Source organism: Phodopus roborovskii, unplaced genomic scaffold, assembly GCF_943737965.1.
Source record: "Phodopus roborovskii unplaced genomic scaffold, PHOROB, whole genome shotgun sequence".
NCBI classification, from domain to species: domain Eukaryota; kingdom Metazoa; phylum Chordata; class Mammalia; order Rodentia; family Cricetidae; genus Phodopus; species Phodopus roborovskii.
This window is the reverse complement of record NW_026126460.1, coordinates 24,865,208-24,967,500: the sequence shown is the minus strand read 5'-3', so window position 1 is coordinate 24,967,500 and position 102,293 is coordinate 24,865,208. Positions and strand designations below refer to the sequence as shown.

At 43.6% G+C, this 102,293-nt stretch overlaps 1 protein-coding gene across 1 annotated transcript; it reads left to right on the top strand.

The window, feature by feature from the left end:
- Positions 1-32,169: 32,169 nt before the first annotated feature.
- On the top strand, positions 32,170-90,643 carry Serpine2 (serpin family E member 2). The gene is made up of 9 exons (XM_051190550.1): positions 32,170-32,337; positions 65,292-65,572; positions 68,789-69,016; positions 75,046-75,243; positions 83,423-83,621; positions 84,325-84,425; positions 86,353-86,439; positions 87,684-87,767; positions 90,007-90,643. The coding sequence occupies exons 2-9, from the start codon at positions 65,314-65,316 to the stop codon at positions 90,042-90,044; spliced, it is 1,194 nt and encodes a 397-aa protein (XP_051046507.1). The 5' UTR covers positions 32,170-32,337; positions 65,292-65,313; the 3' UTR covers positions 90,045-90,643.
- The last annotated feature ends 11,650 nt before the right edge of the window (positions 90,644-102,293 follow it).

Genomic DNA, 102,293 nt, shown 5'->3' with positions numbered 1-102,293 from the left:
AGGCAGGCAGGCAGGCAGGCAGGCAGGCAGGCAGGCAGGCAAGCATGGTGTTAGAACACTATCTGAGGTTTTACATCCTTATGCAAAAGTAGACCTGAAATACCTTCCAAAATACTTTTGAAAACCTCAAGGCCCGCTCCCAGTAATACAACTTCTCCAACAAGGCCATGCCTCCTCATTCTTCCCAAATAGTTCTACCAATTGGAGCCCAAGTACTCAAACATATGAGCCTTTAGGAAACATTGTCATTCAAAGGGGTAAAAGTAGAAGCATCCCTTCCTCCCCCAACACACATATCATTATGCCCAGGGATGTATTTTGGTCTCTATAACCCAGAATGAACACTTTCACCAAAAGTTTAAAGAGAATTCCATTAACTTTTAAAGCATTGGGCTGCACCCAGATACTTCAGGCTTCTTTTGCCAACAAGAAGCAAAACAAACTGCTTTCATCTTGACAGAAGTAATAGTGACCACCAAGAGAAGTTGAGGCTTTGTGAAGAGGATAGAGAATATGTTTGGAGTCTATATGATACATTGAATATGTATTTTTTTGGTGCTTTCATGTACAACATTGTTTATAAATGTTTGTTCTCATTTAAATGGGGTTGGTTATAAATAGATAATAACCACAACCAATCTCTTTTTAAAGGTAAAAGGGGATTATGGTATAGAAATAAATACTTTGTTTTGGATTTTCATTTATTGATAAAAATTTAAGGTCAATTTTGTGATACATATATTTCTCCTCTTGTTTAGCTCATTTAAAAATATAATGTATAATTATGTGCAAATTACAGATAGTTACCTATAATAGTCAAAACTTATAGTTAGGTTTGTTAGGCTTTTATAGATATATAGAGATGTATTTAAAATGGATATGCATTCTTCAAACTTTTCAAAGACCTACAGAACATGGCATTTAAAATTGTTTAGGGTTTTTCTTGACAGTGAGACACAACTGCTCCCGGCAACATCACCGCATCACAAAGGAAGATGGACATTGAAGAAACTCGTTATGGAGTTTACTCCCAATATGGCAAGACTAGCCACTTGGGCAAGAAACTGCTTTTGTCTGGACTGTTTGACTTTATGCTGTATGAACTGGACATGCAGGACCCACAGAAAAGTGACTGCTAAAACAAGATGGACATTGCTACAGGGTTCTTGCTTCATGGAAGAGTCTGCCAGACAAGTCTGCAGGACACAGAGAAAAGTGACAAACTGCCAACACAGGTGACAGTTTGAAATTTCCTACTTTGCTGAGAAGACTGCCAGATCCAATGTGACCTATGGGCCATGGCGGATGCGCCAATTTACAGAACTTTGGATGACTGTCCAAGTACTGAGATGTCTCTGTCATTTCAGAGTTTATATACTATCTTTCTGTGGTCTTTGATGGAGTTGAAGAAAGGTAGTTATGGTTATAGTTTTTCTTAGCATTAAAGATAAGTTACATAGAGGACTTTAGACTCACAAAGAAAGGATAAATGATGCAATATTTTCTTTAAATCTTGCTAAATGTTAATGGACTGAACATTGTTAACCATGGTTCTTATTTGATAACTGTTTTGTTATATATTTTACTATGTTAAAGTTAAATCCTTCTTTTTATTTTAGACAGAAAAAAGGAGATGATGAGAGATATCAATCTGTAAATATGTGTCTCTTATTGGTTAATGACTAAAGACTAATGACTGTTCGCAAATAGGAAGGCAAGATAGGCAGGACTAGGAGACAAGGAGAATTTTGGGGACATAGTAGAGAGCAGTCAAGATGTAGGACTTGAGCGAAGAAGTCTGAACCCTTTCTCCGGTAAGATAAAACCACGTGGAAACACTTAGATGGATAGAAACGGGTTAATATAAAAGTCAGAACTAGTCAATAAGGAGCTGTAGCCCTTGGCCAATAGCTTTATAACTAATACAGCATCTCTGTGTGTTATTTGGGGCTGATTCGGCTGTGGGACCAGGCTAACGGGAAACTGTAACAATCTCTGATTGAACCTGGAAAGAAAAACTGGCCCTGATGATGTTCCTGCCTGGGTATCTGGCCTCTAGTACTGTTGGAAGGTAAATCTCTATTGCTTGAAGATTCCCAGGTGGCAGTTTCCACAAAGCCCTAAGTGATTTCTGGGGGCTTGTTTGTGCTGCTTCCTCTGAGAACACCAGCTGTCTTTACAGTGATTTAACTATACTGAACTAACCTGAACACAGATGGATCCAGCCATAATCCATCTTAAAGAATCGTTATCTACTAGTTCTTAGAACTGTCTTGAGACCCAGGAGACCCTAGATCCCAGTCCTTTGGCTCTGAACTAAAATAATACCCCACTGTGATATCACATTCTCTGTCCCTTTGAGAAGAAAAGTCATAGGTATAAAGTCTCTCCTGTACTTTCTCAGACAGCTTTAAAAATGGGTTATGCTAAAGCTGACTGATGGAGGTGATTGCTCCATCAGAAGCACATTATGGCTCTTCAAATTTATGCACAAGTTGGCTATTTATTCCACCAACATTTATCAGCTCCTGTGGTCTGCCAAGAATTTTTCTGGGTGCTAACTTCTCAGAAGCAGGAATCCTGATGGAAAAGCAATGACTATCTTATTCAATACACATTTACTGAGGTTCACATTCTGCTTCAGGCAAGGGCTATGAATGTGGTGTAAGAGTAAAGGTCCATTTTGATTCTGTCTACAGAGGTCCAGCCAGCTGCTCCTTTTCTTGGGATTACTCATGTTCATCCCACAATTCATTGCTCTGGAGAATCACTGGATACTGGATGCAGAATCTGAAATGCTCCCAGTATTCAAACACTCTACACATCTTAGAGGATCACATCTGTACAGTTAACACTGACAGAAGAGAGGATCACTCCCATTATGGGTCAGCTAGCTCATCTTCCTCCAAAATACCTTGCAGACATTTCTGGCCCAAGTAATCCATCCACCTACGGTAGTCTAGACCAAGCCTCCTGTACTGCCCCAACTGTTTCTGTTACTGCTTAATGTTTTGCTAAGTGTTATATTCTCCCACGTAGTGGAATTATACCCAGACAGCTAAAATAGGTTCCTAATATTGTCCTAATGCAGTAAATGCAATAGGTGGTTAATAATTTGTTTGAAGAAATGAGTGTAATTTGCACTCAGTAAACATTGAGTGCAGTTGGAGAGTTGAATGAATGAATCCTAACACTTCTGTGCTCAAAGCCTTCCCATTACCAACAAAGGAAAGTGGAAAATTCATCCCAGGGACCTCTGTGACATAGCACCTGCTATCTTTCAACATCACCTCCTACCAGTCTTCTGTTGCTCATTCACCACCTTTCTTGCTGTTCCTTGGACACACTACACGTACTCCTTCCTCAAGACTAGCCACATTCCACAAATAAAAAGACAGCATACCCAGATCAGGCTGAAGTTTGCATAAACTGATGTTTTAAAACATCCAATAATATCCTAGGTAATATACATATGTGGAAAATATTTGTTTTTATATGGAATTCAACTTGAACTGAGTGTCCTATGTCCTAGTCCCTTTACATGGAACATCTTCTCTAGGAATCCCAACATGTCTCTCAAATTCTTGGTTCCCTCACACATCACCGTCTTGAAGAGGTGTGCCCCTAGTCCTAAGTCTCTCAAGAACACACCACCATCTCTAGCTGGGGCCCCCTCCACCCCATTCCTAAGCTTCTTTGTAGAATTTTGTAGGGCATTTCCTGTGGGCTTGTTGTTCATCGTCTCCCACTCTCATGACAATTCCAGATGGGCAAGGATTTCTGTCACTGGTTGATGTATTACTTCCCAGGACTAGGAAACAGTAGTCTGGCTTGAGGCAGGCCCTTAATAACTGTACCTTTGATAAATAAAACAGAATCATGTGTAGCTTGCTTTAATATGGTGACTTTTTACAGAAAAAAAACAAGAATTTTCTAGCAACTTCCCTTCAAGAGTAACATAGTAGTCCACGCTTATTCTTAATATTTTGGTTTTGTAAGCCTAGTTGTTAATGGCTGGACCATTTTTCTAGCCCTCCGCCCTTATTCTTGGCTTCACGTTGCACCACCTTGGTTACCCATGGTTAACTATGATGCAAAAATATTGCTTATCTTGATCCTTTTGAGAGAAAGGGACCACTTTCATGAAAATTTTATTACAGTATACAACTGCACTATAGTGAGTACAGTATACAACTAGTTATAATATGCAACTACTTTTCTATGGTTGTTTTATTATTAGTTATTACCACTGTAAATCACTTATAAATTGAAATTTCTCATAAGTATGCATATGTAGAAATAAATGTAGTCTATGCAGGGCTTGGTACTGTGCGGTTTCAAGCACCCGGTGGAGGTCTTGGCACATGTCCCACGTGGTTAAAGGGGACTCCCTCTCAGCTCTTCTGTTGTCCAATCATGACAGAGATTTTTTTTAAAAAATATATTTATTTTATTTTTAATTTTGTGTGCATGTGTGTTAATGAGAGAGAGAGAGAGGGAGGGAGGGAGGGAGAGAGAGAGAGAGAGGGAGGGAGAGAGAGAGAGAATAGGTATGTTCATGGGAGCACAGTTGTCTGAGTAAGCTAGAAGACGGTGTTGCATCACTTGGAACTGGAGTAACAGGTGATTGTGAGCCACCTGATGTGGTTGCTGGGGACAGAACTTGGGTCCTCTGGAAGAGCAGCCAGTGCCCTTAACCATGGAACCCCCTCCCCAGCCCAACAGAACTTTTACACAATGAGGAAACACCTGAAATAAAACGAGAATTCTCCTCAACTCTTTGGCTTCTTGTCACGTAGAAGTCAAACAAACAGCTGGGTTTTTATCCTTATCTGGCAGAGAAGTCTAGCACTGCAAGTTTGTGCCACTTGAAACAGAAGTTGCTCGACCTTGAGTTATCCTTGTGACGTTACATGGCTGGTTTATCGGTAATTGACAGTCTGGGGAAGGCAAAAAATGAGCGTTGGTAATTGAGGGGATGACCTGTACTGTTCCAGCCTACATTTCACTTTCCTATTTGGCCCTTGCCCAAGAATAGGGAGGGCAACTGCCCTCTGTTTTATTATAGTGATCAGCTACAGGCGAAATTGCAGCCACTGTACAATGCTTCAGAGGAGGCATGCTGCTTCCGTTTCTGTTTCTGGGACACGTGAGAGCTGAGACACTGCCTGTGACTATCAGGTACTCGTCTGTCAACAGGAAAGCTGATCATGGTCCACTCAGCCAGTAGCCAACCGCGGAACATTTGCCTTCCAAAACTTCCAGCCATTGTTGGAGCTACAATAGTAATGGTCAGTCTGGATAATATGGGGTTATCATATGGAAGCGGAGCTCTCCACAGTTATAATAGTGAGGAGTCCTTGAAGCCTGATGGGAGATGCCATTATGTATATATGTTTCTTATACTGGTTAATAATAAAGCACTGTTGGCCAATAGGAAAGGAAGATAGGAGGGACTAGGAGACAAGGAGGAAAGAGGAAGTAGTAAGGAGGAGTCAGGATGGAGAGCCTGGAGAGAACACAACTGCCATTCCTCCGCTTGGTAAGACCACGTGGAAATACATAGAAATGGGTTAATAATTAAGACAGAGCTAGCCGATAAGAAACAAGTAACCGGGTCAACAGCATTGTATCAAATACAGAGTCTCTGTGTGTTAATTGGGGCAGGCGTGGCGACGGGACAAGAGTGGCGGCAGGAGGAAAAAACCTGTACTCCTTACAGAAGCCTCCTTCTTTTCCTTCTCCTTCCCTTCCTTCACCTCTACACGAGATCAGCTCCTGTCAACACGAGGTTAGCTTATGTCCTTATTCCCTGCTGGCCAGCACCTGGTTGCAGGCTCTGGAAGGGACTCTGGAGACATCACCAGTCACTAATCTTCATGTTCTCCATGCCATCTCTCTTGTTCAGAAACAACTGCCGATATTGATATATTCCAGGTCTGCCACTTCCAAGGTCCTTTACCCAGCTGTCAATGTCCTCCCTAGCCACCTTCTCCCTGTCTGATCAATGACCATCTCATCTCTTATTCTTTCCTTATTTTCTAGTTGGTATACACCTCTGGCCACCTTTCAAAGTATTCTTTGTTGTCTTCATATCTTGAAAACCTGGCTAGTTTTCAAGTTTGACTTCCACCTAGACACCTAGACTGAACTTTATTTCCCTTGGTCTTAAAACTCCATATTTAGCATTTGAATATACTTGCTGCACTTATTTTTTTTCTCACGTTGTCATCACTATTTTTTATTTTAGTTAGCATACAATTTAATACATTGTTTTTTTTTTTGTTCGTTTGTTTTTTGTTGTTGTTTTTTGAGACAGATTTCTCTTTATAGCTTTGTAGACCAAGAGATCCACCTGCCTCTGCCTCCTGAGTGCTGGGATGAAAGGTGTGTGCTTACAAATTAATAAATTGTATTGTGACATGTTGTATGTATATAGAATTATACTTTGTTCACCACCTGCCACTGTCCTTTCCCATCCTCCCACCAACTCCCTTTCATTTGTCCCTTTTATCCTGCGAATACTCTTCCCTTCTGCCTCTGTGTCACATATATTCTACCACCTTCTCTTGCTTCTACTTCCAATTCCATTTATGCCTTTTCCTCTCCTCTCATCATCCCCTGTCTATTTCTATGTCTTATATAGAGGAAAACATTTAAATTGGTTCTACATGTGAGAGGAAGCATGCCATAGATTCCGAGTCAGCCTTTTTACTCTGAACATAATGATCAGAAGTTCCCATCCACTGTAATTTCATGTTTTACACCTGATCAAAATTCCATGGCATGTAGCTATTACATTTTCTCATCCATTTATCTGTTTATGGACAGTGAGGCAGCTCCATATTTTAGCTACTATGGATAGAACTTGATGCTTTTATTGATTCCTGTTGTCTTTTCCCCTCAACTAAATTGCAAATGCCTTGAGATATAGAATGAAAATATGGAAAACAAAAACTGTATCTCATAGCTGATCTGTTTTTAAACAGCCCCAATGGCACATTTAGTGCCCCACCTATGTTGATTGCTCTACACTTAGTTTTCTCCTAATGGCAATAAGAATAAAAGACATCTCCTTTGGCTCAGTGGCTTCTTGGCACTGTATATTAAACAAGTGTATTGATTGAATCTGTGCTATCTTGACACCAGCTCAGTACAAAGCAGCCCATTGTGTCTTTTGAGGCATCTAAATGTATGCTTTATACCAATTATACATTATCTTCATAGGAGTGATTGTTCCATTTTAGTACTAAAAACAAATTGAGCCAGACAAGAAAGTCAGTCCAAGTTCATATAGTTGGTCAAGAGTAAAGTCAGGTGGGTTGTGGTGGCTCATTAGTCCCAACACCTGGGAGGGAAAGGCAGGAGGATCACTGCAAGTCTAGGCCATAGAGATCTCTAGACCATCCAGGGATATAAAGGGACAGACACCCTGTGTCAATTCAACAACAAAAGTCATCAGGATTTGAATAGAGATGAGGCTACCTACCACACCCTAGAGAGGATCTATCAGACACACAATCAAATGGACAGCATTTCCCACCAAGTAGTAGTCAATAGGATGTCTCTTGAAATTTCTATGGCTAGCTTAAAAACCTAAATTCACTAAGTCCCAACCCTTCAACATGCCGAACGTGCTGGTGCTCAGGAGTGTGAAACATCTAAATATGATTGATTCTTCTCCTGAGGGGGAAAAGGAATCAATGTTTTGCTTTTCTTCCAGTTTAGTAGAGCTTTTTGTGTGTGTTAACTGACTTCCTTTAGAAATTTAAATGCTTAATTTAAATAAGTCCTGGGACTCCACATAGCTCCATCTTGCACAGCTGTGTTTAAAAATGCATGGCCCAGTAGCCAAAAAGTAACTTAATTGAAATTTCATTCTTTGCCTACATCGTTCATAGAATATCAAAAGGGATAAAATTCTTAAATTTAAAGAACTCTGCTCCAAACCTTGTTTCCTGTTAACAGCATTTCCTCTCTATACCAAACTTTCATCCATACCTCTCTTGGGCCAAATTCCCACAATTCCTTCTGATGCTCCCTGTGGGAACTCTTCCCTCCAAAATACTTCTTTCCTGGTTCATTATCCCACCCATCTTCTCATTTTACTTTACACCTAGGAGCCAGAATGTCAGGGCTACAACATTCTTAAGTGTGGGACTATAGTAGGCTGTGTTACATCTGTCTCTGGTCACTTTATAGTGCCTCAGGAGACCCTGGATGTGGCATTGTTCTTAGCTCTGTCTCTCCCCTCCCCCTTCTTAGATTCTCCTCCCCTCCTTCCGGTGTTCCTTTCCTTCCGTTGTTTCTCTAAATCTTGACATGGTTATGTGAACAAACCAGACAATAAATGGGGAAGCAAATAAAAGAAAGCCTAGTTGTCCCAGATCAGAACATTCTAGACCAGCCAAACAACCCAAACACATGATAACAACAATAATAATAATTTAAAAAAAAAAAACCCAAGCTAGACCTCCAGTCCTTACAGATGCACAAGCATGCCTAGCTGACCAAGAGTAACAGATCTAGCCAGTCAACCCATTCTCTTATGAGCTAATTTGTGTTTGATAGGAGTAGTTGTTACACATCATGAGGTAGTGGATACATTAGTGAAATAGAAGAAAATAAGAGCTGGAGGAAGAGGAGAAATAGTGAATGCTTATCATGGCTTGATCAAGCCAGACTCCCTAAAACAGCATCCCAGATGATCCAACATTCAAAACAGCTGGGACAGGCAGCATTGCAGACCACTAAAGCTAGGATTTCTACATCTTCTTAGGATCCCATGACAGCGCCCCCTACCAGTAGGAAGCAGTTTAAAAAGAAGGACACATAAATTCCCAAATATCATTTATAATTGTTTGTTTTCATTTATATGGGGTTGGTTATAAATGGTTAATGACCACAACCAATCTCTTTTTAAAGGTAAAAAGGGATTATGGTATTGATATGATTACTTTGTTTTGGAATGGACTGTCATTTATTGATACAAATTTAAGGTCAATTTTATGATGTGTATATTTCTCCTCTTGTTTAGGTACTGCATTTATATAGCTCATTTAGAAATCTAATGTATAATGTAGTACAGATTATAGATAGTTACCTATAATAATCAAAACTTATAGTTAGGTGAGTTAGGTTTTCTAGATATATAGAGATTTATTTGAGATGGATAGGCATTCTTCAAACCTTTCAAAGACCTACAGAATATGGCACTTAAAATGGTTTAGGGTTTTTCTTAACAGTGAGACATAACTACTCCTGGTAATACCACATACATCAGAAAGGAAGACGGACATAAAAGAAAGGTGTTATGAAGTTTGCTTTCAATATGGCAAGACTTGGACAAGATACTGCTCTTGTCTGGACTGTTTGACTTTATGCTATATAAACTGGACATGCAGGACCCACAGATAAGTGACTGCTGATACAAGATGGACATTACTATGGAGTTCCTGCTTCATGAAAGAGTCTGCCAGACAGTCTACAGGACACAGAGAAAGTGCCTAACAAACTGCCATTACAGGTGGACAGTTTAAAGTTTCCTGCTTTGTTGAGGAGTCTCCCAGATAAACTATGGCCTATAAACTGAAGATGAAAGATTACAAAAGAACTTCAGGTGACTGACCAAGCAGTAAGATGTCTCTGTCATTTCTAGAGTTTATATATTATCCTTCTGTGGTCTTTGAAGGAGTTGAAGACAGATAGTTATGGTTATAGTTTTCTTTAGTTAGGGTTAAAGAAAACTTACAAGACTTTAGACTCACAAAGATAGGATAGATGATAGAATATTTTCTTTAAATCTTGCTAAATGTTAATGAACTAAATATTGTTAACTGCTATGTTAAAGTTAAAGTTAAAACCCTTCTTTTTATTTTAGACAGAAAAGAAGAGATTATGAGTTAATCATTCTGTAAATGTTTCTCATATTGGTTAATGAATAAAGCACTGTTGACCAATAGGAAAGCAAGATAGGTGGGTCTAGGAGACAAGGAGAGGAGAGAAAGTAGTAGGGACATACAAGATGGAGGACCTACAGGGTAGTACACCAGGACCTCTCTCTGGTAAGATGAGACCAAGTGGAAATACTTAAATTAATAGAAATGGGTTAATATTTAAGACAGAGCCAGCCAATAAGAAATTAGTAACTGACCAACAGCTTTATATCAAATACAGCATCTCTGTGTGTTATTTGGGGCTGACGCAGTGGTGGGACCAGGCCTGTGGAAAAAACTACTTTTAACACAGGCTGGAATTTATAAGATAAATATTTCTAATAGCAATGTTGGGATTCATTCTTATTTTTATTTGACTACTAAAATAAGTGCTCACACTGTAAAAACTACTCAGATACTTCCAATATAGAAATATTTTCCCCGCATACACACTTAATCTTCAATTTTCCTTCAAATGTAGAGTCTAGCTAAACTTTCTTTGAAACATCAGCTCCAAAATAATGACACTGAGACTTCTTATTAAGTATGAAAACTTGGTTTTAGCTTAGACTTATTCCAAACTCCTATAACTTAAATTAACCCATTTATATTAATCTACATTCTGCCTCATTACTTCTCCTCCATAGAGTACATCTGATTTCTTCTGCATCTCACCAGTGAATCCCACTTTTCTTCTTCTCAAAGTTCTCCTCTCTCCCAGAATTCATGCCTAGCTATTGGCCATTTAGCTCTTTATTAAACCAATCAGAAGTCTCCTTGGAAGAGACACATCTTCACAGTGTACAAAAAGTTTATCCCCCAACAGTAAAGCAAAATTTTCTCCCTACCATTCACATGGAACCCACTGCTTAAAGATTTTGCTGGAAATGGGCCTGGTGCCTCAAAGAATCAAGTGCTGGTCGTAATCTAAGTTTACATATAAACAACAGCAGTGTGTAAGTCACCAGCTCCTGACAGAACTGCAATGAAATCTACATGCTGGGTGCATCCACTAAGGAAATATTCCCTTTCTGAGAATATTTGCTTGGCTTCAGCCATTTTGCACATAAATTGCTGTGAAGTTAGGGTATATGCCCGAGTCATTGCCAAAAGAACTACTTTGATCACATCCAAAATCTGTCCCTATAAGATTTTTCATAATGTGGTTTTTAAAAGGCAGTGCTATAGCATGAGACTGGATACAAAGCATCTGGTAATGAGTCAGCAAACACATATCTTCAGATAAACTGTATTAGGAAATTATAAGTAATGTCACCATCTGGTGACTCCCTCAATACGTTGCAGCCATCCATGCTGATCTCATTAATGCCTTAAAGCAAGGAGAAATCAGTTCTTAAAGAACATGTGGGAATTCTTTGGTTGATGTGACAACCATACAAAGGACAGTGGGTTGGAGGATCTGTGAGGGTCCTTTGTTTATACAGCAGGCATCAATTGTCATTAAACTCGCAAAAGGAACTTATTAGAATAGCATAGAATGGCTTTTATAATCAACGGGATGACTGAAAAACAACTTGGGAAAATCCTTGCTCGTTATTACTACTTCAAGAAGCCCGACAGGCAAGCCCAGAATAGGTGCTTGTCATATTTACTTCCTTCCATCCTATGCCAATCTAAGTTTCTGTATCTCTGTCTGTCTGTCTGTCTGTCTCTCTCTCTCTCTCTCTCTGTCTCTGTGTGTGTGTGTGTGTGTGTGTTCTTGTCCTTCCTTCCCTCCCTACCACACCCTCCCTTACAAACAGGGCTCCTCTGCATAATCCTGTCTATTCTTGAACTCTCACTATAGACCAGGCTGGCTTCAAACTCAGAGACCCACCTGCCTCTGCCGCTCAGTTGCTAGTATTAAAGAAGGTGTGCACCACCACACCAGGCCTAACTTTCTGTTTTAGAAGCTTGTTGGGTGACCTTTGCACTCATTTCTGGAAGATAAGCTGACTACTTAAATATGTATTTCTATTTTTAAGTGTGTGTGTGTGTGTGTGTGTGTGTGTTTGGGGGTGGGGTGTAAGAAGCCTTTGAGAGGCAACAGACATTGAATGTCCCTGGAGCTGGAGTTACACGTGGTTGTGAGCTGCCCACCATGGGTATGGGAACTGAACTCAGGTCGTCTGAAAAAGCAGTGCATTCCCTCAATCACTGAGCCATCTCCCCAACCCCCTAAACTGAGTCCTTACTCCTAGAATTTATTTAATTTAAACATGTACTATCATTACTGATGGAGAACAGTATGTCACTACCCCTCCTATAAATAGCTTTCATATGCTTGTAGACATTAAACCTGTTCTGATCTTGCTGTGAATCAAGGGGAACAATTAAAAAACCTCCTCCATCAATTCTGTTTACTGAGCTTTTCATGAGCTTTTCTGAAAGAAATGTCACCAGGCTGTCTGCCCTGGCAAGTCAAGGGTCCTTTTGCTCTCTATCGAGAGTAGACATGATAAAAGGGGGAAAAAATCATGCTGCTGCCACTCACAGAGTCAACTTTGTTCCATAAACATGCCTAGGCATGCTCTTTCACACAAACACTAAAGGCTAAGTTTCCCTAGAGTACATCAAGGCTTCCCTGCCTGGAGATGTGGTAGAATCATGGCATCCCAAGTTGGTAAGGAAGAGGCAGAAGTCCCAACAAAAGCTAATCAGGGCAAAGCAGGGTAACAGCCCCAGCTACTGGACTAGGTCTCAACAAAATCATTTAATCATAAAATGGTATCAAGTAAAATTTATTTGTGCTGGTGTTACGTCAATTGTGTGCCTTACATGTGTAATCTTGTCTGATGTCTTATCCACCCTAGCTTTAGAGTTATTTTTCTTTGCTATTTATGAAGAAAGTAGAGCTCAGAGGGTAAAGACATTACATAATTACATTTACAGGAGGCATCCGAGCAGATGAGGTGGTGTGGCTCCAGAGTCTAGGATGAAATCATTGTACTCTCAAGGACAATGAAGCCCAATGCTGGGGGTGGAAGAAGAGTCTTCAATCTGTCTGGCAGCTTGCTGGGTTCCTGCAGGATGATGGAAAGGCAGAGCCCCAGGAAGGATATTGGGAATCTTCTCAAGCCTGCGGGAACTTGAATCTAGTCTCAAACCTTAGCAGGCAGAGATGTGCCCATTGTAAAGACAAGCAACCTGCTGTAACTGCAGACAATCAGGCAAAGCTTACAAGCCAATATAAGAAACAAGCCTGGCAATGATGCAGAGGCTCCATATCTGGTCCTGGGACAGGACTCAAAGAAAATCACTGGAGAGTCTGTGTGCCCCTTGTGTTCCTGTACTATGGCCCCATTCATTCATCCTCTGCCCAATCACTGTCCTCCCAACATCCCGATGGTCCTCTATTGCCCACTGGACCACAAGCCTAAAAACACATCCAACTTCTTCCAGTCTGCCCCTTTATCTTTCCAGAGAGCTGAACCCTGTCCCTCAACCTGTACCATATTAAAATTGACATTATTGGTTCATGTTGCCTACAATGACAGCACAGAGGTTTTTTTTTTTTTCCCTCAGCCACCAAACTGGACCACCTAGATTCTGATGCCAGGCCAGATTAAACCCCATTTTACCTGGTTTTAGGATGGCCCCCATCCTTAGGCAGGCTCCCTCAGATGGCTGTTCCCAATTGCATCACCCTCTGTAGCTCCAGTGTTACCAGATTTGGTGTTTTCCTAGCCTTTTCTGGTTTTGTGGGGTTTGGAATTCTCACAGTAGAGAGCAGAATGAGCATTTCATTATGACACAGCTAGCAGAGCAGCTTGCTTTGACTGGCAACTGGCCTTAGGTAATGTGGGCCAGGCTGCAGCGAATATTCACACAGACTGACAGCACTCACCAGGGTGCAGAGGTCCACGAGACTTCACACACTGGGACTGAGGATCAAGAGGACTGGCACACCTCCCCCCACCCATGCATGACCTCCCACTTCTCCGTGTCTGCAACAGATGATTTGTTTCTGAGGCTCTGCCTGCCCATTTCTGCCTCTGGCTCATCTTCTCATTTTGAAATCACATGTCCTCTATCCCTTGCTTTGGGATAGGACAGGAATGACTATCCTTTTCTCTGCAGTCCCTTTGCACAGACTTCATCTAATATGGGTTCTGCTCCCCTCGGACACTGGCCTGGTAATGCTGAGGGTTTCATTCACTTTGAAGAATGCTAAACCACTACTTGTTAAAAAGTTAGCCTCAGTCTGGCCAGGAGCCATTGGAAGCTTAGATGAGAGACTCTGTCTTCCCAGGCCTGCATAATTCTTCCATGAGCAGGGATCTGAACCTCTGGACTGAGAATGGATTTGGGTGCATCCTGTCTGCAATCAGGAGTCAGTGACCTGATATAAGAATGTTTGAAAGTGCATTTCCCCTAAGAGAGGCCTACAGTTTTTTTTAATAGACCCTTTATCCATCCTCCCTGACAGTTTTACCTGAGGAGAACTCACACAATGAAGGTAAATAGCCATTGCCCATTGAGGCGCAGGATGCTGCCATGCAGTATGCTCAGACCACAACCCAAGAGAGAGAGGGCGAGGTCCCTCCTCTTCCTTATAAGGGATCACCTTCACACACCAAAGCCACACCCTAAGGCCAGTACCTCAAATCTATTGACAGAACAAGATGCTACTACAGACAGTACTTTAGCATTATTCAGTGTGGTCCTGGGAAGCTTTCCTATTGGTGTTACTGACCATGAGGACCGTGATGGAGCAGAATGCAAAGTACTGACAGGAAAGATTTTTTTCCCTAATTTTATTTTATGTGTCTGAGTGTTTTGCATTCATGTGTGCTTGTGTACCACATGTGTGCCTGTTTCCCCCAAAGGCCAGAAAAGAGCATCAGATCTCCTCGGGCTGGAGTTACAGATAGTTATGAGAGACCAGGTGGGTGGTGGAAAGGGAATCGAAGTCTCAAACTCTTTTAGCCCTGAATCATTTCTCCAGCTCCTTAAATATTTGTTTTTATTATTTTTCAACCAGGTGTGTATGTGTTTGTATATCTATGTGTGGCATGTTCACATGTATGTAGGTGGCCACAGGGGCACGGAGGATATCTGACCTCCTGGAGCTGGAGTTGCAGGAGTTTGAGAATCACCCAGCATGAGTGTCTGCCATTGACATTTCTCTATAAATTCTGGACTTCTGTCATTGTTTTGTCATTATTATCAGGGGCGAATAGGAGCTAGGTAAGTTCACCATATAATTTAATTGCAGGTTATGCTTCTGCAAAGTGTATGCAAACTGTTTCAAATAGCATCTGCTCTCTGGGATTTGTTTTCCTATGGCTCTTTGTGTTTCTGGCAGTAAAAGACAATAGAAAGGAAAATCAGATCCCCTTTATTGAATGATGGATTTTTCATTTAAAGACTTACTTGACTTCATGTGTATGAGTGTCTTGCTGCATGTATATGTGTGTACCATGTGTGTGCCTGATGCCCGCAGAAGCCAGAAGAAAGCATCAAACACCCTCGCACTAGAATTACAAATGGTTGTAAGTGTTGGGAACTGAACATGGGTTCTCTGGAAGAGTAGCCAGTGCTTTTAAGCTCTTAAGCATGGAGCCATCTCTCTAGTCCCATATATATATATTCATACCCTGACACAAATTCCATTAATATCAATGCATTCCACTGACTTGTATGACTGGAAAAATTATATGGCAAATCATCATTACAAGAATAAAATATTTGGATTTGGGTTCTTAATTGGAATTAAAATATAGTTTTAAAAGTAGGAGAGAACTTTCTCAGCCAACATCTTGTAGCTGCACCATTCAGAAATATAACCCCCAAGGTCATTGTGTGTGGCAAAGTCATACTGAGTGTTATTTTTAATAAAGATCGTTTATTTTTTTCTTATTTTACATATTAATCCCAGTTCCCTCTCTCTCCCTACCATGCCCCTGACCACCCCTTCCATCACATTCCCCACCCACTACACAGAAAGGGTGGTGTCTTCCAGGAGGAAACATCAAAATCTGTCAAGTCATTTGGAGTAGGGTCTAGACCCTCCCTCCTGTCTCTAGGTTAAGGGAGTATCTCTCCATGGGGAATGTGCTCCCAAAGTCCTTTTATGCACCAGGGATACATCCTGGTTCCACTGTGAGAGGTTCCTTAGACTGCCCAGGCTTTCTAATTGAGACCCATTTTCAGGGGTCTGGGTTGATCAAATGCTGGTTTCCCAGGTATCGGTATGGGGGTCCATGAGCTCCCCCTTGTTCAGGTCATCTGTCTCTGTGGGTTGCCATAGCCTGATCTTGACCCTTTTGCTCACCACTCCTCCCTCTCTGCAACTGGATTTCAGGAGATTGGCTCAGTGTTGAACTGTGGGTGTCTGCTTCTGTTTCCAACAGCTACTAGATGAAGGTTCTAGGATGGCATATGAGTTAGTTATCAGTCTCATTATCAGGGAAGGACATTTAAAGTATCTTCTCCACTGTTGTTCTCTAGAGTCAGTTTATTCAAACCTATACTGGCTCCCTCTATTATGGTCTCTCTTTTCTCACTCTCATCTATTCATCCCCCTACTCAATCTTCCTGGTCCCACATGTTCTCCTCTCCTCCCCTTCTCTTTCTTCTAACTCCCTCTCCACTCACAGCCCTCCTCCCAATATGCTCAGGAGATCTTGTCCTTTTCCCCTTCTGTGAGGGAACTTGTATGAATATCTTAGGTTCCTCCTTGTATCCTAGTTTCTCTGGAGGTGTGAATTGTAGGCTGGTGATCTTTTGCTCTCTGTCTAAAATCCATATACGAGTGAGTACATACCATGTCCGCTTTTTTGTGACTGGGTTACCTCACTCGGGATGGTTTATTCAAGTTCCATCCATTTGCCTGAGCATTTCAAGATTCCATTTTTTTTTTCCACTGAGTAGTACTCCATTGTGTAAATGTACATTTTCTCCATCCATTCTTCAGTTGAGGGGCATCTAGATTGTTTCTTGTTCTGGCTATTACAAATGATGCTGCTATGAACATAGTTGACCTTTGTGACAACTAAGCATACACATGCTTAGTAGGCATTCAGGTAGGTAAAAGACTCATAAAATAAAATGAATAAATCTAAAGAAGAAGAGAATCAGACTAGAAAATGGCTTACATCTGTACAAACCCACTCCTTTTGCCTCAGTCAGCTGCAGGGAAGACTGGAAAATGCAGAGAAGCTCCAGAGATGGAAGGAGTTGTAATATTCTTTGGGAGCCATCCCTTTAAAAGTCACATACAATGATAAGATCTTTAATTGCATTTCCTGGATATTGTTTTGCGCTTATCCACTCTACTATGGCAAAGCTGAGCCCTAAAACATCCAAAGGGGCGAAAGTATGCTATGTTAGCCTACCATTCCTGGATCAAAGACCTTTACTACATTCTTTCTCTTATTAAGGATAGAAAGAGAAAAACTTACCACAGCCCCCAGGATCTATCTGAGGTCACCTGAACTCTGACAACATCTTGAGTGTTAGAAGCTCCATTCCTTCTCTCTTGTTCTGATCACTGTCCTCTGCCCAATGGACCATCTTTGACTTCCCCCTGATGCCTCCCACCTGAGACTCTAGACCTGCCATCCTGAATCCCAAGACCACCTCAGTCCACCCCCACTTGGCTTAAGATCTGGTACATCATTAAGTGAAGACTTACCTTGATCATCAAAGTTGAGTTACAGTCCTCACTCATTCTCATGCAGCTCCTTACATTTCCCATTCTTTATTACACATGCATGTGCAACTCCTTGAACTTATGATTCCACATCTTAGTAAACATTTACTAAAACCAATGAGATAATGAATTCTGTAAATTAATGACAGAATTATCATTACTGGTCAAGACTCTCCAGGGTTTGTGTATCAAAACAGACAGCTGAAAGGTGGAGGGACAGATTCCTGAACAGAATTCAGATTCCATTAGTAGAAAGGGGGTGGTAAGGATAGCTAACCACACCTGCTCTGCCTAGTTGACAGCCATTGCGCTGCAGGCTGTCATAAGTTCTCATGGGGATATCGTCAGATTTTATCTGTGTGCATAATTTAGTATATGAATACCCATTTTGATGTGTTAATAGGTAGGTATTAGCTAGAATATTCTTGAAGTTAAAATACTCTTGTGGTGTGGTACAGGATATAGTTTTCCATGAATAAGAAGCAGGAGGCATGAAAATTCACCAACATGTGGGTGTTGGGATATATGCAAACCTTTCCCACTAGAAAATCCAATTGTGCATATGGACACCAGAGACATGGGGATGGAGAGGTACTAAGGTATTTGTTTCATAATGGTTCATTGTATTTGTCAACTGGATCAGCTCCACAAACACCTAGTGCATTAGTGGTACACACATTTGGGTGTGTCTGTGACAACATTCCCTGCAAGGATTGATGATGGGGAAAGATCTGAGACATCAGGATCTGGCATCTCTGTCTTCTCAAGAAGACACCATTGGAGCAGGGAGTCGGACAGAAACAGCTTAAAGAGGAAAAGCAGTGCTGGGGTTCAAGGAGGAAAGGCATAGTAGTGTCCACTGCAATGGGGACATATCAGAGTCTCCTCACACCTCAAAGAACCATAAAGCAAATGGTTCAAGCTGGAACCATGGCTAGTTCTAACTCCCAAATGTCTAAGTCACAACAGCCTGACAATACCATCCCACCAACTATGATACCTAACCTGTCCAACGCCCCCCCCCCCATCTAGAGACCAAGTAGGCAAGCAAGTGCACCTGGGTAGGGGACAATTCATATGCAAACCATAGCACCAGTGCTGCTAGATTAAGGCCATATTTAGTCTTCTTAAAAGTCCTGTTTTCAAACACAATTGTATTAGAAAGTTGGAGGCCACCCATGAGATGGGGTCTAGGACTGAATGAAAGGGGCAGCGAGAAGGGAAAAAGCAACTGAGCAACAGCATTCCTCTTTCCTACTTCCTGATCTGCCCAGATGTGCTGGGATCCATTCCTTCTTCTTCTTCTCCCCATGACGGATGGGATGGTACCCCCAACACCATGATGCCAAATAACCTCTGTTCCCTTCAGTCCATTCATGTTGGGTATTTTGTCAAAGCAAAAAGAAAGGTCACCAGTACACCTGTCAACATGACACATGCACGAAAACTGCACCATTCAAAATTGTTGTATATCTTAGTAGCAACAATCACACATAGTGTCCAGATCTGGGCTTCTAAAATAAAATTTTGCCAGTGAAAGGAACCATAACTTCTTTGGGGACAGAAAGGTAAAATATAGGTGAGTCTGGTACATATTTTTCTAGAAAGCAAAAAAGAAAGGCAATAGGCAAAGGGTTAGTGGCACATGGAAGGGATGCGGGAAGAGGCCCCAGTGGCTGAATCTGGAAATTTGAAAGTGACAAAATGATGCAAAAGTGAGGTATTGATGCAAATATACTACTGAGCTAAATAGGTGAAAAGAGGCACATCTTCACTCCAGAATAATTCTATTTGATATAAGCAGATATCCCTACCTGCAGAAGATGGCATTATCTCCTTCCACATGAGGTACACTTACCCATGTGCATCAAAAGGACAGAGGATATTGCCAATGCCTGTTGGCATGTCAATGTGGAAAGGGGAAATTCTACATGGTCCCACCCCAAGATGAAGAGCTACAGGCTGTCAATGCCTCCTGAAAGAGGAAGAAGTATCTTCCGGGGACAAGCTCCCATGTAAGGTTGTCCTGTCCCTATCGTTCAACCTGGGACAAATGTGCATATAAGAAAATTTAAATGGACTTAGTAGTTACACATATATGCACATATACAAACTGCTTAACAATAATAAACAAAGAAGCGATCACAGATTTGGGAGGGAGGATGGGGAGGAGCCAGAAGGAGAAAGCAGAATTAATGTAGATTCTAAAAAAATTACAGTACTAAAATTCTTTTAAAATTATAGAGGATAGGAAAGGGGAAAGAGTGGCTTTCGGTGAAGAAGCACAGCAGACATGGCCTGAGCCAAATGACCAAGGCAATTCCCAAGATGAACCATATCCACCTCGTGTACCCTTAGATGATTATGAGGAGATGAAGTGAGAGGCTCATCACTGTGGTTGTCTTCTCTAAATCCTGTAATCCCCACCAAGTTATGAAGGACACTGGACAAACACAAACTGAGAGATATCCTACACAGCACAACCGTTGGCCCCTGTCAAGATCATGAAAAAGAGAAAAAGGTAAAGACCTTGTCACAGCCTGTCACACACTAGAGGAACACAGTGACTAAATGCAGCAGGTACTTTTATGGGAACTTAGAGTTTCAAGGAAACATGGAGGGGGGTATTGGTGACTTCCAATTAAGTCTGATGGAGTTTAGTCCCTGATGATTAATTTCTAAACTGTGACAAATAAGTGATTGGTATGCCATATTATCCTTTCAACTTTGTTATAAGCCTAGGAATCATTCCAACAGACAATTTTTTAATTGCTGGTAAATAAAAGAGGCTGAGAATTAATGTTAGAAAATTCATGTTTAGGGTGCTGGAGATGTGACTCAGCAATTAAGAGTTCAGTTCCCAGGGCCCATGTGGTGCAACTCACATGCTCTTCTAAACATAGCTCCAGGGGATCCTCTAACCTCCACAGGCTCTTGCACTGTGTGCACATAACACACACACACACACACACACACACACACACACACACGCACACCCGTCACCACATACAAACAGACATACATACACATAAATAAGTAAGTAAATAACACATCTGTCCTTGTTCTAGGCAATATTGTTAAGGCTCTGAGTTGCCTGGGTTCCCCAAATGGTACCATTACCCCGCTTTTTCTCCCCTGGTTATAGCATACTTCATGTTTATGCCCTGGTAAAGAACCTTGTGACATCATTGTATAAACTTGATCTACCACATGGGGGAGGGGCTTGGCCCTGCTCTAAATGAGATGACAGACTTTGAAGATCCCCCATGGAAAGCCTCACCCTGGGGGAGCAAAAAGGAGATGGGATGGGGTTGGTGGGGGGAACAGGGGAGGACGGGAAGGTGCGGTAACTGGGATTGACATATAAAAAAGCTTGTTTCAAATTTAAATTAAAAAAATTATAAAAAAAAAACTTGATTTACTACTTGTTGTTATGTAATAGTGATATCTCCCTGAAGACCCATGGGGGATGTTTTCCATGCTTTCTCGATTTAGTGCCAAAGGACAGTCATAGCTCTCTAAGTTGGCTTAGACCCTAGTAGACAGAAGCTTAAAGCAAATTCTACCACACACCTCTAGGAGATTTAAGACGTGAAGTACAGACCCTGTGACCAGTTCCCATCCCCAATTTACTGTGGCCTGTGACTGTGTCCCCTTTCTCTTCCCTCTGCTCAGTCTCCACACACAGAAATGGGGCTCTTTCTCTCTGGAACCTCAGTGGCCAGCTTGACGTCTGACCCACAGCTGCAACTCATACACTGTTTACCATACACAGTGCACCCTTCAAACATTCAACAGAACACCAAGGATAGTCAAACTTCAAAGCAGTGTAATAAAGCAGCAACTGTTCTCGTCATCATTTTACAGGTCAGGTAAGCAAACATGAGGAAGGAGAGTTATACAAACTGTCCATGCTACAGAAAGAGGGGGTGATAGAGAGGGCATGGATTGGAACCCACAAAGTCTAACTCTGAAGCCAGTGTTATTAACCTTGGAATGCCAAGTAGTTTATAAATGAGAAGGGTGGATGGGAGAAAGTAATAGGAGGGAAAGAGAGAAGAGAGAGAGAACCTAGAGTTTAATGTAAATATAAGATGGTACTATCTGTTGTTTACAACCTCAAGATTTGACATTTAAGAAGAATCTATATTTGCCCCACTCAAAAACAATCTGTACCATTGGAAGATACATTGTTCACTCTTTAGGGTTTAAGGCAAGAAATGATATCGTTAAAATGCAAATATCACTTGAAGGGAAGAGAATCCAATGTTAAAACTCATTTATCACCTCACATGGGCAGTCTTCTAGAAACCTCCATTTGGATGACATCTGATGGGTGGAAAGCACAGCACCTCTCGGGCTCCCTGAGAGACGGTTTTGAAGGCTACAGGAGGCTGCATAAGGCTAGGGCTGGAGGGAGGAAGCTCACAGCAGTGAGCAGCACTGGAAAGTTGAGGAAACTGGCCATGGGTAGGAGCCTCACCCACCTGGATTGTCCCTGGTGAGGCAGCTGGTTGATTCTGCAGACCATTATGGACCAGAGCCTGAAACCCTTGCTGTACCACATTCTGTTGACTTCCTCTAGACACTCCCTCGCTTGTCCTCATTCTTTCAAGCCATAGAATCTAAATGAGATATAATAGCCTCAAAAGGACCCGATTCACCTAAAGCACTGTTTCCCATTTATTGCACATGATGTGGAACATTTAGGAGGCAGTACATGACCAGGAAATCTAAGCTAGAATGGTGGTCATAATAGCTGCTGATTGAGGGTTTTCTGGATGTGTTTTTTGTTTGTTTTTACATCATTGCATTCCAACTTCCCAGTGAGTCTGTGAGATAGTATGACTACTCCTTCAACAACAAGTAATGGGAGGCTTAAAGGTGTGTGGTGAATTGCCTAAGATTGCAGGTTAGTAAAGGAGAGAGCTTAGATATGAGCACTGATCTATCTGGCTCCAGGCACAGGCTCTTACCTCGTTACCTCTTCTTGGTTTACCTACATCATAGGACAAGTCAGTTAGGTTTTGACTCCTAGTAAACAAGATCACCCTTCTTAAACTCCAATGTTCATACAGCTCAACTAATACTTTAACATTATTTAAAAGAAAAAATAGGTTATTGGCCCAGAACAGTGGTGTACACTTTTCATCCCAGTAATCAGGAGGCAGAAGCAGGTGGATCTCTGTGAATTCACCGAAAGTCTGGTCTACATAATGAGTTCTAGGATAGCCAGGGGTATGAAGTGAGACCCTGCATCTCAAGAAAATAAATAAATAAATAGTTGTGAATGAAGTAGGTGTGGCAGGATCTGAGATGCTACCAAGCAGGCAAGTTTCTGAGGCTTATGGCCTAGGGTGTACATCTTTAGAAACGGACGTCAGTTTCCCATTTCTATGAGCAAGAGTCTTGTTAAACAAGTTCAGATTCACAGGAATGTCATAATGGATTCCCACATGCATTCTTTAATGAGAATCTCAAGGATGATCCACTTTCACACAGTAGGCTGAGTGATCTGTAAGGCCCCTTCCTCTCTCTAGAAGTCTTTGAAGATACACTATGTTAAGATGTTAGAGATACAGCTCCTCAATGACTGTCACTGACATTCTTGGCACTTAGCTGTTTATCCCTAAGCCCTTTGGGGCAAAAGTCTCTAAAGCAGACTGGAGAGGCAGAAAGGTGTCCTTCAGACGACTCTTTATGTGGTATTGGCTTCAAAAGTCTCCATGGCTCTCTGGGTCTGGTGTAACAATAATTTGTTTCTATTCTTTGATAAGAGCCAGTCTTTCTCTGAACTTCATAAATTCAGGGTCAGTGTTACCCTCATTAAAGCCAATACGCTGTTCAAGTAGAGCTGATAAGTGGAAGCCAGACTCCCCCTCACCAAATGCACCCTGGTGACCTGGAAAAGAACTGGGGTACAGCAGTGCCACAAGATAGAGCACAGATCAACTGTACCCTGTGGGCAGCCAGAGCTGATTAAGGATCTGGTCATTAAAGACTGACTCATTATGATGATGATGGGTCCTTAACTCAAAAGCTACCTTGGGAATTAGGTTGTATTCTCCATGTGTCCTTAGTGAACTTTGATGGTCTATGGGGTCTGCCCAAACATCTATATACAAACCACCATAGACAGTTCTTAGAAAGCTTTTCTGGTCTGGCATGACATCAAGAACTTAAGAGGACAAATTCTTTCTTGCTACAAAGAGCTGAACATCTCATGATGCTTGTCTTCACCACCCTTCCCCCTCTCTGACACCTGACAATGGAGTCTTGGAGACCCAGACTGCTGAGTAAGGAAAGAATGACCCTGGCTGAGAAAGAAACGTTATAATGGTTTTCATGAGAGAAAGGTGGCGGATTGTATGGTCACACTAGCCCGTTCCATGTCACATATCTTGTGATTTTGTGATTTTACCTTATTATGAACAGAATTCCTGGTCTCCCCCAAATTTGATGTGTTGAAGCTCTAAACTCATTAATGTGACTGTATTTGAAGACATTTAAGAAAATAATTAAGGCTAACTGAGGCCTCAAGTGTGAGATCTTAACCCAGAAACACTGGGCTAAATAGCATGGTAAATAAGAACCTGGGAAACGACAGGCTAATGGATGTTTATTCAGGGAGAAATCACACCAGAAACAGATGACCGCCACAGGTTCCCGTCCCAAGGATGCCTCTGAATGCTCTCTGTCTCCGATCAAGAAGTAAGAGCGAGGTGGGAGCTGGGGCCCGGGACTCCAGACCTAGTCCCCCCCCCAGGTCACGCCCATACCTGTCCCCATGCCCCCAATGGACATGGTCAGTGTGGGCGGGGTGAATATCTCACTATAGGCCTATGGTTTGCATGTGATATGGGCCATCCCCGGGATCACATGTTTACACACTTGGTTCCTCTTTGATAGCATAGGTTTGGGAAACTATGATGCAACTTCTGGGGAAGGAGGCATGGCTGGTGGAGTTGGGTCACCAAATGTGGATCTGTGAGGGTTAGAACTAGCCCCACATGTAGCTTGAGATCTCTGCTTCCTAGCTTGCTGAGATGTGAGAAGATTCTGATGGGCATTTCCATTGCCACAAACAGGGCTATGCCTTCCCTAGCTGACCATGAGTCAAAAGAAACATTTTCTACCTTAACTCATTTCTGATACCCTCCTCTCTCTTGGTCTCCCGCCTTCCCTCCCAATTTCTCTCTTTCCCCCTCCCCCTTTGCCCCTCTCTATCTCCCTTCCTTTCCCTCTTCCTCTCCCTTCCTCCACCTCTCTGGCAGGTGAGGACACAATGAGAAAGCAGCCATCTGCAAGGTACACAGTCCAGAAAAATTCAGCACTGCTAACACCTTGTTCTTCGACTTCCAGCTCCCATAAATAAATGTTCATCGTCACGCTATTCAGACAATGGTATGAACAGACAGATGGCTATGCCTCTCAGCAAGAGGTAGCGTCCTCTTTGGATCTTAGGTAGCCCATGACCTGCTTTGAACCGTGGCAACAGAAATGACTCGGTATGACATCCACATCTTTAAGAGAACTTTCAGCTGTGGTTTTCACCATCTGGAGGTTTGAACTATAACACAAAGTCTAACTACTACTGTGAAAACCATGGAGAGGAGATGCTTTTGAGTGTGAAGTGTGACGAGATGGAAGAAGGGACATGAAGATGAGGGACACCGAAGGCAGCCCCACCAAGGAGCCACACATGTGAGTGAGGCCGTCTTCAATTTGCACCTGCACCAGCATGGTCAGACAGCAGGAAGTGAATTAGATAGTAGCCACCCGACTGAATTCTTCTAGAGCAACACACAGAACTGTAAACAAGCAAATGATGGTTGCTACTTAAACCATGGAGGTTTGGAGTAATTGGCAAAGCAATGTGAGAGACTTCCAGGTGAGAAAGAGGGCCAATCAGAACAGAGAAAACAGTTTTAATGATGGCACACTGATGGAAAAATATGTAATATAATTATAGATAAATAATTCTGATTGACAAGACTTGAAAGAATACGACAGGAAAATGAGAAAGCGGTACTAGGAAGGTAGGCTAGGGTAGACCTTGGGGGCTTTCACTGCACTTTTTTTTTTATTCTGAGCAATTAGGATGTGTGCTGTGGAATATTATTTTAACTTAGGAAAAGATGTGCTTCATCTGTTTATAATGTGGGATATTTAACTGTGTAAAGTGTGTTACGTTTGTTTATGCTTTCTTTGTTTAATGATACAAGGATGTGTGTTTAATTGTGTAAAGATGGGTTGCATTTGGTTCATTTTGCCTGTGTAAGTCACCTGATTGGTCTAATAAAAGTCTGAATGGCCAATGGGTAGGCAGGAGATAGGGTAGGATAGTCAGGGCTGTCAGACAGACAGAATAAGTAGGAGGAGAAATCTCAGCAAAAGAGGGAAGAGAACAAGGGTGAAACAGGGGGACATGTCCAGGGCAAGAAGGCAGGCAGCTGCCAGCTAGCCAGACATAAGAAGCAGTGTAAAAAAGACATTCAGAAAAAAACAAAGGTAAAAAGCCATGAGGCAAAATGTAGATAAAGAGAAACAGGTTAATTTAAGTTTAAGAAAAAAGAGAGCTAGCCAGAAATGAGCTTAAGCTAGGCCAAGCATTCATAACTAATAAGAAGTTTCTATGTCATGATTTGGAAGCTGGTTGATGACCCAAAAGATGTGTCAGTTTCTCTGCTAAATCCTTCTAAAAATGGGTAAACTCATCATCACATGAACCTATGAGATTCTATAGTTATTCCACATTCTGCAAAAAGAAAAAAGAAAAAAAAGAAAGAAACAGGCTCAGAAATTAAGTTACCCTTACCTAGTGATGAGGCTAAGAACTGAAAGCAGGTATTCTATTTGGGGTTGTGAGCCTAGCCTTCAATGGCTGAGCCATCTCTTGGGCCCATCGCAGGCTTTCTAATTCCAGAGTATTCAGCCATCACCTCTGCAGACGATTGCCTATGCCAAAGATTGGACTGCAGTGACAAGAAGGGCATTATCTGAGCAGATAACAGATACAACACTTCAGAAAGACTATGCATCTGTAGACAGATTCTGGGAGCTGTAAGAGTAGGAAGGGGGGCCCTTGGGGGGGTCTGAGTGTCAAGTAGCAGGGGAGTGAACTTGTTGAGGAAACCAAATGCGAGAAGAGGATGGACAAGTGGGATCTGGGGAAGAGTGCAAATTCCTTCTTTTCTTTATGGCTTCAGTCATTCCTGTTAGCAAGCATGTGAAGGCAAACTGGTTTGGGGATGACAATGACTCACCTTGAAGGTCAGCTTAATGGGATTTGGAGTCACCATGGCAACAGACTTCCCGGCATGCCTGTAAAAAGTTGCCTAGATTAGGTTAATTGAGGTGCAAAGATCCATCCTAAATGTGGGTGGCATCACTCCCCGGGCTTGAGATCCCGGGCTGGAGGAAATAGAGGAAACTGTCTCAGCACCTGCATCCATTGCTCTCTGCTTCCTGACTGCAGATGCAAAGCAATCAGCTGCCTCGGGCTCCTGTTGCCAAGACTTCCCTGCCATGGCCGGCTGTACCTTTTGATCTGTGAGCTAAAATAAACCCTTCATCTCATTGCTTTTGTCAGGAGTTTTGTCACAAGCACAAGATAAATAATAATAATATATGAACAGTGCTGTCTTGTTTGCTTTTAGATTTGTTAGGTGAGGTATGATGGTGAAATAGTGAATGGAGGTTTTATATATATATATATATATATATATATATATATATATGTATATATATGTATACGTATGTATGTATAGAGATATATACATATATGTATATATAGAGATATATATGTATGTATGTGTATGTATGTAAGTAAATATACTTTTATGTGTATACATACATACATACATACTACACACACACCTCAGGACAGTGATCCAGACTACCTATATTGTTTTGAAATTCATCCAGAACTCACCAACTCACAGGTATCCAGTAGCATGTCATTGAGGGGGTCTTTGATTATATTACAGAAATAAATGTTCCTATAAAGTAGGAAGGGCTCACAGAAGCATGTGTTCCCAAGCTTCTACTCAGAAGGGCAGACACAAAGACGGCACTGAGATCCAGATAAGAACTCACAGTCTCATTGAGCCTGGATGAGCAGGCTCCTAGCTACTCTTCCCAATCCTTGCAAGACCCAAAGTACTGGGAGGGAATCCAGTTAACTTGGTTGCATGTCCACCCCTCTCCTAGGGAAAGCAAGGACAGTCTGACAAGATGGTCCATGAAACAGGAGAAGTGCTTCACTGTGCAGAGAGATGGGAAGAATGGGTAATGGCTGGCTACATATCCATCAGTGTGCATCTCACTCTGGGAGAGTGGAAAAGCCAAAGCCAAAGGCAATCAATGTCACCTACTCAAAGAGGAGGTGAAGTCAGGAAGCAGAGAGCAATGGATGCAGGTGCTGAGACAGTTTCCTCTATTTCCTTCAGGCAAGCAAAGGAATTGGAAGAATTGCAAAAGACAGGCAAAGCACAAGAATTTAATAGTGCTGGGAGGTCATGAAGAATGATTAAAAAATCTACTGGGCTTTGCAATGTTACTGGTAACTTCGGGAAGAGGAGGATGGAGTGAGCAGCTGGCGAAGAGGGAGGGAAGACTAATGATGGGCCTGAGTGGCTAGATTAAAGAAACTCATGGGAGCAGGCAGGCAGCATCCACAGAGCAGTGATTAAAGCAACACTAGGTTCCTTGAAGTGGCGGGAACCACGGTGACTCTCCAAATGTGTGCCTTCTGTTATGTTTGGTGAGATGTAAGTAGAAGGTAATACCTAGCCTAGCACTTAGCAATGGCTGTGTCCTGAAGCTATTGGTGAGGAGTAGACAATGAGAAAAACAAATCGACTCTCTGGCTTAATCAGTTTCAGAAGTTACAGAAAGAGGAAATTGGATTTACTTGAAAGCCAAGTTTAGAGGGAAATAAAAAGACAAATGTCTTTTATAAGCTCAACGGGGACAAAACAGCAGTGTAACAGTCTCCTAAGGTAATTGTATAAGTGAACTGTTCTAACCAGTCTCCTTTCTCTGGGTTGGAACAGTCTTACAAAACGGAATTTGCATCTGTAATGTTGTGTAACAAGTGGCTTTGTGGTATAATATCTTTTAAATAGAGGGTAGATAGGAGAGAGGCAACTGTCACTATCTTAGTATCATAATCTCTCTCAGTCTCCCAGACAAAACACTATCACCCAGTTGGAAGCTAAAGGCAGCTTTTATTCAATTACAAGGTCACTTTATGTGGGTCCACGGGGGAGCAGTGGAGGTGGTGGTGGGGGGCTCACATTTATTCCGTGGCACTCAGCACTGGACCTCATCCAAGAGAGGAAACGAGACTAAATAGATCATTTGTTTTATTCTGTTTGGGAATTTCTTGCGTCTCTCCCAACTGCAGCTTGTGGACACAAAGCCAAACTCAGAGTCCTGGCTAGAGCTGGCTAAATGCCAGGTCGCTTTTTATTTATTTATTTACTTTTTTAAAGGCCTAAGTAGCTTGAAACTGTAGCTGAAGATTGAGGCAAGCCACACAATCTAAGGACGGAATGAAATGAAATTCTACTATGAATGTGAAGAAAGGGCCAGGTAGGCGTTAAGTGATTTGTATTGCTCAAATACAGGGCAGACAGAGAAGGGGAGGACATGGCCCCTGGAAGCACAAGTCTTTGAGAAATGTACTCGCCAGAAGGGTCAGATGCTGAGCGGAAGATCTGCAGCCTGAGTCCTCCAGCAGAGGTAGGCACACACCTCTGGACCTTCCCACCGATGATGGATGGCAAAGTGCCTGTCGGTGTAAATGGCATGGAAAGTGGACCCTGGGTTTTTGCCATCAGCCTGCCTTGTGGGCATGAGGAAGTCAGGCCAACGCCAGCCTCACACACACAGTAACAAACGTCGTTGGTATTCCTAGCAGATCCCACAGGCAGAACGAGGCTTTGTTTAGAATCCTTTCCTCTGGGGGAAGTTCACAATCTGTCTCATCCAATGGCCAAGGAGAAAGAAGAATCCATGGCTGGGGTTATTTTAATGTATTAGTTAACACCGCATCGTGTCTTATTTCAGGACTGACAAGTCAAGTTCAGTATTGCTCAAAATGTTTCTTCGACACTACTGGGGAGAATAGGGAAGTGAATGTCAGTCATGAAAATGTAAACAGAAGGGGCACATTCTAAACACTCCTGAATAATGAAAGTATTTGATAGCTGAAGAGTCCAGAGGTGGTTCTCAACCTTCCTTACACTGCAGCCCTTTAATAGAGTTCCTCATGCTGTGGTGACTCCCAGCCATAAAACTATTTTCGTTGCTACTTCATAACTGTAATTATGCTACCATTATGAATAGTAATGTAAATATCTGATATAAAGGATATCTGATATTCAACCCCTGTGAAAGGGTCACCGCCACAGGGGTCACGACCCACAGGCTGAGAACTGTGTATCTAGAGGCTATTAGTGATTTATCTGGGAAAAGAGGTTTTCCCCCATTAGAGACATTAGCTGAGTTATGAAACACTTAAACCCTTCAATGTTTATACATTACTCTCAAACATGGTTAACTTCAGGAAAACTTTCCTGAAAAACTTAGAACTGCAAATAGTGTTTGAGATACAAACCACTGTATCTGTGTTAACATCTAAGGGTGGCATTATGAAATGGCTTTGCAGAATGTCTCACCTAAGAAAAGCTGAGCAATGTGGTACAGAGACCTCCACCACACACCTAAAACGATCTTATTTAGCAGCGTCAATGTGAAGACAGTGTGGTCAAAGTGGATGCAGGCAGAGAACCCAGTGAGCTATGCTCACATCTTCACTCACACTTCTAGTAGTTTGTCTCTCTAGTAGTTTCTTACATGCCCTCTTCCCACTCACACCCTAATTCGGGGCCTGTGCCTGTGAGGTAAACACTCTACTACTTAGCTATGCTCCCAGGCCCTGATGCCCTCATTTGGAAAGCAGCTCTTGGATTTTCAAATTCAGGGAGGGTTTCTCTCTAGGCTGTCTTCTCTCACCTCCCCCCACTAGACCCCATCTGAATTCTGCCTATTCACAGCCCACACTAAGCTACAAACCTGTCATTACCGCATCTGTAAGTCTCCTTGCATCTGTGGACCTTATCTACACACATTTCTGAGCAATTGCTAAGTGTGGAACAATGCCCTGGGCACAGGGGATGCCTTGAGCTGGGAACTGTGTGACACTGGTCTCTCTCTGCTGCTCCCTGGTGACATATCCTGATGAGGGACAGAAGAAAAGCAGCAAGAAGCAAATCAGGTGGGGGGGGGGTCAAATCATAATGAGGTTTATGAAGAAATTGATAGGGAAGGAAGTGACTTTAACTCAGAAGTCAAAGAAGGCTTCCCAGAGGAGATAAGATTTGACTTGTGACCAGAAGAATGAGAGGGCCAGCTGTCTCTCAGGAGCATTTGGGACAGAGAATAAAGGGGGGGGGGGATTTATAAACTGTAGTGACTGTAGAGTAAAGGAAGGGGGGGTTCTTTTTTGTGATTGCATTTCCTTATGGGGAGGATGCAAACCTCCCATAGCATTTGCCCCTATAAGAGGAATTGTGAAACACACACACACACACACACACACACACACACACACACACACACACACACACACACACACACACACGAGTCTGCATGGACATGGCCGCACCACTGCGGCTGCAGAGTGATTTGAGTCGCTTTAACAGTGAATGCGGTTTATTTCAGGGCCCTAGGGAGATTTACCGCCTTTCTTCCTCACAGGGGCCAAGCCATGCAGCCTGCTGGGTAGGGTGTTGTACCAAAGGCAACAGAGATTACCATGAAAGTTGGGTCCCCACAAAGCTAACTTGAGCAAAGGAAGGCTGAAGCAGGCAAAAGGGAGACCCAGGTGACAGACCATGGGGCTGGACAGCCATCTGTTGCTGGCCTCGGATCTGCTGCAGTTCCCTACTCACAAGGTCTTGTGAGCTGAAGGTATAGGTTCAGAAGACAAGGATTCCCAGAGCTTTGAGAATACCTCACGCTGTCACCACAAGCAAGGGGCCAGTTCTCTGGACGCCCTTGCTTGTCATGTGCCTAGGAGCCTCCGAGCCGGCTGATCCCCTAAGCAGGGATAAGTTAGCTCTGGAGCACCTGAGGGAGGACCTGTTCTAGACCTCTGTGTCCTGGCATGGTTATTCCCATCACCTGCAGGATTGTACATTATCGCGGGGCGCCCCTTCTCTCTCCGGGTCGGGTGCAGCCAAGACAACTCGTCCAGCGTCCCGGGGACACACCTCTGGGTTCAGTGTCACCCACTCTTCTCCACTCCCCCCCACACGTCCATCTGGACGACCCACGTGTAGCTCGACCCCGGGTTGGCGCCGCACCTCGGGCTAGGCGCGTCTGGCCGGCGCTTTCTGGGGACCCGAACACCGCCCCCACCCCTCGAGGGGGCTGCATCCGGCGGCCGCGGGATCGGCAAGGGGGCGTCCTGGAGTCCCCGGCGGTGCAGGGACGCTGCGGCCGGCTGCCACACAAAGGCGGCGGCGGGAAGGCGGGGCGGGGCGGGCCGGGGGCGGGGGAGGCAGGAAGGGGCGGGGGCGGCGGCTGCGACGATAAAGCCCCCGCGCCGCCCGGCCGGCTAGTGCTGTGGCTGCACGGGAGCGCGGGCTGCACGCGTTCCCGCCGCCTGTCCCCGCTGCTGCGCCGTCCTCCCTCCCGGCTCCGGCTGCCACCTGGGGATCCAAGCGAGGACGGGTGAGTACCGGCTGCGCTGTCCCCGCCGCTGGGAGGGAGAGCCGGGGACTGTCCCCGGGGCTGCGCCGCGACCGAGCGCCGGGGCGGGAACTTTCTCGGGCCACCGCGGCCACCGCTGTGAGCGCGCCTAGCTTCGGCGTCCCTATCCCCGAGGGCTGGGGCGTCCAGGTGTGCCCGACCCTCGGGAACGCTCGCCAAGCTCCGCGTGGCTGCTGTGGGTCCTGCAGGGCTGCAACCTGTGACCCTGAACCTGAGGCGTCTGGGCACTCGGGGGTATCACCGACCCAGCACTTTGCTTGTGCGCGCCCGGGACAGGGACCAGGAGACCCCCCTCTCACTTGTTACCTTTGCCTCTGCAGCGTGGAGGTGGGCAGTGATTTGGGAGAAGGCTTCAGTTCACACTGGCCTTTGCAACAGGCGTATCCCTACTAGACAGTAGCAGCTCTTTGCTATTTGTTATTTATTTCCATCATCTGTTGACCTAGTACGAGGCCGCTGAGCGACTCCAGGTAAGGTGAAAGTACTCAGAAATCCTGGGCGGAATTAGGTATTTAATTTGCCCCCAAGATAAGCTGAGGGAAAGCTGCTATTACATAAGACAGAACTCCACCCTCAGGTATTAGAGAAGGTACTGTTGAGGATTTTTAGTGTTTTAATGAACAAAACACAATCTCCGCGTGTCTCTCTTGAGAAATCTCCAAACGCGGCTGGATCTTGCTTTGACTACTTTGTGAAGAACGTTCTTATATTTAGCATCAACATAAAAAGGTGTTTGAAGGTTTGACTTTTCTCTTTCAAGCTAGGAAGCAGTTTACTTCTCTGAACTGTTGTAGAACAATTCATCTGGTAATTTTGTACCGTTGGAGATTTTGTATCAGAATGGGAATACAGATAACTGGGAGAAATGTCAGCATTACCGGTTTGTATATCTAAAGCACACTTAGACATTGAAGGTGCTTTCAACACTTTCTGTGGTTCTAAAACAGCAATTACACGCTGTTTGCAGCATTTAGGCAAAAAATCCTCAAGAGATAGTCAACCGATAATGCTTCCATCAACCCTGGAGTTTTGGCTGTTTTTCAAAATAGTGTTTGAAAATTTTGTTCAGGGAAGGGTGACTCCTGAAGGTCATGAGACCATGCCATCTTTCTTCTTCTTCTTTTTTTTTTTTTTTTTCTTTAAAAGAACCTATGCAAAAACCACCCCCACCCTAAGAACTTAGAATATTGGCACGATTTCAAAAAGACAAATTGCTGCATCTCCAAAGGATGTTAATTTTTGGCTTCACACATAAATGACTTGGTACCAGTCAGAGATGGCTGAAGATGGAAGGGTTGGAAGTGAGATGGTGATCTGACTGGGCTCCTGGTCCCTCCTCCATGTTGCTGCCCGATTCTATCAGTTCTTCTCCAAGGTGGTGAGGGACTTTGGCCTTTTCTGCCTCCTGTGGTTGTGGTACCGCAGTCTCAGTTTGTGGCCATCTCAGGTCCAGTGGTTTCCATCACTATATTCACCCAGTCCTCTAAACATGTTCCAGACTTGCCCTCACCTGGAGGTGTTCTGCCTCCGTCAGAAATCTGCTAGGCATAGTAGTTGGTGTATGCTCAAATCCCAGCATGTGGGAGGCTGAAGCATGGTTGCTGTGAGCCTGATCTATATAGTGAGTCCAGGTCAGCAGGGCTACATAGAAAGACCTGCCCCCCCAACTCCATTATCTTTAAACCCTATGCTCCTCCTACTCCTCCAGGCTACAAACTGGCTCTCCCACTGTAGTCTTCAACACAAAGGGATTTCTGGTTCTTTCCATGCCATCAGATTCTACAGGTGACCTAATGACCCATGCTCCCGAGAAAGTAAAGGCCACCAGACTTGTTCCATGTGTTACCTCTGGGCCATCCTATAAACATTTCCATATTTACCCACTCATCTGCTCCGTCTCCCCAGGCCCGTGTGTGTGCCTTACATTTTCTTTCCACACTTTTCACCTTTGCTAAATATAGCAGGTCCTTGCATTCCTGGGATTATCATTCTTATAGGGGGGGGGGGGGAGACAGACAGAAAACCCTGTCTGTGGAAAATACTGTGGGGTAGAATGGCAGAGAAAATAATCTAGTTGAACTGGGAATCTGCAGAAGATGAGAGAAAGGCTCCTTGTGTCAGTGACTAATGTCCCCGGCTGTGTCATGAATCCCAGGCCTCCCCTTGCTCAGGAGTCTTACTCCTCTCCCCTAACTTATGTTTGTTCTCTTGCTGTGAACCCTAGTCTATTTCAGCAGTAATTTCATAATGCTCTACCTTCCCTTATTCCGGCATTTTCATCTTACCCCTGGTGATCACCAGGTCACTCCACCATTCTTAAATTAGTTGTCACTTCTAAGTTTCTTGTCTTCTCAGGCCCTAGGAGTCTCCCCAGAACAGAAGAGCCTATGATTTCCTGAATAAGCTGTCTCCTGGGTGCCCAGCTGGCCTCTGCCATCTCCTGGGTGCCCAGCTGGCCTCTGCCATCTCCTGGGTGCCCTGCTGGCCCCTTCCACCTCCTGGGTGCCTGGCTGGCCTCTGCCACCTCCTGGGTGCCCGGCTGGCCTCCGCCATCTCCTGGGTGCCCAGCTGGCCTCTTCCTCCTCCTGGGTGCCTGGCTGGCCTCCGCCATCTCCTGGGTGACTGGCTGGCCTCTTCCTCCTGGGCGCCCGGCTGGCCTCTGCCACCTCCTGGGTGCCTGGCTGGCCTCTGCCATCTCCTGGGTGCCCAGCTGGCCTCTTCCTCCTCCTGGGTGCCCGGCTGGTCTCTTCCTTCTCCTGGGTGCCCAGCTGGCCTCTTCCTCCTCCTGGGTGCCCGGCTGGCCTCTGCCATCTCCTGGGTGACTGGCTGGCCTCCGCCATCTCCTGGGTGACTGGCTGGCCTCTTCCTCCTCCTGGGTGCCCAGCTGGTCTCTTCCTTCTGCTGGGTGCCCGGCTGGCCTCTGCCATCTCCTGGGTGCCCAGCTGGCCTCTGGCATTTGACACCGGGCACTTTTTCCCATGCCTCCTACAGCTTTCCTCCCTCCTGGTTTTCCTTCTGTCATCTCTTCTTTCTGTGGGTTCCCAACACCCTGCCTCTCCCTAATTAATGCTATTTGTAGAGTCTTTGGCTGAACCACTTTCCCAGTTTCACTTCTCACCATTCTGAAGCGAGTCCCTGATCACTATCTAAGCTAAGAGCCTTCTCTTATGTTTCAACTAGTTGCCAGCCTGGAGATCCAAGACTGACTTTTTGTGTTTGCCTGTTGTGTGCAGGTGTACATGTATGCATTTGCATGCACTGTCCATCTTTTTGTTTGTTTTGTCCAGTGAGCCCAAGGGATGCTCTTATATCCCCTTCCTCAGCCCTGAGAGTACAAGTACACACTGCCATGCTCTTTATTTTTTTAATGTTAGTCTGGGGATTGAAGTCACATACCTGTACCTGTGCTTGGGTGGCAAGAACTTTGTCATCTAAGCCAATGGTTTTTAGTTTTTCTAGTGCTGCGACCTTTTAATACAGTTCCTCATGCATGGAGACCCCATTTTGTTGCTACTTCTTAACTGTAATTTTGCTACTGTTATGAATCGTAACATGAATACCTGCTATGTAGGATATCTGGTATGTGACCCCCCCCCAGGTTGAGAACCACTGATCTAAACTCTCTCATTAGCTCCAGACTTTAGCTTTTATGCCCAACCTGTATGTCCCTCATTGGCCAATGTGTATCTTTTTTTTTCTTAATGGCTATATAATTCCCCAAGGCATACAAATGGGAGCCCCCAGTAATGCCCCTCCATATCCTGATCTGACCAGTCACAGTCCTGTTTTCTCTGTGCTGCGAGATCCCATGAATCTCCGATCTACTTGCTTGCCTCTGTTTTGCTTTCACATATAGAAATGACAAAATGGTGGCCAGGGCACCACTCCCAGCTGCTAGACATATACTGGCCTGGATGAAACATACAGAAAGTCAATTAATATTTAGATTAGTTCTGGAGATTCATATGGAGATTACGTTGGATCTATCACTTCTCTTAAAAGCCAGAAGGCAGGGACCATCATCATGAGGCTTACATTCAATGTGGGATCCCTCAGCAGATGTTGAGATGCTAGCACTTACCTGTGATGGAGGTTAGCTGCTCTCTGGTTCCTGTGGACTTGTGAACCCTTACTGACATCAACTTTGTGGCTTTAGAGTTAGGAACTGCGGGCTGGGGCAGCCACCGGCAGCCTGGGAACCGTGGGGGATTTTTACTGCAAGTGTCCTGCATCGAGAGCTTCGCTCCTGTCTGTCTGCCACGTTGTTACTGAAGTTCCACATGTGCCTGCATCCATCCTGACATAACCCAGTACCTCCCTCTTGATGTGGAGGTGACCACCACTCCAGAGTGGCTGTGTTGTATCAGGAGATTCTTCAAGTGGGAAGGCGAGTGCTCGGTGGTCTCTATGCAGGATTGTCCCTGAGGGTCCCCATGCTTTCATGGTGGCTCATACAGAATTCTGGTATTACCATGCCCATCTCCAGACTACGGCCTCTGACGTTTCCACATTCCTCCTCCCTTTCTCGATCCCATGTACCGCTCCCTTCCCCGCTCCCCCGCCCCACATGCTCCAGGAGGAGATAGAATTTGCTCAACTCATACCCCAAGCAGTAGTAAGGAGACTGTAAGAATGAAGGCACAGTCCCAGAGAAGTGTAGATCCCAAAGTCATGCAGACATTCCGCTGTCCCACCCAGAGCCTGTGTCCATTGCTGCTCAGGGAACTTTCCATCACAAACCTGGAACTCACTCGGTTGCTGGCTAGTGACCTGCCCCCATCTGTGCTCACTTCTTCCCTGCCTCCCTCCCTCCCATGTCCTTTTCTGGTCCTTGGTTTCTTCCACGCTGGGCTCCATGGGGTCCACATACCAGGATGCTGCACTGTGTCTCCTGTCTTGGTCTTGCTTACCTTTGTCGGCCATTCCCTCCTTCCCACACTCACTGTCTGGATAATTTCACCTTTTTCCAAACCCAGGTCTAGTTGTCTTCTATTCCAGAAGCCATTCCTGTTAATGACTGCTTCTAACCCTTGGTCACACACACGTGGTACACCCCCCCCACACACACACACAGAGTGCATATACAACTCTGTGGTGGCAGCCTTGTAGTCAAATGCTTTACATGCCCTTTATTATTATTGTTTTATTTTTTTGAGCTAGTAAGGGTGTGCAACCTAATGGCTTTTAATAGATGTGTGAACTAACCTATCATATTCTGTGCGTTCCTGGGCTCTATGTCAGGTACCTCAACTTCTGATGATGGTACTTATACTTTTAACATATGTTTTCATTCTTCTCTGTGTGGTTATGTGAGTATGTGTGCTTTTATGTGTGATGGCCAGAGGAAAACCTCAGCTGTTTCTTCGGTGGTAGCCCTCACCAATTAAGCAAGACTGCCTGGCCAGAGAACCATGGGGTTCCTCTTGTCTTGGTCTCTATAACACTATGCCTGACATTTTTTTTTTTTTTTAAATATGTGCTGTGGGGATTAAACTTGGGTTCTTATGCTTGCAGCCACGTGTTTTGAGGTAGAACATTTGGGATCAAAAGCAGCAAGGATGGAAATGCTGCTCTGCCTGTGACCGCTCGTGTTATCCACCTGGCCTTTCGCAGCCTACCACTATCTTCCTTGAGATCCACTGGCTGTGTGACGGCTTGTGTATGGAGGGAAAGATGCATTGTGGGCTGTGGTGTATTTCTGCTAGCGTTGGTGATGATGGTGTGCCTTCTTAGTGACCTTTTTTCCATGTTTGTTTGTTTGTTTTATTTTGTCATGGTGCTGGCTCTCTTCAGCCAAACTTGGAGAAAAGGAGTCTGGACTGGGTCTGGGCTGTGCTGCTGACAGTCTCACCATGTACAACTTGGTTTCCTTCTATGTGCATTGGATATCATGGAAATAAATGATGTCCACAGTGTCTTATTACATGTCTTATAGATTAAAAAAAAAAATCTATAGCTTCTTGGCTTTCCTTTCTAATGTAGCTTTCTCATAAATATCAAGTCTGGGTGACTTTTATTCTTGACTGCATTATTCTGTGCTTACGTACCGTGAAGTCCCAGTCCATCTCCTTCTTTTATAATCCTGTGAAGTCATTTAGCATTAGAACTTAGAAATAGCACCATGGGCCAAGGGCAAGATTTAGTTGCTGTTTCGACTCGGAGGCAGTTATGAAATTTTTAAATGAATTAGGACCCTATGCTTGGATCTTCTTTTGGAGCCCGTTCCCCATATATAAATGTTCTCAGTCTTCACTTCCAAACCATCTTTCTTCGTGAATAGATTGCATGCCAGAGGTGGAAATCAATGTTGGTTTAAAAAAAAAAAAAAATGCCCTTGGGGACTAAATGGAGTCAAGCACAGTAAACTGCTTCTTGAGGTTATTTCTAATCAGTACTTTCACAATTTGTCTAAGGATGCTGAAAGCTTACTACAATTTTATTATTCTTCAGAGAAGTACAGTCGTCTTCTGAGTAGGCTGTATCCTTTACGTAGCCCACAAGGCCCTGCTTTATTTTACTGTTTGATTTCTAGGTCTGGAGCAGCCCAGGCTGGAGAAGCCAGCAACTCTCCTGAATGTATTCATTTATTTGCCAGGAATGGCTAACAAGCCTGAGCAGTCTTCTGTTTTGTAATACTGTTGGTGTATTTTTGACAAGCATGCCCTCCATGGCATATCTGCATCTCTCTCAAGGTTGGGTGGACATCCTAGTTCATGATCATATCAGGAACACCCAGACCCTTGCTGCTGTTTGGCCTCTCAGACTCTACCTCTACTTCAGAAGAGAATTAGAGAATGAGAATCCACTGTGCCATTCTTGTCTTATCAACTGATCCTTAGAAGAAAGGAAAATGCGGACAAAAATCTAACACTACTAAAACACCTCTCTCTCTCTCTCTCTCTCTCTCTCTCTCTCTCTCTCTCTCTCTCTCTCTCTCTCTCTTTCCATGCAATGCTTGTTGTTACTGTAAACCTTGGTAGATACACTTCAGGTTTTGTTGTTTCGTTGTGTTTTGCTTTATATAATACTTTTGTCTCTATGCTCCCTGACAGCACCAGGTGAGGATTTGGGTTACTTAAGGAATTTCTCTTGAGAGTATACCAAACATAGCATCAGGACCCTGCCACCCTTCTGCCCATTCTCCTCTGCAGAATGCCAACACATCTAGCTATAGGAAAAGCAACCACCTGTTTTTATAGGCAGAAGCCTAGACATGGCTATGGGTAGCAAAGAGAGTTTATAACAAACACAAAGCACACTTGTGTTGGGTAAGGTGCAGGTGGGATGTGGCTCTATGTATGGCAAAAAATGCTTGTCCATCCTGAGTTCAAGCCCTAGCAAACCTCAAGGCAAGAGATTTAAAAGCATGGAAGGTGACAGCAAAGGCAAGTGACACCTTCCTTCTAGGAGGGCCATAATAGAAATGCTTGCTGGTAAAATTCCTCTTTTTGTCAGTTTGCTTTTTATTTGTTGGTTTGTGTTCCTTCATATTCTGAATACAGCTTTATCTGAGAAGTGCCTTTATTGGAGATTTGGTCTCTGTTCAGACCATATAAAAAGCTATTAACACCGGCATTACCTTTTCCTTACAGTGCAAAACCCTCATCAAAAGAAACCCAGCGGGAATGTGTCCCAAAAGGGTCTCCTGCTGTTCACTTGCTGACCCTCAGATCTGACTCTGAAATTGAAACCGGAGACTCGGGCCTTGAGGCTCACCTCTTCCCTTTGGTCTCTTGACTCTTCTCTCTTCTCTTTCTCCAACACTGCAGCCAGCTCCAGGCTTATCTCCCCAGATCCCTCTGATGAAGAAGGAAGGAGCTTTCTTGCCAGTTCAGGTTGGGGATGGGTGAGACGGGGAGGATATCTGATTGGCTCCGTTCTGGTCACTTGCCTTTCTCTGCACCAATGGCTGCAGTGATGAGAACGGGGCTCTTATGAGTGGTTGAGTCTGAGTCAGGTGTCCAGTGATGTGTATCCGCCTAAGTTCTCATCACCTGATGGGCTCCTTAACTTGCTGCCTACCTCTAGAATGGGAGCTAATCTGTCTTCCACTCACACAGTTGTGAAAGAGTGGGAAAGCGGGTGTGCCCGTGGTCATACAGCCTGTGTGTCATGATGGAGTTAGGTCTGTTCAGTTTGTGAATTGTGAGTGGATAGCACAGATCACACAGACTGCTGTCACTTCTCACCAGGGTTTATGCCTTCCCCAAAAGATAATCTCCCAAATCACACCCTTCCTTCCAAGTCACTGCCCTTTCCGTAGGGCACAATAGCCCAAGTGCATGAGGGAGGAATAGGCCGACACTTTTATGTTGTTTGAAGTAATGTGTTTATATCGTTTGGCCTCCCACTTTGTTCCTTAGACATGGCTCCCCACCTCACCCTGCCCCCAGACTGGAGTCTAAAATTAGCACTGACCTTTGGATGGAGAATGCATTTACACACCGTCCTAAGGACCAATTTAGCCTGAGCTGGATAACATTCCACAGAACCAAGGAGTGAAACCAATTTTTAAATTCAACTCATTTGGAATTTAACTTCTCTTTTTGTAAAGTTTATACTTTATTTAAAACTTGTCACTTTTATATAGCAGAGACTTCCCCTCCTTCCCTTCCTCTGTTCCTTCTCCATTTCCTCACCTCCCTCCTCTAGATTTGGAGCGCAGTACACTTTGCTTTGAGTCTAGATCCCATCAGTTGCAAGAAGAACATAGCCAGGTTTCTAAGGTTTCCTAAGCTCGAGCTTTGTCTGTGAGTTGAATAGGAAGGCAATTACCTCTTGGGTATTGTGAGGAGAGAGTGGAGAATATATCTTAGGTAGCTACTGTGCATAGTGATAGGAATGGAGTCTAACAGGACAGGAGATGGCCATGGTCATAGTTCTGGATTGTATTTGCCATAATGATATAGGTGAGTGCTTAACTTCCCCAAGATTCCTATTCCGTGTGTCTCAAACCTAGTGAGTTACTTGCCCTGTGTATTTGGTACCCTTCGTAGTCAGTCTTCCACCCTGTGACACTAAGTGAGCAACACACTCCTTGTGATCAGCTTCAAGTCAGTGTGAGTGTCTTTCTCTATCTTAACCCCACTTCATTGAGATGGGGGCCTCTTTGCTGAACCTGATTGTGTCTCTTCTTGCTGGCCAGTTTGCCCCAGGGATACTCTGTGTATGCATCCAGAGTGAGTGCTGAGATTACACGTGGACCACCTCTCCCATGACTCTTAAGATGGTTCTGGGGGTCCAAACTCTGATCCTCACATTTCTGGGGCAAACACTTTATCCAGGATCATCTCCCCAACTCAGAAATGACTATTTTAAAGAATTGCATGAATTTAGAACACAAATTCATTTAAGTATGATTGGGTTCCCTAATTATACAAGAATTCTAAGAATGTTTAACTTGCAAGTATTCCCAGATCAGACATGCATTTTCTGCTGTTGTTGATAGAGTTGTCTTAGGGTTTTCCTGGTACTTAGCCATTTGAGACTTAATACAATGCTCTAAATGTGTGCCTGCACCTGAGTTCTTGCTCTGACAATGGCATGAAAGATGCTATGGAATTTTGGTGTGGTGGATAACTCAATTATAAAAGGGTTTCCTTTCTAAATACATGAATTTTCTTTCTGGAATTAACTCACAAAGAGAGTCACATAACTTTCTGCCAAATCTATGCTAGATTCTTAATAAGACATGTGGGTTAAGATAGCAATTTAGAAGATTGGCCAGAGAGGCTCAAATATTCATAATAAACCTATTCTTGTGCAACAGGGTGGTAAATTATGAACATTGAAGTGCTGATCATGTAAATGTGAATTAATCCAGCATAGTTGAAGGACTGAAAACACAGTTGTTTCTGTAGGTATGTGTCACTTATTTGACTAAAATTTCTTTGTGCATGGTAAGCCCTCCTTTTGCATGTCTGGTGGCTGTTATGTTTTCCTGCCCCTCCCTTCTTGTTCTAGTTGTATGCGTCTTATCTGTCCTGTGATGACCCAGAAGCCAGTCTTGGCCTTCTGAGTCCCTTTTACTGTGCCTGGCATAAAGGAGCTGAAAAGAAACTCCAAGGAGAAGAAGGCAATGAAAAATTAACAAATAATCCATATATCAAGTGCTGTTAGGCACATTTTATACTTGACATTGATGAGCCTTATCAACCCTTACAGTAAGATGGGAGTGGGTCATCGCTTATAGTGAGAAATGGAGGGATGCAGGTATGTGGAGCATCTTTCTCAGATGCCCATAGATGGAAAAGAGTCTGGGACCATGTGTCCCCATGGAGGAATCATTTTGTCCTGAATCACTGTTTTCAGCAACAAGGCAAGGTAGCTCACATAAAAAGGACAGGCATTGCTGGGCAGGGAATCACTTGGCAGTCAGAAGAACTTGGGTTTAAATCCCAGCCCCGTGTGCATTTGCTGTGTGTAACCAGTGTCAATTGTTCACCTGTCTGTGCTGTTTCCACCCATGGGAAGTACACGTGGTGGGGGTTTCCCCTCTTTATGAGAGAGGGCGCACGTCTGTCCCATTCCACACCAAAGGAACTAGAAAATTCAGGAACTTAAATTCATATCAAGGTCAGGGCCATGACAGAACTCCCCCTTTCTGATTACTGTCACCTGTTGCTCTCAGGATATCCAGTCTGGGTACAGTTTTGCAACAGACTACCTTGCCTGCTTCCTACCCCTGATTGGACTCTTTATTTGTGGGCTGTCCCATCCATTCCCTAGAAACATGTGCCCACCAGATGTCTCCTCCTGTCTGTATTCACTCCCAGCATCCTGAAGCTGAATCTGTCTTGAGAGTGGAAGAGATTCTACAAATTGGCTCATGGTGTGCATGCCCCTTCCATGACATCCAGAAATTGAATAGCAGTCCTGTCACTGGGGTGAAATTCAACTTAAGAGCTGGGTTTTGAGCACCTGCTCAGCAAGAATGAACTGGAGGCACACAGATGTGTGGACAGGACAGGCATCAGCCTTGAGGTTCTCATCCACTTAGGCTGAAAATGTCTGTGATCAAGATAACCTAGAACAGTGGCACATCACATGGCAGAAGGGAAGCCACCACAAAGTACTCTAGACCAGTGGTTCTCAACCTTCCTAATGCTGTGAGCTCTTAATACAGTTCCTCATGTTGTGACCCCAACCATAGAATGGCTTTATTGCTACTTCATAACTGTAATTTTGCTACTGTTCTGAATTGTAATGCAAATATCTGATAGGCAGGATATCTGATATGTGACCCCTGTGAAAGAAAGTCATTCAACTCCCAAAAGGGCCATGACCCACAGGTTGGGAACAGCTTCTCTAGAGACCACAAAAGCAACAGTGAAGGGGCTGGTGGCTCAGTAGTAAAGTATTTGCTGCACAGTTCCAAGGACCTGAGTTTGAATCCCTGGTGCTCATGTAAAATTTGTACTGTGTATTTATCATCCCAGAATTGGCGAGGCAAATAGGCAGGTACTTGGGACTAGCTGGCTACCAGTTCTAACTGAAAAGATCAAGGTCCAGAAACCCCCATGCCAAAAACTAAGATTGCAAGCAATAGAGGAAGACACCTGACATTGCACAGCTATATGCATACTCAAGTACATCGCATACACACATAAAAATATACATGCTCAAAAGTGACAGTCCAGTTTCCATGGAGTTGTTTTGCTCTTTATCATCTTGCACTGACTCGGTCAGTATTCCCTCACCAGAGCAGACTTGATCCTGTGACCTCCATCCTGCCCCTAGTCCTTCACCAGTCAGTCATAAGCTGCCAACATTAATGACGCTAATGAGGTGTTTGGCATGTCAGACTGGTTAGTGGTCAGTGTGGGCTGAATTGTTGAGAAGGCTACACTGAAGTCTCTCCCGCCTATATCTCTATATCCTAAATTCCTATATTCCTATAAAAGGAATCTAAAAAAATTAGTTTGTGATCTTGAAAGGCAGAGAAGCCACTGATGTCCCAATGAGCCCTGGGCTGGGAAGATCTTTCAGAATTCTCTATGTGGTCTGCAGAAGCTTGTGCTTCTGTAGATGAGGAACCTAGACTCCCCACTTAAAAATACTGGCAAGTGACAGGATTTCCTCTGTGACATGAGGACAGTGATAGCCAGTCCTTAGGCAGCTGGCTGAAAGGCCTCGTGTGAAACCCTTCATGCAGAGAAGTGACTTAAATGTCACCAAGATGTCTCTGAGGTAAGTCTGTGCACAGGTGAAGGGTGGCAATGTAAGTGATAAATATGGGTGTCTAGATGCCCTATGGCTAATAGTCTTTGTTTCTTTTACTTGTATGTCCATAGAATTCCATTTGCCTTAAATTTTTGTTGTTATTATTATTATTATTATTATTATTATTATTATTGATTTGTTTCAGCCAAGATTTGTTTGTTTGACTCTCTGTGGCTGACTACAAGTAGACAACTCCTTTACAGAGGAGAAATTAGTTTGCACACAAAAGATGAACGTTTTAGTGGATGACTTTGGAAAGTGTGACCCATTGTTCATAGGACACTTGTACTTTCATTCAGTATGCATGGTTACAAGAATAGGCACAAGTGGAATTATGTGCACACTCAGAGAGATTGCATGATGGACCAGGCCTGGGAACAGCATATAACATCTCCCCTCTTTTTCTAAGTATTCAGTCTTAAGTTTACTTGCACCTTCAGCATAGGCCAAGAAATGTCATCCAGCTCTGGGGCTGGAATGATGAGGAAATGGATCAGATATCCTAGTTAGGGTTACTATGTGATAAAACACCATAGTGAAAACAGCTCAGGGGGACATTGTTTATTTCATCCTACACTTCCAGGTAACAGCCCATCACTGAGGGAAGTCAGGGCAGGAACTGAAACAGGAATCTGGTGGCAGGATAATGCAGAGGCCAGGGAGGATTGCTGCTTCTGGGCTTGCTCCCCATGGCTTGCTCAGTCTGCTCTTCTTGTAGCACCCAGCACCACCTGTCCAGAAGTGGTCCCACCTACAGTGTGCTGGATTCTCCTCCATCAATCACTAATTAAGAAAATGCCCTACAGGGTTGTCTACAGGCTAGGCTAATCTTTTGGAGGGTTTTTTTTTTTCTTTCTTTCTTTCTCTCTCAATTATGGTTCCCTCTCTGATGACTTTAGCCTGTGTCAAGTTGACATAAAATTAACCAGCACAGCTGAGGCCCTGTCTACTATTAGGAAGAGACTACTAAAGGTCACTGACTAACAACATCAGCACAGTCAGTTATCGGGCCTAGGGATCATGGATAATTATATTTTTGTCTCTGAAGGCAATTGTACTGATGTTCACTCAAGGGCTTCTCATAGCAACCAAGTCAACATTTCAGAGTCATTGCCTATGACAAATCACTTGGTAAGGAGATTCGGTGCCTGGGAACATAGTTGTGAGCTACAGAAATGATAGCAGGTACTGAAGGATGACTGAGGAGAGGCCAAAATAAAGTGTTTCATAGAAGATGGGGGTGGAAAGAAATGTGCTATTTCTAGCTCACAGTAGATGTGATTTCATGTCTTAGTCATAAGGTTTGTTTAGTCTGGTTAGCCCCAACTTGTGATGGTAGTGAGGATCTTCTCACTGAGAAAAGAGGAAACCGAGTTTGCATAATAGTCATCTGTATGTGGGAGTTAGAAGTCCATTAACAGAATAATACATCATCTAGAAGAAAGACCCTTTCTTGCACAGTGTGGAGAGTGGTGTTGGAAGTACTGGAAATTCAATTCTGATTCTGGGATATCTAGGAGGGAAAGTCAAGACCATGCTTAGGTGTGGAATTTTCTGGAAGAAGTACTGGCAATGCCGGTCTCAAGGGAGACACCCTCCATGTTTCCTTACGTCTGTCTCTCTGGCTGTGAAACATGGCTGGGTTATATATCGTCTGCACATCTCACGTGTGATGTGACATGTCAACAAGGCTGTGTCCCTTTCAGGAACTTTGTAAGTCTCTAGTGAAACTACTCACTTACTGCATTGTTGTGGGGTTTCCCCTTTCTTTAGAATATGCCCCAATAAAAGAAGCTCAGCCAGGCTGCCCACCCTACCCGTTCCATGCTCTATTCTAGAAGTTAGGTAAAGGGACAAAGTGAACTTTGAGCTCTTGTTTTCTTGTTATTTTTTTTTTCTTTTTACTTGTTTTATTTATACGTCCTTGCTCTTGTACTATAGCTTGGATCTGGCAGAGAGGAGTGGTCAATCCTATGAGGAAAAGCTCTCAGATTCTTTTTTGGTTTTTTTTGAGACAGGGTTTCTCTGTGGCTTTGAAGGTTGTCCTGGAACTTGCTCTTTGTAGACCAGGCTGGTCTCAAACTCACAGAGACCCGCCTGCCTCTGCTTCCCAAGTGCTGGATTAAAGGCGTGTGCCACCACCACCCGGCAAGCCCTCAGATTTATGTTATCACTCCTACCATACCAGTTCTCTGAAGCAGAGGGTGGATGAAAAGGGTTAGCACTCACTATAGAGCAGGGAAACTGAGGCATGGTCTGTGTTCCCCGTTTGTGCTGAGTGACCTTAGACTTCTGGGAGGAGGTAGGTAAATGTCCCTCCCTCCTGTTGTCTCCCTCCTAGATGCCTTCAGGAGGTTTCAGCATCTACTGTAGCAAGGGAAGTTGAGTTGAGGCAAGCCAAGGGAGGAAACTGAATTTGAAGCCATGTTCCTATTGGTTCAGGTGATTTCTAAGCTTTGAAGAATTATTTTGGTTTCATGGTGTGGATGACTTACAAATATAGAATTATTTTTTCTATTGCTGCGAGAAAACACTACAACCAAGGGAAACTTAAGGAAGAAAGGGTTTACTTTGGGGCTTATAGTTTCAGAGGGTTAGGAGCCCATGATGGTGATCAAAGGCATGCCAGTAGGAAGAGTGGTTGTGAGCTTATATCAAAGGCATGCCAGTAGGAAGAGTGGCTTAGACCTTGCAAGTAGCAGGCAGAGAGGGAAAGACTAGGAATAAAACAGAAAAACAAGTCCTTTGAAAACCCCAAGTCCTGTACCCAGTGACATACTTCCAACAAGTCCACACCTCCTAGCCCTTCCTAAACAGTTCCACCATCTTGGGGAGCCAAGCATTCAAATATGTGAGCCTGTGGGGCCCAATTCTTATCCAAACCACCACAAGCATAGCCTTCCCTCATGCTTCCTACCCTTCTTCTTTCCGCTCTTCTGATTTATTTGTTCACATATTCTTTGCGATGAAAGACTTGGAATCAAGAGGCTAAAATGTTCCCTTACCCTTTGTAGTACCAGGGCAGACCCAACGCCTTTCACACACAGGCCAAGCACTCTGTCACTGAGCTGTATCCTCAAACCCACAAGAGCCACTCCCCTTTGCTCACCCATTTTTCTTTACTTAGAAGTAGTTCCAGATTTGTGTCTTTGGACATTCATGTGCATGTGTGTGCATATGAGTATACATGTGTGTGTTTAGTTTATTTTGGAAGGTGGCTCATAGAATTTGTCCCTCCACTTATGTTTGTAATATTTTCTTGGCAGCTAGTTTTGCTTACTGGAACTCACCAGAAAGATCTATTTAGGAAATTTGACTGTACCAAACCTGCGTGGACAGGCAGGAGATTTGGTCATGAGAACCCCCACACACTAAAGAGAGAGAGAGACTAAATGTCACGGGGCACATCAGTAGATGCCATAGCTTACCTCACAGCAACCATAGCAGTGGTGATAGCAAATGCAAAACACTGGCTCCGTTTCCTGATGGCATCCGATGTTAAGTGTGATGTCTTCAATGAATTTGAAGACCTTTTTCTTTAACACCTGAATGCTTAGTTTCTACATCTGTTCAGGAACATGGATGTCTTAGGAATCTAATTTAGCTATATAGATCTTTTCTTCTCCCTCTCTTCTCAGCCTCTGTACCACGGGCTCAGCTTTTGGTTGTATTCCTTGGGCTTACCCTGGGAAGTAGATAATAAATACTTTCTGGTGCCAGGGAGAAGGAGAAAGTGAGTGATCAAATGATGCTACATTTTTCTTGCGTGTCACAAAAAAAAAAAAAAAAAAAAAAAAAAAAAAAAAACAAAAACAAAAAAAACAAAAAAACTGGCTGCTTAGATGACATTTCCTCCTGAGGTCCACAGAGTGAAGTGTGGGATAAAAGTTCAGAGTTTGTCAGGGCGCTCAGTGTTATTTAAAATTAGAGAGACTAACAATTACTAATCTCATAGATATATGATAGATAAGCAGGGTCCTTAGCCTTACTGTACCCCATGGTGTGATGGTTCAGAGGCAGAGCCAGGAGGATCTCCACAAATTGAAGGTCAGCCTGACCTATTATTGAACTGCAGATACATCAGGACCACTTACCAAGACCTATCTCAAAAATTCAAAAACAAAGCACAATAACAACAAATCTTAAGTAAGGGCATGCAAGTTGGCGGGTGTGGTGGTGCATGCATTTGATCTCAGCATGGAAACAGGTGGATCTTTTAGATCATCCAGATGTACACCACAAATTCCAGGGTGGCCAAGGCAACATTTAAAAAGAAATCCAGTTAGTTAGTTAGTGGCCCAATTCATAGGACTAAAGACTTGCAGTAGTTCCATGTAGACTGTTTCCTAGCCAGGAGGCATAGGTAGTTAGCTTATCAAAAGTTACACACAACCACATCCCTCTGTTCTTATGCATAAGTACAGTTAATGTAAGAGCTTCACCCCAGGGGACAGGTTATTGAAATTCCTAGATTGTGAGTTCTTTTCATCCTAATTTCACAGACCAGAGATGAGGGTTTAAAGTGTGGCTGGAACTTTGATGCCCTCGGTAGATGTATATTTTATGTCCCTTGCGTTTCCCAACTTTAGAGTCTCACTGATTTCTGTTCTCTGCTGGTAGTTATTAGATACTAATTGCTGCCACTATTGTTCCCTTGTGTCTGTGAAGGAGAGCAATACTTTCCTCCCCACCCTGTGCATATGGTCTCCTACTCACACGATGGGACACTAATAATCAGTGTGACCATTTGTAAAGGCAAGTAGCTGCCTCCCTCATTGGCTCTTTTTACTACTTGACACTTTCTGTCTTGATTCTTTTTCCTTTAAGGATATCTGCCTTTCACCCATTCTGAAGGTTCTTGGTATAGGACCTCGATAACTGCTTTGTTAACTTAGGAAGTGCACAGGCTACTACTTCAAAACTCGCAAAGCTTTCAGGAATGGAAGGTGATCACACATGTCCTTACACTCTTCTTCCAAATAGTGTATTTTAAATCCCAGCCTCCGTCGTCATCCCCATGTTGGTGTCAAGCACTCTGATCTGGAAAGTCCATGCGACTTGTCTTGACTCATGTAGTAGTTCTAGGTTCTAGGCACTCTTGAGAACTCTGTGGTGCCTCCTTGGTGAGTGTTCTTGTGTCCAGTGCTGGACAGGCGTGCTGGCATCCTGCCGCCATTTTGAGCCTTCTTCTCTAGGTCTCATGGGTTTGAACCACTCAAATCTATGGAATGTTTGTTTTCTCAAGAAAAAGAGCTCCTTTCAAGCCATTGTTTTTACGAGTCATTTGGAGCCTTAAAAACCTCCAATCATTAATTCACAGTGCTAAAATTTAGGAGTGGCTGGGGCTTCAGGCAAGCTATACTGAATTAAATGTGTAGAGCACTTTAAGACAGCATTTGATTGTACATTTAAAACAGGGAGTGCAAATTGAAATTCCTCCTGGGTGCTTTAAATCATGCATTATATGTGCAGTATTTTCAATTAGCTACAGAAAAAAAAAATTCCTTCAGTACGGTTCTATTTTTACAGCTGGGAATTGCTCAGAGAACACAATTGACTATTTTATATATGTAAGATTTATTTAAATGACTTGTGGGGCATTTGCAATTTAACCAATAATTGAAAATATTGTTGCAGGGTGGCAAGTAAAACTAGGAAGTCATTTTGCATTCCAGAAGAGGTGCTGTAAGCTCAATGGTGCCTTAGTTAGAGGGGGCTGGATGGGGAGTTGTGGCAGCAGAGACTTGGTCCCTTATTTTTCACACCTAGCTTTTGCCCCACTATAGAGAGGAGAATGATAGGCTGTAAGGTGGATCTTTCAACAAGAACTTCCAACTCTAAGGTGTTATCCATTTTCTCCTTCCCTCCCTCTGTCCCTTCTTCCCTCCTTCCCTCCCTTCATTCCTTTCTTTTTTTTTTTTTTTTATGTGCCAAACCCAAATTAAAAGTCAGATGGGATAAAAGGAACCACAACCCATTCTCTGAGGCCTGCCCCCCCCCTTCTCATTGTTTGGCATCATCTCACTTCATATATCACCCAGAATATTGATACAGAAAGCAAGTTGAAGCCATCAGGGTGGACTAACATCTCCATGGTTGTTTGTAAGCATGACTGGGTGTGGGTGGGGGGGCAGTTATAAGGAATATTCCTACTGAAATAAATGTTGTAAATGATTGTCCATCTACACTACTGAAAACCATCTTTATTCTGTTGCAGCCAATAAATATAGGTTAATTAGGCGTTTTGTGCTCAAAATGGGAATGGTATCCATTTATTTCTAACCTTTATAATAGTTGCCAACTAGAATCAGTCTTCCCTCTTCTTCCAGGAATGTCTGTTAATGTCTCTAGGCATGTAAGTATCACTATTGGATAGAGGATGCAAAGCATCTCTTGAGTAAAGCCTAGAGATCCGGTTTAACAATTTATAGTACATAGCCCCTTCCAACCAAGAGTCATCCAGGCCTGCATGTGAAGTGTGCCAAGCACTTGTCAAATATGTTAGACTGTAGGTGCACTATTGAATTAAGTAGGTCTTTAGAGGACTACTTCTTTAATGCCTTGTTTGTATGCTGAACCCCTGAGTATCCATGTGCCTTCCTGGATGCTAAGGTACAGTGATGGACAGGGCAGATAAAGTAACCAAGGGGAAATGAGATGATGCATGTTTCATTTGTGAAGAACTTTAGCATGGAAGCCTGATGCTGAAAAGAATCCAGCAGAATTGGTATATCTGGAGAAAGAAAGCTTGATCCTGGCTAGATGGTGACTTAGAGACTGCAGGATGGACTTGTAGTTGCTAATAAGAATACTGGAGAACCATTGGAGAGTTTGCCACAGATCTTTTACAAACGGTCATGTTCAGCTTTCCTTCTCAGCAGTCAGAGAGCAGTGTGGGTGGTGATCTGGGTACAGGAAGTCAGTGCTGCTTTCCGGAGAAGTTAGTGACTTAGACTGGAGACAAGAAGATGGAGAAAATATTTGAGATATATTCGAGAGGGACAATGAATTTGTTGATGATTCTAAACAGGGTAAAGGAAAAGATAGTTCCCAGACTTTTGGCTTGGACTCTTGGATGGGAAGTAGGTGGTGGGTGGTGCCAATTATTAAGATCTGGCAAATAGCAAGTTTGCTGGTTAGGACTAGCCCCTCCCTCTTCCAAGTATATCCGTGAAAATTGCTAAGGGAGTATCTTTATTCAGAACACAGTGTTTTGGGGTCCACTTACAAACACTTAAACCTTTTCTCCTAGATTTATCTGTTCTTCTGGGGTCACCCTAATAGGCTTTTTACTGTGGTACCACATTATTTATAAGTGGTCTCTTTGGGTAGTTGTCAAGCATTTCCTCTTCCATGTTATTCTATCCATCTAAACAAACAAAGCAGTTCGAAAGTCAGCTTAAAATCCAGGCGGCTGCCATTAAATCTCATGACCACCGAGACAGGATTTGTCTGGTTGCACCATACTAAAACCTTCAAAAATTACTTGAGTCTAATTGTACTGTTTCGGTCTTGGGCTGGTAGGAAAACACTCTGTGTTCATGAGCTTGACAGCCATGAGTACCCGATGCCTGTTTCCCAAGCTGACATGGAGCTCCACAGTCATTCTAATCCTGCCATGAGGACTGATGCTACTGCCCTGGGGATGGAGATCTGTGCCCAGATACAAAGGTCCCATAATGTCATAGCCTAGACCTTTGAAACCCTCCTGCCTTGAAAATATTGGAAATGGATCAGCAGTGGAAAAGAAAGACAAGTAAATAAAGAAAGCAACTTTCACTTTGTTTTCAGGAACCAGTTTGAGTCTGTTGTACTTGAAATTAAGGTTAAGGGGTCTGCAGTGGAACCCTCAGAGGAAGAGATCATCATCTCAGTCCATGATGGTCAATGGTAGTGATGGCAGAAGCCAGCATTGATAGAGTCCTTAAGAACTGGCCTAAGCTGGAGAATTATACAGCAGCTAAGTATACAGGCTGCTCTTCCAGAGAACCTATCAATTCCCAGAACCCGCATAGTGGTTTACAACCACCTGTAACTCAAGTTTCAGAGGATCTAATGCCTTTCTGGCCTCGAGGGTACCAGGCACCCAATGCATACAGGCAAAACACCCATCCATTTATAAATAAATAAATAAATAAATAATTCCCAATTCTATTAAAAACAAAACAAAACAAAAAGAACTAGCCTTCAAACCCAAGACACATTGTGTTCCTCAATAACTACAATTCCTTATATATTTTTACCAGGTCTATACAAATGCAGTACTTTGCATAACAGTAGAGCAACAGTTTTACCTTCTATGATGCTATGGATGCTTGTAGTGTGAAGTCTGAGAAAGACTGGAGTGGGGTTCTGGCTCTTACACTGTGCAGTTTCTGATGGCTGTGAACGGGCGGTGGAGGAAGGTGGACACAGGCCTGAGAGGTTCTTCAGCTGCTCTCTAGTTTGGGCTTTGGTACATGTTGCCTGTGAGCTGACTGTTCAGCAGGGTTTCCTACTCCAGGGTCACCTGTGCCTTGCAAAGACTGCGAAGTGATGTTGTCATGAAAAGAGAAAAAACAAAGCCATCACGGGCATTTTACCCCCCCCCCCCCAGACCACCTGAATGAAGGGCTTCCTGACCTTTCCCCTTGTCCTTGGACTAGTTACACACAGCCCACTCTCCAGTCACCACCAGGGTGGGCGGGGCTTTCCTCAGCCAGCTATAGGCCCTCCATGTGTGGGTGTGCCTGGCTTCCATTGCTTACAGCCTACTTGCTTTCAGAGCATTTTTACCAAAGATAGGTAAAAGTGAATTCAAGTATTGCCTCCGCGGCCTGATGCTTTGATTAAAGTCTTCTTCTTTAAAGCGGGGCCTGCCAGCCTCTCTGTTCTCTTGACACATTGGACTGTGCCATTCCTTATTGTTGGGGACTCTCTGTGGCTCCCAGTGTCCCTGGCTTCTCCACCCTTATATGTTTCTAAGAACCACAAATGTCTTTAGAGATGATGTCCAAGGGTTCAGACCACTTGGGTTGAGAACCCTGAGGGGAGATGCTGATGTTTGCGATTTGGTCATCTGTTTGATATGCACGTTGGAACAATAGTTACACCTCATCAGTGCCATTGTCACACGGTGCTCGCACCAAGTCCTGGCTCTCATCTGGCAGCCCAGTAATGAGCCACTACCTTAGTATTTGTGGAATAGAAGACTGGATGGCTGTGTGATATCCCCCCCCCCCCGAAAAAAATCTTACTACTACCTGACTTTCTGGAAGCCAAGTGGCTTTAGCTGGAAAATTGAGCCCTAGCCATCTGAATCCTCTCTGCATGGTCAAATGTGGGTTTCCTTGCCCACCACCCCCACTGACTTAAATAGGAGCACAAGGGCCTCCAGGTTCCTGCCTGATTAAAGCCCACATCCTCTGTTAGTGCTGTCAAAGCTGGGCCTCACGGCTCAGAAAAAGCATCTCCATGACATCTTTGCAGGACTCAAATGTCACCTACACATTTACTGGTCTTCATGGGAGTTCCATGAAGATGGAAACTCCCTAAACACACACACACACACACACACACACACACACACACACACACACACCTTTACAAACACACCCCTTCACTTTTTAGGGTAATTTGACGTAGGGTCATCTTGACACTTAATTCATAATTTAGTTGCCGAGTGGTCTGACTTTCTCCTCAGACGAAGGAGGGAGTAGAGTTGGGATGGGGTTTAGAGTTGCTTAGCTCAGCGGGTCCTGAAGAAGAGTGGTCCATAGTGTGCCAGGGAATGAGTACAGAGGTGTGAGCATGAACGTAGCACAGGGTGAGTATGAACGTTAAGGGTCTTCTCTCTCTCTCTCAGCACTTGGCAGTTCCATTTCCCCGAACACGACTGATAGAGTAGCTTTGGTTTAACAAAAACAAGCAGCTGTAGGGAGAGGGCTGCCAGTCAGTGTGAAGGAGGACAGGCCAAGGGCAGAAGATGTGATGGCACTCGGCTTCCTGCTGCTGCTCTTCGGAGAGTATAGGAAAATAACTGCCCAGTGACTCAGCCTGGTATTACCATCTCCCCATGCTTCTTGCTGGAAGCAGCAGCTCATTAGAATGCCTGAACCCCTGCTTCCAGACTCTGAGTCCTGCCACAGGCTGTGGCAATCTGAAGTTGACACATTGGATGAGGCGAACTATCAGGCTGAAGGAATAATTGCTGGTCATAAGCCAGCACCTTTCTAGGATTCACAGACATAACTAGCTGGATTCCTTTCTCTTCTACACCAGCAGGCAAGTTCCAGGCTTAAAAAAACAAAGCAAAACAAAAACCCAGGAAATCATGGTGTAAATTGGTGTCGGTGTTGCCATGGCTTTGGCTATGATTATAAATGAAGAGAAGCCAGTGGCATGGTGGCATGGCCCGGGCAGAGGACGAAAATGTGTTCTGTGCACCCATAGGTCCTCTTGGAGCCCTGAGGCCTGAGGTATGGGAGTGAAGCCCATACCCTGAGGCATGAGGTGTGGGAGCTGACCCACACCCTGAGAGCTTCTACCCATAAGGTGCTGTATCCTTCGTCTCCACCCAGCAGGTGGCATAACACCACTTACCCAAGTAGTATGACAACCAGAAGTGCCTTCAAAACTCGCCTGGGGACAGAGTTGCCCCCACCCTGAACGAAAGCCACCGCCCTAGAGTAACAAACATTATGTTCAGTTTGGCACTCTTGAAAGCTGTGCTCACTTGTTTGTTCCAAGTGTTTGGTGAGTTAAGCCCAGGTAGAGGAACACAGTGTTTCTTCATCTTTTCCTTCATTGGCCTTTAAACTCCACAAAGGGAGCACTGTTGCATATTAGCCAAGAGTACAGGCTCTCAGACGCAGGTCTCTACCGTGAATGAGCTATACACGCTGGGTGGGTTACTCAGCTTTTTTTTTTTTTTTTTTTTTTTTTTTTGGTCCCTAGCTTTTTTTCTGGTCCCTAGTTTCTACCATTTGTAATACAGAAACAACGGACGCCTACTTCTTATGTGAAGAATTAAAGTGAATTTTCAATGTAAAATACAGTGTCTGGTATTTCATAGATGCTGTGTTCATTTAATCCGTTGCAATGAAATACCATTGACTGGCAAGCTTATAAAAAACGGAAATTTATTTCTCACAGCTGTAGAGTCAGGGAAGTCTACAGTGGCTGGTAAGGGCTTGCTTTCTAATTGGAGGTGGTACTTCTAGTTGTTTTCTCATGTGTTAAGCAGGACTAGCTGTCTCTGGGGTCCCCTTTATAATGGCACAAATACCATTCATGAAGCCCCACCCCCAAGATCTAATCGTCTCTCAAAGATACGATTTTTGTTACTGTCGTCATCATTATTGAGACGGAGTTTCACTGTGTTTCCCTGGATGACTTGGAATTCACCATGTAGACAAAGCTGACCTTGAACTCAGAGAGAGGCGTGTCTGCCTCAGGAGTGCTGCAACTAAAAGCATGTGTGCACCATTATATCCAGCAAGAACCAGCTTCTGATAACATCACATTTCAGGTTAGAACTTCAATATATGTATATATTCAGACTCTAGCAGTGTGTACCCAATTAATGATGGCTATTATTCCCAAGTACTTAACAGTACAGCCTATAGATTTTAAGCGAGTTAAGAGTTGGGAAGAAGGATTTAATTGCCTCTGGCACATAGAATAGAAATGGAGCAGTTAATTTCCATTGAATTACAATTTGTTTCATAAGCATCTATTGAACCCCTTCTGTAATCTAGGCAGTATACTAAATACATGAAATAAAATATTAATAAAAATTATCTATCTTCATTTAAATGTCTGATACGGAGATATAGAGACAAATTGATTAAGTTGCTCATCAGAGTAGAGCCACCTCTATTGACTGAAGAACATGAACAGCCTGTAGCATTTACTATAGTGTATAGGAAAGGAGCTCACTGTGTTATGTGTCCACATTTCTCTTTCCAGTAGATACCATTTATTTTGTTACAGTTTTTCATGGTCTTCTGACTCTGTAGCTTTCATGGTTCCTGTGCTCTGCAGCTTTCTCTGCTCCCATCCAGTTTTTATCTTTCAGCCGATGTCGATTCCAACATCCTGTCATGCATGTTTTTATAAGCAGAAAAAAAAAAGGATTCCAAGTGTGTTTCATTTCTGAAACTTTGCAAAATGCATAGCATGCAGCATGAAGTGGTCATCAGAAACAGTTGTGGCTCAATGATGTCCTTTAGTCTTTTTGCATATGAGTATAATTTTTGCATAGTGGACTATATCATAAATAGTCTTGTAAACTAAAGTATATCTTTTCCAACCCTAGGGAGGCTGAGGCACAAAATTTAGCATTCTTAGTCCAGCCCAGGTTATGTAGCAAAGGTATCTTAGCAACAAAAATAAACAGCCCAATTACCCAGCATTAGTTACTACTGATACATACTTCTTGGCTTTCATAACATGAGTGACACTGTTTGAATAGATGCCATTAACTATTACTCAGTGTTGGGTGGCATAGATCATGTATATTCTCCCAGAAGCAGCAAGGTGATTCGATAAGGAAGAACTTCTAGGCAAACCTAACAGGGGAATGGGAAGAGGGGGCCTTAGAAAAAGGAGAAGCTAAGCAAGACATGGTATTAGGGCCAAGTCCCACTACAGAGCTCATATAGCGAGACCAGGAGTCAATGGCTATTAGCCTTCTGGGAGGAAATAGTGTCTGTAAACACTTAAGGCCCATGAAGAAAAGTGGGCTTTGCTTCCCACTGGCAGTTGTCCAAAGGTAGCAGGTGCAAACGGTTAGCAACAGAGCACACAAAAGCTAGAGGGCAAGTATGCTGAGCTGCTAAAAGGCTACCCACAGTGCCACTTCCATTGGAGATTTAGATTGCAATTAAAAGTGCCAGTTTAGCTGCTTATTGCAATCATTTTGCTTCTAGAAATAATCAGTCTTGGATGCAGATCTTCTTTTATTCTCTCACAGTTGCATGATAAATGAAGTTTTCTGTTTAACAGGTATATGTTTTGTTTTGTTTTGTTTTGATATATCTTTATTCCAGACTGGCTTTCAGAAATATTTTTAAAAATCTTTTTGTTCTTATAACCCTTGACCTTTGTAGTTTGCCTGAATCAGCATCAATTTAAAGAGCACTGAGTCCTCTTCAATGAGCAGAGGACCCAGAGATAGCATCAGTGTTATTGCAAAGGACTGGTGAAGTTATGTTAGTGGTCTGGCTTTGCATATAGGCTGAATAAATAGCCTCTCCATGGGAGGTAAGAGAACCAAAAATGGATTTTAGGCTCAGACAGTAAAGGCACTTGCCACCAAGTCTCACAGCCTGAGTTCAACTCCAGAGCCACATGCCAGAAGGAACAAACTGATTCCTGTAAACTGCCCTCTGACCTCCGTATGCATGTCATGGCACATCCTTATCGCACAAACAATTAAAATGTAAAAATATTTTAAATGTATCTTAATTATGTTTTAATAAAAAACAATTTCCTTTTTTTATTAAAGTGCTTGTGTTCACGATTATTTTGTATCCCCTACAGTATAATATCTGTTACACCCTTTAAAAAAAAATGAAATTGTTTCCCTGTCTTTAAAAATGTAAGCCACTGGTTGATATCACTGTAGTCCTGAAGACCTCTCGTGGTTGCTGGATTAGGAAATTCCCCATCTGAACTGCAGATTTAATGGCTTAAACCTGCACCCTGAGAGACATAGCTTACCATTATGGATGGGTTTTTGGGAGGTGGGAGATAAACGCACCATCTTTACCATCCCAACCACTGTCAACCACTGTATCCTTTTTTATACCTCATACCATCGACCCACTCTGTTTCTTGTTTAAATCATCTAAGGGAGCTGTAAAGACTCACGTGGAAGTAGGGGAGAAAGTAACTTGATAAAGAGGGTCACTCGTTCTGCATCTCCTGGTGAGTGGATGCTAGAAGTTGGATTTGAACCCCAAACAAATTAAATCTGAAACCTTGAAGGAAGTGGGGGAAGATGTGTTTTTGGAAGTAGACAACTAACAAATCTCCACGATCTTCTGTAGCCTACCCCCCACGGGGAAAAAAAAAATCAGTATGAAAAATATATGGGTAAAAGGCACCGGGGTGCCCAGTACACTTTACCAATAAAATATATCCTTTTCCCTTTTTGGCATTGCTGCTGTACATTTCAATGGTTGGAATTTTCTTTGCTAAGCATTTTTAGGCTGGTTCTTGACCTAGTCAGTTAGTGTCCCAGATCAAACATACATGCATACCTGTTGAATTCATGCAAAACAAACAAACAAAAACTATGAAAACTTCAGAGAATTTAAATTTCTTTGTGGTAATCTGGAAAGGCATTTTAAAGCCACAGCAACTCCAGCTGCCATCTCCTGTTTGTTCCTCCCTAAATTATAAAGATGCTGACTCACGTGGAGCATGGCATACTTATCAAAGATGCACATCTCGATATGTTCTAGCTCACTTGCTCTTCTGGTTTAGTTATCTTAAGGAAAACAAGGACAGCCCGAGGGACATAATTTCAGGAATGGCTTGCAGAGGTTTCAATTGTAGTCTTTTGACTTCCATGTTTAAGGCTAGCTAGCTGCTTCTTGGCTTCATAATCTTAACTCCAGTTACTTATGGACAAACCGTTCCCACTAATTTGCAGAGGGCCTTAAATCTTCATGGAACAACTCCTGAAGGATCTCTAGAATGCTGCTTGTGAAATGCTCTGGAGAGTTAGAAACATTTTTTTTTTTCTGCTGGCAAAAATATTGGTGGGAAATATTTGGTCTGACAATTGAGCATTACAACCTATGCAACAAGTTTTCCTTTGTCCTTTGAGAAATTTCTCCTTTGAGAAGTCCTCATCAAAAGCTGTTGAGAGATGTGGTCCTTCTGATGAAATGTGGTTTTCTGGTGTGTTGCTACCAGTCGTGTCCCCTTTAGGAGAATGGGCACAGGGACAGGTCAATGAGGGAGCATCTAGGTTCAAAGGAGAGGACCTCAAAGCTTTCCCCATTGGCTGGCTGTCAGATTGGGAAGAAGTGATGGAGAGAAACTGGGGGCTGGGTGGGGGGTGACCTTCCTTGCAATGCTATCAGTTGCTCATTCCAGGTTCCTGGCATTGTGTGACCCTCCTTTTTATGATAGGCACAATTCAGGAGACTCGCTGATTTTTACACATTAGTAGTATACTTTAACCAGTCTTACCAATTTTTAATGTCCACTGACTCCCCAATTTTGGCCTCATCTAATGAACTCCCTGTGGCTTTTTTGGCCCTAGGAGGCAAGACAATTTATGTGCAGGCAGTCTGCCTTTCAAGATTTGGGTACACCCCAGAGAATGACATAAATAAATGTGGGTTCTTCAGTCTCTTCGTCTCCCAGTATTGCTTCAGCTCTCTTGGGATTTATGAGATGGGGGCGTTCCGATGCAATCTGTAAATAGTGTTTCACTCTAAGAGGAGCCAAAGAAGTGACTGACTGTGCTTGGGACAGGAAATATACAGAAGCTGAGGACACTCCCTAATCAAATTGAATGTTTCGAAAATCAGCTTGAGGTGACTTGATTCGACTCTCAACAAGCATAATATTTACAGTGGATCAAGCCTCTAGAAGATGTTGAAAACATGAGTTTGTAATGACCAGAAAATGAAGCAGAACACTCTAGTGAACTCAGAACTGTGTGATGAAGTCGTTTTGAGTTGACAGATGTTCTGGCATTTGTTCCATTTTCCCACACATACTGAGGCTCAGGGTAGTCAGTGAAGGAAGTGAACTTACTTATAAGAGCATTACCATTTGGGAACCTCTAATTTAAAAAGAGGAGGAGGAGGTACTTGGGCAATGATCACGGTACAAAAACAAAGCAGTTGACCTGTGAGTCTAACACCTTTGACAGCACCATTGCAATACAGCCTTCCCTGAAGAATTGAATCAGTTGAGTGGCTTAGCCTCTGGATCAGGGTTGCTGATAACCTTCCAGGTAGCAAGTTTTCTGTTCTTCAGGCCATACTGTCTCTGCTGCTAACTACTGCTCCGATTCTATCAATTTTACATAAGACAGAGGAATGCAGTTATCAAATTCCAGTGGATATTAGGACCTCAGTGAAAAATAAAGTAAGAATTTTTTGTTGTCCTGAAAAAGCAAGAGTGTCATCAACTTCTTGTAATGTCTGGAGCTTATGGATATCTTGAATCAAATAAAGTGATGCATATAACAGAAGGCAATCAGGACAGTGTGAACACTAGAAAATTAGCATATGAAGGAGTTACTGATTTTGCTAAGTGTCAATGATATTGTAGGTCTGTATTCTATCTAGGGGACATCTGTTAGGTTGGTCCTGAATGCTGTTTCATAATGTCTGTAGTTTGCCTCAGAATAACCTTTGACATGCAAGAGATAAGTCATAAATTGATCACTACCATTAATAAATGTTGAATATTGTAGACATATACTTCTCCATATATTTTATGTGTATTTGAATATATAATTCAGTGTGTATACATATATGTGTATATGCACCACACATGTAGTTTATTATCATTAGCTCTTCCAACATATTTAGTGAGTGATGGAGGATAGACTACTGTCCTTTCTTTAGACACTCTTGGGTCCCCCAGAGCCGATGAGAAACACGTGGTCAAGTCTCAGAGCCTATAGACTTCTGTTGTGATTTTTTTTTCACACCAAACTGTTTACATATACCTTGCTATGTTAAATGGAGCGTGTGGCCGTGGGATTTATTGTCTGCTTGTGCTGTGGATAAGGTATAGTTTATATAAAAAGAGCTTGTTAAATAGAAAATTAGAAAATAAATACCACCGTTTACAGGGCTCTCTCACTTTCTGTTCTATAAACTGGCAGCAGCGAATCGATGTAGGGCTCTGTTTGCAAGTGTTTATGCAGCCCAGGCTAGTGATGGACAGAGAGCTACAGGAACCAAGGCACATGACCAGCCCCCAGAGGGGTGGCACTGGATGCAGGACATTTGTGGTGAGAGTGAGGGCCCAGCCACACCAACCCTTCTCTTTTTTCACATTTCCTGTTTAGTAACTCTAAATCCAGACTTGTGTGTGCTGTCTCCTGAATTTCAGTTTCCTAAAGTATTTTTGGAACACCACATTCCAAACCAAATCCCGAGCAGTGGGATTAGGCCCTCGCTCCTGCCTCTGATTTAGTGCTTGCCAATGGTGAGGCTCTAAATAGACTCCTATAGGCTCCAGGATTCTAAATGCCCCTGGGTTTCAGCTCCCTGCCTGGTGGGGAGTGGGTGGGGCAGTTTGAAAACAAGCCAAATGAGAGGGGAGGAGAGAGGTGACATATTCACAGAGGAGTAGTTGGGGAAGCTCTGGCGGTCACTGAGAGGACAGACAAGAGAGAAAAACGTGAAGGAAGGACCCTCAAGAGAAAACAGTCCTGGAAGAAGAGACTGGGGGTCTCCGCAGCCCCCCAGTGAGGGATTTTTATTTGCTTGCTTGTTTGATGGATTGATTATTTTTGAGGTCAAGAGAGTGTCATGAACAGTCAGGAGGAAATAGGTAGCAAACTACCGGCCGCCAAACAGTGAAATGGACAGAGATTTCAGCTTTGCCTGTGTTGATGTGACTGTTGAAGCCACTGAGTCTATGGCATGTGTTTTTCTCACGTCTGCCATGGACAAGTGACACATTTTCAAGTATGCATTTTGAATCTGGCATTTGCAGAACTAGCAGCCCATTATTTACTACAGTAAACCATGCTTACCGCTCAGAGCAGTATCCAATTACTCCGGGAGTGTTACCCTTGCTGGAAAGTGAAAAGGCTTGGAGTAGGAGAAAGCCAACATTGGAGGCCTGTGCCTGTGGAGGTAGTTTTATTGGTAGGCTTATGATCTCCCTCAATGATGGCCTAAAGCACATGAATTGCTTTTTATTGTTGTAAAAACGTTATTCAAGAAAGTGAAACACTCAAACAGATTTACGAACCTCTATATCTACGCAACCCAATACATTTGGGCCAAATGCTTACTCTTCCTCTCATACCCAAGTTTGAAGAGTGACTTCTTTTAAAAGTGAAAATAAACAGAAAGTAGCTATATTCTTCCCATTGCAGGAGTCTGAGTGTCCTGCAAATGAAGCATTTTAGAACCAGCCACACTTATTTCATGTAAAACACTATCTGTAGGGCCATGAGTGTATTTCATTATTAGGACTTACTCAAGCCTGAAGTGAATTATGTATCCATTCTTACTCCAGGCTCATGAGCTTATTCTTAGACCTGTGTACAAGCCAGGTGAGTTTAGATTTTAGAGCATTTGGCTGAGCAGAAGTTATGCCCAGAACATTGATCAAAAATTGCCCTGATTCCAAGTTCCACAGAGCCTGGAGCCTGGCTGCCCAGGGTGCTTTTCAGAAGAAGCCGAACATGGACATCTCTCAAAAACTTCCCTGGGCAATGAAACCAAGAAAAACACTCCCACTATAATAAAACTGTTTTTTAGTCTCTGTCTCTATCTGTCCCTCCCTCCCTTCTCCCCTCCCTCCCTCTCCCTTCCCTTCTCTCTCCCTCTCCCTCTCTTCTTCTTCCCTTTCTCTTTCTCTGTTAAGGAGTTTTAAGCTACCAGTGGCAAAACCAACATGCTATCTTTGTGTGCCTTTTAAGTGTACAAATCCAACCAGTTATTCAAATATCCCCTTACCCAACAGAGTTCCTTAGGAGTCATTAACTGAAATTGATGAGGTTGGTTGGTACAAAGATTTTGCACTTTTTTTTTTTTTTTTTTTTTGTATTTGCTATCAACTTTGTGATATGTTAAATTTCAAAGAGGAAATGCATTCCCTGAGGGAGAAAAGGAAATCAGAGCTTACACAGAGGAGTAAGTAAGTAAGGCTCCCATGGTCAGGGCTTGGCAGTCCTCCAAGGTCCAACAGGCTCCAGGAAACTCGGGCAATTGTCATGGTATTAGAGCCAGTCCAAGGTGCCAAAGTCAAAATAGGTCATTGTTGACCACAGCAGAGGCCCACGTGGGAGCGTATGTAGGTCACTAACACATTTTGAATTTAGACAGGCTGAATTTAGACAAATATTTTATAATTAAGCTCTGGAGAGACCCCCAGATGTTCTGAAGTTTTAGAAGTTACCAACTTCACAATGTGTAAGAAAATTACAACATGTGTTTGAATGATATGTCTTTAGTGGCTCAGTATGTGGACGACCAGGCAGGGAATTCTGTTTGTGCTGACACTCCTTGCCCAACATGAACCTGAATGCTGGTATTTCTTTCCATGGACCAGTTTTCGAGTTCACTGTGATGCTTAGGACTAAACACAAGGATTTCCTCAACCACATTCAGTAAACTCTAGTTTGATGCAATGAAAAATAATAAAATTAGAAATTGATGCTCATAGCTCCTCGGGCTTCATCCCACAGGTGCTTTTTGAGTATCAAGTATGCATGACCTTGTGTGGGAAGTTCCTCAAACAGGGAAAGGAAGGTGGGAAGATATAGTTTACCCCACCCTGTCCACACTCTTTATTTTCCCTGTGGCCACTGATTTCCTCTCACTCCAGGTCACCTGTCTCTCCAAATGCTTCCCTCTGTAACCTCCCATAGGTGACGAGGGGGTTCCAATGGCACCACAGGAGATCTGTGCCTCTTGAAATCTCTGGTCTCTAAAGCAGGGATCAAATTAGTAAGGTCACAAATTCTGTATTTGTTTTTGCTAAGTGCTGCCATTGAGTTCTAACTTAATGGAAGTATTTGCTTTCCCATAAATACATGTAAACTCCTACCTCTTGTCATAGCCAAAGAAAGCACTGTCGGTGGCAATCAAGGACTGAAGCATATTTAAAGCAAATGGCTGTAATTGAAATTCTCGGTGTAAGCGATGCCATCCGCACAGTTTATGGATTTATCAATTGTTCTGCCCTGTTGTAGCTTTAAAGCTACCACTGAAATTTGTTTTAATTAACAGCCCTGCAATTTTAAAAAAAGTTGTGTGTGGTACATTAAAAGAATCAATCTGGGTGGTTATAAGAAAATCCTGACAACCTGAATCAGTCCCTCTGTTTAAAACCCTCCAAGTGGTCTCTTACGACCCTTGATTTCTGTCTACCTTGGCCTTTCTGTCTACAGACAGCCTGCCTATTCTCCCTAGCCCCTTTGTCCTGCCTGGCATGCTCTTCTCGCATCCATGCATGGCCAGTTCTTTTCTCAGTCTTGGGCTGTCCTCCTCTGGGTTCCTGCCACAGAGGTGGCCCTCCTTATGATGTGACCCTCCTGTGGCCCTTCACTCACCCATATTACTTTGCTTTATGATCCTGGCTTTTATTCTTCTCTGAAGTTACCTAATAGCTTGCTGGTATATTTTTTCCGTGTCTCTCTAGGACACTCTGAGAGGGCCAGGGTCACACCCATCAGATTTACAGTTGTCTGTCTAGCACTTACAATAGGGCTTGGCGCATGGAAGACTCTTGGAAATAACATTTTAAATGATTGATGGAGTTACAAGAGTTAAGTATTGATTTTAGCCTGGTGCCTGGTACATACTTCCGACCCAGCAGATGGAAATTTACTACTTTCCAGCCCTGTCTGTCTAAACCCCATGCATTTGAGACTAACTTAGCACAGTGTTCAGTTATCATGAGCACAGGAAATCAGACCTAGCTGAGTTCAGAGTATCCATCCTTTTGTGTCCACAAAAGAGTGATGTGTTTCTATCTGCTTTTTCTTTTAGGCTGTCCTTGTTGGAAGGAACCATGAACTGGCATTTCCCCTTCCTCATCCTGACCACGGTGACTTTGTCTTCCGTGTACTCCCAGTTCAACTCTCTGTCTCTGGAAGAACTAGGCTCTGACACAGGGATCCAGGTTTTCAATCAGATCATCAAGTCCCGGCCTCATGAAAACATCGTCGTCTCCCCACATGGGATTGCATCCATCCTGGGCATGCTGCAACTGGGGGCAGATGGCAGGACGAAGAAGCAGCTCACGACACTGATGAGATACAACGTAAATGGTTCGTGTGTGCTCTCTCTCTCTCTCTCTATTCCTGAGGCCTTACCATCAGTCCTGCATGTGAAGGGTCATAGCTTTGTCTCTGCTTAATCTGAGAAGCAGGGCAGCCAAGAAAAGTCATGCAGTGGCATCTGGAACATAGGGCCAGAGACTTCTAAGGAAAGATGATATCCCCAAAGTTAGGTTCTATAGCTGTTTGGTTTTGTGTTACCTCTGTCTAATAGCACTACTGTTTTTTTTCCTAAGAGAAACCTTTGGTGATATAAGAAGCATCCTTGTAGAACATACCCACGTTAGAGACTGACAGTGTGGGAGCGAGCTGGCCAGTGAGCTCTGGGGATCTACCTCCCTCTACTTCCATAATGCTAGGACCATAGATATATACCACCACACTGGCAGGTTTTGCATAGATGCTAAGGATCTGAACTTAGATCCTCATGTTTGTATGGCAAGAACCTCCCTGGCTGAGCCATCTCCCCAGCCTACCTTGCCTGCTGATTTGAAGCCACTTATAAATCTGAAGTAGAAAGCTAAATGTCTTAAAAAAAAAATGCCTGGAATGTCCAGCCAATGGACCTGGTAACTAACATGCTTCTAATCATAGCATTTGAGACATGAGACAGGAGGGTCAAGAGTTCAGGACCCATCTGGCCAAATACCAAGTGTATCTCAAAGAGATGAAATGAACCTGGAGATGTAGCCCAGTGGGGCTTGGGCTTGTCTACCATATATGAAGCCCTGGGCTTGATATTTAGTTCCACAAAAGGACAAACAAACAAAAAAAAAACCAACAAAGTGACAACAAATACGGGTAAAGGATGATGAGAGAGGCTTAGTGTTATTGAAAGGAAAACTTGTTTTGAATCACCCGCTTAGCCGCAGGAACAACTGTCTGCAGGCAGGGTTTCCCAGTAGGCTAGCTCTCCCTTTCCACAACCATAGCACCCAAGGGGGCAGGACTGTTCCTGAGCTCTTCTTTGCTGCCCTCCACACTGAGTACAAACAATGCATGATTCCTATCAAAGCAGCAGTTTCCTCATTGGAAAGTGAGGGAGCTTTCTTGCCAGGTTCTCCACCCACTTGTAGCCAGTGAAGCTCTAAGACTCTTGACTATGCTGGCTGCGGTTGGAGCTGGGTTAGTGGTAGAAGGATGCTCTTCCTTGGCTCTAGCTGCTCGCCCCCACTTCCTTTGTGTTTTCAGTGTGACTCTCATATGGGAGGGTCATCTATTGGGAGCCTCATATGCCCAGTGCTAGCCCCTGTTGACAGAGTAAACTTTGCTTGCTTTTTGCAGTTTGCCCACCTATTAGATTCGAGGAAAGGCTCGGGACATACTGTTCTGTCTCTGGCTGGGATGTTCAGGGTTGTTGGTGATTTATACCGCCTTTGTGAGTCACTGCCTAAATTTATGGCCTTTCTTGCTGCCATCCAGGCCCTGTCAGCCAGCATAATTCCAAAATAGCAACTGGGGTTGTGTCATGTTGGTTTGGTTTGGTTTGGTTTTCATGCTGATCCACCGTGATTTTAGATCGGCATCTTCATGATGTTGGCCTGCTGGCTACCAATCTACCCCTTCCTTTTCTCCCTCTAGAATTGCCAACAGTCATATGTAGAAGGTGATACCAGGGTTCATGATATACTTAATTTATGCTGGAAGCCTTCTTTGGAGCTCAAACTCAAACACTGTTTGTTGTAGTGATATTCACCAGGGAATAGGCAAGATTGTTTGAGGATATGGAAGATGATCCCCAATCTTTTCCCTCGAGAAGTGTATGTGTATTAGTTCCTTTTATTCACTGTTGGGACAAAATAGCCTGGCAAAAGCAAGTCAGTGAAAGGCAGGGTTTATCTCAGTTCACAATTTGAAGGAAAAATGATGATAGCAGGAACTGGAGGTGGCTGGTCATGTTGTATCCCTAGTCAGGAAGTAAAGAAAAAGAAACCTGGTGCCCAGGACACTTTCTCCTGTTTTATTATGTGTAGGACCCTAGCTCAGGGAATAGCATCTCCCAGGTGTAGTCTGAGTTTTCCCACCTCAGTTAACCCTCACAGACTTGCCCTGAGGTTTTTAATGTAATTCTAGGTCCTGCTAAGTTAGCTGGCAATTGCTTATCACAAGAAGGGACTGTACATGTTGAGGGGGCAGAGTCAGAAAGTGCCAGGGCTGTCACTTGGCCTTGGAGGTGACTTTTGACCCCCAAAGCCTGCTGTTCTCCATATGGTAGTTTCCGCATAGCATGGTGTTAAGGTGAGCGGAGGTTCCAAAGTCTGGTCCATGACGTAACACTCTCTTTGTGGATGGGGAGATGGCCTGGCCCTGGTACTCATGGAATCTGAGGAAGATGCATGTTCAGCATGATGAGTCATCCCTCAGGAACCGCCAAGGTGTCTCTGAAAGGATGCTTTAGGACAATATAATTTTGAAACAACCTCAGGTGATTAGGGCATTCCTGTAATTCAGCTCCCTGTGGAAACCCATCTCACATCCTTATGACACATTTTTTTCTCTTTTTTTTATGCCCCCCCCAAACAAAATAAAGCATGAATGAACAGCTCATGTAAAATAAAGCTTATGCTGCCATAAAACTAATTTCTTTACTTTCCAAGCTCAATATCAAGTAAAAACCACAGTGTTCTGGTTGGCGGCACATAACAATCTGTAACAGTCTTCCTAATTCTTATTTTATTCATCGTCTTTTCTTCAAATAGGAATAAAAAAAAAAAATCACACTGTAAATCCTTGGCAAGAAAGGAAACTGTGCTTAAGACTGTTAGGCAAGGGAGTCTGGATAAGGAAGCTTCCTCCCATTCATTTTCTCCATGGCTTCCAGTCCCTGGGTAGACCAGTATTCATGCTGACTACAAGGAGAACATCATAATAAACTTAGTGCAGGAGCAGTTGTATCACAAGACTTGTAGGGTTTATTTTAACACTACCTATGTCTCCAGAGATAGAGACCCCTTACAAGGCACACTTAGTCTCTTGTGACTCCTGTCTTGTGTGTTGTTCTTATATGATGTGGTACAAATGAGAAGGTTTGTGTGTGTGTGTGTGTGTGTGTGTGTGTGTGTGTGCGTGCGCGTGCGTGCGTGCGTGCGTGTGTGCGTGCATGGGTGCATGTGTAAATTGGGATTACAGGTATATAAGTCATATGCCCAACAAGAATTTTTTTTTTCATATGTAAAATATAGCCATGTTTTCTGATTTCTCCTCCAGGAGTTGGTAAAGTGCTGAAGAAGGTCAACAAGGCCATTGTCTCCAAGAAGAATAAAGACATTGTGACTGTGGCCAATGCTGTGTTTGTCAAGAATGGCTTTAAAATGGAAGTGCCCTTTGCAGCCAGGAACAAAGAGGTGTTTCAGTGCGAGGTGCAGAATGTGAACTTCCAGGACCCAGTCTCGGCCTGTGATTCCATCAATTTATGGGTTAAAAACGAAACGAGAGGTGAGTAGCCCTCCTGTTACGTGTAGATTCGTGTTTTGTGAGTGAAAGAGATTTTTGCTGAAGTCTTTACGACCACTGCTTGCTCTATCAAAAACCACGTGGGCTTAGTTAGGCTCTGACAGACCTTCATTCTCCATGATCCAGGTCTCAGTCTGCCTCCTCCCCCACCTCAGGCTGTTCTGGCTGCCACTGCTCACTATCTAGGGTTTTCTTCCTGCAGGGTGGGCAGCAGGAAAAAACACAGCTGTCCCCCCCCCCCTTTGCTTGCCATACCCTGCCTACAGAGCCCTTTCCCATGGGTTTAGCGGGTTCCCTTGTTTTCCTTGGCCTGGAACAGCCTTCTTAGGCTTTGGCTCTGTGTCTCCTGTGACCCCAGCCTCATCTGCCATTGCCAAGCTGTAGGTGCCCTCCACTGGCTTTGTTTGGCTTGTGATGACACTGCTTTGAACCCCTTCCATTATGGCATTTTCAACGTCACATAATGATTGCTTGTTTAGATGTCCTTTCTCATTAAACGGAGGTTTCCAGTGTTGGGGTTTCAAACCCGCTGACTCATAAGCCGGAAGTCTCATTCAGGAGGAGCTCGGGGCCTACCGCAGCAAAGTGAAGCTGTTCTGGTTTCATTTCTGTCGCTTGGTAAAACATCCTGACAAAGATCAGTTTAGGGAAGAGAGGGTTCACCTTAGCTCACAATTCCAGATTCCAGCCCATCCATGCAGGGAAGTCTGACCAGCGCTTAAAGCAAAATACCATATCCACACTCATGAGCATAGAGGAATAAACTCATGCATGCTCCGTACTCAGCTAGCTCTCTCTCCTCCTGCACAGTCCAGGGCCACAAAACCTGGAAATGGTACTGTTCTCTCTCATGCTGGGTCTTCCTGCATCAGTTAAAGCTGTCAAGTAAGCCCTTTGTTGATTCATCCTTTCTAGGTGATTCTAGATTTAGCAATTTAACAATCACAGCTTAACACTCACAGCTGCTAAGACCGGAATGTGCTCTTGGAGTTAGAGTCATAAAAGAAGCAGAGACTCAATAAGGTAAACCCTGCCTTTGGAGGAACAAGCTTCTCAGAACCTAGTTCTTGGTGTACCTGAACTAGGATTACCCAGGGACATGCTTAGAGTACAGTTCCCTGGCCCCTGACTTACTGGGAAAGGATTTCTAAGGGAGGGGCAGAGTACCTCCGCTCAGGCTCCATGACCCATCATCCTACTTACACATGTGAATACGTGATCTCAGAGGAGCTAATGAAGAGGGGGGAGAAAGATGTGCAGGGAGTGGACCAGTAACTTTCTCTCAATTGCTCTGCAGTCTGGAGTCAACTTCTGAAACTACGCTGCTATTGGAAGGATAATATTGTGTATGTCCAGGGCTGGTTTGGGGATGCTGGGTCCTGTATGTCTGGTGGTAGCAGATTGCAACACATAACATGAAGAAATGGCTCTTAACATGCTGGCTATGTGATGTCATGGCATTGTACCTTATGGCCTTCTTTGCCTGTAAAAAGATAATGCTACATCGTGTTGGTGTACCATCTGATGAAGCCACTGTCCACCTGTGCTGGGAAGCTCCAGCAGGGTTTTTCAGTTCTATCAGACCCAGCTCCCTCTGTTTGTTCATTTGTTTATTGGCAGTGTTCCTGACAGAACATGTAGGACTTTGCACCATGCTAAACAAACCCTCAACCAATTAGGTACACCCATAGCCTTCTCCTCCCTCCTTCTAGCTTGAAATGAAAATCAGATAATATAAATATATCATTAAATAATAACTCTATCTACATATCATAGATAACATTTTATATTCCCACTGCACACATAAACAGATTTTTATTTAAAAATTAAACAATGATACAAAGAAAAACAAAGGAAATGTATAGTTATGGTTAACCTTTGGGTTCGAGTGCACATGAATAAATGATGCTTTTTTTTGAGTGCACATGAATAAATGATGCTTTTTTTTTAATTTTGATATATTTGCCAAATTCTCAGGATAAGTGTGAACTAGCAATAGTAGACTAAGTCAGGCATGTTATCCTATGACACAAGGAACCACAAGCTGTCACCATTGCTGATGCAATTTTGTAAACAAACAAAAAAAACCAACAAGATACTTTTTATATAACTCACAGTTATAATAACCTCAAACAGGCTGTTTCCCAGGCTTTTCTGCAATAATAACAAACAGACCTATCTTTCACTTCTTGTCATTAGCAATTATCATGACATAATTGAAAATCAGTGAACCACATGGGGCTTAGTGAAGAGAGTGACTCCCAGCTCTTAGTTACTACTGCCATCAATAACTGATGCAATTTTTTTAAAACAATGGTGCAAAATATTTGGTAAATTTCCAAGCTTGCCTCAAAGCAAACAACATGGAAATATTTAGAAATGGGAGCTGAAAAGACGGCTCGGCGCTTAAGAGCACTTGCAGAGGACCAGAGTTTGGTTCCCAGCAACCATGTTGCATGGCCTACAACTATCTGTGACTTGAGGTCCAGGGGAATCCAACAACTGCAGGCTACAGCGCGTACCTACACTCACTTGCACATACCCATACACCGACATACACGTACAGGCAAAGTTAAGGATAAATCTTTTAATTACTTTCAAGAGAGGCATTCTCCATTGCATGGGACTGTTTTGAGCACCTTGGAACATGAGCCACTGCCAGCTCAGCTAGAGCACATCTCCAGATCTCCAGACAAGCAAGCTCTATCCCCAAACTGCTAAGGTCACTTAGGAGGTGCGCTTGCTGCAGAGAGCTAGCACCAGGGTGCTCTGCTAACCCTGTGACAGGTCTGACTTAGAGGCCTCTGCAGCCTCAGCTTCTCCCATCTCCCATCTCAGACCCCACCCCCCCACCCCCACCCATGCACGCAGCAGCCTGAAATGCTTCCCAGCCTGCTGCACTGTGTAGCTCCTGATCACCTTTGTGCCGCCACGCATGTGACACAGAACATGCTCGGGTCCCTTCTTTCTCAGCCTGAAGTCCATTCTGCCACTTACAAATCGGCTGTGTAACCTTGGTAAAATGTCTTTGAACAGCCCCCTCCCCCTGCCCTGGCCCCTGATTTTCAGAATATTGATATGTTAGCGATAACTGCCTGAACGACAGTTCCCTGAAGGCTTCTTCATGATGTGAATGGTGGCACAGGCGCACTGAGCACAGGGCCTGACCCTTCACAAAGTGAGCTGTTTTCACAGCGGCTAGCTCAGTGGTCCTCAACCTTCTGAATGCTGTGACCCTTTAATATAGTTCCTCATGCTGTGGTGATTCCCGCCCGTAAAATTATTTTCATTGCTACTTCATAACTTTGCTACTGCTATGAATTGTCATATAAATATCTGTATTTTCCAGTGGTCTTAGATGACCCCCTCCCCGTAAAAGAGTCATTCTCTCTCTCTCTCTCTCTCTCTCTCTCTCTCACTCACACACACACACACACGCACACGCACACGCACACACACACACACACACATACACACACACACCCCACAAAGGAGTAGCAATGCTCAGGTTAAGAACCTCTGAAGTCCTGCTAGCTGGGGACCCTGTCTGCCATTTGAGATGTACCTTGCTTGCATTTGCTGCCACAGACTCGAGTGTTTTCATTTCGGTGTGCTTGTTAAAATCAAATCTTTATGCTTTTCCCAAATCCTTTTGGCATCTACCTCTAATCCTTAGCTTTTTGTGGGAGGGACCCACTTGGGGCATGCTAGGTTGCATCTCAAGATGGATGGAGGAGAGTCAATATATATTTATTGCAACACCAACAGCAGGTCTCTCATGGACACCCTTACCTCTAACCGATCCATTTCTTACTGTTTTTTCCTTGCCATTTCCTTTTAATTTCACCTTGCCCTCCTAACACACACTGCCCTGAAAGTGACAATATAAGGCACCGCGTTTTTGTGTTTGCTTTTTCCTTTTTTTTTTTTTTTTCAAGATGAGGTATCATGTATCCCAGGTTGGTATTGAACTTGTTATCCATCAGAGGCTTGCCTTGAACTCTTCATTTCTTCTGCCTCTACTTCCTGAGTGCCGGGATTGCAGGTGTGCACTATGATACTCAACACCCAGCCCTGAGCCATAATTTATCTCTGCAAAATGGTCTCCGGTCTCTTCTGCTTATTGAGCCCTGACTACATTCTGGCAAGGGAATAAAAAAAAAAAATCCTTGCAGTGATGTGATGCATGGTGTAGTTGGGGGAGGCAGACGTCATTCAACTTGCCTAGAATAAATACCTTCATGGTGGCTGGTGGCACTAACCCTCAGGCTCTGCGGAAAGTGAGGGGCTAAGTGAGGAGGAGGGTCGAGGGGCAGGGGTTGTAAAAGACAAGGGTGGATTCAGTTGGGTAATGTTCTCTACAAGGGGCAGAAGTAGCAGCTGAAGTGCTGGGCATAGCTTCAAGGAGTGCTGTTGGAGGAACCTGTTTGTGAGGCTGCCTTGCACTGAAGAACGGAATGATTGATGGCTATTTATAGCCTGTAGTTTTCTTCCAGGACTAGGCTTAGGTGGCATCCATGTCCCCTTGCGGAAGTAAGAGCACTGAAGATTCTGCATGTCAGGCACCAGAAACTTCCGCCTGCTATTTGCCAGTTTCAGAGGTTTTCAGAGAGCATTAGGACTCCTCTTTCTTGAGTTTCATTTTAAGAGACATGAAGGTCTCTGCTTGAATTAGACATCTTGGAAGCTGTTGATTTTACTGTCACCATTTCATGCGTGCGTGCGTGCGTGCGTGTGTGTGTGTGTATTGAAGTCAAGCAAACTATTTCAGTAGCTTTGGGTATAAGAAACCCTATTTAATACACACACCTAGCTCCTCCCTCCCCTCCCCCCCCCCCTTGGCTTTTTGAGACAGGGCTTCTCTGTATAACAATCCTGGCTGTCCTGGAACTTGCTCTGTAGACCATATCTGCCTGCCTCGGCCTCCTGAGTGCTGGAATAAAAGGCATGTACCACCACTGCCCAGCATACACTCCTACCTTTAAACCTACTAAAACACAGATATTTATATGACAATTCATAGTAGCAAAGTTATGAAGTAGCAATGAAAATAATTTTACGGGCAAGCATGGGTGGCATTTGGAGGATTCCACCAACACTCTGAAGTGAGAAGAGCCTGTTTACCCTGGCATCCAGACATCCCAGCAAGAGAACAGTTTTGCCTTCAAAGTCATTTCCTGTAGGCCAACCCCCTCTTCTCATCTCTGGACTATTGGAGCCTAGCTCAGTGCCTAGCCCTTAAGTGGGGACATGGTATTCAATTTTGGTTCTCTTTGGCATCTTCGGGAGACTTGTGATGACCAGGGATTGATTCCAAGCATTTGTGAAGTCCTAGAAGAGATGAAGTTTAGCTTTGATGTGTCACAAGTTGGAATGTTTACTTTGTCAGGGACTGCATGAACCTAGCTGCTTAAAAACAAAGAGAAGCAAAAATTATCTCACGAACGCACACCAAGGACCCTCGTCAGCAGCCACATGACAGCTGTCAGCAAAAACATCTAAAATAATTCTTAATTAGATAGAGCTTATTCTAGACACATAAAAATGTTCTAAAGCAAACGGGCTTACAGAACCAGTTGTGATTTCTGGAACTGAAGTTTGGGAAACTCTTAAATAAACCAGTACCAGTCTTTTCTAGTGAGTTTAATTTGATTTTGGTTTTACTTGAAATTTTTAAATTTCAGTGAGAATAATGAGTATAAAAATCGTGCCCAGGGAATCGGGTTGAGGAGCTGTTGGTGTAGTTCAGCCAGTAGAGTGATTGCTTAATTCAGTTTCCAGTGCCACATAAACTGACATGGTGTCACACACAGAAATCCCCACTTGGGAGATGGAAGGAGAGTCAGAAGTTTGGTTATTCTCAGCTGCATAGAGTTTAGGCTACATGAGACCAGAATGTCTGATTTAAGTCTTTCATTTTTTTTTCCTGCTGTTGTCTCTGGAACTAACTGCCATTTGCCCTCAATGTGGCTTCCGTTGCTGATATTTTTCCTCGCTCTTGAACTTCACAGGCATGATTGACAACCTGCTTTCTCCGAATCTGATCAATGGTGACCTTACCAGACTGGTCCTTGTCAATGCAGTGTATTTCAAGGGTTTGTGGAAATCCAGGTTTCAGCCCGAGAGCACAAAGAAACGGACCTTTGTGGCAGGCGATGGGAAACCCTACCAAGTGCCCATGCTGGCCCAGCTTTCTGTGTTCCGTTCTGGTGAGTACGTGTTGGATGAAGTCTATTCTAGAATGTGTTGGTAGCAGAAAGGGACAGATCTTTGTTGTGGAGAAGAAAGGCTGTGGGAAGTGGCTCACACCTAGAATGCCAGTACTCCACAGAATGGGTGAGGTTTCTCTATGTAGCCCTAGAACTCACTCTTTAGACCAGGCTGGTCTCAAGCTCACAGAAATCCACCTGCCTCTGCCTCCCAAGTGCTGAGATTAAAGGCGTGCACCACCATCGTCAGGCAAGGCAAGACTTCTTAAAGCACATACATCTTTATACCATGCCAAAAAGTTATGTATTAACACATCACATGTGTAGGCTTCTGGGTTGAAAATGTAGGATGAAAAGATAATTAATAAAACCAATATAAACGGACATTGAACTTATGAAGGAATCATATCAAGTCACCATTAGCAAATTTACATTGCTAAGTAAAAAATGTATTTCCTTTTCACATCTCACATTATCAAAAGTCAGGAAAGCTAATAAAGCCCACTTATGGCTACTACATGGGGTGGGTAGACCCCTTGAGCATTACTGGTGGTGGGGACCTGTTATCTAAAGGACTTTCTCTATGTCACTACCCCAGTACTTCATCCAGAGAACTTATTGAAGATGATCCCACACTGGCAAATAGAAACCTGGTACAAAGCAACACTCAGGGCCCTGCATTCTCTTTAGATTTAACCCACCTCAGATGGAAAATACTTAAAAAGACAAGTTAACTTCATATCGGACGTACACAGATATGATTTCTTGTCATTGCCTTTAAACAATATGATGAAGCTCTTCACATTGCATTAAGTTTGATAAGTAACAGATGATTTCTATATGTACATGAGAAGCCACCGTTAATATGAGGGATTTCAGCATGCGGACCCCTGTGAATTCTGAGACAGGACTGCAGCCTGGAACGCGGGTGGCAATTAGTTTAGAATTACATAAAGAGAAAGACTGTACCGTGTGTATCAGATTCCAGAAGGCAGGGTATAAAGCAGCAGATGCTGATGAACCATGCATACATAAATACTTTCTGTACATTTGCCTGTACAGATACATCTTGGAGAATGTTCAGGAAAGTGTTCACAGTGGTGAGCTTTCACATAGACTTCCTCATTTGAAATTGAAATTTCCTGTGTTTGGATGGGCACGTGTCACTGTGGTATATGTGTGTGTGGGTGGATGCCAGAGGAGGACATTGGGAGGGGGGAGTCCTGTTCGGTTTCTCTTCATTCTTTTGAGACAGGCTCTCTCACTGAGCCTTGAGCTAATAGCCAAATAGCTCCAACCATCCTCCTGTCTCCCAGGTTTTACGAGGTTGCTGGGGATTGGAACTTAGATCCTCATGCATACCTAGCAAACTTTCCTCCCCTCTCCCCAGCCCCTGAACTTTCATTTTAAGGAACATGTATCACCAACCTTACAGATAGAGGAAAAAGTCTCCCACTTATGCCGTAGTTTCCACAGCACAGATAACTGTGGCTAATTATTGTTTTACATTTCACTTCATTGAAATCCCACCTTAAATCTCCTTTTCCTGTCGATGGGCCAGGCTTTATGTCTCCAGTGCATACTGGGTTCCCTGGATGACAAATATCCTGATATCCTGCCCCCCCTTATTTTCTTTTTCATCTTCCCTTAACAAAAAAAGAAAAAAGAAAAAATTAGTCCAGACAGTAGTAATGCATGCCTTTAGTTCTAGCATTCAGGAAGCAGAGACAGCTGAATCTCTGAGTTTGAGGACAGCCAGGGCTACACAGAGAATCCCTGTTTCAAAAGACCAAAAAAAAAAAAAAAAAAAAAAAAAGAAAAGAAAAAGAAAAAAAGAAAAAAATTATTTATTTTTATTCTTCCTGTGTGTATGCCTGTGTCCGTAGAAGCCAGAAAAGGGTGTCCAATATTCTGGGGCTGGAGTTATAGGCAGTTGTGAGCCACCCAACATGGGTGCATGCTGGGAACTCTGAACTTTCGTCCTCTACGAGGACAGTGCACACTCTGAACTGGTGAACCATCTCTCTATCCCCTAAATACTCCTTTGTCATCCTCTGTTACTGTCACATCCTAACATGACTATGTTGCCGGCTGCCTGCTGTCCAAGTTAAGTCATGGCTCCTGAGTGTCAGTCAGATCACTTACCATCTTATCCGTCACCAGCCAAGTTTCCAGGAACAAATTTTCCAAATTGATTAGTCAATAAATATTCATTTTAAAATAGCATATACTTACGGCAGCACAGGACATACATCCCAAGTACCTAGACATAGTAAATAGCTCCTTTCTCCTCAAAGTCATTTTTACACCGACCTCTCCATCTTGGGCTGCGCTGCTCGAGGACACCCCTGGAATACTGGCAGCACTCCCCAGTTTCTATCCAGACAGAAGTGTTTTATTTTAAATGGATCCCTATTAAAAACAAAAGAGAAGGTTAAAAATGCAAGGATTCTTTAGATATTCCCCTGGAAGATTCAGGCATACAGTTGTTTTTGGTTTGGGTTTTTTTTTTTTTTTTTTTTTTTTTTTTTTTTGTGGCTTGGTTGGTTGGTTGATTTTTGTTTGTTTGTTTTTTGGTTTGTTTTTTTTTTTTCCCTCTGTGTAACAGCTCTGGCTGTCCTAGGACTCTCTCTGTAGACCAGACTGGCCTCGAACTCAGAGAGATCCCCCTGCCTCTGCCTCCCAAGTGCTGGGATTAAAGGTGTGTGCCACCACCACCCTGCTGACATACAATTTTTTCCAAGAATGTAGCCTGCTCCTCTTGAGTGTATGGTTTGTTCCTGGAGAGAAACACGTGGGCCTATTTTGAGTTCAGAACTGATTTGTCCAAGCACATACATGTGTGTTTTACCTCTGGTATACACAAATGCATCTTTTTGTGGTGCTGAGGATTGAACCCAGGGCCTTGGGCAGGCTAGGCGAACATTCTTTCTACTGAACTGCATCCTTGATATAAATGCCTTTTTATCCGTTCAGTTAGAGGGGAGAGAGACGAGATGGGGACTGGGGGGAATGAATGAGAGAATGAACGTCTGCCTTCCTTAATTCACCCACTCTCTCCTTTCCCACCTCCTTCCATCCTGTCTGCAGCCAAGGTTGCCTTTTTGGGCTCTCTTGCTCCCTGGCTTCCTCTGGGAGTGGCCAGTGTAGACACAACAGGTTACTGGTGAGGGAGGAGAGAAGAGCCAGGGTATTGACTTCCCAGTGTCTCCCCACAATGACACCATGGCTGGTGCATTCTTTCCCACCAAAACTCTCAGCTCCTTCCAGAGGACTGTGATCAAGGAACTCGTTCTCTCTAGGTCACCCTACCCACTAAGAATGGTGACGGCTGTCTGTAACCAACCCATACAGTTGCTCTGTGTTCTTCCTGCGCTTTATATGATGTCTTCACTGAGCTTTGTTTAGATGACCGAGCCTAATGGCACATCTGATCCCTGTCCACTGTGACTGCTGTACCAAGTGCAGGACAGAGTGTGTGCAAGTGTTCTTGCCTCTATCCTATTCCTTACCAGTCAGGGCAGCAAGCAGCATGGGTTCACCCTCCTCTTCTCACTCTTCTGCCTGTCATTGGGTCTGCCTGGAATCCCAGCTTGGGCTCTGGCTTCTTTCTGGATTGTGTGGTGAGAGTGTCATGCACTCCCTAGTTTCACACTTGGTTACCAAAGCAGCTCGTCAGGATAAGATGGGCTTATCCGCCTGGGCCTGTGAGGAGGATCCAGCAGGCTCCAGGGGCTCCAGGCAGGCATTCATTTTCATGATCTCTTAGCCTTTTGGCCATTTCTGCCCATCTCCTCACTCTCTGCCAATGCTACCAGCCAGGACTCAAGAGGCTGCTGTGCCCAAACCCGCACGACTCGCAGGGTCTCCTGTTGGGTGTTTCCTGGACCTCAGCCATGCCTTAGTTCCCCTTGCTAAAACTGCCTTTCAGAGGCTCTGCCTTCTTTTTACTTCTCTTCCAAGATGTCCTCTGCCTCTGTGGGGAGACCTACTGGGTAACATCAAGGTAAGAGGGTGGGAAATGAAAAGAGGGAGGACACTGCTTCTGACTATGCCTCCTAACAAATAGGCCTTCAAGGGCAGACTTCTGTTTAGGAAGAGCTTTGACGTGCTATTTGGTGGAAGGGCATTCAGGTTCACTACAAAGCCAGCTGCCACATACATACAGACAAAACGGGCTTCTCTCCTCTCACTTCCTAGGATAAAAACCCCTTTAAGCTCTAGGTATATAATGTTTGGCCTATTCTATAAATACATAGAATGTATTAGAAGCCTTTTTACATGCATAGAGTCACACTGCAATGTTTATTCCACAATCCGTTTTATTCCTTAGCAACTATAATCATGGACCCTTTTTTCCCCCATCAATTCATTAGGATTTACAAGAATGATTTTAGCTGCACATTATTTTATGATATAAACTTACATAATATTTTTTTGGCTAGCCAGTTACTTTTTTCCTCTAATAAATAACATGGCAGTAAGTGTGTTATTTACATAAATTTGTAAAGACTTTTATCACTATCCCTGGAGGAAATTTACTTAAATGGGAATTTCTGGTCAAAGTTTTTATAAATGCTCAGCTTAAATGTTTGAGTTTATACTATAGAGACCTTATCATGGAGAAAGGGAAAAAAACACAACAAATAACACAACAGACTTCTCTGTATGTGTGCACATGCTCATATGTGTGCAGGTATCTGGGTCTGAGGATATGTATGGAAGGCAGAGGTTCCCATTTGGGTATATTCTGCAATCACTCTCCACCTTAGTTTTTGAGTCAGGGTCTCCCTTAGAACTTGGTGCTCACAGATTCAGCTGGGCCGGCTGGCCACTGAGCCTCCAGGATTCACCTGTCCCTGCTTCCCCAGAACTGGAATTACGAGTTTGCCACCATATCTGCATTGTTCTATGGATACTGGGAATTGAACTCATGCCCTCATGCTTGTGTGGCAGGAGCTTTACCAATGTCTCCACACTCCCTCCAGTTTCCTTTCTTCCCCATTTCCAGCTCGTATCTATCCACCAACATCACTTCCCCTTTGTCTGTCCACTAAGTTGTAGTTCCCAAGACTAGGTGTGTTCTTGCCCCTGCCTGTCTGCTTTCCCAGCGCTGCACTTTTATTGACTTGCCTAGTTGGCTTGGGCCTCGTTTCTGCCCTATCGGCTGTCCTCAGGTCTGCTTTGGACTCTTAGTCTGTAATGTAAACAACCATACTCAAGAGGATCTGTCTGTTGTTTCCAAAGACATTTTACAGTTTCTATTCAAGTGGGGTCAGAAAATGCACTTTGACTGGTAGCCAAAGGATTACAGGGACAGTCATCTGTTGCCTGATAGTATTTAAAATATCCTCCTTGATTTTATAGTCCATAAAGATTTTGTAGCATTTCAATCAGGTGAATTATGTCCTTCCTTTGTAGGACTTAACGTGGGAATCAGAATACTACAAGGACCTTTCTAGCATAAAAGCTCTCACTCCAAACAGATCTTCTAAGAAAAGTCTCCAATCTTCACACTTTTCATACTTGACTCTTTAATTATATCATTCATCTAAGAGAAAGGGCTTCCTTGGTTTATTTTCAGAGTGAGGGAATTGCTGATGTGTTCTCCACTATAGAAATTGTCCTCACAGAAGAACACATGGTGTACTTGGCAGATACAGAGTCTTACACAGTTTAGGATATGACACTTTAAAGGGAAGACCTATTGGACAGGCAGAGGCTGTGACCCTAGCTCCCAAATACCCTTTCCTGTATGGTTTGTCCTAATGGGGAAGTGGCGTACCCACTGCCACCATGTGGTCCCCCATGGTAGGTCAGCTCTGTGTCTAAACAGAGAAGTGACCAATCATTCCACAAGTAAAGCAGCCAGATATCATCATGGCTGCTCTCTGTAACCCCTGCATCTGGCTGGGAGGGATGTATCCTGTGCTTGAGGTTGGCCTGGTATCTATAGCAAGGTCTTGTTTCAAAGATTGGTCGGGCATCGCTTCCATCGGTATGAAAGTTTGTACTACGCGCCAGATTATGCCGTGTGCTATATGTGTACATTGTTTTGGTGAATTTTACTGAAGTCATTGACTGAGCGAGCTGTTCAGGTTAGCTTTGAGTCCAGTTGGTTCTCTGTCTCCAGCCTGTGTCCTCAATCTCACACTTGTCCTCTGTAAAAAAAAAAAAAAAAAAAAAAAAAAAAGGTGATGGGTTGGTATTATAGTGCCTGGGATGGATGAGAGAACAGAGGCGGCCATCCATCTGCCCACTTCTCAGGCTGACAGATACAGCATGGGTATGGGCAGATAGATGCAGCCTGCCTGCTGGCCCTAATCACTTAGTCTTGGGGTCACATGCAGAGATGTGTGACAACATAGAATGGCGAATGTGTAATAGTTTTACTGGTCAGTAATGGCGTATCCAGTCAAGGTTGAGTTAACCTGTGAGACTACTTACCTGCCCCCCTCCCACACCACACCGCAGTTCACACTTCTCATCATCCATAGCTTTAATCCTCCTTAGCTGTCAATCTCTCCAGGTCTCTGTTTTCTGCCCTAGAGAAATAATTTGGTAACTACTTCCCGCATTTGACGGTCTCTGAGAATCACCTCCTCTAGAACTGGAGACTTGATCTTTTCTATGAGGGTTAAAGGGCTCATTGGGAGGTGATTTTTGTTTTTTCTCAATTCCTCATTGATTTTTCAGTTTCTACTGAGATGGTTTTATCAAACAGGCTAAACGTAAAATGAAGAATACTAACTTCGATTCTTGGACAGTCGCAACCCATAATCCAGGCTGGTTTGAGCTTACAGCAATTCCAAGCTAAGTCAGGCCACACTGGATTCCTAGGCTGTCCTACAGCCTGGTGCAGCCTAATGTTGTGGAGAGCAAGGGTTGCCACAAATCCGTGGAAAATTCCATTATCCTGTGTTGGCTATTCAGGCACCTTCAGCTGTTTACATTTTATGGCGAAGAGTGCTTGTGACAGAACAAAGCTTATTCTCTGTCTCTTGGCTGTCCTCTTTCTTTGACCTTCTGTCCTCCTTCTCTGGAGATGTGGCCTGTCCAAAATTCCTCACCTCAAAAGCTATGATTGGCCAAGGGCATCCACCAAGAAAGGTCTGGAGAAAATGACAGGAGCTCGCTCCCTCTCTCTCTTTCTCTTTCTTGTGTTGTATTTCGTGCAGAGGAGGTAGATGAGGGCCCCACTGGCAGCCTGCTTACTCCTATATACATTATCTTTTCTCATTTCATCGTCCCAGCAACCTTGCGAGGTCCATACTTGAAGATCCCGATATTTCCATCCATGTGGAGGTGTGGCACAAGGAGGCCATGTCACCTCATCAGGCTCACAGTTTATCTTTAAGGTTTAATGTTTAATAAAGATTCTAAACCCCCCCCCCATCAGTGTAGAAGTGCCAACAGGGACCTTTTGACTACTCGATTGTACTGTGCAGTTGCTGCGTCGCCCGTTGCCGGTTGCTGTATTAATTACTTTGCTTGTTGCTGTGAGACAATACCTGACTAAGGCAGTGAAAGGAAGGTAGGGTTTATTTCAGGTCACAGTTTGAGGATATGACCCATCATGGTGGGAAGTTAATGGCGGCAGAGCTATAAGGCAGCTGGTCATCCTGCATCTGCACTTTAGAAACAGAGATGAAACCTGGTGCTCGGCTAGCTTGTATCTTTTTACTTTGAAACAGGTAATGATGAAAGATGATGGGGGTGCTAATTGGCTTCACTCTAGAAATGCTTTTGCTGTGTCTTGACTATACGATCATATTGTACACCTTTAACGCAATGCAGGGTGTTTTCTAAAGCAAAGTAAAATGTAAAAAGAAAATCTCAAAATCACTTTATTTTCTTACCCATAAAAAGGTCAATCTCCTACAAAGCTCTGTGTGGTGAGTACCTAATGATCTACTTACATCCTATTCAGCAGAATTAAAGTGAGTTTAGCAATGCCCAGAGGCATTCTGTCTAGACTGAAGACAGAGAATTCTGCACCAGGGAAGAAAGAAGCCATTGTCCTTATCTTTGTCCTTCTGAGGGAGCTATTTGTACCAAAGGGAGCTTTGTGGACTGGATTGCTGTCTTTCCCCCTGCAGCTTCCCTGGTGACCACCAGCCACTTGTGTCCCACCTAGAAGTCATCAAGCATACACTAAATGTGCCTCTGATTTCTCTAGGGTCTACCAGCACCCCGAATGGCTTATGGTACAACTTTATTGAGCTGCCCTACCACGGTGAAAGCATCAGTATGCTGATCGCCCTGCCAACTGAAAATTCCACCCCACTCTCTGCCATCATCCCTCACATCAGTACCAAGACCATTGATAGCTGGATGAACACCATGGTACCCAAGAGGATGCAGCTGGTCCTGCCCAAGCAAGTATCCCTTCTCTTGAAAGAAAGGATGCACTGCTCAAGGGATAACTGTCATATTGTATAGTAGAAACAGGAAGCTAAGATGGTTGGCTTGTAGAATGTGTGTTTGCAGGGAGAGCAGGCTGTCTTTTCTGAAAGCTTTCTCTGAGACCCTACAGTGCCTGTTTGTAGTGGGATTATGATGATACTCGAGGAATGGCCAAGGCCTTGGCCTTAGAACCTCCTCATGGGTGCAAATTCATAAACTCTGACAATTTCTAACATATTTCTTTCCATTCAGAGAATTGAAAAGCACACACGTATCTTCATTTAGTATGAATGGGGACACAGTAGTCCAAGGAGCTTGGTGAGATCAGGATAAGGAATGTTATGTAGGCAAAATACTTACACATCTAAACGATAAAGATAAATGCATCTTAAATGGTAAATACATCCTAACCACTCTCATAGAAGGTTACTGAAGAATGTTTAACCAAATATCTGATAGAGTGCCATGCCCATGGTCATGCTCACTGTGAGTGAGTAGAGGGTGTGTTGTCCTCTTGCCTGGCATTTAAATATTGGGGTTAGAAGTCAGACTACAGTGTGGAGTGGTGGCAGAGTTCTCCCTTATAGCATCTGTTTGTAAATATGTGCTGATTTTGTCATGTGTGAGTCATCGATAGCATCTTGATCCTCCCCCATACTTTCTGTTCTCTTGTAGGTTCACAGCTGTGGCACAGACAGATTTGAAGGAACCCCTGAAAGCCCTTGGCATTACTGAGATGTTTGAGCCACTAAAGGCAAATTTTGCAAAAATAACAAGTATGTCGAGTTGAAACCTTAAACTGCAAGAAAATGTTACAGGTCCTTATGTGCTCAAATCAAAATCACGAGTATGTTGCCCTAACTCTGTGCTAGTTTTAATTTGATGCCTTGTCAAAGGATGCTGTTGACTGTAAACCTGTTAATCAGCATTCATTTATTCCTGCATCTCATGTGAAGTCTGAGGGACCACAAAGATAAGGACTTCTACATGTTTTGCCTGTTACCTAAAACCTTGAATTTTTTTTTCCTTCCTCAATGCTGGGACTTGAACCCAGGGCTGTGTGCTTGCTAGACATGTGTTCTGTTGCTGAGCAATATTTGTAACTCCAGGATGATTTGCCTCTTAGTTAGGACTTAGTTGCTCTTTATTTTTGAATACAAACTTTTCCCTTTGGTTTAAAAAAAGAATCTGAAGACAATTTTTTTTTTAATTCTAAAACATTAGTTTACTTCCACAGAGCAACGGTACACTTGCCTGTATCCAGGAGTATATTTTGCCATTCTGAGATAACTCATTCAGTTTGCCTGATTATAACCCAAGCCTTCACCCAAGCAGCCCAAGCACCAGGGCATGTCTAGTATCATCTCCCTGTATTTGCCATCCTCTAACTCTTCTTGGAGTTTTTGAATAGTTCAGGTCTTTAACTTCGACATTTCGAATACTTTCCAAAGAAAAGCTATAGCTTGGATATGAAAAGTACTCCAGCGTGTATTTTAATCCTTGACTGGCAGAGAATGGGTTTTATTACCAGTTCCAGTTGTGTACTCAAGAATATCTGTAATATCTGAATATATACCTACACACACACACATATTGCATGCTCAAAACTATCTGAGTGTACGCATGCGCGCACGTGCACACGCGCACATGCACACACGCGCACATGCACACACACACACACACACCTGTCTTTGCTGGAACTGTAGCTCCACTGATTTTTCCCATTCCCTTTTCATTCCTGGTCCCCAGCCCAGAGCATTAGCATCACTTGTGACTGTTAGAAATGCATCTCTTGGGTCTGACCCAGACCTCCTGAGTCACAGCCTTTATTTTAATGGGATCCCTTGGCCTAATAAAGTTGGAGAAGCACTCCTTGTTCAGAATCACCTGTTAGGGTCTGAATGCTAAACAGGAGGACCAGGGGTCCTGAATCTCCTTAGGCTGTTTTCTTTCACCTTGTAGGTGACCTGAGCCACATAAACACACTCCTAGTCACAATTAGTCATATGAGAGCTGGGTGTTTATGCAGACAGGGCAAAACCAGCCCCCCCTCCAAAAAAAGCCTTTTGCTGTCCTCATCCAGACCCACGCCCCATCAGCTCATGCTGACTGGAGTTAGTGTCCTCCGGGACAGTGCTTCCCACTGGGAATAATCTGTTGCTTGGGCTCTGGTGAGAAGAAAATGAGAACCCACAGTGCAGTGTCCCCAAGATGCAGCTGCAGCTCTGTGCCTGGCCCCTCCCAGGGGTTCCCCTCTCATATGACTGTCCAGGTGGGTGAGTGGCGGGGGCTAGGAAAGCCAGCCCTTCCCTGCACCTAACTAACCATGTGATTAGGGACTCATTTCTTAGCCTGTGAGCCTCAGTTTCTTGGATGGACAATCTGTAATTGGACAATACCATTGTCTTTCTTCTTCTGGGGAAAAAGAAAAAATGGCATCTTTACAAATCTCTGTTGATGATTAGAGGTGCTAAAACATTTAGGGCCTGAGGATCCCTCCCAGAAGTAAAAATTACAAATCATTTAACAGAAATTGAAATCCACTACAAGTGACAGCCACCTAATGCCCCCAATCTGTGCGACAGCGGTTACTTTAAAAAAAAAAAAAAAAAAACTGGAAGTTGCCATGGCTTTGCAGTTATTCCTGACACTGGGGAAGGGGTGCAATTGACCAAGTGCTGATTTTGTGTTTTCTGGGCACAGGGTCAGAAAGCCTTCATGTCTCTCATATCTTGCAAAAAGCAAAGATTGAAGTCAGCGAAGATGGAACCAAAGCTTCAGCCGCAACAAGTAAGTGCTGGGTCACGTGATGGTTGGGTCATGTGGCAAGGCGGGAAAGCAGACACATCCCAGTTAGGTTCACTCAAAGACTCATTTCCAGCTGAGAACTGGGGAGGTAGGAAAGGGACACTGAGCCTTCGGGGACAGCAATGAGTATGGGTAGATGAAGTATTTCATGGCAATGAGGAGGAGGAGGTCGGAAAGACCCACCTTTAGATGGAAACATAATAGCAAGTATGAGAGCATAGCTCATCCGGTCAGAGCCTCACCTCTAGGTCCTTCTGTGTCCCTTATAGCCTCCATGAAGGGCCTATCTCCAAGTGTAGTCATATTAAGAGCTTAGTGCCCCAGAATAGGAATTTTAGAGAGACACAGTTCAGTATATACTACCTACTGTCTGTTTGTAATTCTGGGTAAAGCAATTTGCCCAGCCTGACTTTTGAGTTCTACTTCCTAAGAGCAAGCCTAAGTCATTCGTGTCATTCAAAAGTTTGAAGGCAGTACTGAGCCATTGTCCCAGACACTGGTAGTTATGCCAGCCTTCTCCCTCCTGCTAAACTTCATGGTCTTGTTTAATGGGGCCAGCCATTGGGCAGCAGAGTAGACAGATCGGACATCTATGCATCTGAAGAAGCTTTCAGGCCAGAGTGTAGTTCATGGGCAGATGACTTGCTCAGCAGTCCTGTTGTCCTGGGTTTATCCCCAGAATGACAATAATAATAAAAAGTACTTTGTAAAGCAGGTGTTTGGGCTAATGAGTGGAGCTGTAATATAACATAACAGGTGCAGATGAGCTGTCGTCTACTTTGTCATCACAAAGGGCACCAAAATGATACACGAAAGCAGAAGGCACAGAACCAACAGTTAAGCATTCTGAGCTGACCTTTATCTGCAGAAAGTGTGTTAAAGGGGTCCAGAGACTCCGTCAGCATGGCAGATGGGAAGAATAAAAATATAATAACCGCAAATATGCATTGGACACCCATTTGGCGGTGGTCTCTATCCTGAGAGCTATAGTGTTTTATGCCATTCAGTCCTCAGAAGTCTATGAGGACTAAGTACATCTATTGTGGAGATGGGGCTTTTAGAGTAACTGTGAAAAGCCCAGCCCAGTGCTCAATAAACAGTGACTGTTGAGACCATTATAGCATGCCAATTTATATGACAAAGCAAATGTTTCCTCAGACACCAGCACCTGGGAGTGGGTTGCTGGCCTGCTGCTGATTGGCTAACACATCTTCTTCTTTTCATAGCTGCAATCCTAATTGCAAGGTCATCACCTCCTTGGTTTATAGTAGACAGACCTTTCCTGTTCTTCATCCGACATAATCCCACAGGTGAGTGGTTCTTCTGTTTATTCCTGGCTTTCTGTGCTCAGACAGGTGCTGTCCAGCTACAGTTGTACCCATTAGTGTGGCCCCTAATCTGTTTCATGTCAACAGTAGGTGACACTGCAGATACCATAACAACCCACTTTGAAGAAGGAAAGCCAAGTCTGTGTTACAGAGTTTGATGGGCTCTTTTAAATGTTGCCCAGACTGTAGGTTTGGAAGAAGGTGGTGGTTTTTAAGAAGGTTCAGCATACTCTTCATAGCTTCAAAAATAGCTTAAAATTTTACAGCACACTCTGTCTTCACATTTTGCAAGGCCACTCAGATATAATGCCTTGGAAATTGTCCATGCAGTAGATCTTAGCACCACAGTTCATCCCTTAAACTACCCTCTGATCTTTAGCTTCTCTGTGTGCGTGACGAGGTGTAGGGGAGGTGATATATTGATACATGTGCTTATTTGTGTGGAGGGGTATGTGGTATGTGTGTGCATATGTGTGGTATGTGTACTTGTGTGTATAGTGTGTGTGTATGGTGGGGGGGAGGTATGCGGGTGACTGTATGCCAGAGGTCAACGCTGGTTGGCATTCTCTAGGTGCTATCTATCCTGGTTGGTTGTTTGCTTGCTTGCTTGCTTGCTTGGTTGCTTGGTTGGTTGGATGATTGATTTGAGATAAAGACCTGAGGATTGAAGATTAGGCTAGGCTAGGTAGCCAGCCAGCCCCAGGAACCCTCCTTGTCTCTGTGATATTGTAAGCTATAAATATTCACCATCATATTTGGCTTTTTCTATGGGTGTTGGGGAATGAATTCACATCATTATGTTTCATGGCAAACCCTTTACCTACTGAGCCATCTCACCAACCCACTAAGTTCATCTTTTAAAAAGAACTGACCAAAATATATTGTATGAATTTTTTCTTAATTAAAAAATGTTTTTTAAAAAGATAAGTAACTGAACAAAAAAAGATAGTAGAGCTGGAGAGATGGCTCAGCAATTAAGAGTGCTTGCTGCTCTTACAGAGGAGCTAGGTTCTGTTCCTGTTGTAGACAGAGTTTCTCTTCTGCCCGGTCCCACAACCATTTAGCCCCAAACAAACACACAGAGACTTATATTAATTATTAACCCATTTCTCTTAATCTAAGTATTTCCGTGTGGTCTTATCTTACTGGAGAACGCTTCAGCATGTTGCTCTTTCTGCAGCTACATGGAGTCTCTCTGGCAGCTCCGCTCTACATCCTCTCCCCAGAATTCTCCTCGTGTCATAGCGCCACCTATACTTCCTGCCTGGCTATTAGCCAATCCGTGTTTTATTCATCAACCAATAAGAGAAACATATATACAGAAGGACATCCCCATCATCTCTTTTCTGTCTAAATAAAAAGGAAGGTTTTAACTTTAACATAGTAAAATTCTATATAACAAAATAGTTGTCAAACAATAACTGTAGCTAACAATATTTAGTCCATTTACATTTGGCAAAATTTAAAGAAAATAGTCTACCATCTAATTTATCTTTGTGAGTGTAAAGTTTTATCTGTAACCTATCTTTTATAGTAACTAAGGAAAACCATAACTTACCTGTCTTCAACTGCATCAAAGACCTCAGAAGGATAATATATATAAACTCTAGAATTGACAGAGACTTCAGGTCCAGGTGATCTAATGCCCTCTGGCCTATGTAGCCACCTGTATTCATGTGATACAAATCATCGCATGCAGGCACACACATACATGTGAATGAAAGTAATAGAGCTCCTAAAAAATAAGGATAATAGCAGCCCCCTCTTTTTATTTATGAAGTATAAACCTGCCTTTATGGAAAGGTTAGTTTCACATCCATACACTGTGGGTGCTAATAGGTCTTATCATTTGCTATCGTTTTAATCAGAAGGTAGAGTTCCTTGTTCTTTTATCTCTTTGTTTTGTATGTTCTAATTTGTGTGTCGGAGCTGGTCAGCCCAATGTTGCAGCTTCTCGGCACATGTGGCTTCTCAACCTAAACTTTCATTAAAACGGTAATTAAAATGTCAACTTCTTAGTCGCACAATCCTCGGTGCAGCCACCACATCTGAGTAGTGGATTCCATCTTGCACAGTGAGGTGGAGACTGTGTCTGCCCTTGGAGAAAGTTCTAGAGAGGGCACAGATAAGCCAGAGGTTTCCCTCCCCGGCACACAGCACCTTCCCTCTTGCACCATGAGTTGATCTAAAGGAGTCCAACAGTGTCTCTCTCGCCCTCTAGGTGCTATCTTGTTCCAGGGGCAGATCAACAAACCCTGAAGAGCAGACAGAAGAAACCCATGCAAAGCCAAGATGACTTTGGTGTGAAGAACGACTGACTCCCTTCCCCACATCTTTCATAGTTCTGTTAAATATTTTTGTACACTGCTTTCCCTTTTGAAACCGGTTCATAGCAACAGTTTGGTGACGCAAGTGTTTCTGGTCAGGGCTGTGTCAGAAGAGAGGGCAGAATGGCTGAGATGCTGTAAGTGAAGAGTGAACAGGAGGACTTCAAGATGTCTAAAAGATTTCTTTAAACTACTGATCAGCTACCTAGATTAACAACCCCCCTTGGGTATTTGCTGTCTATCCAGTTCAGGATCTTTGTTTTGGTTTTTTTGTTTATATGTGTGACTTTCCAGGAGTTTAATCAGTGTGACAGGAAAAGCAAAAAGAAGACATTTTTATCGTTGTTTTTACGGGGAAAATATCGTTTGCCTTTTTAATTCTTTTCCCCTCACTTCCACCCAAAGGCTTGAAGGTGGCGAGGGGTGGGAGTAGCGAAGGCTGTAGCCTCTTCTGTGTGTTGTTTTTCGTTGTTGTTGCTATTGTTGTTTTATATAGTGCATGTATTCACTAAAATAAAGTTTGAAAACTAACGTGTCGCTCGACAAAGTTTGCTGTCAAGCTATGTGCCTGTCACTACTGGTCTGTACTCTTTGGATCAGCATTTTTGTATTTTGTACATGGTAAAAAAAAAAAATAAAAAAGTGTTGCGAGTAGTTAAAATGTAAAAGAAGCCATTTCTCTGAAAAAAAAAAAAATGACATCAAAAGAGACAGCCTTTTTGGAAACTTTGCCTCGACCTTTCACAGTAAGCCTTTGTACTTAGGCAGCTGGCAAGTACTTCAAAGCCCCTGGGCTTTTTCTATCCTTTTTCTTGCAACCTGACAAGCAATTGCTGTTCCTTGCCCCAGTGCTTCTGAGTTTTTAGAGCTCTTCCAGCAGTGACTGGTAGGGTGATCCCAGCTTGAGTCCCGGCTGCAGTTCCCTTGAGCATGGCTAAAAATTCCCCACAGACAAGTACTCCATAAAGTACAGAAAGAAATTTCTGGGGACTTCTGTATTTTGAAACTCCAAGCAACAGTCAATGTTTTGGTTCTGGTGACTGTCTTGAGGGATTGCTGTTTGAACTGACAATTTTTTGTTTCTTTGAGGGAGCTAAATTTTTCACATTGCATTTAAACATCACAACCATGATACCATTTACTGGGCATTTTTAAAATGAGTTTCTGGAAGGATTATGTAGCCTGTCATCAGAAATAGTTGAAAACATTGAAATGGTGAGATGGCTCAGCAGGTAAAGGAACTTGCCGCCAAGCCTGATGGACCTGAGTTCGATCCACAGGACCCACATGGTGGGAGAAATGACTCCCATAGGTTGTTCTGACCTCCGCATACACACTGTAGCTTGTGCATGCATGCACACACACACACACACACACACACACACAGAGAGAGAGAGAGATGTAATTTAAAATTTTAAGACCATTTAAAAACACTGCTCATCAAAACTTAAGAATTTATTACTTTATTTAAGCCCAGGAGGTCCACAATTTATGCTACATCAAAATTTCAGTCATATTCAATACTATGTGACCTTCTTTTCAGATACAATCTTAGTTATTTGTAAAGTGGACTAACTATGTTGTTTGCAGCTGCTTAATTGTGTGTATTTGAAACCACAGAAGAAAAGGAAGTAAATACCAAAAACCTATTTTGAATACTTCCCTGAAGCCACATACATTCTAGCAAACATTCCCCATGTAATTAATGCCGATTAGACCCAGTCTTAATGGGTTTTATTCTGCCCTGAGTCAGTAATATATTATGTATTACTTAAAACAGCAGTGTCAGTGGCAGTGAAATGAAAATTATGTACTGCCTTCATCTACTTGTTATTTACTCAAATCCTATGTTGTTTGGGGTTTTCTGGGGAATAGTATGTATGATACAGGTAGAGAGACATGAGAGTTTGTTACAGCGATTGTCTCCTATGCTTATGGAGGCCAAGACTCAAAGTGTGCCATCTGTAAACTGGAGAACCAAAGAAGATGGCAGCACAGTTCAAACGGAGGTCTGGGCAGTGAAGGGAGCCGTGATATAACTCTGCCAGAGGCTTGAGAACTGGGGCTCGAATATACAGGCAGGAAATGGGGCCCTACCGCCACAAGAGAGGAAATGTTGCCTTCCCTGTATTGTCCTAGTTTATTCTTCATGGATGGCATGATGTCTTCCCCCCTCAGTGAAGGTGGGTCTTCCTTTGTCCCCTGACACAAATGCCACTCCTCTGGAGCACCCTCAGACAAACCCAGAAGCAGTGTTTACCACCTACACAGGCACCCATCTTTTCTACTAGGCAGGTGTCTACCAGGTACCAAATACTGGGAAATCCTTTTCCCAAATCTTGGCAGGGACAGACACAATCTTGGCATAGCAAAGTACTTGCCTGTTTCAAGAACATGTATGAAATACAAAAGCAGGACAAAATGGAGAAGAGTCTAAGAGAGATGTTCAAGTGTCTACAGAGCCAAACAGTGTCTGGACTTCCAACTCTTCCTAGCAGTGCCCCTTCCAAAAAGGACCAGAAAGTTCTCTGGATGCTGGAATGGACCTCGTGAATAGTAGAGAGATGGGCCATTCTCCAAGAATACGTTGCTCATACTTCTCTGGTTGCATTGAATTTCCAAGTGTCTGGGAAAGTGTCAGAGTTTCAGTGATGCACAGAATTTAGGAAGTCGTGGCATCAAGGTACCAGGCTATACTTTGCTCCCTTAGTTCTCTCAAGTCTGCCATCTCTACTGTTCCTCTACTCAACACCCATACTCTGTTCCTAGCTGGTCCCGGAATCAAATCTATTTGCAATTGTTCCTCTCATCTTTTTTTAAATGCATAACTTTTTACCTTGTGATATATTTAAGCCAATCACTCTGCAGGCCCTGTCTTCAAAAATACCAATTTTCTGAAAGTTCTTTTCCTGGAGGGAAACTGGGATAAATGTAAGATATGGAGACTGCTAGGAAAATTACAGGCCTGTGAGAGACTACTTTCACTCTGCGGACATGGTCGAGCGAGTGATTTACCATAGATTAGATGCCACACTGAGTCTGAGCAGGAGGCAGGCTGCAATTTTCTTAAAGTAACAAAATGGTAGACCTAGGGGAAAATGGAGGCAACTACCAGTGAAATCACTCTTCGGTCACTTAATGAGATGGGTTCTTTCAGTTTTTCCTGAGACACTGGAAAATGAGAGCAGACACTGACCCAGATATGCTAGGTGCTCTGATGTCTTACTGGCCTAGCAAGTGTTGTCCCATAAAGGAAACAATGACAGGTGACCCGGAAAACATAACTCCAGTCACCCAGAACTTTCCAAAAGGGTTCAAGGGAGTGTCCTTTATGCCTGTCACTTTGTTTTTTCTGAAAATGAACTGGGTGATGCCTACACTTCACAGGAAGGGTCTGAGGAACTATAGTGGTTCAGTAAGACTCCTTTCAAGGATCCATCAGCAGTGACTTCTGGGGAAATGAGATCTGGCTAAGCTGCGCGACTCAGTTTCCTGTGACTGTTGAAATGGTGTGTCCTCTGCCTACTGAGAATCTACTTGAAAATGCCACAGAGTGGATAGCCATTGCTGATTCTTTTCAAGACAGGATCTCGCATAGCCTCAGACTTAGTGTCACTGAGGATAACTGAACTTCTGGCCCTATTGCCTCTACCTCACAAGCGCAGGGATGACAGCCATGCGTCACCAGGCTCAATTTATGTGGTACCAGGGCTTTGTGCATGGTAGGCAGACGCTCTACAGACAATTGGACCTACAGCCCACACAGCATTCTCTGGGGATTCCCAAACTACTGTACTGTTTTAAAAAGTCATTCTAAAGTCTTTTGATGTTATAATTACATCATTTCTTCCCTTCCCTTCCTTCAAGCCCTTCCACGAGCCACCCACTCTCCTTGAGCTCTTCCAGATTTACGGCCTCCTTTAAGTGTCATTGTCGTTGTTATATGTGTATTCCTACATATGTAACTACAACCTGTTTGGTCTGTATGGTATTTACACACATGTTTCAGGACTGACTGGTATTGACTCTTCCCACTCTCCGTTTTCGTTAGTTGCCTGTAGTTCTTTGTCTGGAGACAAGCTTTTCCTTCTACATTAGCATGTCTGTTGGTGTCTTCCTTGTTCAGCTCATGTTTAGGCAGCCATTGGTTGAGTCCTCATGGTTGTAGCTTCTCTGATATCTCTAGGAGACACAATATCATAGCAAACTTCCTGTTCCTCTGGCTCTTAACTAGCTGCTCTGTCCCCACAGTGATCTTTGACTCTTGGGTGCAGGAGTTGGGTTGTAGATGTATCAGTTGTCACTGAGTTTCATAGTTTTGCACTTTGTTTGGTTTTGGTTTTCTGTAATGGGTTCCTTCTGCTGCAAAAAGAAGTTCCCTTGATGAGGGGCGAGGTCTACACTTCTCTGTGGGTATTAGGATAATATTTACAGTGTATTTAGGGATTATGATGGTTTAGTAAAGTAGCAGTTTTAGGTTCTCCAAGATCTAATTCTAGGTAGTTGGCTAGGTTTCCATCACCAGGCATGATTTGTCTCTTATTGAGTGGGTCTCAAGTCCAATTAGAGAGCTGTTGGTTACTGCCAAGGTTTGCATGGACTATATATGAGCTGAGCTTAGCGACATAGGCCTTTAATCCCAGCACTTGGGAAGAAGATGCAGGAGGATTTTTGAGTTTGAGGCCAACCTGGTCTACAGAGAGAGTTCCAGAACAGTCAGAGACAGGGTTTCTCAAAAACCTGTCTCAAAAATAAATGAATATATGTTATGCATAGGTTTTTTTCTGCTGGTCTGGACCCACCGCCATGCCAGCCCCAAATAACACATAGAGGCTCTGTATTAGATATAAAGCTGTTGGCCAGATTTTTGTTTCTTATTGGCTAACTCTATCTTAATTGTTAACCCATTTCTATTAATCTAAGTATTTCCATGTGGTCTTATCTTACCGGAGAGAGGAGTCCGTGTTCTGCTCTCTCCAGTCCTCCATCTTGGATTTCCTCTCTACTACTTCCTCTCTCCTCCTAGTCTCCTAGTCCTGCCTATCTTGCTTTCCTATTGGCCAACAGTGCTTTATTCATTAACCAATACAAGAAACATATTTACAGAGTGACATCTCCCATCAAATCATATATATATATATATATATATATATATATATATATATATATGATATGAAGACTTACATGTATTATAGGTATTTTAGGTAGATAAAAAATGTAATTCCTCATAACTTTTTCAGACACCCTATTTACCCACCCCCTCCTTCTATATTCATCTCCATTCTGTCCCAAATTACCCCCCATTTTTCCCATTTCCCCCTTTAGGTCACTTATACTGCTAGCCCCCTCTCTATTGCTCAGCCCTGGATTCTGCTTTGCGGGGACAATGAATGTCATCAGGGACAGTGAGGCCTCCCTCCCTTGCGCCCAGGATGTGGGGTTGCCTCTAGACCTTGGCTCCCTGGGCTTCCCATGCCCTGAATACCACTGTGGTCCAGGAACGGGAAACGGCTTTGGCCGAAACTGGACATGGCCCCAGGGACCTCTGAGAGAGCAAGTCCTGGCCCAGGGCAGTGAAAGCCGAAGTAGCATGGCCACAGGACTGGACCTGCCCCCACGGGACCGCCGGGAAAGAGTCCTGGGTTAGGGTTAGGGTTGGTTTGGGTTAGGTTTAGGGTTAGTGTTAGGGTAAGGGTAAGGGTAAGGGTAAGGGTTAGGTTTTATGGAAAGGGAGATTAAGATGAGCATGGAGGCCCGGGCTCTGACATCAAGGAGCCGGCATTTGGAGCCTGGCTGGCCGTCTAGGAGCCATCTGCATTTCTGTGAGTGCATTTACCCAACTAGGCCCAGATGAGGTAAAGAGTAGCCGGCCCCAGGTTATATATTCACATCTGCAGACTCAGAGGAACCTCAGAGGAGAGAATATATAATGTTCTTCCTGGGTCTGGGTTTCCTCACTTAATATGATTTTCTAATTCCACCCACTTACATACAGTTACCTGTTCATGAGTTCCTTTCCTTTACAGCTGAGTGGGATCCATAGTGTACATGTACCACATTTTTACTATCCACCCATCATGTGAAGGTCATTGTCTTCACTTCTTAGCTACTGTGAACAGAGAAGCAATGAACACAGCTAAGCCATTATCTGTTTAGTAAGATGTTGAGCCCTTTGAGCATATGGTAGATTTATTTTTTAACTTTTTGAGAATTCTCCACACTGATTTCCAGAATGGCTGGACCAATTTGCAATCCCACCAACCCACATCCTCTCCAGATTTGTCAAATTCCTTTTGTCCTGTCTCCAGAGTCTCGAGGAAGGACACAGATGTGATTTAAATGAGAAGCATGCTGGACAGAAATCAATGTTTCCATCATCCCACAAGCACCACTGACCAATCACTTAGCAAACATAAGTGAACTTTTAAACTTACCAGTCCAGCCTCCATCTGAAATCAGTAAGCCCAGCACTAAGGTAAAATACGGGGGCCGGGTTAGGAACAGCCCTTCCTGGATGTGACACCTGTCCTAGTGTCAAGAACTGAATCCTGGTGACCACCTGTCAGGTTCCCATGGACACCTCTGCCAAGTCAGTCAGCTGAGTGTTCTCTACCTTTGTCTCATTAGCTATCGGTCTCTGTTAAATGTCTCCACGTGAAGGTGCTTGTGTAGGAGGAAGCATCTTCAGCAAGCTGTTCTCAGGTTTAGAAATAACCTTTCTCCATCAGTAAATGACCTAGTGACTCATCTCTTCTGCTGCACAGAAAGGACCAGAATAGATTAAACTCATTAGACCACTTTGCAGTTTTAATGTAGCAGGAACATGGGGAACCTGGCAAAAAGGTATTCTGAATAATCAAGACATGCAGATCTTTTCGCAATGGCAGGGATGGTAAGTTTATGGTGTTTAGTTTTACTTTTCCTCCAAGAACATTTTTCTTAAATCATTAGTTTTTGTGTTATTAGTGACTGACAGGCAGCTGAATACACAAGTATCAGTGGGAATGCAAACACCAGCTGAGCATTTCTTTTTCAAAAGTATGTGCCTATAGCTGTGAGTTAACTTCTTTGTTTTGTTGTTGTTTTGAAATAGGGTCTCACAATGCAGCACAGGCTGGCCTTGAACTTGTGATCGTCTAGTCTCAGTCTTTCTCATTCTGAGTGCTGTGGTTCTATTCAGCACACCAAGTTTGTGGCTTGTGATTAAGACGGGGGGGGGGGGGGGCGGCGGCGACAGGCAGGAGGAGGTAGGAGTGAGGAGCAAATTGGAGTGTTTCAGAGTTAGTTATAGGCTGGCCTCCAACTTTTATTGCCAAACCTTTGATCCTCCTGCTTCTACCTTCTAAGTGCTATGATGCCTGGCCTGAAGATTTTGAGTGCATGGATTTTCTTCTGGTGAAAGGGCCAGGGTAGCCTTAATTTGCAAGATGAGAATAAATCAAGCTATCCTCAGTATTCTGCTGAGAGCCCTGGACTTCGTGTGTTCTCATACCCAAAGTCAAGAGCCACAGCTCTAAGTCTTCAGACTGAGGTCTTTACAAACTTGGGTCTTTACAAACTGAGGATTAGAACGATGGTGCAGTGCAGGCTATCTGTGAAAGGGATTGAAAGCAGTGGGCATCAGAATGCAGGCCTGGATGGTACACCACTAGCTGCAGGATGTCTGAGTGGGCATTCAAGTAGTAAAAAAAAAAAAATCTTTAAACATTTTTATTTTCAGCTTCCATACTGTTTTCCCCTTTCCATTGAAAATGGAAATGAAAAACTGAACACTCATGTCTTGGCATCAGAGTGAAGTGTGCGTGTATCCAATCCCTAACTACAGAACCCTGAGGAGAAACAGGAAGTGGACTAGCTTGGGCACACATTTTCATGGAATTGTCAAGCTGTGTGTGGCCTGGAAAAGTCATGTCACATAATCGTGTGCCATATACATGCATCCTATCTGGTTTCCAACAGGTTTGTGACAGCCTAAGTTGTGCTGTGGGGCTGGAGCACCATCTTGTGGTCAGGATCAATCCAGGATTACAAAAAACAGCTCTTGGTTTGACCTCTTAACCCAGAACTATAATCCCTAGTACATTCTCTTCTATGACTTTGAGAATAATTTTCTCCATTTTATATATCCATACAGTAAAATACGGTTTGAATTTTAAATTGCATGGCTTATGTTATCCTAGTTGTCCATTCTTCCATTTTTTTTTTTTTTTTTTTGGCTTAGGATCTTGTGGGTTTAAATTATAGTGAAAAAAGACAGGAGAGGTAAAATATAATAGATGGCTATCTTTTCAGTGCCAAACCAACAATGTCTTCATAACTGGATAATTCCCTTATGTCCTTATGACCGCCTTTACAATTAGGATAAGGCATTGGTCAAAAAGCTAGCACCCCAGATGATCATTAGATGAGCTTAGTCATGTGCTCCGCTCACTATCCTTGAAACCCACATATTCCTCTAGACCATGTATGAAGTTTACTCTTACAGGGTAAATCTTTTAGAAATTGATTCCAAGTTTTCAGCTGTTTCCAATGGAACTGTGGAAATACGCTGGTCTGTCTACATTCCAGACCATCATCCCTTCTCCATGGTTTTAAAAAGACTTAAAATAATTATAGCCTAACAATTTGTGTTCAAAGACTTTACTTAGAAATGTTTTAAAAGTATATTCCTTATGAAACATGTGGGTCTTTTTCATTGCATTTCATTTTATTCTGAAGCTACATTTGTTCCTTATGTAAATCTGCATGTACAGAGATGGTTTTGAAGCTTGAGAGCTGAAGGGAAGTGTCACAAGCCAGGTTTTGCCCCCCCCCCAAACTGGTTCCTTTTCCTTTCTCTGAATTCAGTTAATAAGGAAAAAGTGGAAGTACACTAGGAAATCAAGTTTGCATCCCTAGGGACGAAGAGGCTATAAAGAACTGGGAAGGGAGGCTAAAAAAAGCGCAGGACTAGCCATGACTTATTTTTTATGCTTTCTTGCCATCTCCACAGCCATGATCACCTGTCAGGGCACTGGAAGCCATGCTGTGTTAGCATGCATTTGGGATCATAGTGAAGTTAGAGACAGGTAATCTATCAGCCTGAAGGAACATGGGCTTCCAACCTCCCATCCTCAAAGATAAGCAAGGTGAGTGTGGGTCAGCTAGGTCCCCAGGCCTACTGTAGATAAGAGAGTTCTCATTTAGCCTTGTAGGCTAAGGTCTTACAACCTGAGCAAGAGAAGTCAGAGACTGCATTTTCCACGTAACTCTGAGAAAGAGAAATGGAGTATTGAGTTTGCCAGTGAATTCACCCAAGACTAAAAGGAATGCTTGCCTAAAGAAACCTGCAATGGATTCTAGCTAGTTTGGCATTTGGAACACGGTGGGCCTGTGTTGGACATGCCTGTTTTGTGCCTCATGCTACAGCTGACTCCACGGTGTTGAAAGGTTTATGTGAAGCTGACTCATGGGTGACAAACACTGATGGCAGATGTCATTCTGTATATATGTTTCTCATACTGGTTAATGAATAAAACACTGTTGGCCAATAAAAAAGGAAGATAGGAGGGACTAGGAGACAAGGAGGAAAGAGGAAGTAGTAGGGAGGAGTCAAGATGGAGAGTCTGGAGAGAGCAGGACATCAGCCAGCTCTCTGGTAAGACCATGTGGAAAAATGTAGATTAACAGAAATGGGTTAATATTTAAGACAGAGCTAGCCGATAAGAAACTAGTACCTGGCCAACAGCATTATATATAATACAGAGTCTCTGTGTGTTAATTGGGGCTGGCGTGGCAGCAGACAAAGACCAGCGGCGGGAGGAAAAACCTACTCCTTACAAAACACAAATGGTGTCTGCACTGCTGGGTTTTGTCTGTTATCTTTGCCTTTAATTGGAACTGAAGTTAAAGCTCAAAAAACTAAGATTAAGAAACAAAACAACAAAAATAGTGAACTAGGAAGATACGAGTTCCAGGCAAGCCTTGGCTACTAATGAGATTCATCAAACAAAAACCACAATGAAACTTGGTTATGAAAACTACTAGTTTACTTGACTAGCAACCTCTCAGATGCCCTGTGGAAACAATTTCTGTTACCTGTGGTATTGTGTCTGTTATATAAGACACAAGTTCCACCTTTCCGGCCAGTCCCAACAACGGGAACAACAGGCTTTTTTTCCAAGTGGGCTGGAAGTCACTGGCAGAGGGTGAGACTGTAGAGAGAGCTACCTTCTCCACATAGTGTCAGAGGGCTTCCCTTGCTCTATCCAGGCCACAGCTTTGCAATGTCTCTCATCTCAGTGCTTTTCTAGCTTCAGAATGAATACTGTGTAGACTATTTTGTCACAGGCCTAGGAATTTTGCTCTGGTTTTCCAGGGGCAGCCCTGTAGAGACCAGAAACAAACACACTCAAGACTTCATGAATCAGGGTTAAAATAGTCCTGTGATCCAGCTCTGACCTGCAGCCATCCCCTACCCCTGTGATCTCTCAAATGAATAGGAAGAAACACGGAACTCCTCATAGTAGCCAGGCAGGGATTATTTTTTTTCCATTTTTTTATTTATTTTATATAACCAAGTCCATTTAAATGAAAACAAACATTTATAGACAATATTTGGGAATTTGGGCGTCGTTCTTGCCAAACTACTTCCTGCTGGTAAGGGGCGCTGCATCAAAGAAGAAGTCTGTAAGGCTGTTTGTCCAGCTGTTTTGAATGTAGGATCACCTGGTACTCTGTTTCAGGCGGTCTGGCTTGATCAAACCACATTAGTCTGGAAGGAATCCACAGCTTTTCATTTTCTGTGGAAACAAAAATAGAAATCCTTTTCCCCAGTAACTTGTCCTTGAACTTAAATTTTTGAGTCAAAGCATTTTTTTATTTAATTTATTATTTTACATGTCGATCCCAGTTCCCTCTCCCTCCTTCCCTCCTTCCCTCCCTTTTACCCTCTCTGCCCTCTCACATGCACTCTAACCACCCTCCCCTCCCATCCCCCCACCCCAATTCCATATGTAGGGGAATGCCATCCAGTTGGGGTCATGTAGATCTGTCAAGTCATGTGAAGTAGGGACTAGGGCTTCTCTCCTGTCTCTAGATTAAGGCAGTTATCCCTCCATGGGGGATGTGATCACAAGGTCCTTTTGTACACCAGGATACATCCTGGCTCCACTGTCTGAGGTCCCTTAGACTGCTCAGTCCTTCTGACTAAGACCCATATTCAGGGGGGGCCTGAGTCAGTCCCATGCTGGCTTCCCAGCTATCAGTCTTGTGACCCATTAGCTCCTCCTTGTTCAGGTAAGCTGTCTCTATGTGTTTCTGCCACCTGGTCTTGTCCTCTCCATCTGCATCTGGGTTCTACTTCGACTCTGTTTATGTATGGGCATTTGCTCCTGTTTCCAACAGACATTAGTTGAGGGCTCCATGGATAAGTTAGTTGTTGATCTCACTATCTGGGAAGGGCATTTATAGTAGCCTTTCCACGGAAGCTCAAATTGTTAGTTGGCAGCAGTCTTGTAGTTCTCTAGACCTTTCTTTGTGTTCAATTTTATCTTCAAACCAATATTGGCTCCCTCTTTTTTGTGTTCTCTCTCTCAATCTCTCTCTCTCTCTCTCTCTCTCTCTCTCTCTCTCTCTCTCTCTCTCTCTCTCTCTCTCTCTCTCTCCTGTCTTCTATTCTTAACCAGGCTCAATCTTCCTGGTCGCACGTGTTTTCCTTTCCTCCCCCTCGTTTTCTCCTACTTCTCTCTCCATTCGCTGCCCCCCCACTTCCCCTATGCTCTGGGGAACTTGTCCCTTCCCAGTTCTGTGAGGGACTTTATATGAATCTCTTAGAATACACCTTGTATCCTAGTTCCTCTGGTGGTGTGAATTATAGGCTGGTGATCCTTTGATCTAGTTCTAAAATCCATATATGAGTGAGTACATACTGTGTTACCTCATTCAGGATGGTTTCTTCAAGTGCCATCCACTTGCCTGCGAATTTCAAGATACCATTATTTTTTTCTGCAGAGTAGTATTCCATTGTGTAGACGTGCCACATCTTCATTATCCATTCTTCAATTGAGGGGCATCTAAGTTGCTTCCAGGTTCTTGCTACTACAAATAGTGCTGCTATGAACATAGTTGAACAGATGTCTTTGTTGCATGGATGTGGATCCTTTGGGTATATGCCTAAGAGGGGGTATGCCGGGTCCTGAGG

Excerpts from the sequence above, each read along its gene's own strand:
- Serpine2 (XM_051190550.1), top strand. The coding sequence starts at position 65,314 with ATGAACTGGCATTTCCCCTTCCTCATCCTGACCACGGTGACTTTGTCT. Across the intron at positions 69,017-75,045 it reads GGTTAAAAACGAAACGAGAG|GCATGATTGACAACCTGCTT; the intron begins GTGAGTAGCCCT and ends TGAACTTCACAG. Across the intron at positions 75,244-83,422 it reads GCTTTCTGTGTTCCGTTCTG|GGTCTACCAGCACCCCGAAT; the intron begins GTGAGTACGTGT and ends TGATTTCTCTAG.